Consider the following 137440-nt stretch of genomic DNA (forward strand, 5'->3'; position numbering starts at 1 on the left):
TAATCTGTTTGAGGAGTTTCAGTCAGGATTCAGAGTGCATGTGGTGGCTGGGGGCTGCTGGCCCCCTGGTGTGCCCGCTGCGCTACACCCCAGCGGAGTCGAGGGAGGGAGGACGTGTGGATGTATGGGACGTGATGATTGGGCCTGGATCTGGGACTTGCTGTCGCCTGGCCTGCTTGTGCCTCTCCCCGCTGCTCGCGACTTCACCCACCTGTGGGCACGTCTTGACTCCCAGGGCACTTGGCTAGGGGCGCTGGGGCAGGCGCTGACCCACTGTGTGGCTGTCTGGGGCGCTTGGCCCTCCTGGGTATTGGGTGGGGCCTCTGCCGGGGAGTTTGGGGGCGCTCGGGCTCCCGGGTCCAGTGCACGGCCCGTGTCTGGGCGGCTGGGGCCTCGCGGGGTCGGTGGGCTGTTGCCCCTGGCTCCCGGAGGGCCTCTGCCCTATGCTTATGGGGGCTCTGTCCGGGGGCTTCCTCTGCAGCCTTCTTGGTGGATGCGTGGTTGTCGCTGTGGTGGGCTTCCTGGGTTCTGTGCTCCGTGGGGGCTGCTGGTGCCTGGGTCTTGTGGCCCTCTCTGCCTGCTTCTGATTGCTGGGGGGGGGGCTGTGGATTGTGGCTCTGTACACTTATACACTCATAACTAAGCACGGTTACCATGTAGGTCCTGTGCCATGGGTGTTGCATGTTCTCACACACACACACACACACACAGATTTATTAGCCCAGTAGCATGCTCGCTAAGCAGTTGATGTATTATCATGTCGTCTCAGGTCATCTATATCCACACCTGTGTTGTATGCAATTGCCGCTTCTTGTGCTTGTTTTTGTGTTTGTTTTTTCTCTTCTTGTCTGCTTTCAGGTGCTCCTGGTGGCGCTAAGGCTGTATTCCCCTCAGAGGCCATGGATTGTTGTCTGTTTTGTTTTTTACAGGTGTAGCAGCTGGTTGTCTGGTTTTTGTTTCTATTTTTGTTCTGTTTCCTCTTCTTCTTTCCTTGTCCCCCGGTCCGGTTCAGTTCTATTACATGTTACATTCATATATTGTCAACAGGAATAAATAAGTGGGCATCAAGGGGAGCTTTACATTTATAAAACTTCCCTTGGCAAAGCAAATCTGTTTGGCATCAAAGGTATTCAGACTACAATTCTGCTGCCATAATGCTGAACAGGACAAGGGGGAGGAAAAAAAGGATTCAGAGTGCATCATAGCACAGAAACAGCACTGGTGAAAGTTACCAATGATCTCCTCTTAGCCTCTGATAGCGGACTTGTTTCTGTACTTGTCCTGTTGGATCTCAGTGCTGCATTTGATACGATCGATCACAGCATTCTGTTACAGAGACTTGAACATTGTGAAGGACCGAGCTGGTCAAGCACGAGGACGCAGATAAATTAAAAAAGAAACGGGTTTTATTTACCCAAAGAACATAACATCAATGCCCTTAAAAGAGGTCAAATGAACAAAACAAAGTAAAGTCATAACTTCAAACCAACTGTTCAAATGATAAGTAACTTAACACAGAAACCATACTAACTTGACAAAGAACCAAACTGACCTCCCAAACAGGAAACAAAGGAGAACTTAAATACTGGCTGATCAGACCAATTTTGAACACAAGAGGGGGTAACACATACTAACAAATAAAGAAACAGAACCTAACAGTTAATTTAATAATCACTAAAACAAAGAATTAGCAAAATAACTAAATAAACAAATTACTTGTAAATCTACAGGAATACATCTTAACATCTAAAAGATGTTAACTACACTGTGTCCCCCCCTGATGAAGCTGCCTTGGTACAAGCTCATTGCACTTCCTGTGCATGTAGCTTTGCCTGCAGCTTGTGCTGACTTTTGCCCCCCAGCTCTCATATGGCGCCGACTATTTAGCTGTGCGGCTGTAGGTGCAGCCGTCACAGGGATTAAAGGAACTGCATTAGGCTGGTTTAAGTCATATTTATCTGATAGATTCCAGTTTGTTCTTGTAAATGAAGAATCTTCCCCACACATTGGAGTAAGCCATGGAGTTCCTCAGGATTCTGTGCTTGGACCAATTCTTTTTACTTTGTAGATGCTTCCATTAGGTAACATTATTAGACAGCATGGCATATATTTCCATTGTTATGCTGATGATACTCAGCTGTACTTATCTATGAAACCAGATGAAACCAATAGGTTGGTCAGACTACAAGCCTGTCTTAAAGACATAAAGACCTGGATGACTCAGAACTGTCTGCTTTAAATTCAGACAAAACTGAAGTTGTTCTCTTTGGACCTGAGCGCTTCAGGGAGAAATTGTCTAGTTATATAGTTACTCTAGATGGTATTTCCTTGGCTTCTAGTTCTACAGTGAGGAACCTTGGAGTTATTTTTGACCAGAATTTATCATTTGACGCACATATAAAACTGGTTTCTAGGACTGCCTTCTTTCACCTTCGTAATGCTAAAATCAGGAACATCCTGTCTCAGGGTGATGCAGAGAAACTAGTTCATGCATTTTTTACTTCAAGATTGGACTACTGTAATTCCTTATTATTGGGCTGTCCCACATATTCTCTGAAAAGCCTCCAGCTGATCCAAAATGCTGCAGCCAGAGTTCTGATGAGAACTAACAGGAGAGATTATGTTTCTCCAGTTTTAGCTTCTCTTCATTGGCTCCCTGTTAAATTCAGAATAGAATTTAAGATTCTTCTCCTCACATATAAAGCTCTTAATGACCGAGTTCCATCATATCTTAAAGATTTCATTGAAAGATATTTTCCTAACAGAGCACTTCGCTCCCAAACTGCAGGTTTACTTGTTGTTCCCAGAGTTTCTAAAAGTAGAATGGAAGGTAGAGCCTTCATTTATCAGGTCCCTCTCTTGTGGAATAAGCTGCCAGTAAATGTCCGGGAAGCAGACACCCTTTCCACTTTTAAGATTAGGCTTAAAACTTTCCTTTTTGATAAAGCTTATAGTTAGGGATGGCTCAGGTGATACTGAAACATCCCATAGTTAAGCTGCTATAGGCTTAGACTGCTGGGGGACCTCATCTGTCACACCTTTCCTCACTTTGCTCTTTTTCCCCCTGTTTAATTTCTCAAATGATTTTATGTACATGTGACATCATTGTGGTTATTAACTTGTGTTTCCCTGTTCCAACAGGTATCCTTTGAATGGTGTTATGGTGTTTTTCCCCCCTCTTTTCTGTCTTCTCAAACCCCAGCTGGTCGAGGCGGATGGCCACCCTTCCTGAGTCTGGTTCTGCCAGAGGTTTCTTCCTGTTAAAAGGGAGTCGTTCCTTTCCACAGTCGCCACAGGCACGCTCAGGACGGGAGATTGGACTGAAGACAAGTTTCAGTGCAATCTGTTGAATTGGCTCTATATGAATGAATTGGATAATGATTACAATTAATTGAATTCCAATTGGCTTGAATTAGACTATATTATTTAAATGCCTTGAGATGACAATTGTTGTAATTTGGCGCTATATAAATAAAACTGAATTGAATTGAATTGACCCTGAGTGGTTCGTAGTACTGAATAGTTAAACCCAAAATGAAGTCAACAACTTTCATATGACATGTGACATTTATATGAAATAATGCAAATGTTAACCAATGTTTCAAACTGTTTCTTATTGTATTCAATGTCTCAAAATTAGGCTCAGAGTCGCTGGATACGATTAACACAAAACATTTATTTCTTGCAAGAAAGAGACAAGTCCGCACAACCTGTCAGGAAGCTGGCTCAGAGTTGTCTGACTAACAAAATGGTACTATTGCTATTTATATTGTTTATGCTTGCTGGCCACACAATGTTATGGGAAAGGGACATTCAATGTTATGGGAAAAGGCATTACTAGCCATTTAATGTTATGGGAAGACGAGTTCAGACAGTCAAAACACTTTGCTTGCTACATAGTATTATGAGAACCAAAAAGACAGGAGGAGGCCTCCCCCATCACAGAAACTCTTATTCTTGCAGCTTTTCTCATAGTATAACTATATAATTTTTCTAACAAATTACACAGAAAAGTTTAACACAGGAAAATAACATTGTTTGGTTCGTTATTCATACGTCATAACTTTACATATATCCATCTGAATTTTGAGACTCATAACCATCATGTTATGTTATGTTATGTTATGTTGTTTTTTATGTCTTTCTATCCTAAGTTTATGCTATATCTTTAACCTTTATATCTTAACAAGTAATGGTGTTTTTAGAATCCTCTGAACAAATGTTTATGAGACGGAGGAATGACGAAAAGAGTTCCTTTGTTGCACTCTCGTTGCAGACTCATAACTCAGAATAGATCATCTTACAAAACACGCCCAGGCAGACGTCACAACAGTTTCAGGCATACCATTGGCTGAAAGTGTAGCGTAGGCCTACGTCATGCCCCGCTTCCGCGAATCAAACTCCGGAAACCACGAGGAAAAGTCAGAAGATTGGAGAGAATAGAACGGAAGAATCAAGATTGAATCATGAAGAGCAGAGAGCTTAAAGATTGATGGAATGAGAGTCTAGCGGAGAGTCTTTTAAACTCTGCTGCTGCACATGTCATCACCTAGTTTTGCTCACCAAGAGAGCTACTGTTAAGCTTGTAACAAAAAAGCAACCTTTTTGTCTCATCAGAGTTGGTCAGCAACCAAAACCAACTCGACCTTTGGACAATTTTGTGATTATTTATAGTGAATTCTTACACACCACCACCTTGTTCGTCTTCTGAGCTACCAGAAGCCACCAAAAGCCACAGAAGTCCAGCGCAGGAAAGCAACCGGTCCAGTCCCCGAAAGTCAACAACAACGAAAGCCCGAAGAACCAAGAGAGACCCAGTTGGACCCGCTGGCGATTCTGTGGTTCGGAGCTGACTTAACATTAAGCTCTGCCCTGTTCTTACATTTCAGAATGTATGCGGTGGGTGTCGAGAGAATTCACTGTTATGTCATGGCCCCCCGAGTGCCTCAACAACAATTGTTCAGAGGAGACTGAATGAATTAGGCCTTCATGGTCAAATTGCTGTAAATAAACTACTTATGAGGAAAAACAAAGGAAGAGAATTCCTTGGGCCAATAAACACCAAGAAATGGACATCAGACCAGTGGAAAATGACTCTGTTCAAGCTGTCGAATTTAACTGAAGCTTGTAAATTAAGGAGTGTCAGGTACTCTCGGGCTCAGGACACAGACGCAGGGTTTTTTCAGATTCAAAGAGATGTTTATTATCTAAACAAAGCACACAGAGCAAGGCAGGGCGAGGATCTCCAAGCAGAGCAAAGAAATGGGTTATGAAAACCTAAGCGCTCTCCTCAGTAACTATGGCAGAGGACGAGCGCAGCTATGAACTCAGGAGGGAAACAGAAACGCTATGAACAATTTAACAAAACAAAGACACGCTCTCCTAATGAGGCGGAATTAAACAAAGGATGCACTCTTTACAAAACAGAGGATCTATGAAACTTTAACTATAAATTTAAAGCTCTCCTTTAACGGAGGCGACTATGAAAGGTTGCAACGAAAAATCTCTCCTTGAAAACGGAGGAAAAACAAGGTTATGAAACTTACCGTATTAATAAATAAACTATGACTATGAACAAGAATAAATTACAAAACAAGATAGCACTGCAGGAGGATCGCTCACTGCAGGCTCGTGGAAATATGACTGTGGAATCTGTGGTTCAAAGTAAGGCTGGTAGTGTGGCTCAGGGGGAGAGACAACATACTGGCACAGGACAAGGGAAACGCAGACTATTTGAACACATGAGGGGCCAAGGGGAACAGGTGGAAACACTTAGGGAATCAGGGAAGACAATCAGACGCCTGACACGGGAGGAAGGGCAAGATACCTGAAACGAGAGGAAAAGGTTAGTGATTTTTCAAAATAAAACCGGAAGTGACGAGACAAGACATGAAACAGAACGTAAATCGTGACAAAGAGCAAAAAGGTTGTTAAAGTTTACACTGACAGTCAGTATGCTTTCTCAGCTGTACACAGCAATGGGAAAACAGGTATGTTGATATCCACAGCTAAATTTATAAACCATAAAGATTTTAGCATTATTAGATGTTATTCAATTGCCAGCTAAAGTAGCAATTTGTAATTGTGCTGCACATAAGAAAAACATTGACTCTGTCTCAAATAGTTGAGAAGCAGAAGAAGGAGCAGAGGAAGAAGCAAAAAAAAAGAGGGGAAGAACCTCTCAGAAATGAACCATCAAGTATGATGTGATATGCAAAAAAACCACACAATCAAAAAACAAAAACACTTCCACAAACAGAAAGACGGATATGGCAAAATAAAAGTGCCATCGACGATGCACAGTTAGACTTGTATGAATGATTGGAAGGAAGCCCATACTGCCAAAGAGTTGACCTTGGACCACGTCATGTCTCTACAGGAAGGATGGGAGCAAACATGAACAAGGTTTTTACAGCATATGGTTTTTATTAATTATTGAAAAAATTTTTTATAAAGTTTTGTCTAACAGGTCAAATATGTGCAAATTACAATCCACAGGGCAATCTAAGACCAAAACAAAGATAATTCCCTCAGCCAGAGGACCTTTTTCAACATATTTGTATGGATTTCATTATTTCATTATTGTGTAGACTTCATTTAACTAAATTAATGTTAAACGATTCTGCAGAGGGACAACAGAGGTTTTTACCAAATGGACTGAAATATTTCCATGTGCACAAGCAGATGCACTCTCAGTAGCAAAAGCACGGGTAAAATAAATCATTTCTAGATTTGAAATTCCTGAAAAGATCTCCAGTGATCATTTGATACACTTTGTAAACAAAGTTATCTCCCTGGTGGCAAAGAACTTAAAACAGACTTTAGAAACCACTGTGCATATCATCCACAGTCAGCAGGATGGGTGGAGAGACACAGTGGAATAATTAAGTCAAGGTTGAAGAAAATCATGGAAGAAATAGGAAATATTGGTTTCACTGTTCACCATCCTCAACATGCATACTCCATACTAGACCGTTTTCTTCATCCCACTGATTTTCTGACCATTACCGCCCGCTCCCGCAACGTGTGTGTCCACTCCCGCCCGCTCCCACAAAACTTTGAGAATTTATGCCCGCACAATAATAGAAATGCATTGATTTTGTGTCTTCTCCCGTCCAGAAAGGAGAAAACATGTAATTTTATAGGCTATTATTAAAGAGATTCATGGACAACTGAGAAACTTCTCCAAATGTCAGACTTGCCTTGCTTTGTCTTTGTGCTGTAAAGACCTTCTTTGAGCTTCCTTTCCACATCATTTATTGACATCCTGTCGCTAGGCTACATCCCGATCTCACAGTGTTTTCTTTTAGCCGCTCGCTCCCGCCCGCAGTAAAGTTCATACTGCCCGCTCCCGCGAGATTTGAGTCGGGTCCCACGGAACCCGGATTCTCACTGAAACGTCCCAATGCAGCCCTCTACTCCATACTAGCGCAAGATTAACTCCATTTGATAAAAGGTATGGAAGACCATTTGTACTCCCACAGTTAAAACTATTCAACAGACATGATGAAGAAAAAAAAGAGAAGAAACTTTTGCAGAATACAAATATTAACAAGTAGAGAGATCTCTTCTGCTTAGTCTGTTCCAGGTGAACAGGAGGAGGAATCTCTGAAGACAGTAAACCCTGGAGACTGGATCCTCATCAAAGTGATAAAGAAAAAGAACTGGTCCAGCCCAAGGGGGGAAGGTCCATATCAGGTACTACTTAGAGCACCTACAGCAGCTAAACTAATATATCCTGGATTCACTTATCACACTGTAAACTAGTAAGGCCACAACCTGCAGAGGAAGGGAAAGATTAGGTACCCACCACCGTTCTCTGAGGCATGAGTCTGACTACAAAGGGGAATTCTCTCAACAGGAGGGGTTCGTCTCAACCTCAGTGAAGAAAACAACGACTAAAACGAGAACATAGGGTGTGGCTAAAATAAGACAAATGGATGGACAAAGGACGTGGCATCCATTCAGATTACCAGGGTTGTGTGAGTTAAGAGGAACCAGCTGTGGATTATTAATAATTACTCTTATTATAGTATTCCCAATTTTATGGTATGAAGCATGACATACCAGAAATAAAGATGATGCAGGACAGAGTACCACCACTGTCCCCTTGACGTGGAAAGTACCACAAAAGTAATGACATTTATTTAAACTTGGAGATATATTGAGGAAACAACCTCATTTACAACATGGCTGAGACAGAAAAAACACAAAAACTTTTGGAGACTCGATTAAAACACAACATTTAGAGCATACAATAAGCTTAAAATGAGTGACAAAGATAGACTGCAAAAGGATAGAAGTCTAATTAAAAACAGGACAGACTTTTGTGGAATTTGAGTAAGCTCTGGGAATCAAATTTAGATAATGATCACACTTGGCCTCTGCTGTACATTTATGTACATTTATTAGCAGTGATAACTAACACCAAGTTCAGATACTGCAGAGTCAGAGATATTCTATCTTTGATTTGTTAAGATTGAGCCAATCAGGGACGGCCTTGAAGGATCTTTTAAGTTTGGTTTTGTAGGATCAGTAATTACCTGAGAAAGATTGATATTTGCACACTCCTCTTTTAAATGATCAGAGGCAGAGTTCAACTCGTTCAAATTAAAATCGCCACACAGAGATTGGGTTTAGGCTACATGCACCCAGAATGACATCAAGAAATATGAAAATATTAAACCATTTATATAGTCCTTGCATACACGTAGAGGTGGGATATTTGGAAACGTGCTCATTGCGGAGTTATGATCAGTTGAGTAATGAAGGTTGAACTATTCTGGGAAAGACGTTCTGTTCCCAGCATCATGATGGACACTCCTGATATAGAAGGCTCAGCTAACGCATTAGAATTGTTTTACTATTTTCATATGCATGTGAAAGGAAGATTTGATTGCTGCTGATAAATGCAAAGAAGAACAGCTTACACATAGACGCTCACATATAAGCTGCTGAATGCAATGAAGACCTGCTTATCCAGTAAAGTTCAACTTGAGTTGACCATGCTAAAAATAAATAAATAAATCAATAAAAATAAAAAGTTAAATTTTAGGAGAAAACTCGTTACTGAAGCCTTGGTAGAAGGAATTTTTAGGTAAAAAGAAATTAGTGAAACGATTTGAAGCTGATTGAAAAAAGGCAGAATTGTTTAAATGAAATTACAGAAGTGCCAGCAAAGGAAAGCTGAAGGGTTAAAAACAACAAGGATTTCAAGCAGAATGAAAATTAGTGAAAAGTCTTGACATTTTGCTAAAATCCTTCTAAAAGGGTGAAATGGAATGCATATGGCAGCTTAATTGGAACCTTGAATTGAACTGTAAAAGGGGGACAGCTGAAGAGCATTTCAACACAGAGATGAACAGTTCTCATGAAAAAGGTCAAAGGTTAACAGCAATCTCACAATAATCGTGCAGTAGGAGTGGACTGCCGTTTTTGTTAACCCTGTTTTCTCCTGTTTATGTTGCTACAGGGAGGTAAGATGATTGTATTTTTGTTGGCATTCTTTTGGTCAGAAAAGTTGCCTGTATTCAAAATAGACTTGTTTTGTTTGTTATTTTGGCCGTGGTCTACTCCGACGTTACTACGACCTATTTGTTGTAAGAGAAATGTCTATGTCAGCGTCAGACGGTTATTTTCAACCTATATCTTTTATGCAGGTGCAATGGAGAAAAGCTCTATCTTGTCCATGTTTTATTTAAGCTTCCTTTATATTAAGCATGACATTTCTATATATATTTTTATCTCTTATTTCTGAAAGTATTTAGTCTTGTTAACATTGCCTACGCTCAATTGTTTGATTTAATTGTTCTTTGAATGCATGAGAGGTTGTTCATATAATTTTATTTCGACTGATTTGAATTACCTTTATATGAATACATTTCCTGACTTTTAATCCAAAGTCAGGGCTGCCCTTTGTCACGATTCTGTTCCTAACTTTTATGGACAGAATTTCTAGGCAGAGCCAGGGCGTTGAGGGTGTCCGATTTGGCAACCTCAGAATCGGGTCTCTGCTTTTTGCGGATGATGTGGTTCTGTTAGCGTCGTCAGGCCGTGACCTTCAGCTCTCACTGGAGCGATTCGCAGCCGAGTGTGAAGCGGCTGGGATGAGAAGATGATGGATGGATGGATGGATGGATGGATGGATGGACTTTTAATCCGCTGTTTTACTAAGTGACCTATTACACCGAGGTGTCTCAGCTCTGTAAAGGAGTTTCAGCAGATATAAGGAGGGAAAGAGCGAGTCTAGAGTTTGCTGTTAGCAGGACATGACGGGTGGACATAAACAGATACATATGCCACATACACGCTGATGTAGAAATAAAAAGGGGGTTATTACACAGAAGATACATGCGCAGTTATTTGGACTCTGGCAGCAGAGTTTGGGCACATCGGGTTGCAATTACACAGTAAGGGGAGTCGCAAGTTACATCATATCGTAACATAGTTTAATTTTCTTCCAAGATACTGGTTGGTGTTTGCTTTTTGATCAGGAGGACATCTGGGAGACCAACCTCGAGGGACTAACTGTCCGGGGACCCAAACTCGGAATGGACTCAGAGACTCGAGCATGGACAATGAAAATGGACCGTCGGCCCCTGGACAGGACAATACAATAATGGAAAACTGATTTGAGAATGGGAACCAAGCTGCATGGCTACTCCACTGCAAATGCATTGATATTTTTCTGTTTTGTCATTTTTATATTTTAAGATTATGTTCTTTGATTTTGTTTTGATTTCGTTATAATCTCTGATATCGTAATCTTTGATGCCATAATCTTTGTTGTTGTTATGAATCATTTTAATCTGCTTATATACTGTCATGGATTGTGAACATCTTTGTTAACTGTAATCTTGATGCTATAACACTTTGGTATATCTTACTCTATAGCGCAATAGGAGTCACACTTTGTGGACATATATTCGATAATAGGTGGAAACCAGACCAAATGGGCCATAAAGGTCCTAAAATTAGACGGTAATGGTAATGGTAATTTCTAGTATAAAACAGGGATTTCTTGCTTAGATTGGCTCACTCTTTTTCCCCACCTTTTATGAAGGGTGTTTTTTTATTGAGTGGACGAAGGCTGACCTGCAGGTTCCCTACAGGATCACACAGAATTCATAGGTGAGAAAGACATGGAGGTTTCGCCATGTCAGGAGAGTGCGTGACTGGAAGGAGGCCTGTAGGCTGGTTTTATCGTAGCTGAATTTGGTCGAATTACTAAATAGGTTTAGTTTATCTAGTCTAAAATAGGTTTAGTTTATCTAGTCTAAAATAGGTTTAGTTTATCTAGTCTAAAATAGTTCAAATAATGTGCGCATAGGGATGTAAAGGATCTTAGTTGATTAGTTGACTCTGAAATTGAGGATCTATGAACATTAGGACTTTTAGTTACAGATAATGTCGAACAGTGGGGCTTTGGTTGACACGGATCCGCAGATACAGTTTGGTCATTTGTTGTGACACATATTCGAGATATCATTTCATTTTTCGGGACTCTTAAGTAGTTCCAAAGGGGGGAATATGTAGTGTCTGATGTTTACCACCTGTGCAAAGTTGTTTTGGGAAAATGATAAGAAGTCTGGTAATTACTAGCTGTGTAAGGGAGTCATGGGTATAAATCAGGACATTTTGAGAATAACATACTCCCCAGTTAGTTTGTCCAAGAATAGGCTCAAAATTACGCACACACCATGTCCGGGCTTTGTGCTTGGTGATGGGAACATGCAACATCTTCAAGGTCACTAAGAACAGGCAGATCCTACTTAACGAAGACTGCACCCTCAGTGAGGCAGAGATTTTGGGGAATCCAGGCTTGACACATCTCTCCAGACTTGATGCATCATTCTGTAATTCGGATACGGACCTGGTTGACAATAAAGGTTTCTGTGTTCGACCAAGTCTGTGTCAGCAGAGTTCTTCCTGCATTATCTACACACAGGCTGTTTGAAGGCGACCATCCCCAATACATCACAACACGTTGGATATTTGTAATCTGCGATTGTAATATATATATATATATGTGTATATATGTATATACATATATATATATATTTTTTATATACACATATATAGATATATCTTTTTATCTTATTATTTCTTTTAATATTATACATATAATTTATTTTCATTCCTTTGTGCTTGCTAATTTCACTGTTAAAAGATAATGTGTGACTGGGGGAGTATGTGTAAACAGTGTTACAAACCCCCTGTGATTTTGGCACAGCCTGCAGGCTCTTTGCTGTCATTGTTTTCCCATGGCACAGTGTGTTTTTGCTTTCTGTATTGGTATCTTTTGAAACCTTTACTTCTGTTAAACCCATACTACTGAGCCAAAGACAGTGTGTCTCTTTATTTATGTCGCAGCATTTCTCAGAAGTTTGTAACACACAGTTGAAACCAGTTGTTTATGAAGATAAAAAACTTTTTTTAAAGAGCGTAGGTTTACTGAAAAGAGTGACACTGGAAAGAAGGAGTAAAAAGTACAGAACCCTCCTGTTAAGTTTTATTTTTCATGTCCAGCAGACTGAGCTTCCAGCCTTTTATATCAGCAAGAAGAAATAAACACGATGTGTGGGAATACAGTGTTTGGGTGACTGACTGTTATCTGTTAAACTATCATTCAAGTGAACACGACTCAAGTTGGAAAAGACTATGGTTCTCTCGCCCTAAAAAAACCCACCACACTGTGTCAAGAAGATGGTTTATACTGGGAGGTTCAAAGATAAAATAACAACCTTGACACGATAGATTATTACGTTTTGTCGTTTTACCAACAACTTGATCAGAAATGACGTACAGACTGTAGAATCTGCCTCTCTGGCAGCTCTGTGTGCCCCCGACACCAGGGGAACAGATTATTTCAGGGGAACAGGTTTTTTGTGCAAGACTGGCAAAATGACAAGTGACGTTACCCCGGACGTTACCAAATTGGCTTATATTTTAGCGGAAGTTGTCACTGACGTTCCATGCATATAACAAATTGAGATGGATTGGGATGAGCTGGACCGCAGAGTGAAGCCAAAGTAGACAACAAGTGCTCAGCACATCTGGGAACTCCATTCCAGGTAACTACCTCATGAAGCTGATTGAGAAAATTCTAAGAAGGTGGCTGCTTTGAAGAATCTAAAATATCAAACATATTCTAGTTTGTTTAACACTTTTTTGTTTACTACATAATGCCATGTGTTCCTTCATAGTTTAGATGTCTTCAGTAATAATCTACCATGTAGAAATTTGAAAAAAATAAAATAAGGAAAGCCGTTGAATGAGAAGATGTGTCTAAACCTTTAGCTGATACTGGGGCGGGAGCTGTGCGTGTGTTTTTATTTAGCTTTACTTTTATTAATTTTGCTCTCTCCTCCTTAGGGTGTGGAAAACTCAACTTTTCTGTTTCACTTCAATAAATGGCCACATGCTACAATAGTGGTAAGAACACAATTAGATACAGGATCTACTATGAGGTTCCTTAGCTGGAATATTAAAGGCTTCGGGAGTCCATTAAAGAGATCTCATGTGTTTGCACATCAGAGGAGGCTTAATGCTGACTTAATATTCCTACAGGGACCTTGTGTGATAAAGATCAAGAAAAACTGAAATCTGCGGGGATCTTTGTCATTTAAGTTTCCACTTAGAGTTGTTATTATGGTTGGTAAATCAGTTAAATTTTTTGCCTCCTCAGTCATCTCGGACAAAGACGGTTGGTATTCAATCATCTCAGGTCACCTGTTCCATCTCCCCATCTTACTAATAAATATTTATGTCCCTGATTATCCAGAATTTATGAACAAGTTATTTAATAGGCTTCTTTCTCTCAATGACGCTTTTATTCAGGGGTTACTCTGTCAGCATCGTTAATGTCTCAAACCATTACAGACTTCATGTCTAAAAGTGATTGCATTGATCCAGATGCCAAAGAATTCTCTTTTTTTCCCCACATCCACATTGCTCCTTTTCTTGTATTGATTGTTTTTTATCAATACTAAATTTATTCCTAAAGTTTCAGTAGTTAAATAATATCTGATTGTTATTTCAGACCATACTCTTCTTTCTCTTGATGTTTGGTTCTCATCCCAATCCCATTATTCAGCACTCAGAGATACATTATTGTTATCAGATGATAACTTTACTAAACTTCAGCTTAAATAGAGGATTTCATAGTATCATCAATGTCTCGAGCCATTACAGACTTCATGTCTAAAAATGGTTGCATTGTTCTCTGGCCATGCTGATGTTAGTATGTTTCCTGGTTATGTTTTGAATGTTATCTCTAACCTAATGTGTTAACCAAATTCATACAAATGAGCAGATGATACAGCAGACGCACAGCATGATATTAGCCAGGCATGAAAGACACAATATAATCTCTGACCATTTGTCATTCATCTATATATAATTATATGTATATTTCTTTATATATTTACCTTAAAACAAAGTTGAAAATGAGATAATCCAGTTCCTCCTGCTCCATGTACATATATATATATATATATATATATTTATATGTATACATACCCATATATAAATACAGCAGTTGATGTATTTTGGCACTTTGCACCAGAAAAACATATATTTTAAATACATTTTAAAATGATGTTCAATATTTTTCTTGCTTTCTATTTGTGTGAAAATCTATTGCCCAAAGTGAAACAACCTGTGGCACCAAAAAGAGTCCCGGGCTGGAAGAAGCATGTAGAGTTACATCTTCATTGAGTGTTACATAATGACACTGACTATTTGCACCAATTGTTCTTCTTTTAGATGGTGGCATGCACAGGCTGTGAGCTCTCAACCATAAAGCAGGGTATTTGCTTGTTTTTTTGTTTGTTTTTTGAATTTGTGTTAAGCACTCGATGAATGTTTACATTAAAACTGTTCAAAATTGAGAATTAGCCATCAAAAACGTGAACTTTGTCCCATCTTAACATCACACTCTCATAGCATGAAGGCAATGTCAGGAAAAGGAGTAGCATATCAAGAGAGCTGAGTGAAGCTGACACCCCACCCACGTGAAAAATTCCAGCAAATAGATTTGTGGTTAGTGCTCCGTTTGTGCCGTTAAAATTGTCGTTAAAAATGTCCACGCTGAGGTTTATCTCATGGAATGTGCATGGAGCTGGGTCCAGAGAGAAGAGATTAAAAATCTCCAATAAATTGAAGGATTTACAGGCGGACATTGTTTTATTACAGGAGATTCATTTATCAAAGACTGTAGCTGATGTTCTCACCACAGCACAGTTTCCTCATGTGTACTCAGCCTGTTACAACTCCAGACAAAGAGGTGTAGCCATTCTGATAAATAGAAGAGTAAATTTCACCGTAAACAACACAGTTATAGATCCAGAAGGTAGATTTCTAATAGTTAATTTATCTATTCAAAATATGAATTTATGCATTGCAAATATATATGGTCCAAATGTGGATGATTCCTCATTTTTTCACTCCTTTTTCACTTCACTCTCTGATCACTCAGATAACACACTCATCATAGGAGGGGACTTTAACATGGTATTAGACTCAGGAGTAGACAGACTCAGTACTTCAGGAAGTCAGCGGAACTGGCAGTCCACGAATATTGTTAAACAGTATATGAAAGATTTTGGTCTTTGTGATGCTTGGCGCTCCCACCACCCCACTCTTAGAGAATACACCTTCTTCTCACCGGTACATCACTCATATTCAAGAATAGATTATTTCTTAGTTAGCAGTTCCTTGATGAGGGATATTTCAGACACCAAAATCCACCCCATCACTATCAGTGATCACGCTCCAGTTTCTATCACACTGAAGAATAACAGAGTTACACCACCAGCTAGGAATTGGAGATTTAATACATCATTACTAAAAGACCCTGATTTTATTAATTATTTCAAAAGGGAATGGTCTGTATATTTAGAAAATAATGACCTGCCAGGAATGTCAGCTTGTACTCTTTGGGAAGCCGGAAAAGCAGTTATGAGAGGCAAAATAATCAAATAAGAAAAAGAGGGAAAGTTCAAGGATATCAGATTTAGAACTCAGGATTAAATCATTAGAAATTGTCTACAGTACCTCCAAAGAGGAACACACACTGAATTAACTAAGAAAAGCTAAACTTGAATTAAACAAAATTATTGATAAACAAACACAGTTTCTGATACAAAGACTTCGCTTGGAGAACTTTGAGCACGGCAATAAATCTGGAAAGTTCCTAGCTAACCAACTAAAGAGAAACAAAGAGAAAACAACAATCACTTCTGTTAAAGACTCAAAAGGAAATGTCACCCATGACCCCGATGTAATCAACAATGCTTTTAGGGACTTCTATAAAACCTTATATTCATCACAAAATGATCCATCAGACAGTAACATAGATTAGTTTCTTAGTAATATCAACCTTCCAAAATTACAAACCGAACAGGCAATGGCTCTGGACTCACCTCTTTCAATAGGAGAACTCCATGAAGCGCTTCAACATATGCCTAGTAACAAAGCCCCGGGACCAGATGGTTTTCCAGCAGAGTTCTACAAAGAATTTTGGACTGTTTTGGGACCTGCATTTCACAAAATAGTATTACAAGTTAAGCAGAATGGCAGATTATCCCCACACATGAACTCTGCTAACATTATCTTGCTACAGAAACCAGGAAAAGACCCCATACTTCCATCCAGCTATCGCCCAATATCTCTAATAAATGCAGACCTCAAAATAATTTGTAAAGCCCTCGCCAAAAGAATAGAAAAAATAACTCCACTTATAATACATCCTGACCAGACAGGTTTCATAAAGGGTAGACACTCATCCACTAACACTCGCAGGCTAATTAATCTCATAGACTATTCTACCATCAACAACCTGGAAACCACAATAGTCTCTCTAGATGCAGAAAAAGCATTTGATCGAGTGAACTGGAAATTTTTATTCGCAGCATTAAACAAATTTGGGTTTGGGTCACACTTCTTCAACTGGATAAGGATATTATATAGCTCCCCAAATGCGTGTGTCAGGACAAATGATCAAACCTCTCCAAGCTTCAGTCTGCAGAGAGGTACAAGACAGGGTTGCCCACTTTCTCCCTCACTTTTTGCTATTTTCATCGAACCTTTAGCAGCTGCTATCAAACAAGAAAGAAATATTAAAGGCATCAAACCCCAAAATATTGAGCATAAAATAAGTCTTTATGCTGATGATGTTTTACTTTTCCTTCAGAACTCTCAAACGTCTCTCACTCACACGATCACTCTCATAAATAAATTCTCAGCACTTTCTGACTACTCTATCAATTGGTCTAAGACCACAGTTCTGCCCATTAACTGCAGAGTCCAGAATATACCTGCGATCACTTTACAGTAAATGGAATATAGCGCTTTTCTAGTCTAACTGACCACTCAAAGCGCTTCACTACATGCCGCATTCACCCCACTCACACACATTACATTACATACAGCACGTCTTAAGATTCTTAACTACGTGCTTTTTCTAATTCACATTCACACACACATTCATATGTGATGATACACTGGGAGGCAGTGTCTTGCCCAAGGAGGCTTTGACATGTATCCTGGGGAAGCCAGAGTTGAACCACTGACCTTCTGATTGGTGGGCGACTGCTCTTCCTCCTGAGCTACAGCTGCACAGTCAGGAAATATTAGATATTTAGGCATAAACATTTCCTCCAGGCTCTCAGAGCTAACAAAGCTAAATTATGTGCAATTATTAAAGACAGTAGAGGACGATCTCTCTCGTTGGAAGTCCTTACCTATATCACTTATGGGGAGAGTTACAACCATTAAAATGATGATACTACCAAAAGCTAATTATTTGTTCTCAATGATCCCCATAAAACCATCTGCTACTTGGTTTAAGTCACTAGATTCATGCATCTCCAAATTTCTGTGGAAAAACAAACCACCACGTATTAGTTTAAAAACCCTACGGAAGACTAAGGACTGTGGTGGATTAGATTTAGCTCATTTTCAGCACTATTCCTTAGCCAATAGGTTACAGTATATATCAAAATGGTTTAAACCTAGCCCAATAGATGAACCATGGATAAATATAGAACAGCATTGTGTGATAATCTGGAAATCTCTGACCTGCCACTTATTAGTCAAAACGTAAAAAATCACAAATGTTTCAAAAGCATTAACATCAGCACCTCTCTGACAGCCTGGTGGGAATTTCTTAAAATAACAAAGTCTTCAATTGTCCCATGTAAGCTTACACCCATCTGGAACAATCCTGACATACTGCAAAACAAAAAAATGCTAAACTTTACTCTGTGGAAGATCAAAGGAATCAAACATCTGGAACATATAATCCAAAATGGAAATTTTATTTCATTTGATGAGCTCATATCACAACACGAGATAGGCAGCAATAAATTCCTAGAATATCAACAACTTAAGTCTATAATAACAAAGAAATATATCCTCCACCAACCAGACTTACAACTCCCGACTAGGGTAGCAGAATTTCTAAGCATCTGCACCCCAAAACTACTATAAAAAATATATATATTATTGTCTAAAATAGATGACACAATGTCTCTTCCATCCTCAAAATGGGAGGCAGATTTATCCATCAGTTCTAGTCATAGCTTCTGGCCACAAATATGTTTGAACACCTTCAGAATGACTCAGAATTCTAATTTACAGCTCATACAATACAAAATTCTTCATAGAACACACTATACAGGACAAAGGATGTCCAGGATGGGTCTAACACACTCAAACATCTGCTCACATTGCACAGATAACACACCTGATGATTATGCACACGCTTTGTGGTTCTGTGCGCCTGTCCAGAAGTTCTGGCTTGAAGTCTGTGCGGACCTATCAACATGGCTAAAGTGTAGCATCCCTGCATGCCCCCACTGTGCATACTGGGTGACTTAGACAACATCAACATGGAAATTAACTCAGCACACATGGTTCTCACAGTGTTATGTATCGCAAAGAAAACTATTCTCATGAACTGGAAAGCGAAGAACAATCTGTGTATTAACCAGTTTAGAAATTTTCTTTTAGACTATATTAGCATGGAAACAATGTCTGCCTCCTCAAAACATCAATTGGCTGAATTTAATTCTCTCTGGTCCCCTCTGATTAGCTTTATCACATAGTGGTGGTGGTGGGTTGCTGTCCCGTCGCTCTGGGCGGTTGGGTGTGTGCTGGGGGGGGCTGTGTGGCTTCGGGCGTCTGGTGGTCTCTCGGGTCGTGGGGACCGGGTTGGTCATTGCTGGGGGGGACTGTGTGTCGGGCTTGGAGGGCAGTTTTGGGGGCTTGCGGGTGGGACTGTCTTGCGGTGTGGGGCAGGGTCCCTTAGGGGCCTTGGGGTGGTGGCTGCTGGCTCTATGCCTGGTGGCCGGGCCGCTCTGGCGTGGGTGGTGGTGCTGGGCCTGGGCGCTGCCTTGCGCCTGGGGGGGGGGCCCTGCCTGTGCCTGGGGGGGCTGGGTTGCCCTGGACGCGCCACAGTATGGGTGGGTTGGTGCAGGTCCTGGTGCCGGGCTTGTTGCTCTGGGACCTCCAAGGTGTCCGCAGATGGTTGTTTTTTTTTCAGGGTGTTGGGGCGTGCGGTGGGGGCGGTGCTTTTCCCCTGTTGGGGGGGGGCTGGGGGGCCTGGGTGATGTTGGGTCTCAGGCCCGGGCTGCTGTGACTGGTGTGACCGGGTGGTTTGTTTGTTTGTTTTTTGTTGTTGTTTGTTTGTTTTTTGTAGAGGTCCTCCGGGGTGGGGTGGGGCGGGATGGTCGCTGCAGGCCCCGAGCCAGGTGGACACCTGCCCTGGGTTGGCTCCCAGGTAGCGGGGATGCCTATTGCAGCCAGTCCCTGGCTGCCCTCTCCGGGGGAGAGTAGCTCCCCCGGTGTATATCCCCATACCCCTCTCCCTTCTGGCTCCTGTACACAGCACACACTCACACATGAAGGGTTTTAGGGGCTGGTTCGGGGTCTGTGGTGGCTGGGGGGCTGCTGGCCCCCTGGTGTGCCCGCTGCGCTACACCCCAGCGGAGTTGAGGGAGGGAGGACGTGTGGATGTATGGGACGTGAAAGTGTGTGTGGTGATGATTGGGCCTGGATCTGGGACTTGCTGTCGCCTGGCCTGCTTGTGCTTCTCCCGATGGGGGGGTGGCGTTGCCTCTCCCCGCTGCTCGCGACTTCACCCATCTGTGGGCACGTCTTGACTCCCAGGGCACTTGGCTAGGGGCGCTGGGGCAGGCGCTGACCCACTGTGTGGCTGTCTGGGGCGCTTGGCCCTCCTGGGTATTGGGTGGGGCCTCTGCCGGGGGGTTTTGGGGCGCTCGGGCTCCCGGGGCCCGGGTCCAGTGCACGGCCCATGTCTGGGCGGCTGGGGCCTCGCGGGGTCGGTGGGCTGTTGCCCCTGGCTCCCGGAGGGCCTCTGCCCTATGCTTATGGGGGCTCTGTCCGGGGGCTTCCTCTGCAGTCTTCTGGGTGGATGCGTGGTTGTCCCTGTGGTGGGCTTCCTGGGTTCTGTGCTCCGTGGGGGCTGCTGGTGGCCTGGGTCTTGTGGCCCTCTCTGCCTGCTTCTGATTGCTGTGGGGGGGCTGTGGATTGTGGCCCTGTACACTTATACACTCATTACTAAGCACGGTTACCATGTAGGTCCTGTGCCATGGGTGTTGCATGTTCTCACACACACACACACACATTTATTAGCCCAGTAGCATGCTCGCTAAGCAGATGATGTATTATCATCTCGTCTCAGGTCATCTATATCCACAGCTGTGTTGTATGCGATTGCCGCTTCTTGTGCTTGTTTTTGTTTGTTTGTGTGTTTGTTTTTTCTCTTCTTGTCTGCTTTCAGGTGCTCCTGGTGGCGCTAAGGCTGTATTCCCCTCAGAGGCCATGGATTGTTGTCTGTTTTGTTTTTTACAGGTGTAGCAGCTGGTTGTCTGGTTTTTGTTTCTATTTTTGTTCTGTTTCCTCTTCTTTCCTCTTCTTCTTTCCTTGTCCCCCGGTCCGGTTCAGTTCGATTACATGTCATATATTGTCAACAGAAATAAATAAATGGGCATCAAGGGGAGCTTTACATTTATAAAACTTCCCTTGGCAAAGCAAATCTGTTTGGCATCAAAGGTATTCAGACTACAATTCTGCTGCCATAATGCTGAACAGGACAAGGGGGAGAAAAATAAAATAAAAATTGTCGTTTGTGCTGCTTTCTTTTCTGAGATATTAAGAATAATTTTTTAGGTCACCATCCCCCCATGTTGCTCCAAAACAAACCAGAGTGATCTACTTTTTTAGTGCTTCATTTGTGCAGGTTAAAGCCATTAAAACTGTTGTTTGTGCTGCTTTTATTTATGAGATATATGATTTTCTTTCAGGCCATCACTGACGAGCTAAATTGATTACGTCTATGGTCTGCACTGGACATCCCAAAGCAAGACGTTATTCCTTTTGTATTTTCCTTTTATCATGCAAGTTAAATTCTGTTATCCGCTGATGTAAAATGTGTGCCTTCTTATATTGTTTTTCACTTTATTTCTTAATAAACATTATGAAAAATATTTTTTTCTCATTTAAAGAAATGTGCTTCAGATGGCAATGTCAACTAAGTCACTAATATATTTACAATGTCATCAGGATTGGCTCCACCCATGCACTGACCCCCACTACAGCGACGGTTGAGCAGGAGTAATAAACAGTATTACTCTATTATATCCTTAGCATTTTTCCAACCCTCTGGGAAATTAGATTTTTGAACAAGGTAAGTAAATTAGTAATGCTGAGGATTTAGATAAAACACTGACTCAGCCCCAGATTAGCAGAGCCATTAGCATGGTCGTATCCCTTACATATATATATCTGTAAGTGCACAACTTCTTTTCGAAGTCCAGACTTTTTAAACAAAGATTCTGCAAGCCTTCTTCTTGCAGCTTTTACATTTATATTCAGTCATGGATGCTGAGGCACCATGACTCCACATCAGCAGACACCACAGGGCAGACACCACAGGGCTTGGAAATTCACAATACAAGTAGTAATAATGCAATATTGAAAATTGTGATTTTTTTGAAAATACTATAATTAAAATCCAGCATAAATGGGACAGGGTAGGGTTAGAAGACTAATTTAAACAGAAGTTTTGAGTTGTGATAGACACTGCTGGAATATCAATGTTTTGTGGCTTCTGGGACATTATATAGGCCGGAATGATATTGTGAATAATGTTAATCAAAGACTTTTTATTCTTTAACTAGATGCCTCGACAGCCATCCATAGACAGGGATTCCCTTTTTGCAGTTCTCTGCACTTGTAAAGAGGTTGTCTTTCTAAATGACAAACTAGCCACTACAGCTGGCACTATTTGGACAGAGTTAAGTCAGCAGCTGGAAAACAAAATGTCTCCAAAGGCCTTGTACACTTTTGTAAAGTTAAACAGGTACAACATCTGGTCATGATTTGAGATCAATGAGCAGGAAAGTGATCCTGACATCAGTGTGAGGACAGAGTTTGACTCTGGCTCCATTTCTCCTGGACAAGATTATTGCTCAGGTTTTCTGCTTGAAGTTCCCTTTGAAGAATGGATCAAATTTGTACCAGAAGTTTTCATCTTCTGGCAAAAGAGAATATACAACTTTGAAGCCTGTCACTTGGAGTCATGTAATTAACCATCTGACTTGGAAAAAGATCAAAAGCACATGTACATTTGGGTTCCAAAGAGCAAAGGTTTATCCAACTTTCACTAGCAAATACATAGATATTGAAGGCTTCTGTAAAGAGTGTCAAGGCCATGTTAAAATGACATGTGACAAAAAGCCAGCAGTCAACAGCCCAATGTTGCTCCAGTGTTCCATTGAAGACCCTGATATCTGCCTGCACACTGGCAAATCCAAGAGGTTCATGTCTGGAAACCTTTGTGCACAGATTTCAAAAGAGATGTGTGAGGGCAGGATGGAGCCAGCTGTATGGAGGACAGCAAAGGCATCAGATTTGATGGATATTGGAGATCCTGAGCCAAGTCACCTTCCAAATTTGGCCACCCTACAAAAAGCCAAGCAGGAGAGAAGAGATTCAGAATTAGGTGACAAAGATCCCGTTTTGTCTTTGCAGTTATTAAAATATAGCACACCTCACAGTGGTAGTATCAGAGACTATGGTGTGGACAAGTTCTTCTGCCACTATTGGAGTCCAACTCAGCTGCATATGTACAAGGCATTGTCCAAAACATGTCCCTCAGTTGTTTGCTTTGATGCAACTGGCTCAGTTGTGAGAAGACTGGTGAGACCAAATGGTACATCTGGCCACATCTTCCTATATCAAGGCATTCTGACAGGGGACAACTGCTCAGTTCCAGTTGTGCAAATGCTGTCAGAGAGACACAACATTAATGCAATTGCAACATGGCTGACAGAATGGCTTCGTACAGGTGCTGCTGCACCAGAGGAAGCTGTGAGTGACTTTTCTCTGGCTATTCTTGGTGCTCTAGTGAAGGACTTCACTCCTTACCCCGATCTGAAGACATACATCAACGAATGCTTCCGTGTGCTACTGGGGAACCAGTCTGCAAAACTTCCTCCTTGTTTTATCAGGGTTGATGTTGCACATTGCATAAAGATGATCTGCCAGTGGGAATTGGAATAACATATATTTCCTCCCTGAGATTGGTCCACACATAATAAGACTTGCCAGTTACTTACCACTTTGGACAGGAGTAATGCCCCCCTCTTCAAAAGCAGCAACCTAACAGCAAGCTCAGCCACTGTTGAAGTGTTTTACATTCAAAAATGTAAAACATGGCCTTTTTAAACATGAGAACTTACCCATTCGAGTTGATCGCTTTGTTTCTCGTCATCTTTCCCTCATTGAAGGAAAAAAGAGGATTTGTTCTGCAAAAAACGATGAGGAAACGTTTGGATCAGCAAATGTTACAGAAACCAGCTCTGCATCCATGACTCCCCACAGCGCTGAAGCCAAGAGAAAAATGGATTCTCATCATTTTGTGGAATCTGATGACACCACAAACATTCCTCCAATGGATGAAAACGTGGTTGAAAACTGGAGAGGACTAATTCTTCCACCCAAAAAAAGGATAAGGGACTTCATATCTCACTTCCTGCACTCCATGCAGATCCACCTTCTGGGGCAAAAAGAGTGAATGTGGGACTAATAAAAAATGGAAACCTGCATCAACCTATTAGAGTTGGGAAATAAACAATCTCTGTGCTGAACACGTGTGCATTTGATGCCTTTTGTCAGTGCTTATGCTGTGCTTTCTCTGACAGCTCAGCATTTCAAAACGTTGTCAGGGATGACAATGACAACCCAGTTTTGCAGCTGGTGAAAGCCATTGCTACAGATGGCGTGACCCCAAAAATATATATTCACAGAGGGCAGAGCTGCTTGGTGAGATGTATGAAAAGATCCAGTTGAGGTCTGGTGCTATTCAAATTGATGCCCTGTGCAATATCTCCACTGTAATTGGAAAAACAATGAGAAATTTACCTCTCAAAACACTGCTCTTCACAGTACTGCCAGCTAAACAAAAGAACAACAAGGGAAGTACTGTTTGTGTTTCCTGACATTTCTGTCCTGATGGACTCTGGCATGGCTCAGCAGGACACTTCAGTAGAAAATGGACTCGTCCTTCCAGACTCTCCCTGCCGTCGCCCACTACAGAATGAATCAGAATGTCCAGCTGAATTCAAAACAGGAGCCAGCACCTCAGGAAAAGTGCTCTGTGCAGGAACTGTCACGCACAGCTACAGGATTAGAGAAATAGCAAGGATTGACACTGACATTGCAAACACAACTCAATATCCTTTGAGTGAATTTCCCTCCATTGTGGCTCTCCAAGGAAAGACATTCAATTTAAGAGGAGTCATCTCTTTCAAAGGAAGCTTGACCAAAGGCTGTCTGGGACATTACACCACATACTGCCAGAGAGCTCCGTGTATGTGGGAGCTTTATGATGACCTGGCAAATGGAGTGAAGACAGTGTCTGAAAAGACAAAAAAACATCCACATGCAGCATTAAACACAGCAGATTGAGGACTGTTGCTGTGAAAGTTTGGGGAGAAAGTTTTGAGAACTGCAGATCAAAGGCAATAGTTTTATGCCATCGTTTAATATCCCTGACCAGAAAAAGGTATTTTCTTTTGTTGTGACCATATAGCTGCATGAAAAAAAAGATTATCAAAATGTTCAATTGTTAACATAAAGTTAATTTTCCAAATCACAAGTGTTTAATTCTTTGAAAGTCCATCCATCCATCCATCCATCATCTGCCGCTTATCCGAGGGTCGGGTCGCGGGGGCAGCAGCTTTAACAGAGAAACCCAGACGTCCCTGTCCCCGGCCACTTCCTCCAGCTCTTCCGGGGGGACCCCGAGGCGTTCCCAGGCCAGCCGAGAGACATAGTCTCTCCAACGTGTCCTGAGTCTTCCCCGGGGTCTCCTCTGCGGAGGAGCAGCGGTTCTACTCCGAGCCCCTCCCGGATGACTTCTCACCCTATCTCTAAGGGAGAGCCCAGACACCCTGCGGAGGAAACCCATTTTGGCCGCTTGTATTTGCGATCTTGTTCTTTCGGTCACTACCCACAGCTCGTGACCATAGGTGAGGATGGGAACGTAGATTGACCAGTAAATAGAGAGCTTCGCCTTCTGGCTCAGCTCCTTCTTCACAACGACGGGCCGGTGCAGAGCCCGCAACACTGCAGACGCTGCACCGATCCGCCCGTCAATCTCACGTTCCATTCGTCCCTCACTCGTGAACAAGACCCCGAGATACTTGAACTCCTCCACTTGGGGAAGGATCTCATTCCCGACCCAGAGAGAGCATTCCACCCTTTTCCGGCTGAGAACCATTGTCTCGGATTTGGAGGCGCTGATTCTCATCCCAGCCTTCACACTCGGCGGCGAATCACTCCAGTGAGAGCTGAAGGTCACGGCCTGACGACGCTAACAGAACCACATCATCCGCAAAAAGCAGAGACCCGATTCTGAGGTCGCCAAATCGGACACCCTCAACCAAACTCTGACACCGGTCATACAGAGACCGAACGGCCCCTATCAAGGGGTCCGGCACTCCATATTCCCGGAGTACCCCCCACAGGACTCCACGAGGAACACGGTCGAACGCTTTCTCCAAGTCCACAAAACACATGTAGACTGATTGGGCGAACTCCCATGCACCTTCCAGGATCCTGCCGAGGGTATAGAGCTGGTCCACTGTTCCACGGCCAGGACGAAAACCACACTGCACCTCCTGAATCCGAGGCTCGACTATCCGATGGATCCTCCTCTCCAGTACCCCTGAATAGACCTTACCAGGAAGGCTGTGGAGTGTGATACCCCTATAGTTGGAACACACCCTCTGTTTCCCCTTTTTAAAGAGGGGGACCACCACCCCGGTCTGCCAGTCCAGAGGCACTGTCCCCGATGTCCACGCGATGCTGCAGAGGCGTGTCAGCCAAGACAGCCCTGCAACATCCAGAGCCCTGAGAAACTCAGTACGGACCTCATCCACCCCCGGGGCCTTGCCGCCGAGGAGCTTTTTGACCACCTCGGCAACCTCAGCCCCAGAAATGGGAGGCCTCGCCTCCGAGCTCTCCGACTCTGCCTCCTCCGAGCACGTGTTGGTAGGATTGAGGAGGTCCTCGAAGTATTCCCCCCACCGACTCACAATGTCCCTAGTTGAGGCCAGCAAAGCCCCGTCCCCACCATACACAGTGTTGACTGTGAGTCGCTTCCCCACCCTGAGACGCCGGATGGTGGACCAGAATCTCTTGTCTGATGTCGTCCAGAAGTCGTTCTCCGTGGTCTCACCGAACTCCTCCCAGGCCCGAGTTTTTGCCTCAGCAACCGCCGAAGCCGCAGCCCACTTGACCTGTCGGTACCCATCAGCTGCTTCCAGAGTCTCACTGGCCAAAAAGGCCCGATAGGACTCCTTCTTCAGCTTGACGGCTTCCCTCACCACTGGTGTCCACCAGCGTGTTCGGGGTTGCCACCACGACAGGCGCCGACCATCTTACGGCCACAGCTCCGATCAGCCGCCTCGACAATGGAGTCACGGAACATGGCCCATTCGGACTCAATGTCCCCCACCTCCCCCGGGATATGGTTTAAGCTCTGCCGGAGGTGAGAGTTAAAGCTCCTCCTGACAGGGGATTCCTACAAACGTTGCCAGCAGACCCTCACAATACGTTTGGGCCTGCCAGGTCTGATCGGCATCCTCTCCCACCGAGCCAACTCACCACCAGGTGGTGATCAGTTGACAGCTCCGCCCCTCTCTTCACCCAAATGTCCAGAACATACGGCCGCAAGTCCGAAGATACAACCACAAAGTCGATCATCAAAGTGCGGCCAAGGGTGTCCTGGTGCCAAGTGCACATATGGACACCCTTATGCCTGAACATGGTGTTCGTTATAGACAGTCTGGCACAGTCCACAGTCCTAATTAATACTCAGTGCCAGTATTTAAAAGCTTTCAGTGAATGTTGTATTATATAAGTGTTCATAAATGCTCACAAGCTGCATTCTAAATATTTTTATTGAAACAAAGTTATGCTGAACATGAAACCAACCGACTTTTTTATCCAGTTTTTCTGTGTTGAGTTGAAGTGGGGTGAATATGCACTCTGTTAATGTTTATGATGCTGACAAGCTTGACTGCATTATCGCTGCAGAATTCCTTATTATTTCATGTGCTGGAGAGGAAAGGTACTATTTGAGTTTCAAAATATACAATATGGAATCGGGCAGATAAACAGTTTCTTTTACATAAAAGATAAAATATAAACAGGTAAGTTCTAAAGTGAACAGAAAATGCTTTACGGTATCAAAGACATACTTGGAGATTTTAAATTGAATACGCTTACAAAATTGTACAACAACATTTAGTCTAACATCAGTTGGCTTACATGGGAGAAAAAAACTACTGGCTCATTTTGTCTGCAGAGAGTAAAAGGAGTAGTTTCTTATCTATTATATTATATTCTGTTGTACTTTATCAGTGTAATTTATTATTTCTCAGCATAACCAAAGTTATTTTAATTTGGAAAGAAAAGATTTAAGCAGGAGGAACTGGATTTTCTCATTTTCAACTTTGTTTCAGGGTAAATATAGAGATGAATGATAAATGGTCAGAAGTCATACTGTATATTTCATGCCTGGCTAATATCCTGCCATGTATCTACTGTATCATCTTCTCATTTGTATGAATTTGGTTAATACTTTTGGTGAGAGATAACAAAACATAACCAGGAAACATACTAAAATCTGCATGGCCTTCAGAGTATGTGACAGCTACATCGTTTATTTATTTAATTGTTTGTTTTTTAATTGTAGATATTTGCTGGGGAAAGAGGCAACCTTTCCCTAAGACATCAGCATGTTCATCTTAAATAAACTCAAAGGTTGTGATGAGAGTTTTGGGGGTCTGTCCTTTGTTAGCAGCTTGTGATGTCATATTCAAAGGGAATGATCATGATCATATGGAATTATTCACTGACTATGGTCCTACTATGGTTTTTCTTTACACAGAAATAATCTGTTTGAAGAGTTTCAGTCAGGATTCAGAGTGCATCATAGCACAGAAACAGCACTGGTGAAAGTTACCAATGATCTCCTCTTAGCCTCTGATAGCGGACTTGTTTCTGTGCTTGTCCTGTTGAATCTCAGTGCTGCATTTGATACGATCGATCACAGCATTCTGTTACAGACACTTGAACATGTTATTGGGATTAAAGGAACTGCATTAGGCTGGTTTAAGTCATATTTATCTGATAGATTCCAGTTTGTTCTTGTAAATGAAGAATCTTCCTCACACTTTGGAGTAAGTCATGGAGTTCCTCAGGGTTCTGTGCTTGGACCAATTCTTGCTTCCATTAGGTAACATTATTAGACAGCATGGCATAAATTTCCATTGTTATGCTGATGATCCTCAGCTGTACTTACCTATGAAACCAGATGAAACCAATAGGTTGGTCAGACTACAAGCCTGTCTTAAAGACATAAAGACCTGGATGACTCAGAACTGTCTGCTTTAAATTCAGAAAAAACTGAAGTTGTTCTCTTTGGACATGAGCGCTTCAGGGAGAAATTGTCTCGTTATATAGTTACTCTAGATGGTATTTCCTTGGCTTCTAGTTCTACAGTGAGGAACCTTGGAGTTATTTTTTAGCAGAATTTATCATTTGACGCACATATAAAACTGGTTTCTAGAACTGCCTTCTTTCACCTTCGTAATATTGCTAAAATCAGGAACATGCTGTCTCAGGGTGATGCAGAGAAACTAGTTCATGCATTTGTTACTTCAAGATTGGACTACTGTAATTCCTTATTATTGGGCTGTCCCACATATTCTCTGAAAAGCCTCCAGCTGATCCAAAATGCTGCAGCCAGAGTTCTGATGAGAACTAACAGGAGAGATCATGTTTCTCCAGTTTTAGCTTCTCTTCATTGGCTCCCTGTTAAATTCAGAATAGAATTTAAGATTCTTCTTCTCACATATAAAGCTCTTAATGACCGAGCTCCATCATATCTTAAAGATCTCATTGTAAGATATTTTCCTAACAGAGCACTTCGCTCCCAAACTTCAGGTTTACTTGTTGTTCCCAGAGTTTCGAAAAGTAAAATGGGAGGTAGAGCCTTCAGTTATCAGACCCCTCTCTTGTGGAATAAGCTGCCAGTAAATGTCCGGGAAGCAGACACCCTTTCCACTTTTAAGATTAGGCTTAAAACTTTCCTTTTTGATAAAGCTTATAGTTAGGGATGGCTCAGGTAATTCTGAAACATCCCATAGTTAAGCTGCTATAGGCTTAGACTGCTGAGGGACCTCATCTGTCACACCTTTCCTCACTTTGCTCTCTTTTTCCCCCTGTTTAATTTCTAATTTTATTTTATGTACATGTGACATTATTGTGGTTATTAACTTGTGTTTCCCTGTTCCAAGAGATATCCTTTGAATGGCGTTACAGTGTTTTTCCCCCCTCTTTTCCCTCTTTTCTGTCTTCTCAAACCCCAGCTGGTCATTGGAATTCAATTCATTGTAATCATAATCCAATTCATTCATATAGAGCCAATTAAAAAATGAATATCCTAGCTAAGGAAACCAACAGATTGCACCGAAACTGGTCTTCAGTCCAATCTCCCGTCCTGAGCGTGCCTGTGGCGACTGTGGAAAGGAACGACTCCCTTTTAACAGGAAGAAACCTCTGGCAGAACCAGACTCAGGAAGGGTGGCCATCCGCCTCGACCAGCTGGGGTTTGAGAAGAAAGAAAAGAGGGGGGAAAAAACACCATAACACCACTGAAAGGATACCTGTTGGAACAGGGAAACACAACTTAATAACCACAATAATGTCACATGTACATAATATCATTTATTTAGAAATTAAACATGGGGAAAAAGAGAGCAAAGTGAGGAAAGGTGTGACAGATGAGGCCCCACAGCAGTGTAAGCTGATAGCAACAAGTAAACCGTTTGCAGTTTGGGAGCGAAGTGCACAGTCAACACTGTGTATGGTTTTGTTGACCTCAACTAGGGACGTTGTGAGTCGGTGGGGGGAGTACTTCGAGGACATCCTCAATCCTACCAACACGTGCTCGGAGGAGGCAGAGTCAGAGAGCTCGGAGGCGGGGCCTCCCATTTCTGGGGCTGAGGTTGCCGAGGTGGTCAAAAAGCTCCTCGGCGGCAAGGCCCCTGGGGTGGATGAGGTTGAACTCCTTCAGGGCTGCCCTTTGTCACCGATTCTGTTCCTAACATTTATGGACAGAATTTCTAGGCGGAGCCAGGGAGTTGAGGGTGTCCGATTTGGCGACCTCAGAATCGGGTCTCTGCTTTTTGCGGATGATGTAGTTCTGTTCTCTCTGGAGCGATTCGCAGCCAAGTGTGAAGCGGCTGGGATGAGAATCAGCGCCTCCAAATCCGAGACTATGGTTCTCAGCCGGAAGAGGGTGGAATGCTCTCTCTGGGTTGGAAATGAGATCCTTCCCCAAGTGGAGGAGTTCAAGCATCTCGGGGTCTCTTTCACAGGCGGATCGGTGTGGCGTCTGCAGTGTTGCGGGCTCTGCACCGACCCGTCGTTGTGAAGAAGGAGCTGAGTCAGAAGGCAAAGCTCTCTATTTACTGGTCAATCTACGTTCCCATCCTCACCTCTGGTAACGAGTTGTGGGTCGTGACCGAAAGAACGAGACTACGAATACAAGCGGCCGAAATGGTTTTCCTCCGTAGGGTATCTGGGCTCTCCCTTAGAGATAGGGTGAGAAGGTCAGTCATCCGGGAGGGGCTCGGAGTAGAACCGCTGCTCCTCCGCATTGAGAGGAGTCAGATGAGGTGGCTCGGGCATCTGGTTAGGATGGCCCCTGGACGTCTCCCTGGTGAGGTGTTCCGGGCATGTCCCACTGGGAGGAGACACCGGGGAAGACCCAGGATACGTTGGAGAGACTATGTCTCTCGGCTGGCCTGGGAACGCCTCGGGGTCCCCCCGGAAGAGCTGGAGGAAGTGGCCGGGGACAGGGACGTCTGGGTTTCTCTGTTAAAGCTGCTGCCCCTGCGACCCGACCCCCGGATAAGCGGTAGATGATGGATGGATGGATGGATGGAGCTCGGTCATTAAGAGCTTTATATGTGAGAAGAAGAATCTTAAATTCTATTCTGAATTTAACAGGGAGCCAATGAAGAGAAGCTAAAACTGGAGAAACATGATCTTTCCTGTTAGTTCTCATCAGAACTGTGGCTGCAGCATTTTGGATCAGCTGGAGGCTTTTCAGAGAATATGTGGGACAGCCCAATAATAAAGAATTACAGTAGTCCAATCTTGAAGTAACAAATGCATGAACTAGTTTCTCTGCATCACCCTGAGACAGGATGTTCCTGATTTTAGCAATATTACGAAGGTGAAAGAAGGCATTCCCAGAAACCAGTTTTATATGTGCGTCAAATGATAAATTCTGCTCAAAAATAACTCCAAGGTTCCTCACTGTAGAACTAGAAGCCAAGGAAATACCATCTAGAGTAACTATATAACTAGACAATTTCTCCCTGAAGCGCTCAGGTCCAAAGAGAACAACTTCAGTTTTGTCTGAATTTAAAAGCAGACAGTTCTGAGTCATCGAGGTCTTTATGTCTTTAAGACAGGTTTGTAGTCTGACCAAGCTATTGGTTTCATCTGGTTTCATGGATAAGTACAGCTGAGTATCATCAGCATAACAATGGAAATTTATGCCATGCTGTCTAATAATGTTACCTAATGGAAGCATGTACAAAGTAAAAAGAATCGGTCCAAGCACAGAACCCTGAGGAACTCCATGACTTACTCCAATGTGTGAGGAAGATTCTTCATTTACAAGAACAAACTGGAATCTATCAGATAAATATGACTTAAACCAGCCTAATGCATTCCTTTAATCCCAATAACATGTTCAAGTCTCTGTAACAGAATGCTGTGATCGATCGTATCAAATGCAGCACTGAGATCCAACAGGACAAGCACAGAAACAAGTCTGCTAACAGAGGCTCAACAGAGCTCCGTCTCTTTGTCAGCCTGGCTACAGAACTGAAAAGAAACCTGGGATTATCATTTTTCTCTTCATCAATGATCAATAATAAGGGATTCTAGTTTTACGAAGGGCTTTCTTATACATTATTAGACTATCATTAATAACTGAGATTCTTCTAAATTAGTGAGATGCCATCTTCTTTTCAACTTTCGTGCAGTTTACTTTAAAACATGCAGCTGTGAAATATACCAAGGAGGCAGTCTCTTTTGACCGATTACCTTCTTTTTCAGAGGGGCAACACTGACTAATGTTGTACGCATTTAAGCTCTGGTGCTGTCAGTGAGACAATCAATACTGTTCATTCTTCACTCTAATGCCACGTATCAGCACATGGTCAAGGGTATGATTAAGACAATGAAAAGGTTTGTGAACACTGTAAAAAATGCAGTCTAATAATAAGAGTCTAATATAGAATTAAAGTTAATATTTAGGCTGTCATTTTCAACATCTACATGAAAAGAGCTCAAACAAATCTTGGGTCTCGGACTGATTAGTAACCCTGATCTGAAGATAGCTGCCACTCCTCCTCCTCTGCCTGTGGTTCGAGGAACGTGAACATTTAAATAGTCAGAGGGAGTTGATTCATTAATACTAACATGATCCTCCTGCTGCAGCCAGGTTTCTGTAAGACAAAATATGTTAATATGATTTAACATTAAGCAAACCATATTTAATAGTTTTAGTTCAGTTAAATTTTTTGTCTTCATTTTCTTTTAGGTTTTCTGGATTTGCTCCTCTTGTGTTGATTGATTTATTTAATGTGGGTGGTGTGGGAGCAGATACAGTCATTATGGGGTTTTGGGGGGTAGCCGTAGGGGGGAAGCCGCAGAGAAGTGTGTAAGACAACAACTCTGCATCCTGGTCTCAACCTTGGGTTGTCATGTTTTTGGATGACCAATAAATTCGTCCATATTTCTAGAAATGAGAGCCGCTCCTTCCAAAGTGGGATGGATGCATCTCCTCATCAGACCAGATTTTCTCCAGAAAGATTGGCAGTTATCTACGTAGCCCACGTTGTTTGCTAGACACCATCTAGACAACCAGCAGTTCAAGGAGGACATGCGACTAAACATGTCATCATGTCAGAAAACTGCAGAGTACATGTTCAACTATTTTTTTTGCTCTGTCCAGGCTTCCATCAGTCTGATCCTCTTTCCTCTTAAAGGTTGTGATCCTCACATTGTTCTGCTGGAGCTTGCTCTCTAACTGTTTTCTGTTTACCCCATTGCTCTCTCCCTATTTTTTTCAAAATTCTTTTGACAGACTTTAATAACTCCCTTTCTCCCTTTCTTAAGGCTTTCTTTTTGACATTCAGCAAGTCACTGGTGATCCAGGGTTTTTGTTTTTGCTGTCCTTATGGGAATAATACTATCCATACAAAAGTTAATGTGATATGTAACACAAAAAGTCATGGCACTAATATCATCTCCATGTGGCTCACAAAGTGTATTCCGGTCTGTGGACTCAAACCATCCCCTCAGATCACAGAATCCTTAGACCACAAATCCCTAGTATGAAAAATAGCTGGAGGTGAGGAGAGGCAGATTGAGGTTTAACCCTCTGTGGTGCAGCGTATGATTGGACATTTTTAATATTTTGAGTTTACCTTTATATTTCACCTTTAAAACCTCTTTACCTTGCCTTGTTAGTGTAATTTTTCCCAGCACATTGTGATATTACAGTTGTTTTTTCATTTTGACATACTGTATTGAAGACATTAGACCTAAAATCACACAAAAAAACAGAAAAGAAAGAGTAGATTTTTTTTTTACCATTTCTTCCTGCACCAAACATGACGACAATTTTAGGGGAAAAGCATGGCGCAAATTATTCATAATACATAGTTTTTCCCATTCACCCATTCTCAGCCTCGACCGGTCGTACAGGCCACCTCCGCAACATATTCTCTGTGGCCTGCGCTTCAACATTTGCAATATAAGCATTTGTTCTTCAATACTGATGAGCTCCAACTGCAAATACAGCTGCTCCACCTCGGTTGTCTGTGTTAACTGCGTTATGTGCGAGGCGACCAGGTATTCTGTGTAACCCCACTCCCAATCCCACTTCCCCAAATGTTGTGTTGTTTTTAGGTAATTGCTGCAGGGATGCTGCTAACCTATGTGGGCAGGCGGTGTGGCTGGTTGGATAATTGCCTCTACCGCTAGGCAATCACAACAGAGGAGCCACTTTGAAATGGAGGTTGTCTCGGGCCTTCCGCCGCTCTTGACTCTTGATTTTGCTGCACATGATTGCTGCTATCCTTGTCTCTTTTGGTGCTCTTTCAGAGACATATTTGTTCAGGTAGGTGTGGGAGGTTTTGGGACTAGGTAAGTTGGGGTATCCTTTACATTGTTTGCACTCACGTAGCTGATAATTGTTATTGCACTAGGTTTATTGGTTGTGCCACCACTGTACTGTTTTGGAGGGTCTTTTGTTTGACAAGTCAGTTAGGTATTTTGTTTAGTTTATTTCTTTAGAGATAGCTCAGACAGGCCTTCTTTTGTTATGTTAATCTATTTTATTTGGCACAATCACTTTTTCCCATCCTCCCTCCCACTTTGGAGTGTTTTTTTGTTACAATAAACTTCATTTGTTCAGTTCAACTGAGACTCGTTTGATTTACTGGTTGTCGTGTTTTTGTCTGACAACTGGTTTCACCAAGGGGACGTAACAACTGTGACCGGACGAAAAAGCAAGGATTCGGCTATAACCCCTGAAACCACACAAACGCTAAGCCACACCTCCCTAGTGACATGGTGAATTGCAGAACAACATGTTCCCTCGACGCAGCAACGTTATCCCTCGATAACAACGTTGACGACATTATGGAGAAGTATAAACTAAGAATTACAGACTGTTGTTAAAAGAAGAGGGGATGCTACACAGTGGGAAACATGGATCTGTCCAAACGTTTTTGTGACATGTTGTCGCCATTAAATTGAAGCTGAACTAAGATTTTATTTGAAACTAAAATGACTGAATGTTCAAATGTTACTTTTTTTTTTTTTACCTATCGTGATCTTTACACTACATTTTGAATCCATTTGGAACATATGACTGTGGCAGCTGATCTATGTGATTTAACAAAAAGAATACTTATATAAAAAAATGTTTCTTCTCAACGTGAGCAATGTTTCCAGCCTTCGAATGGCCTCATTTCAGTTGTTCCCTTATTAAGAGGATGTGTGTGTGTGTCTCTGTGTGTTTGTTTGTGTGTGCATCATCAGATGGAAGTATACAGTGTAACAGTAGCAACTGGTACATCAGAGTATTCAGGCACCAACAACTACATCTTTCTGACTCTGGTTGGAGAGAAAGGAGAAAGTGAACGCACCCTGCTGGACAATCCTGGATTGGATTTCTGCAGAGGAGCAGTAAGTGTCTAAATGTCTAAATCATCCTGACAGCATCAAATATTTTTTCTACAGAAAAAAGAATGCAGAAAGTTTTCTTTAGAGTCAGATTTCAGCATGCCAAATAAACACAAAGCATATCTTGCCATTATCAGATTAGCTAAATTGCATCATTCATCCATCCATCCATCATCTACCACTTCTCTGGGGATCGGGTCGCGGGAGCAGCAGCTTGAGCAGAGAAACCCAGACGTCTCTGTCCCCGGCCACTTCCTCCAGCTCTTCCGGGGGGACACTGAGGCTTTCCCAGACTAACCTAGAGAGCAATAGTCTCTCCAACGTGTCCTGGGTCTTTCCCGGCGTCTCCTTCCAGTGGGACGTGCCTGGAACAACTCACCAGGGAGGCGTCCAGGAGGCATCCTTACCAGATGCCCAAGTCACCTCTTCTGGCTCTTCTCAATGCGTAGGAGCAGTGGTTCTACTCCGAGCCCCTCCCGGATGACTGAGCTTCTCACCATATCTCTAAGGGACAGCCCAGACACCCTGGGAGGAAGCCCATTTGGGCCGCTTGAATTTGCAATCTCGTTCTTTCGGTCACTACCCACAGCTCGTGACCATAGGTGAGGATGGGAACGTAGATTGACCAGTAAATAGAGAGCTTCGCCTTCGCTCCTTCTTCACAACGACGGGTCGGTGCAGAGCCCGCAACACTGCGAACGCCACACTGATCCACCTGTCAATCTCCCGCTCCATTCGTCCCTCACTTGTGAACAAGACCCTGAGATATTTGAACTCCTCCACTTGGGCAAGGATCTCGTTCCCGACCCGAAAAGGGCAGTCCACCTTTTTCCGGCTGAGGATCACTGTCTCGAATTTAGGGGTGCTGATTCTCATCCCAGCCACTTCACACTCGGCTGCGAACCGCTCCAGTGAGAGCTGAAGGTCACAGCCCGACGACGCTAGCAGAACCACGTCATCCGCAAAAAACAGAGACCCGATTCTGAGGTCGCCAAATGGGACCCCCTAAATGCCCTGGCTGCATCTAGAAATTCTGTCCATTAAAATTATGAACAGAATTGGTGATAAAGGGCAGCCCAGACGGAGTCCCCCCGAGGAACACGGTCGAACGTCTTTTCCAAGTCCACAAAACACATATAGACTGGTTCAACTATCCGATGGGTCCTCCTTTCCAGTACCCTCAAATAGACCTTACTAGGGAGGCTGAGGAGTGTGATCCCCCTGTAGCTGGAACACACCCTCCGGTCCCCCTTTTTAAAGAGGGGGACCACCACCCCGATCTGCCAATCCAGAGGCACTGTCCCCAATGTCCACGCGATGATGCAGAGGCGTGTCAACCAAGACAGCCCTACAACATCCAGAGCCCTGAGAAACTCAAGACGGACCTCATCCACCTCTGGGTTCTTGCCACCGAGGAGCTTTTTGACCACCATGGCAACCTCAACCCCAGAAATGGGAGGCCCCATCTCCGTGCTCTCCGACTCTGCTTCCTCTGAAGGTGTGTCGGTAGGATTAAGGAGGTCCTCGAAGTATTCCCCCCACCGACTTACAACATCCCTAGTTGAGGTCAGCAGAGCCCGTCCCCACCATACACAGTGTTGATGGTGCACCGCTGAACATAATTTCAGTTCTTGTATGTTTGGCAAGATACACTAAGAGGTCACGGGGGTCGTTGCTCAACAATGCCATCTGGGGGAGTTTCACCCCTAGGAAATTACTATAGTAAATAACAGACAGGCACAAATAAACCCCACAGGGCAAGAGACGATGGGTGTAAATTAAACAATTTATTGACTCAAAATTAAGTAAATTGTACAAAAAAGAAAAGGAAAAACAGATGTTGCATACCATAACCATAAGAGACTCAATTAAAAGTAGTACTAGGCAGAAAAACAGGGAAAGTGAAGACAGAGCTGGTGCTTACCAAGCAGCAGGGGAAAAAAATCTAACAAAAAGGGTCCTTCAAGAAAACACCCATGCCTCTGCCCTCACACTGTAAGATAAGACCATCACCAGGACTGAACTGCCGCCGGAAGCCCCCAGCACCTGTTCAATAAATAAAAGAAACCAAAGTTAAATATGCCTAAAATACTGTGTGGCTGTGATATGTTCAAAAGAAACAATTCACAAAACCAACTAAACAAAAGACAAAACACAAAGAAAGACACAACACAAACTGCAACAAGCAGAGATTGTGTAACAAGTAAAAAACATCGACCATCAGGCTTCTGAATCATGCACTTATGGACAATAACCTACCTACCTGCAATATTTGCACATGGCATTTACACACGCATCTGTCCTATTTGCACACTGATCTTTTGTTCCATATTTTGCACTTTATATTTATAATATTTCCTCTTTAAAAAAAAAATTTAATTGTGTGGTGTGTTGAAAAGAAGTATGATGATGAACACTTAGAGCAGACACGTTTTTCCTCTAAGAAGCCATGTAATTCTCATAGGTAGGAGGGTTGGAAGGGGTTGGATGGGTCAGTAAAATGTGTTACTTTCAATTAGTTATATTCTGTTAATAATACAATAACACTTTTTCCATTATGTGTCTTCCTGATTGGGTTTAACATTAGTTAGTTGATAGATCACAGTTCGGGCTAAAATGTATCATTTTTAAAACAGAACCAAAACTGTCTCGCTCATAAAAGGTATTTTCAAAGTTCACATGCAGTTCCTCCCATAACCGCTGTATATTCTGTAACTGTAATCGTAAGCTATTTTGGCATGCATGAACAATAACCACTTGTGGGCGTATTTGGGTGGAGAACAGTCCTGTGGTGCCCCTATCCTTCACAACCTCTGACATGCAGAAACCATGATCTGCCCATCATGTCATCAGTGGGATTATAATGTATACTAATGCAAATGGAGAGGAAAAGGAATACATTTGCATTTTTTTAAAAAGTGTATGACATCTCTATATACTCAAACTGGGCATTTGTCAATTAAACTGGGAAATCTTGAAAAAATATCACAGCCTCTAAAAGAGATGAAAAGCCAAACAGGATAAAAACATATTCTTATTCTCATATAGTTTTAGGAACTCAATGGATTTTCTCCAAATGCAACATTCCAGTGCACTTTAAACACAATACCTCAGACAAAATCCGGTTCACCCAAAGGTTAGAAATATACTTGCTTTTTAACCTTCAGCTCACAAAGGCAAACAGTTCTGTAGTTAGCCTGATTATTAGAGTCGTAACTCTAACCCCAAGATTCCACAAGTTGTTAGTATTTGCCTGTTATCAGAACAGAAAAAGCAGCAGCTCAGGTATCATAGATAGTATTCAAGGCTCGAAATCATTGGACATCAATTCACATTCTCCCCCACAGTGCTCCTACCGGTCAAGTAAATATTGTAGCTTGTGTACAAAGCAAATTATTCATGAGCACAATGGATACTCCAAATAACTGCAGGATATGCAAAGCAGTCATCATAACTGTGACAGTATGAGCAACTACATTCTTTCCCCAAGGATCAGAAATTTAAACACAATCTGAGCAATGCTGTGTGTGCAGTTCATTGCTGTAAGGACTGTATGGACTTTCTATATAGAGTCAAAACAACCACTCCTGAACACATGGCACAACAGAGGAGAGCCCAGTCATCAGGTCAGAACTCAGCAGTTTATATGCAGCTCAAAGTTAGAGGACACTCTTGAGGACAGTAATATCCACAGTCTGTAGAGGATGCACAATTAAATGACAAATGTGCCAAAGATTTGAGAAAAAAAGACATCCTTGTTAAAGAGGAAACCATTATTAAACAAAGGTGGTGACTTTTACATCACCCATCAAACACTTAAAATGTAGCCTTGACTTTTCACCCCAGACAGTTTCACAACCATTCCCTCCTTAGATAATGTGATCAAAACATCTGACATGTTGGCCAGGTAGATAAACAACTCACAGCTGATGACAACCCAAATGATCCACAAAATGGTCAAGTGGGTCAGTGACAGACAAATGACCTCAACGACTCAAGTGTGAATGTCCCCACAAGAGCTTAAACATCCTATGAAACCACAAAAAAGAACATTTAAATACAAAGGATTATTATGAAATGGATTGCTGAGAGTCTGGAGTTGATTATTTATTCAAATACATGAGTAATCTGAAAAAATCTGAGTTTCAAACTTTTTAATTGTCTCAGAATTTATATGCGAGTTTCAGGCATCAACAGTTCCATTCTGGCCCACTAGAAAATATTGTACTGCATGAAAGAGTCCATGTTTTACAGATGGATGCCATGGATGCTGCCATTAAATACATTTAGAGAGAGGAGACACAAATCCTGCAGTCCATGTTAATGACGCTATTAGTTGTTGTTGTAGTAATTGCAGTAATCTGAAATGACGCTTGCATTTCTTTCTTTTTGTTTTTATCTCTGTAACCCTTTTCTGTCCTTCTATTTATTTCAGGTAGATCAGTACAAAGTGACCAGCTATTCGCCTTTAGGTTCCCTATTACTGGTCAGGCTGGAGAAAGAAAGGTATTGGGTCGAAGATAACTGGTTTTGTCGCTATGTCATGGTGGAGCCTCCAGATGGAGAAAAAGTGCTGACTTTCCCTTGTTACCGCTGGCTTATTGGAGACACCAAGGTGGAGATAAGAGAGGGCACAGGTAGGAGATAGTTCAGGCATTCACAATACATTTCCAGTGCTCAACTGTCTCGATTAGAACCTTTGTAATAAACCCCAAACTGATTCATCAAACACAACTCTTACACCGAATTAGTGGATAACATGATGTAAAGCAAATTTCTTTTCAAAGTAATTTTTGTCATCCTGTTGTAACAAAAACACTTTTCTGTCTATTCAGCCTGAAATAATTCCTGACATTACAATATTTGTGCATGACAGCTAGTTTATAGTTTAGATTAATTAAAAATGTGATTTAGGATAAAATGTGAATGAAGTTAGATACTGCCGCCTGTAATTGTTCATTTATTATGTGTGTAATTTATAGTACATTTAGTGTGACCACATTCATTTGTAAATTGTGATAACATTTGTCAGCGTTCAGGTTTCAGCTTTCTACAATTTCAGCTGAATATCATAAATATGTAGTTATTGTCATTGTCCTTGGAAGAGATGATCCATACTTTAATGCTTGGTCAGAGCATGCCTCCAGCAACCTCTGTATTAATGTGAGTGAGAGATATAATTGGAGTCATGCCAGCTAGGATGTTTCCCGGATTAACAAGATCTGCATTAGGTGTTGTGGGCCTAGGACATGCTGATGACAAATGAGCAACTGGAACGAGACATTCCTGAACAAGAGTGCAGAATCTGACATGTTGGAATGCTACTATTGCAGCAATCCAAGTGAGAAGGAATATATGCAAAATATGTGGGACCAAGGGATTCTTTGAAACACAATATCTAAGCTAACAAAGAAATTACTTGTAACCCAATGTTCTTAGGTACGGAAATAGAATTTGATATCATAATTAGAGATACAACAAAGATGCCGTGGCAAGAAGGAGCCTTGACGACAGGTCATTATTCCCACCATCTGAGAATGGGTACCAAGCCTTATTACAAATCCCTGATAACCTCAACACTAGAGCAGCTGACCTTAGTTGGAAGATAATGGATATCCTCGATACTTGGAGACTGAATAGTCCTTTGTAAAAGCTAAGTACCTTCTGAAAGCCTGCCTGATGATGTGAAATCAACAATATATACTATACCTACTGGGAGTAGAGTCATAGAGACCAATAAGCTTATGTGCACCACAGCAGCAGTGATCCTAGAGATGCTTGATTAAGAGATGAACAACACAAGAAGCAGTAAGGGGCAGTATCCCCCATGGAGGAAAAGGTTGGAGATAAAGATAAAGGCAACACGGAGGGAGTATAACCACCTATCAGAGTTCCAGCATTGTGCAATAAAAATAAATGATTAGCCATGTAATACAATATATTGTCCATATCAGAGGTGCTGGAGACTGCCAAACAAAACTCACATCTCTGGCTACCCATCTGAGAAGATACACAAGAGAAGCTGAAGCAAGGAGGAATAAATGGGATGTTCTTCATTGAACCATTCAAAGTGTATTTTCAATGGCAGAATAATAAGGTGATAATAGACCCGCCCAGGGTTGAGACTGAACAATACTGGAAACATATATGCCCAATAATCAATGGCTAATGGATCTGACAGCTGACCACAACAATCTTCCAAAACAGGACCCCACAGTGGTAGATATCCAAGAGAGAGTCTCAAGTAAGACGAGCTGGACTCCTGAAGTCCCTGACATATTACAAACCTACTAGTGTAAGAGGCTAACTACAGTTCATGAATGCCTTGCAACACAAATTAATCTGCTGCTAGATACGAGTATTCACCTAGACTGCTTCACCCAAGGTTGAATAGTCTTGATCATGAAAGATCCAAAGAGGGGAGAGACTCAATCCAACTACCAGCTAATAAGCTGCATTTAGTATTTAGTGACATGAAAGCTCCTGTCAGGTATCATAGCAGATAAGATGAGAAGGCACATGGCTCACCTCAGCAGAGGTCAGAGGAGAATTAACCTCTTTAGGAACTAAACCCCACCTTCTGATCGACAGAACTGTTACTCGAGAGTGAAAGATCAGACATACAAATCTGTGTACTCCCTGGACTGCTCACAAGAAAGCCTTCAACTCAGTGTTACACACATGGACACTGGAATGCCTGGAACATCAACAGATCATTAAGAGCCTTCATTAAGAATTAATGATTGGAATCCTGGAGGCCATTTCCAAATCAGTTACACAATTTATCATAAAATGCAATATGTACCAAGGAGATGCTCTGTCCATGCAGCTGTTATGCCTAGGTCTGAACCCCATTAGCCACATCATCACAAAAAGTATTTATGGATACTGGTTTATAGTGACACACCTGTAGTGTAATGTGATAAGATATATAAGATTATATAAGATAAGGATTTATAAGAAGGTTCTCACTATCTAAATAAGCCTTATATAACCTTGTGTTTGGGCACCACCTTCAATCAAAGGAAAGACAGAATCTTACGATTCTGGTATGTTAAACTTAATATTCAGTCTCATATGTGCTACTTGTGAAATTCTCGTTTGACTCACAAATAGTAAAGAAAACACACAACACAACCGGTTAATTATACTATATATATATATAGATAGATATATCTATCTATATATATATAAACCATTTATTAAAATGATATGACCAAAGATGTTAACCTTAAGACAACAGTTGAAATGCTTTGAATGTGGATGATACCGCATACCACCTGAAATGTAAGAACAGGGCAGATCTTACTTGACAAGTAAGATCTGCCCTGTTCCTGGGCCACCAGAAGCCCAATCTCGTCTCCTGGGCTTCTGGTGACCCAGGAGACGAGACTGGGTGGTGTGTAGGAATTCACCTCAAATAATAACAAATTTGTCCAAGGGTCGAGTTGGTTTTGGTTGCTGACCAACTCTGATGAGGTGAACTTAAATTCACAAAATATTTACAAAAAGGTTGACAAGCTAAACGCTGGCTCTCTTGGTGAAACAAAATGTGTGATGACATGTGCAGCAGCGGAGGTTAAAAAAACGTGCAACATAAACAGGAGACAGGATGATGACGGACGAAAAAACAAAACATCTTTCTATTACCTTCTTCTTCTCTTTCTGTCTTTGGTCGGATCTTTTTCTTCCTTCTCATCTTCCTCTCCTGCCATCTTACTGCTTACTTAATTTCTCTCTGTCTTCTGTCTCAATCGTCTTCAAAAACTCTCCACAAAACTCTCATTCAATCATTTCAAAACTCTCTTTATTCCATTTTCAAAGATTTTGTGTTGCAGTTTCTGAAGTTTGATTCGCAGAGGCTGGGCATGACGTAAGCTTATGCTACACTTTCAGTCAATGATATGCCTGAAACTGTTGTGACGTCTGCCTGGGTTTATTTTGTAAGACGATCTAATTCTAGCGTTGAGAGACTTTGGATGAGGTAGGATGCAGTCTTGATGATTAAGAAACAGGAGGTTAAAACAATTATCTTGTCTGAGTGTTAATTAAGAGGTAGATAGTTTAAAACAATTAGCGTGTCTGGATGATACAAATGGTTAATGTGGATTGGAGAGTCTTTCAGTCCTGAGACATAAAATTTACCATCACACTATCGATCCATATAACGGCGTGAACGGGGCAGGGACAATGCAGCCTCTAAATAAGGCATTATCTGTCTTATTTCACCAATACTTTAAGAAGAATGAATGAACGAACGAACGAACGAACGTGTACTATAGCTCTGTTAGCTCATAGGTGCTGTTATGTGGCTACTTGCGGCTATAGGAGAGCTAACTGAGGGACTTCTACACAGGCACTCTACTGAGACAACTTCATCCAAGGGAGTTCCCCTTTAACTATTCAATACTACAGACCACTAAGGGGGCAATGTGGCTCCATTAGTCATTTTCCAAAATAATGATTTCTTTGGTATTCTTCCAAGTACGTTTGTGAAAAAGGTCTTAAAAATGCAGCTCGTGATTTCACTGAGAACCTGAAAGAACTTGTACAAAGATATAAAGCACATTTAATACAGTTTCAAGACTCAGCTTAAAGTGAATCTGGGTGAGGTCATTTTAATAGTTGCAGCGTCTGTATCTGGCTTGGATCAGAGTCAGGGCAAATGTCACGTTGGTTTATTTTGATCCGGATAAGGTCGAAAGTGTCCTGGCCTGGTTTTCCCCAATATTCTCCTAAAGAGGTTTCTTTTTTGGTTCAGCTTAGTTAGCACTAAGTCGCATCCATCTAAATTTATGGCACAGATCTGTGGAAAGAGGGTCTGAGAAACTTCCCCAAAAAGCTTTCATAGGGTAAAGGTGGTTGTAAATTAGAGGATCTCTGGTCCTTACACACGAATATCTCCACACCGGAATGTGGGAGATTTCCAAAGTCTTAAGTTTGTATTAAATCCCACACTTGAGTTTGCTACAGATTCCAAAGTGAAGCAACCTCTTAGCCACCTCTTCTAAGTGGAGAACATCAAGCTGTATGCCAAGAATGAGTGAAACATCAACTAACTGATCAGCCTGACAAGGACATACAGTATGGACATTGGGATGTTATTCAAACTAGGTAAATGCAGTCAACTGATATCTAAGACAGGTAAGGTGATTATAACTAAAGCGGCTGAACTACGAGAAGGCACCATAGAAGGCGTGCAGGACAGCTACAAATATCTTGGGGTTCCACAGGTAAATGGCAACCATGAAGAAGCTGAAAGGAGGTAACTATAAAGAGAAAGACAGGTCCTAAATAGTCAGCTGAATGGAAAGACAAAAGTCTGAGCCTTCAATATATATACCCTACCAGTCATCAGACACCCTACTAGTATAATTACTTAGCCAAAGGAGGAGATTGAGGCCTCTGATGTCAAGACAAGAAAGCTCCTCACAATGCACGGAGGGTATCAAGTCCAGCCTCCCGAGACTGTACACTAGGAGGGAGGCTGGGGGCTAGTGAATGTTAAAGCCACTATTCAGGACCAAACAACAAAGCTCCAGGAATATATCAGGAAGCTGGCTCCCAGTGATGAAATGCTAAGTGAGTGCTTCAGGCAGCTGAAACCAAGGGAAGGGGATGCGGAAGTGGAGGAACCACCATGGACATGGACGATTCTGGACTGTTTGTACCACAGAAAGATTAAAGAAGTGGCTTATATAATGAGGTCCTATTAGTGCCCAGAAAAGGCTACTCTGCGAGACAGTACGGAGGCTCTAATCATGGCAGCTCAAGACAAGGCCCTGTCCACAAGATCAGTAGATACGGGGCACTGCACACCAGACAGAACACCGGGTGTAGGCTGTGCAAAGCGGCCTAGAAGACAGTTCAGCACAAAGTAGTGGAGTGTTATATGCTGGCAGGTACAGCATACATGGAACTGTATAACCAAGTAGTGGGAATAATGTACAGGAGCATCTGAGCCAAGTATGGATTCAAAGTCTCAAAGTCAAAGTATGTGATGACTCCAAAGGTGTTGGACAATAAAATGTAAAATATTTTGGGACATTCAGATTTAGACTAAGCTAAACTGGTTATGGTCAACCAATTGGATATTATGGTGGTCAACATACTACAGAAGAAGGCAATACTGATAGATATAGCAGTTCCCAATGACAGCATTAACAACAAGAAGGAACACATAAATCTTGAAAAATATCAAGGGCTGAAGGAGGAAGTTTTGACAATATGGGAAGTGAAGGAAACATTGGTTCCTGTAATAATCAGAGCATTCAGGGACATAACCCATTAAACTGGAAGAGGCTCCAATAGATCCTAGGACCAACATCAGTTATTTCTGTTCAGAAGGGTGCAGTTCTAGGAACTTCTAGGCTAGCTGAACCCCCAAGCTCCCAAGCCTTGATAGAGAACCCAAGCTTGAGAGGGCAACTACCCACAGGAAGGGATATGAGATGTGAGAGAAAGAGAGCGCTACAGACAGACATAGATAGGTATGTATATTATGAGAAACAGACTCTACTGTCCTTCTTCTCTTTCTGCCTTCATAGCAAAGACACTATTGGACGATTCATCGCCACAGCTGCTGGCACACAGAAAGATCGAGCTGCAGGAGAGACAGAAGACTTATAGGTCCAACACATACAATACAAAGATTTCCAACATTCCAGATTGCTGTCAAATTTATAAAGTTTTAGCATTTGTATCACACTGTCTGTTTTTGCACGTGTATATATGTGTGTGTGTTTCAGATGGCTAACATGGGCTCAAGGGATTCCCAGATGTATTGATGCCAAAACAGAAGCTGATTTACCCCAAGATGTCCGCTTTGACAATGAGAAGAGGAGTGATTTTGAACATTCTTTACATTATGCGTAGGTGGTGCACACACAAACAAAAACCAAAATTTTTAACATGATTTCAAAAACATCTGAAAACGTGACCCCTTCCTTTTCATCAGCTTGCTTGAGTTGTCTCTGAAAAAAATGGCCATCTCTTTTGGGAAGTCGTGGAATGACGAATGATTTCAAATGGATCTTTTGGAAGCTGAGAAGCCCCATAGCTGGTGGGTTAATAAAAATTAAGCCATTCTCACATGATATGCTCAGGGAGATCATAAAAGCTTAAGCTGAAGGCAACTAGACTTCTTTTCTGGTTCTGCTTTTTCTTCAGCAACATGATTATTGAACTGCTCTACAGAAAACCTCACATATTTTTCCATTCATTGAAAAAGTTAAGCTAAATTCCTATATTATATTGTTATATTATATTCAATTAAATACAATTTATTTATATAGCGCTAGATTACAACAATTGTCATCTCAAGGCACTTAAGTAATATAGTCCAATTCAAGCCAATAGGAATTCAATTCATTGTAATCATAATCCAATTCATTCATATAGAGCCAATTCAAAAATTAATATCCTAGCTAAGGAAACCAACAGATTGCACCGAAACTTGTCTTCAGAACCAGAACCAGACTCAGGAAGGGTGGCCATCCGCCTCGACCAGCTGGGGTTTGAGAAGACAGAAAAGAGGGAAAAGAGGGGGGAAAAACACCATAACACCATTCAAAGGATATCTGTTGGGACAGGGAAACACAACTTAATAACCACAGTAATGTCACATGTACATTTTTATTTGAGGTGAATTCCTACACAATTGTGAAATTAATCAGGGGGAAAAAGAGAGCAAAGTGAGGAAAGGTGTGACAGATGAGGTCCCTCAGCAGTCTAAGCCTACAACAGCTTGACTATAGGATGTATCAGGATCACCTGAGCCATCCCTAACTATAAGCTTTATCAAAAAGGAAAGTTTTAAGCCTAATCTTAAAAGTGGAAAGGGTGTCTGCTTCCCGGACATTTACTGGCAGCTTATTCCACAAGAGAGGGGCCTGATAACTGAAGGCTGTACCTCCCATTTTACTTTTCGAAACTCTGGGAACAACAAGTAAACCTGCAGTTTGGGAGCAAAGTGCTCTGTTAGGAAAATATCTTACAATGAGATCTTTAAGATATGATGGAGCTCGGTCATTAAGAGCTTTATATGTGAGAAGAAGAATCTTAAATTCTATTCTGAATTTAACAGGGAGCCAATGAAGAGAAGCTAAAACTGGAGAAACATGATCTCTCCTGTTAGTTCTCATCAGAACTCTGGCTGCAGCATTTTGGATCAGCTGGAGGCTTTTCAGAGAATATGTGGGACAGCCCAATAATAAGGAATTACAGTAGTCCAATCTTGAAGTAACAAATGAATGAACTAGTTTCTCTGCATCACCCTGAGACAGGATGTTCTTGATTTTAGCAATATTATGAACGTGAAAGAAGGCAGTCCTAGAAACCAGTTTTATATGTGCGTCAAATGATAAATTCTGCTCAAAAATAACTCCAAGGTTCCTCACTGTAGAACTAGAAGCCAAGGAAATACCATCTAGAGTAACTATATAACTAGACAATTTCTCCCTGAAGCGCTCAGGTCCAAAGAGAACAACTTCAGTTTTGTCTGAATTTAAAAGCAGACAGTTCTGAGTCATCCAGGTCTTTATGTCTTTAAGACAGGCTTGTAGTCTGACCAACCTATTGGTTTCATCTGGTTTCATAGATAAGTACAGCTGAGTATCATCAGCATAACAATGGAAAAGTAAAAAGAATCGGTCCAAGCACAGAACCCTGAGGAACTCCATGACTTACTCCAACGTGTGAGGAATAGTCTTAATTTACAAGAACAAACTGGAATCTATCAGATAAATATGACTTAAACCAGCCTAATGCAGTTCCTTTAATCCCAATAACATGTTCAAGTCTCTGTAACAGAATGCTGTGATCGATCGTATCAAATGCAGCACTGAGATCCAACAGGACAAGCACAGAAACAAGTCCGCTATCAGAGGCTAAGAGGAGATCATTGGTAACTTTCACCAGTGCTGTTTCTGTGCTATGATGCACTCTGAATCCTGACTGAAACTGTTCAAACAGATTATTTCTATGTAAATGATCACAAAGTTGAACTGCAACTATTTTTTCAAGAACTTTAGACAAAAAAGGGAGATTGGATATAGGTCGATAATTAGCCAACACTTCTGAATCAAGAGTAGGTTTTTTAAGTAAAGGTTTAATTACAGCAACCTTAAAAGTCTGAGGTACATATCCTATCAACAAAGACCGATTGATCAAATCCAATATGGAAGTGTCAATTAAGGGGAAAACCTCCTTTAACAGTCTGGTTGGGATTGGGTCTAACATACAAGTTGATGGTTTAGAAGAGACTATTGCTGTTGTTAGCTCAGAAAGATCAACTGGGCAGAAGCTGTCTAAATACAATTTTTCGAAAGATACTTCTAAAGCTGCTCTACTTGATGATACATCAGTGATAATAGTGGGAAGGATTCCATTAATCTTCTCTCTGATAGAAACAATTTTATTGATGAAGAATCTCATGAAATCATCACTGCTGAGAGTTAAAGGAATACATGGCTCAACAGAGCTCGGACTCTTTGTCAGCCTGGCAACAGTGCTGAAAGGAAACCTGGGATTATTCTTATTCTCTTCTATCAATAATGAATAATAAGCAGTTCTAGCTTTACGAAGTGCTTTCTTATACGTTATTAAACTATCTTTCCAGACTAATTGAGACTCTTCTAAATTAGAGGAACGCCACTTTCTCTCCAGCTTTCTTGCAGTCTGCTTTAAAGCACGCAGCTGTGAATTATACCAAGGAGCCAACCTCTTCTGACTGATTACCTTCCCTTTCAGAGGGGCAACATTGTCCAGTGTTGTACGCATTGAAGCTATAGTGCTGTCAACAAGAGAGTCAAGTTCTACTGGAGTAAAATTTAGGTAGCCGTCCTCTGTCATATCAGCACATGGCAGTGAAGAAAAGGATGATGAAATCAACTCTTTAAATCTGGTTACAGCATTCTCTGACAGACACCTTCTATATCTAGAATTCTTCTTAGAAACCGTGTAGTCAAGTAATGTAAATTCAAAAGTTATTAAAAAATTGTCAGACAAGACAGGGTTATGAGGGAACACTGTTAACTGTTCAGTCTCAATGCCATAAGTCAGCACAAGGGTATGATTAAGGCAGTGAGTAGGTCTGTGAACAGTTATATTATGAACAGTTTGTAATCAAAGACATTGTAGCATTCACAGACCATTTGGTTCTTTGGTCTCAGTAATCTTAATTAAATTAAATTCAGTTCAGTTCAATTCAATTTAATAATACTTTATCAATCAAAAAGGAAAATTATATTGCTTCAGTATTAATTATTATTAAAGATGTGCTACTGTTATAGATACATAACAAAATAGGATACAAATCAGCTGACAAACAACGAGAAAGACTATTTCTCTATTTATATTTCTCTAGACTATTTTTATTATTTGTATAGCGCCAAATGTCATCTCAAGGCTTTTAAATAATGCAGTCCAATTCAAGCTAATTAGAGTCCAATTCATTGTAATCATAATCCAATTAAATCCAATTAATTAAATTCAAAATTAGTCCAATTCATACATACAAAGCCAATTCAAAAACAATTTCCAAGCTAAGGAAACCAACCGATTGTACCGAAACTTCTCTTCGGTCTAATCCCGCGTCTTGAGCGTGCCTGAGGCGACTGTGGAAAGGAACAACTCCCTTTTAACAGGAAGAAACCTCTGGCAGAACCAGAACCAGGAAGGGTGGCCATCCGCCTCAACCAGCTTGGGTTTGAGAGGGCAGAAAAGAGGGGACAACAAACACCATAACACCATTCAAAGGACACCTGTTGGAACAGGAAAACACAAAGTAATGACAACAGTGGGAAAAAGAGAGAAAAGCGAGGAAAGGTGTGACATAAGAGGCCCCCCAGCAGTCTAGGCCATCAACACACACGACACACCTTCACAGCAGAGCAGGTGAGGAGGGAACTGTGCAGCTTCCACCCAGGCAAGGCAGCAGGTCCCAATGGTGTCAGCCCAAGGGTCCTCAAAACATTTACAGCCAAGCTGAGTGGAGTCCTACAGCACATCTTCAACCTGAGACTGAGTCCGGAGAGGGTTCCTGTACTGTGGAAGACATCCTGCCTGGTTCCAGGACCAAAGAAGCTGCATCCCAGCACCTCCAATGACTTCAGACTGGTGGCGCTGACGTCCCACCTGATGAAGTCCCTGGAGAGGCTGGTCCTGTCACTTCTTCAACCCCAGGTCAGCTCATCACTGGGTCCTCTTCAGTTTGCCTACCAGCCGAGACTTGGAGTGAAGGACGCCATCATCTTCCTACTCCACCGTGCCTATACCCACCTTGACCAGTGTTGTTTTTGACAACCATCTTAGATTTAGTCTTAGTCTTTTGGATTAAAATTCTTATTAATTTCTAGTCAAATTTTTGTCACTTTTATATGTGATAGTTTTCGTCGAGTTTTAGTCAATGAAAACTCAAAAAGGTTTTAGTCTAGTTTTAGTCAGTTTTAGTCCAAAAAAGGAAGTATAGTCTTTTAACAAATTAATTTAGGTCAGTAAGTATTGGTGATTGCTCTTGGCCAGTGTCACACAAGCTGTGAAAATAGCAGATCTATAAGTTCAACACATTGCTTGCAGATCGGTTATTTTCACCAATAATTACAATAATAAAGGAATGGTTTTAGAGAAATACTTTCTGATCTAAGGATTGTGCATTACACACAGATAAAGTTGTAACAGTGGAATCAATGTTCATTACTCCAAAAAAAGACAAAAAGAAAAACATTCTACTTCAACAATTGTGGCTTTATTTCTCAGAATTTCTCAGAAAGTACAATGACCATACACATGCCCCAAATATGAGTGACGGATGAGGAACACATATGCTCAACTTGGCCTTGTCTGACAGATGCATATTTTTTGTAAAAACAGAATGAATTGACTTTAGCATAACAAAGCTAATTTTACCCTGAATTTAGCAGCCCATTTGCCACTGTCTGCCATCACAATACAGTCTGTTTTATTACCTGCAGGGTTATATTTGAAATACACCCATATGTCATCTCTACGTTTGTGTCCACGAAGCCTTTGTGTTGAAACTGCCGCCATCATGGTCCAGTGTCTGTGATGATTGACAACAGTGTGACATGTTGTATGCCAGGTGGTGGGTGTGACAAAACAAGGAAAGGATGCAATAGCAGATACTATTTAGGTTTTAATTGACAGATTACACGATCAATAAGCAGAAATGTCATGCATTTTAAACATCTGACAGACCACCCACTAACATTTACATTCATTTTCGTCTCGTCAACGAAAACACACACAAGTCTCGTCATGTTTTAGTAATCAAAGAGCCATGTTTATCTCATCACTATCTAATTATCGTCATGAAAAAAAGTGGCATCAACGAAATGATTTTGTCATCGTCGACGAAAACAACATTGACCTGGACATACCGGGAAGCACTGTGAGAATCATATTCAATACCATCCCACCTGCCCTGCTGGGGAGTAAGCTGACAGCGACGCAGGTGGATCCCCCTCTGGTTTCCTGGATTACAGACTATCTGACGGGTCGTACACAGTATGCCATACTGCAGAACTGTGTGTCTGACACTGTGGTCAGCAGCACAGGGGCCCCACAGGGAACTGTTCTTTCTCCTTCCCTGTTCACCGTGTACACCTCTGACTTCCAGTTGCACTCTGAGTCCAGCCACCTGCTGAAGTTTTCAGACGACTCTGCAATTGTTGGCTGTGTCAGTGAGGGGAAGGAGGAGGAGTGCAGGGGTGTTGTGGATTCCTTCGTCGGGTGGTGTGAGACTAGTCATCTGCATCTTAATATCACCAAGACAAAGGAGCTGGTGGTGGATTTCCGCAGGAGGAAATCTGCCCCCACGCCCATTTCCATCAACAATGAGACTGTGGAAGTGGTCCAGAATTACAAATACTTTGGAGTACACCTGGACAACAAACTGAACTGGGCTAAGAACACAGAGGCTATATACAAGAAGGGTCAGAGTCAGCTCTATTTCCAGAGGAGGCTCCAGTCTTTCGATGTATGTAACATCATGCTGAGGATGTTCTACCAGTTGGTGGTGGCCAGTGCCATCTTCTTTGGTTTGGTGTGCTGGGGCAGCAGGCTGAGGGCAGCAGATGCCAACAAGATCAACAAGATCATCAGGAAGGCTGGCTCTGTCCTGGGGGTCCAGCTGGACTCTTTGTTGGTGGTGTCTGAGAGGAGGATGCTGTGTAAACTGCATAGTATCATGGAAAACAACACTCACCCTCTCCACCAGGTGTTAACCTCCCACAGAAGCACCTTCATCAACAGACTCATTCCACCTCTGTGTAAGACAGAATGCTAGAGGAAATAATATTATTTTTATTTTATTTAGTACTTTCCCTCTTGTACCATAACTGTTGCACAGCAATTTTCCTCAGGATAAATAAAGCTTCTTGAATCTTTAGTTATATCTGTCCTTATTGTGTTTGATAAGACATTTGTAGTGACTATCTTAATCAGCAGTGGGGATTTGAGTTGTGGTTATGCTTCATACAATAGGGACAGTAAATGGCACTCGTCACCCGTCACCTAAAGCTGTCAGTTGTTTTGAATTCAATGGGAGATATGGGCCAGGAGCTGCTGAACTTTTCATAGATGACATTTTTACGGATAGTGGTTGAAACCTCTTTTTTTTTTATTATGGCTTATTGCTGCAGAAAGACAATTATGAGAAGAAGGGTGGGAACTCAGCAGTGCAAAGGAAGTTTAGTTTCACAGATGTATTATTTTTTCCTCTTTATTGTCTGTCTTAGGAATGAAGATTGAAGTGAACCATCTTGTTCCTTGATTGTCATCTAGTGGAATATGTTTTCATACTGTTTTGGTATAGCTGCATTTTTTTTGTTTATTTTATGTTTGTAACACAGGCAAGGTAAGTTTATTTGTAGAGCACAATTCGTGCTCAAAGCAATTCAAAGTGCAGGTGGGTAAAAGAATGATAAATAGAGTAACAATAGCCCTATAACAGAGATCAAGATGTTGTCTTGGAATATTAAGGGTACTAAACTGTCATGATCTTTGTGATTTTTGTGTATTGGTTTTTCTTTGTTCTAGTTTTGGTTGGGTCAACCATGGTTCTTTGACTTAGTTTAGCATTCATTTCAGTCAGTTGTTCCTTAGGTAAATCCTGTTCCTTTGTTAATTTCTCTTAGTTTATTGCCCTTCCGTGTCACACATTCATTACTAATCAGTGCTCGTCTCATTTTCTGATAACTAACATATAGTTCCAGGATGAACATATGGGGAACAAAACCTCTATGTAAGTCTCAGGATTAATGTCAAATTTCTGTAATAAGGTGGTTTTCACACTATCATAATCTAATGATTCATTAACATCCACATGAACAGAGGCACTCCTTGCCTTACCAGTGAGTAGAGGAATGAGGCGGAAAATCCAGTCCACTTTTGGCCATCTACAGGCCGCTGCAATTCTCTCAAATGTACCATGGAAATGTTCAGTCATCTTCACTGATTAACTTTTGTAATTTTGGCTCATGAGAGATTTGTGACTGACTTGGAATAGAATCGACTCTGCCGTTATCTTCCAATACGTACACTATATTGACAAAAGTATTCACTCACCCATCCAAATAATTTAATTAAGGTGTTCCAATCATTTCCGTGCCCATGGGTGTATAAATTCAAGCACCTAGGCATGCAGACTGCTTCTACAAACATTTTGGAAAGAACGGGTCGCTCTCAGGAGCTCAGTGAATTCCAGTGTGGTACCGTGATAGGATGCCATCCTACAACAAGTCCAGTCATTAAATTTCCTCACTACTAAATATTCCACAGTCAGCTGTCAGTGGTATTATAACAAAGTGGAAGTGATTGGGAATGACAGCAACTCAGCCATGAAGTGGTAGGCCACATAAAATGACAGAGCGGGGTCAGCGAATGCTGAGGCACATAGTGCGCAGAGGTCGCTAACTTTCTGCAGAGTCATTCGCTACAGACCTCCAAACTTCACGTGGCCATCAGATTAGCTCAAGAACAGTGCAAAGACAGCTTCGTGGAATGAGTTTCCATGGCCAAGCAGCTGCATCCAAGCCATACATCACCAAGTGCAATGCAAAGCGTCGGATGCAGTGGTGTAAAGCACGCCGCAACTGGACTCGAGAACAGTGGAGACGTGTTCTCTGGAGTGATGAATTGCGCATCTCCATCTGAAAATCTGATGGAGAAGTCTGGGTTTGGTGGTTGCTAGGACAACGGTACTTGTCTGACTGCATTGTGCCAAGTGTAAAGTTTGGTGGAAGGGGGATTATGGTGTGGGGTTGTTCTTCAGGAGCTGGGCTTGGCCCCTTAGTTCCAGTGAAAGGAACTCTGAATGCTTCAGCATACTAAGAGATTTTGGTCAATTTCATGCTTCCAACTTTGTGAGAACAGTTTGGAGATGGCCCCTTCCTGTTCCAACATGACTGCGCACCAGTGCAGAAAGGAAGGTCCATAAAGACATGGATGAGCCAGTTTGATGTGGAAGAACTTGACTGGCCTGCACAAAGTCCTGACCTCAACCCGATAGAACAGGTTTGGGATGAATTAGAGCAGAGACTGTGACCGGTCCAGGCCACTTTAATGAAAGTCAACCGCAACGAAGGCCGCGAGACGCGGAACCGAGAGAGACCCAGTTGGACCCGCTGGCTTTACCTGTGGTTCGGAGCTGACCTAACAGTACGATCTGCCCTGTTTTTACATTTCAGACGGTATGCGGTGGGTGAGAATTCACTGTTAAAATCATCAATTAACCCAAGTGGTTAAACTTTAACTTCAAATAGTAACAAACCTAGACTATTTGAATGATTCCGACTATTTGAATGATCCCCCCCCTCCCCTCCCCCTTTGTTCTTTTCAACTCAAGTATAAGTGTTTCTTATATGATCATCCATATTCAAAGCATTTCTCCTGTTGTCTTAAGGTTCATGTCTTTGGTCATATCATTTTAATAAATGGTTCATATTCATACATATATAAAATCAACTGATTTTTGTGTATGGGTTCTTTAGGTATGTGTGAGTCCAACAAAACGAGAATTCACAAGTAGCGACTATCTGAGACTGGAATTTATTAATTAATAATTTTATTATTAATTTAACATACGATAATCGTAAGATTCTGTCTTTTTCCTTCGATTGAAGGTGGTGCCCTAAAACGAGGTAAAATAAGGCTTATTCAGATAGTGTGAACTTTCGGATAAATCCTTATATCTTATCACATCACGCTACGTATGCCCGCTATAAATATAGATTGTTGGTGCCTTGTGTGCCAGCGATAAATAATTCCGTGCGAGGCGTTATGGTGGACTAACTTACGTAAAGAAGCATCACTTTGGCTGGTTTATTACCTGTGTGTGAGCATTGCAATCGGTGGCTATGTCCGTCTAGAGAAATGTCTATAGTGTCTATCTATGTTAAAACGATCTAAAGCACTTTAGGAGTAATCATGGACACATGTTACTCCTCCGAACCTGTGTGGGCGCGATCTTAAACCATTGCACACCATAGAAGAAGAAAGACCTCAGCTCTCAGCTGACGCTTCTTCTCAGTTTTTATTGCATGCACAGCGTAAGAACGCTGAATTTAAAGGCCTTGGTAGACCGTAGTTGATTTTTATCTGAGTATCACATAAATTCACCAGTGAGTTCCGGGGAATTTATTCGGCTCAGAATACACTCAAACTCGAGAGTTTAGAGGAAGAAAGTGATCAAACGTGGCTGACGTTTAAACGAGCGCTGTGACGCTTAAAGTAAAGTAAAACAGATTACTTACTGAAAGTTAAGACCGCTTAGCTTAACTGAATGAATCAGAGCTGTAGCTCCTGATGTGAGATAAAATACACACGGTCACAAAACGTGTTCGCATGGATGACTAAAGCAGAGTCATTTGTTGTATGAATAAACGGCCGAAGCGCCGTGTTCGTGTTTAACCGTGAAAGCAGTGAACAGTGATTGAAAGTACGGTTAAACCCAGTTGACAGAAACTGTAGGAGTGTTGTCTTAAAAGACTTGCAAGCCCTGATTAAAATAATAAACGGCACTGGTGGACGAACCAATTTTACTGCAGAAAATTGAGTTGGTGATTCTAGTAGTTGTTATTGTTGAAATTAAGGTGATGATCTTTGAAGGAACTCGAAACTTAGACAGCCACGTCTGAGCATTGTGAGTTTTGCAAAGCTGAGAGTTTAAAAGTCTGTGAGCAGAGGCCTTCGCCTTCTCTTGCGTTACTTCCACTGAGCGCTGTGCAAAACGGAGGTTGATCCCCTCATCCCCCCAGGGAAGTGGGACAGAAACGCTGAAAGCGTGGAGGACTATTGGTAGGCGGGGCTAAAACCCGTCACCACATACGTCAACTCCTTCCTCCTTCGCACAGACCCTCCCTACTTGGCACCCCAAGTCTGTGGGTATCTATTAGCCGCTCTGGCTAATCACATTGAGAATAAGAAGAAAGCCGAGAATTTTGCTTGGTATTAATGAATACCAGCCATCTTCGAATCTTCTTTATTGCATTTGGATTAATTGTTTGGAATAAAACAATATCACCTTTGCTATTTGGAAACATTACTTGAAACAATTTATCCAAATTTTGTTTCTTTTACCAAAATCAGATGACCTTAACAGGAACTGATTATAAGACACTAAGGCTTAAAGAAACAACAGCCCAAGAGCTTGTATGTTCTCTTTTGTGTTAGCATTAATGTTTTCCCTCTTTTTACCATAACTGGTAATGATAAGCTTCTACATCAAATGCATCCTTCCATTTGGAGTAAAATAACACAGTCATGTTTATTTTAGCATCCTTCCTTATTTGTTTCTGGAGTAAACAAATACAAAAGGAAAATTGAACCAAACCACCTTCAACCATTTTCCCTGTTCCAAATTCAAACTCAGAAAGAGTACTTTGTGAGTCAAGTGGAAACCAGGATGATGGACCTAGCAGAAAAGATGATCCTGGGTTATGCCGTGAAGACAAGAGGCATCAAAAACCCCTGAAACTGAACCAATCAGTTTAAAGCCCTGAGCTGAGACAAAAGCTAAAATGCCCAAAGAAGAATCTCTGACCAAGAGATTAAGTAGCTTAGCCGTGGTGTTCTTTAAACACGCACACCAAGTGATGGAACAAGCCACTGGCAAACTTAAAGCTCGGTCACAGGAAATATCACAGTTACAGGAGGAAACCAAATTCCTCCAACACCGACTTGAAGCCACTGAGAGGGCATCTTGCCAAGCTACTGCCCAGGTAACAGAGTTAACAACACAGGTTGAGAACTCAAACCAAGAAATCCTTCAACTGAATGAAAACAACAAAAGGCTTGAACAGGCACTTCAGAGCTGCCAACAGCAGTTGTTTTCAACCCAAGTTCAACTGGAAAAGGTGGACAGAGTACAGAAAGAGTCCCAGCAATCCCTCCAGGTGGTCCTGCAGAGAGTGCAGGATTTAACAGTTCCAGCTAACGATGAACATCTCGATGTTAAGCAGGAACAAAGGCAGCCGCTGAAAGAACAGTTAGGCAAAGCTAAAGATGAACAAACCACAGTTCATCAACAGCTGAAACACCTATCAGATAAATCAGAAGGTGTTAAGAGAGGCCTATTTCAGTCCTTTGACACTGGACGTGAGCATGAAACACATGGTTTCCCCCTGGGAGACAGAAGGAACCCTTTTCCCGACAAGAAAGGGGCCTACAAGAGCCCAACTGTTTTGCCCCTGTCTTCAACGACAACAAATTCTTTCAGATCTGAAAAGATCACTTTTGATCCAGGTAAACCGGATCAATCATTTCCTACCTTAGGACCCCACATTCCACAAGCTCCCTCTGACAAAGAGCTTGACAAGATTGCTCGTAATGTGCCCAGGTTTGAACCCACTCCAGGGATACCACACGACACCCGAGCATATTTGAACGACATTAATTTCTATCTGCGAAAGTTCCTAAATGCATCCGTTCATGACAAATTCTACTTGATTAAGGTTACATCCAGCCACGAGGTCAGAAGATTCATTGAACTTCAACCTGATTACATACGGAATGATTATCAACTTTTCTGCCAAACTCTGGAACGAGAGTTTTCAGATAAGTTGACCCAGTCTGGCTTAAGCGCTGCTATGATGGTTAAACAGAGACGGAATGAGCTGCCTCAGCAGTATTATTACCGCCTCCACTGTCATAGTGCCAGAAACGATGGTGTTGAGAAAGGGAGGACCCAGATGCAGACGTCCAAAAAAACCTCAAGATTTATTCCCAAAAACAGGCACAAGGCAAAAACAGAAAACGTGGCTGAGCCGGATAATCAAAATTCTTAAACTGAGAAAAAACAAACAAAACAAGACAAGACTAAGACTTATAAATAACAAGACTATGGAATTAAAGAGACTGTGAGTAACAAGACTATGGAACTATGGTTAGTGGCAAAAACCTGACCTGACAATTGTGGTGTGAGCGTGGAAGGTAAAGTGAAGATTTTTTGCAAAGACTGTGACTGAACCTGGAAACTAAATACTGTGGGGAGGTGATGTGTGATGACGTGCAGCTGTGAACAGAAACAGGTGACTTGAGTGAAACTAAGTGCCAGGGGAAAAAACATCACCAGAAACCTGAAAACATAAGAAAGAATCTGAAAACAAGAATGATCAAAACCTAAAACCGTGACACGTAGTAGTACATAGTGATATGTCAGTGGTTTTGTTTTGAGGATGGATGATCATTCAACTATTTTTTTAAAAACCCAAAAGCTTGATTTACTTACAACCAATAAGAATCAGTTACTTACCTTGCGCAACACATTTGGCAGGCCTCATCGCTGTCACATTTTAAAAGCCTTCTTAAAACGCACCTTTTTTCACTGGCATTCACACAGTGTGACTGTTATGATTTTATGATAATTTTTACATCTATATATTTATCTGTATATTCTTATCTGTTTTTTACCAGATTTTATTTCAACTTATTGTAATTTAATTTATTCTATTTTACTGTGATTATTGTTTCATTGTGCTTTTTTTTGCCTTTCTGTGCAGCACTTTGGGAACCTTGTGTTCATCTTAAATTTGTGCTATATAAATAAAGAGGATTGGATTAACAAACATAAATCAATGCATATTTCTGTTTACTTTTAAAAAAAAATCTATGTGCCTCCTTTTTTTTGATTTTCTTCTGTATAGGTAGTACTACTAACTATAGAAGTCCTGACAACAATAATAACAAAAATGTGTAGAGCCCTGCCAACCCATTCTGTACCATGTTGTGGAAAAACACCATAAGTCTTCACATGGTCTGGCCGCTACATATATTGTCAAAGGCAGACACACTTTCCTGGATGAGCTTGTGTACCAGAAGGACAATATTTCATGAACAGGGTTAGGGTTAAACTAATCATAATTATGACCTATTGTAATTGTAGTACTGTATGAGTCCTACATTTAGACAAACCTCATGGGGTGCCCAGTATTTACATATTTCTTATGATGAGATAAATCATCAGTTGTAACTTAACCTGTGTGTGTGTGACTGAAGAATATTGCATGGAGCACTGGGAGGAGGACTGGTTCTTTGGCTACCAGTATCTGAATGGCTCCAACCCAAGAATGATTCAGAGATGCAAGAAGCTGCCGGAAAACTTTCCTGTCACACCTGATATGGTCCAGAAGTCCATGGCTGCAAGAACCACCTTGGACAAAGAACTGAAGGTCAAGAATAACACCATATTTGTTCTAATAATCTACAGAGACTTTAATGTAACATTTTAACAACTGTAACATTTAGTGATTCAAGCCTAATTTTTCATGCTTAACTCAAATTCGTGTGTGTTCATGTCCTCTTGATATTCAACATCTTTCTTGTCCAGGCAGGAAATATTCAATATTTTCTGTTGAGAAACAGATCTGCCTGTTCAGTTCACCTTCCTTGTCTCAGCTCAAGCAAACTCCAGACTTAAGCACGCCAATATTCCTGCCCAAAGACCCACCTCTGGCCTGGCTGTTGGCTAAGATGTGGGTGCGCCACTCTGAGTTCCAGATGTTTCAGCTCCTGTCTCACCTGCTGAGGACTCACCTGGTGGTTGAGGTCTTCTGTGTAGCTACTCTGAGACAACTGCCAGCTGTGCATCCCATATACAAGGTAAATGCACATCAATCATATAAATTACAACTGTAGCTTGCCCTTTCTCTGTATGTGTTTGTCTTTTAAAATGTTTGTATTGAGAGAGTAAGACAAAAAACATATAGTACTGGTGCATTTTTTTTAATCTAAATTTAATTTAATATAAGCAGTTTGAGTAAAATTAAGTCCTTCCTCTGTTTTAACCATATTTTCCAACACTGTTAAAACTGAAACAGATACAGGACTCATTAAAAAAAACAAAGGTTGTAAAGCCATTATTAACGAGGCTGTTTTAAGATGAGGAACATGAAAACATATAATTCTAATGTATGTCAAAAAATAGACTTAAGATTCTTAGTGCAACACCCTGGTCATGAATTGTGGGCCTTCCCCTGAAAATGAAATGGTAGATCCTTGTAAAGATAAAAGTTATTCATAATTATATTGTAGTTTTATGGTTTCATACCTAGCAACGGGATTAGCCCACGCCTGTACTAAGATAGAAGGGTGTGCCGTGGAGTTGGGGTTAGGAAGTGAGACTAGACCTGAATCACTCTGAAGCTAAAAAACTTCTAACTAGAAGTTTTGAAGCCAAGTTAGGAGCTCTCTGAGAAGATTCTTAGAATTTTGATGTGTAAGGCCCCTTAGGTTTGTGTTGTTATTTGAAATCTGTCTGACCTGGTTGATTTGAGAAGTAATACTATTTTGGATTGGTTACAGTTTGACACTAGTTTTCTGTGTGCTCCTACTGCAGCTTCTGGCCCTTCATCTGCGCTACACACTTGAGATCAACTGTAGGGGACGGACTCAGCTCATCTCTCCCAATGGCATCTTCAAACGAGTATGTCACCATTATGCAATACATTTTTCAAATGTTTGAAACAATTTGATGAGTGGTTTACATAAATTCATGTGAAAAAGAAGGCACAATCTATTTTGATTTGATGATCTGGTTTTATGTATTAGGACATAATTGAAAAATCACCTGGTCATTAACAGGTCTTACAAATGGGTAAATACAACCTCAGATGAAAAACAAGATGTAACATATGACACAGTGTCATTAGTTACAGATTATTTACAAAAGTCAAAATACACAAGCAGTGCGAGAAAATGTCTATCCTTACTGCTTCTTCTTCACCTGTGCTTGTGTGCGCTTCTCAGACCCCACAGCATTATAGGCCTCGCCCCCCCCCCCCCCCCCCCCCCCACACTCCTCTTACGTTTGCTGCTTATATCGTAGGACAGCGTGCCAAAGAGCACATTTTTGCGGGCCTCCACTTCAGAAAGTAGCATCTCCATCTCGCCTTCCGTTAAGTTATTCTTTTTTCTTTATCGGTGCAGGGCTCATTTAAATATGATTTGCTTATTTAAGTAGGGACGTAGACAGGGAGGAGTCGGATACTCCGACATGTGCGCTCAATTCCACTTTGATTGGGATGTACAAAAGAAATGTGCTTGTATTCATGCGTGCGCACACATTGATACATCCGGATATTTTTGTACGTTGGAGGGCATTTTGGTTTGAGCGTACGCCATGTTTCAGTAGGAAATCCACACAAGCCTTTGTACATGAGGCCCCTGGAGCCTCAGCACGGAGCTGAGCAGACTGAGACAGAACAGAAAGCAGGACAAGACAGAGCTGAGCACCCTGAAGACTGAGATCAGAGAGCTGCACTCACTTCACATTCGTGCCAAATAGCCTTGGATCTGTCACACCTGGTTCGTAACTCACCTGTGTTCCATCTTCCCTTGATTGCCCCGTTAGTTTAAATACCTGGTCTTCTCCGCCTTTCTTTGCTCGTGTGTTAATGTATTTGTTATGCCTGTTTGGTTCACGACCTGGATCCTGACCCTTGATGTTTTGTGGATTATTTTCAGTTCTTGGATTACCTTGGTTTTTTGTTCCGGTTCTACAGGCCGACTTCCCTGCTCACCAGGCCAGGTTTTTCCTCTGTGTGAGATTTTCTGTTAACCAATAAACTTTTGTTTGAACTAAGAGTTCTTGTCCTCCTGACTCTGTGACCGCACCGGGGCCCGCACTTCATTACGGTGTGACATAACACACGAGCCAAATGGACCCCGCAGATCCAGAGTCGATTCACCAGGCGCTGACCGCCCAGGGCTCTTTATTGGGACAGCATGCCCGGGACCTCAAGGACATTATGGAGGCGTTGGGGTCCTTGACTTCTAGCGTCGCCTCCCTCTCTCAGAGACTGGAACTGTGTGCTGCTTATCCGCCACCTGTCGCGGTTCTGCCATCAACGCCCCCTCTTCCTGAGCCCCATCTCCCGACGCCGGAGCGTTATGGCGGGGACGTGGGAGCCTGTGGACGTTTCCTCCTCCAGTGCGCTCTGGTGTTTGAGTTGTAGCCTCGGATGTACCGGGAGGACCGCGCCAAGGTGGCGTATATCACCAGCGTCCTCTCCGGACGGGCTGCACAGTGGGCGCTGGCTACGTGGGAAGGCAACCCCCAGCTCTGCTCCTCCTACCGGCGGTTCGTGGCGGAGATGAGAGGGGTCTTCGACCATCCTGTTCGTGGTAAAGAGGCGGGCAACCGACTGCTCTCACTGCGCCAAGGCTCCAGGTCAGTAGCCGACCACGCGATTGAGTTCTCCACACTGGCGACGGAGAGCGGCTGGGATAAGGCTGCGTTGATGGGAATATTTCTTCGCTCCCTGAATGACAATTTGAGGGATGAGCTGGCGGCTCGGGATGAGTCAGAATCCTTGGCCGATTTAATCGACCTTGCGAGGCGTTTGGACAACCGCGTGCGAGAGAGACGCCGGGAGCGTGACCGGAGCTGCATCGCTTCCGCCTGTACCCCGTTTTTTGGTTCTGCCTCTGGCCAACAGGTGGAGGTGTCCACTCCAGCAGGTGCTCACACTCCTGCTGTCCTGCCCCCTCCTGAACCCATGCAGCTTGGACGGGCCAGATTGACTCCGACGGAGCGTCAACGGAGACTTCAGGCGAGGCTTTGTTTTTATTGCGGCCAACCCGGCCACGTTCGAGAGAACTGCCCCAATCTGCCAAAAGCCTAGGCTCACCTGAGGAGGGGGGGACCCAGGTGAGCCAAGATTCAAGTTGTTTGCCTTCCACACGTACTCAGTTGTCTGCCGTTTTGTTTTGTGACTCTAAGGAGGTGGCTATGAATCCGTTTGTGGATTCTGGGGCAGATGAGAATTTTATTTCCGCAGATTTTGTTAAACTACATAATATTCCTGTTGTGTCACTTACAGCACCTCGTAAGGTAAATGCTCTAGATGGTAGGTTGTTGTCGGTAATTTCTCACCAGACTGTTCCTTTATCTTTACTTATCTCTGGTAACCACCATGAGCTTATCAGTTTTTTTGTTATGCCTGCTCCTCATACTCCTGTGGTTTTAGGTCTCCCCTGGCTTAGGCTGCACAATCCCAACATTGACTGGACACAGAGCACAATCATTAGCTGGAGTGTAGCATGCCACAATAATTGTCTTAGATCTGCTGTTCCAGCCTTGAGTCCTCCTGCCATAGTTCCTTCCGTCTCTCCTGATCTTTCTGGGGTTCCTCCTTCTTATCATAACTTGGCTGAGGTATTTAGCAAACATCAAGCTCTCTCTCTCCCACCACACCGTCCCTATGACTGCCACATAGACTTACTGCCTGGGTCTCCTCTCCCCTCCAGCCGCCTTTACAACCTCTCCCGTCCCGAGAGAGAGACCATGGAGAGGTACATACAGGAGTCATTGGCAGCAGGTATCATTCGCCCCTCTTCCTCCCCTGTAGGTGCTGGGTTTTTTTTTGTGTCTAAGAAAGACAAGACCTTGCGCCCCTACATTGACTATCGTGGTCTGAACGCTATCACTGTCAAAAATAAATATCCCCTGCCACTGTTGGATTCAGCTTTTCACTCCCTTCATCAAGCCACTGTCTTCTCCAAACTAGATCTTCGGAATGCATACCATCTTGTCCGTATTCGTGAGGGGGATGAGTGGAAAACGGCGTTCAACACACCTCTTGGCCATTTTGAGTACTTGGTCATGCCTTTTGGGTTAACTAATGCACCGGCAGTTTTTCAATCCTTAGTTAATGATGTACTCCGTGACATGCTCAACCGTTTTTTTTTTGTTTATCTGGACAACATTTTAGTTTTTTCTAGCACACTGGAGGAACATAGCAAGCACGTCAGATTAGTTCTCCAAAGATTGCTTGAGAACAGATTATTTGTCAAGGCTGAGAAATGCGAGTTTCATGTCCAGTCAGTCTCTTTTTTGGGCTTTTTCATTGAAAGAGGTCAGATTCGCTCTGATCCAGCCAAGGTAAGGGCGGTGGTTGAGTGGCCAGCACCTGAGAACCGCAAGCAACTTCAGCGTTTCCTTGGTTTTGCTAATTTTTACCGGCGCTTTATTAGGAATTTTAGTAAGGTGGCTGCACCACTCACCCAACTTACCTCCACCTCCAGCCCTTTTACCTGGACCTCTGAAGCTGCCCAGGCATTCTCGAGACTTAAAGAGCTGTTTTCCTCTGCGCCTGTTCTCATCCACCCTGATGCCTCTAAGCAGTTCGTAGTGGAGGTGGATGCCTCTGACAGTGGTGTGGGAGCCGTGCTTTCGCAGGTCTCACAACAGAAGTTGCATCCGTGTGCGTATTTTTCTCGCCGGCTGTGTCCGGCTGAGCGCAACTATGACGTGGGTAACCGGGAGCTTTTAGCAGTCGTTCTGGCATTAGAGGAGTGGAGACACTGGCTGGAGGGAGCAGAAATTCCATTTGTGGTTTGGACGGACCATAAGAACTTGGCCTACCTTCAGCAAGCCAAACGTCTCAATTCTCGACAGGCCAGATGGGCACTTTTTTTAGGCAGATTTAATTTTACACTCTCTTATAGACCTGGTTCCCTTAATTTAAAGCCTGATGCCCTTTCCCGTCAGACAGAGAGACAACCATTGACTGATCCTTCTGAGCCTGTGCTCCCTCCAAGCTGTTTTGTGGGAGCGGTCCATTGGGAGGTTGAGCAGCAGGTTAAGAGGGCCCTTTCCCGTTGTCCCCGTCCAGAGATCGGACCACCTAACTCTTTGTTCGTTCCCGAGAACGTTAGGTCTCAGGTGCTGCAGTGGGGGCACTCCTCCAGATTGGCCTGCCATCCTGGGGCTGCAAGCACACTTGAGCTCATTCGACAGCGGTTCTGGTGGCCCACGCTGGTCCGTGACACCAATCAGTTTGTGGCAGCGTGCTCTGTCTGTGCCCGAGGGAAGGCCTCGCACCAACGGCCCGCTGGCTTGCTGAACCCTCTCCCCATTCCCTCAAGGCCGTGGTCTCACATCGCGGTGGATTTTGTCTCTGGTCTGCCTCCTTCTGCAGGTAACTCTGTCATCCTTACTATTGTCGATCGTTTTTCTAAGGCTGTGCATTTTGTACCACTGTCGAAGCTCCCTTCTGCTCTGGAGACTGCTGAGCTCTTGGTTCATCATGTTTTTCGTCTCCATGGTATCCCCATGGACATCGTTTCTGATCGGGGAGCCCAGTTTGCTTCCCAGGTTTGGCGAGCGTTCTGTGGCGCATTGGGGGCGAGGGTTAGTCTATCGTCTGGGTACCATCCTCAGTCGAACGGCCAGACAGAACGGGCCAACCAGGACCTGGAGGCCGCTTTAAGATGTGTGTGTGCACGTAACCCATCCTCCTGGAGTGTTCAGCTACCGTGGGTGGAGTACGCTCATAACAGTCTCTCCACATCTGCTACTGGTATGTCGCCATTCATGGTAATGTATGGTTTTCAACCCCCTTTGTTCCCTTCCGAGGAGGATGATGTGTCCGTCCCTTCTGTTCAGGAACACTTGCGATGAGTTCGCAGAGTGTGGCTGGAGGCTCGGGCTGCGTTAGTTAGGTCCGCTGCCCGGAACCGACTGTTGGCGGACCGTCGGCGTTCGCCCGCTCCTAATTATCAGCCTGGGCAGATGGTGTGGCTATCCACCAGGGACCTGCCTTTGCAGGTAGATTCCCGTAAGCTGGCCCCTCGTTTCATTGGTCCTTTTCCAGTGGTCAGAATCATTAACCCCTCGGCTGTGCGCCTTAAGCTCCCAGACTCCCTTAAGGTACACCCCACGTTTCATGTGTCCCTCTTAAAGCCAGTCACCTCTTGTGCACTTGGTCCTCCAGCTGAACCTCCTCCTCCCCCCCTGGTCGTGGATGGCCATCCTGCTTTCTCAGTTGATCGGATTCTGAATGTCAGACGTCGTGGCAGGGGTTTCCAGTATTTGGTTGACTGGGAGGGTTATGGGCCGGAGGAGCGTTCTTGGGTTCCACGTCGGTTTATTCTGGACCATGCCCTCATCACCGACTTCTACAGAACCCACCCTAACAAGCCTGGTGGGCCGCCTAAAGGCGGTCGTCGGAGGAGGGGTACTGTCACACCTGGTTCGTAACTCACCTGTGTTCCATCTTCCCTTGATTGCCCCGTTAGTTTAAATACCTGGTCTTCTCCGCCTTTCTTTGCTCGTGTGTTAATGTATTTGTTATGCCTGTTTGGTTCACGACCTGGATCCTGACCCTTGATGTTTTGTGGATTATTTTCAGTTCTTGGATTACCTTGGTTTTTTGTTCCGGTTCTGCAGGCCGACTTCCCTGCTCACCAGGCCAGGTTTTTCCTCTGTGTGAGATTTTCTGTTAACTAATAAACTTTTGTTTGAACTAAGAGTTCTTGTCCTCCTGACTCTGTGACCGCACCGGGGCCCGCACTTCATTACGGTGTGACAGGATCATTCCAAACTTCAGCAAATATATCAACGCCGCTGGTAAGAGTGCTCTTTTTTACACTTTAATGCCCAACACAAGTGGTCTCTGACATGGGAGTAATCACTTGCAAGCTGCATGAAACAGTCTCTGCCTGGGTGTCTTTTACACTGTCCTCAGCAGCCAGTCAGCAAAACTGGGGCTGCCCTGCAAGCGTCTCGCTGAAAATAAATTGAGTACAAGCGCCTTTTATGTGAAAAGTCCACGAGTCTCTTTGTGAGTGAGCAGGAGTTAGCAGCCTTTTGTTGTCTGTTCTTTATAATACAAGTGTAGCAGAGTGAGTTTGCTGAGTTGGAAGAGACCAAGAAGATAACAAGATGAAAATAGATCTTTTGTGGGGCAAAAACATTTTTTAAATGCAATATTCAGTAAAACAGATGTGTCTTCAGGGGACTTCTAACTGCTGGAGTGGGACTTTGAATAATAGAAAACACCAAAAGCATCATGTTCGTACAAAATGTTATGGTTAAAATCAGACTGCACTCAGATGATCTTTAATATTGGGGTTAACAACCACATGTCTGTTGGGGTCCACTGACCAGTGATAAACTAGTTTAATAAATGATAACTCAATCTTTTGGAATTCTAATGAATAAATTAAATGATAAATTACAGTAAACAGGAGATCAGAATCAACTAAAGAAAAGTCTCTAAAGAAATCAAAATGTACTTGACTAACAATTTTATTAATACATAAACCGGTAACTATAACCAAGATTATAATATCCATAGAAGTATTTAATGGGGAATTTAAACCAGGTAAGTAATTACAGACAACAGCATTCAACAAAAGATTACTAAAAGCAAATCTTTGCTAATCTTGAATTTGATGGAAGCAGCTCATCTCAAAAGAATTGGGCCAGAACCATGTTACTACATGTTACTGTGTAGCATCTCTTCTTCTTTGAAAAAAGTCTAAATATCTGTGAACTGGGAAGACCAGATGCTGGACCTGTGAGAGAAGAATACTGTCCCTAAACTAATCATCAACTCAGTAGTTTCCACTGTAGTTTGGTCACGTATAGTGTTTTGCAGATGTCAGAAAATTTTTATTCAAGGGTCATTTTACATCTCTGGAACACATTTAGGCCAAACCCTTTGCCGAAAATATGGACTAAAGTTTCTTGACTTTGAAAAATAAGACTGGTGTGTTTAAACTTGATGAATACACAAATAATGGGACATTATGTGGAGCTCAGGATTTTTACAATTCATAGTGTGAACTTATCTATTGCAACGATAACAGAGGAAAACTGAAATTTAGAAGAGGAGTTCATGTACCATATGAGAGGGAGGGAAAGAGAATGCAGGGGTTGCGGAGGCAAGGGGGTTTGAAACTTATTAATAGCAGTGACAGCTGCATGGCATGTAAAACAGGGACGGTAAGGATTAGGATCAGCGGTTCGATTCTCAGCAAGGGCATGCCTCCAGCAACCTCGGAATTAACATGAGCAGAAAAAACAGAGATTGAGCCATGACATCTCCTGAATAAACAAGGTCCTTGTAAGATGTTGAGGGACCATAACATGCTGATGGGAAGCAGGCTACTCTAGCATTCATGGACCAGAATGGAAAAAAACACCATTGCTAGAATGCTACTATACCAGCAATCCTAGTGAAAGGGAAAGTATGCAGAGGATGTGGAACCAAAGGACACCTCAAAACCTAACATCTAAGTTGGGTTTTGAGGTAAGTTCACAACCATGATTGTGGAGTGGGTGGCAGAACAGCCGTGTGAACAGAGTCAAGAGGGCTGGGCTGAGCACACAACCCTGCAGCGTACCTGCATTCAGGATGAGTGTGGATGATGTGCAGTCTCCTATTCTCACCACCTGAGCCCTGTTGCTGAGACAGTCCCTGATCCTGTAACACAATGTGGACAGTCCAAAGTTATGTAGCCTCGGCGCCAGCTTGCCTGGGATTACAGGATCAAATGCTGAACTGAAGTCAACAAATAGCATCTGAACATAAGTGTTAGCGTGCTGTAGGTGAGTTAGGGCTGTGTGAAGCACTATTGAGACTGCATCCTTTGTTGATCAGTGCCCCCTTTATGCAAACTGAAGGCTCTCCAGACCAGCAGGGATGATGTCCTTGATGGGACTCTAACCCTCAATGTGCACTTTGAAACTGTGTTTTGCCTTTTTAATTTTTTTCCGTGCCATGATGTAAGCCAGCCTATCACCTGCTCTATAGGCAGCATCCCAGGCTTTGAGCAGGGGCTGTGCTGTGCTGTCCAGCCATGGTTTTTGATTTGGAAAAACCCTGATGGACTCAAAACAGTCCTGCAATGCTGAAGAAGCCTCATTAGTACATGCCTGTATGGTTCTGGCAGTTGGTTTTGTCCTTCAGATCAGAAGTTTCGAGGCTGGGATCAGCTCAACAGCGATGTGATCTAATGAGCCCAGGTGTAGAGCTGCTACAGCCTTGCATGCTCCTGGGATGTTGCAGTAAACCTGAATCAGAATGCCACTGTCTCTGGTTGGAAAGTTAAGTAATTTGTGAAATTGAGAAACACTGCTTTCAGCTCCACATGGTTAAAGTCCCCAGCCAGCCACGATCACGACCACCTCTGGATTGGCATTAATTTCCTCCAGTGCTAATTTAGTATTAGCTTGTGGCAGGACATGGGTAGCCATGATCATGATTGAACAAAACTCTCTAACCATTTTGAAGGGTTTGCATTTCACTGCCAAATACTCTAAATCAAGGAGGCAGCATGTTCCAATAACGTTTGTAACTGTACACCAGGAGTTCTGAATGTACAGTGCCAAACCCTCACCTTTGCATTTATCCGAGGCTGCAGTCCTGTCTGCCTGGAACAGAGAGAGCCTGGGATGTTGTAATCCAGCCAGGTCTCAGTAACAATTACCACACTGCTGTTCTTCCTATGTGAGATGATCCTTAATCGGATATCATCAAACTTGTTGGTGAGTGACATGACATTTGCGAGGGAAAGATTTGGAAGAGCCAGTCCGTGTGAGTTAGAATGTAGTCTGGCACGCGGCCTGTTCCTCCTGCCCTGCTTTTGTTTATGGTGTTCCCCTTTGTCTCCTAGAACCAATACTAATTCAATGCTAGGCTAATTTAGCTTGTTGCTATTGTGATTTCCAGTTTGGAGTTAGGTTAATATTAGCTTTATTGCTAGTGCTAATGGATGATAATTTATTGCTAATTCTAGAAATGGATTTATATTAGCTTTATTGCCGATGCTAATAAATGCTAACTTATTTTGATTGAGAGCTAGGTTAATGCTCAGTCTGTTTTGATGTGACTCAAACTAAGGGCATTGCCCTAACTTTTGCCATACTCAGATGCTTCCAATCGGACCAAAACAATGACCTTTCACCAATCCAAATTAGACAACAATGCACGTCAGTGCTAAATAAATTCTAACCAATGAAATATTAACACACCTCTAAACCTACTTCACAGGATCTTATTTAGTCCTCCAAATCTGTAATCAAGTAAGCAAAAGACAACAATTGAACCACACCCTTATTGCATATGAAAATTTTCTGAATATCTTTAAATTATTATATGACAAAAACTGTCCATTAAAAATGTTCTCTAATAAAAGCAAATAGTCAGAAGCTCCATGGATCACGAAGGGATTGCAAAACGCCTGTAAAAAAAAAAAAAAAAAAAAACTAAGTAGAGATTTCATAAAGCATACATAGTTGGAGATAGAGAATGAATATAAAAAATATAATAATAAATTAACTTCAGCTTTACTTTCCCAACATTTGCTTCTCTTTTAATCAATTTAAGACTATATATGTAAAAGTTCTATGTTAAAACCGTGTGCGTGGGTGTGTGTGTGTGTAAATTCAGCTGTATTTATGAAATCTATGAAATCATGTAATAGGTAGTAAAAATGAAGAGAGTCAGGGATGGGATGTGTTGGAACCTTGATTTTTCACACAAAAGACCTTTTTCAGATTCACACAAAACAGCAGGATTTCACACACAGCAACACAAATGAGCACAAACAAACCGGTTTACACACACAATTCTTCACAGTTTTAGATTGTTTAGTTTCTTCTATTTCGACTTTTATTTTTTAGGAGATATTGACATAGATGATACATGAGATTTAAAATATTTCTTTTTATAGACCTTGTAGTTCATTCAGGGAATCGAAAGAAGCTGACGTGCACTTGATCAGCCTCGCTTGTGACCTCTTATAATATCTACTGTGGCCAATTCATGATCAAATAAAAATATTTTCTATACTGAGGTCAAAGATAACTCCAAAGAGTTTTAAACATATAAAATTAAATAGAAGAATAGAATAGAATAGAATAGAATAGAATAGAATAGAATAGAATAGAATAGAATAGAATAGAATAGAATAGAATAGAATAGAAAAGAAAAGAAAAATACTTTATTCATCCCCCAGTGGGGGAAATTCAAATTAGTCCAGTGGCTTTCATACTAAACAACAACAATAATAATAATAATTATGATAATAATAATCAATGACGAAATAAATCATATACATTTTAGAAGAACATGCAGCAGTCACTGTTAAAAAGCCTGGGGGGACAAAGGACCTCCTGAAGCTCTCAGTCCTGCAGCGCATTGAGATGAGCCTCTCACTGCAGCTGCTCCTCTGACCTGCCAGGATGCTGTGGAGAGGATGTCTATTATTATCCACAACAGAATATAATTTCCTCCTGCTCTGTTGCTCCACCACAGCACTTATAGGGCCTAGTCTTTTGCCTACAACAGAACTGGCCTTTTTTTTTACCAGTTTGTCCAGGCGCCTATAGTTTTTGTCTGTAATGCAACTCCCCCCAGCAGACAGCATGGAACAGTGATTGTGTGATAAAACATGCATATCATATCACTACAGACACTGAAGGACCTCAGTCGTCTCAGGAAGAAGAGATCCAGCACCACCCCCAGGTATTTGCAGGTCTGAACAGTCTCTATCTCCGCTCCATAAATGTCAGACTGACTGATATGGAGTTTTAGATCTCCTGAAGTCCACCACCAGCTCTTTGGTTTTGGTAGTGTTCAGGAGCAAAAAGTTATTTTTGGTCCAGACATTGAAGGACTCCACAAGGTCCCTGTACTCTGTGCGCGGTGGACAGGACTTCTCCTGTCCACCGCGCACACATGCCACAACAGCTGTATCATCAGAATACTTATATATATATATAATAATCTATATTAATAAAGTAATAGTCTATAATCCATGATGTCAGGGAGGAGGCCACAGCCATACCTACAAGCGTGTCTTTCAGTATGGGAGGCTGTATCGTGTTGAAGGCACTGGAGAAGTCAAAGAACATGATTCTCACATATGAACCAGGCACATCCAGATAAGCAGATGCCTGATACAGCATTTACAGAATCGCGTCTTCCACTCCTGTGTGTTTCTGGTAGGCAAACTGGAGGGGGTCAAAATCCTCAGCAACCTGCAATCTCATGCGACGAACAAGGAGTCTCTCCTAGGTCTTCATGATATGAGATGTCAAAGCCACTGGTCTGTAGTCATTCAGCTCCACCGGCTGCCCTAATTTGGGCACCGGTATGAGACAAGAAGTTTTCCACAGCACCAGGACTTTTTCCATCTGAAGGCTCATATTGAAGAGCCTCTGAGGAGGGACTGCTAGTTGTCCAGCACAGTCCCTCAGAAGCCTTGGACAGACTCCACTTGAATAATATAGTCCAATTCAAGCCAATTGGAATTCAGTTCATTGTAATCATAAACTAATGAAATGCAATGAATTAATTTCAAAATAATCCAATTAATTCGTATAGAGCCAATTCAAAAACAATATTCTAGCTAAGGAAACCAACAGATTGCACCAAAACTTGTCTTCAGTCCAATCTCCTGTCCTGACCGTGCCTGAGGCGACTGTGGAAAGGAACGACTCCCTTTTAACAGAAAGAAACCTCTGGCAGAACCAGACTCAGGAAGGGTGGTCATCTGCCTCGACCAGCTGGTTACGGGTTTGAGAAGACAGAAAAGAGGGGGAAAAACACCAGAACGCCATTCAAAGGATACCTGTTGGAACAGGGAAACACAAGTTAATAACCACAATGATGTCACATGTACATAATATCATTTGAGAAATTAAACAGGCCAAGTTTGAAGCCTAGCATGAAATGTGTAGGAGGAGTTTGATCAAATGCGAGGTGTGGAAACGGGCAAAAATGGCGCCAAAACACATGTTCCACTCAAAATGGCCGACTTCCTGTGGACCTGGCACCATGGTGTCCATAGGCTTTTTTATGCATCTGGGCATGACGAAGGTGTGTACCGTTTCTTGAGGGTACGGCAAAATGGCCCCATTCGTTTGGCGTTATTGCAATGTTGTAGGTGGCGCTACAGGGCCATTTTGCGCTACCAATGTTCGCGAACGCCAAATTGCGCCATTTCCCCACACGACTGACATCCCTGGCAAAATTGGCATGGTTTGGAGCAAGTTTCGCGAACAATAATAATAATAACGCCTTCAGGAACAATAGGGCCTTCGCAGTTCACTGCTCGGGCCCTAATAATGAAAATGAAATTACAATTATTGAAAACAAGCAAGAGTCTAAATATAAATATTTCATGTATAGACACATGAAAAAAGAAATAACCTAGATTTAACCTGGATTTAAAAAATGTCTACATTTGGTGACAGTTTAATCTCCTCTGGCAGTTTGTTCCACTTGTTTGCAGCATAACAGCTAAATGCTGCTTCTCCATGTTTAGTCTGAACTCTGGACTGGACCAGCTGACCTGAGTCCTTGGATCTAAGAGCTCTGTAGGGTTTATATTCTCTGAACATATCACAGATGTATTTTGGGCCTAAACCGTTCTGGGATTTGTAAACCATCAGTATTCTTTTAAAATCTATTCTGTGACTGACTGGAAGCCAGTGTAAAGATTTTAAAACTGGCGTGATGTGTTCAGATCTCTGAGTCCTGGTTAAAACTCAAGCAGCAGCGTTCTGGATGAGCTGCAGATGTTTAAAGCTCTTTTTGGGAAGTCCAGTTAAAATACCATTACAGTAATGGAGTCTACTGGAGATAAATGCATGGATGAGTTTCTCCTGGTCTTTTTGGGAGAAAAAATCTTTAATTCTGTTCATGTTTCTGAGTTGGTAAAAAGCTGCCTTGGTGACAGCTTTGATGTGGCTGCAGAAAGTCTGATCTCAGTCTATCAACACTCCAAGATTACGAACTTGGTCAGTGACTGTAAGGGCCCGAGTCTCAAGATATTTACCAATGCTGACCCTCTTCTCTTTGCTACCAAACACAACAATCTCAGCTTTGTCTTTATCTAATTGTAGAAAATTCTCTCTCATCCAGGTGTTTATTTCCTCCAGACACTGACACAGTACGTCTGCTGGGCTGCAGTCGTCTGGTGACAGAGACACATAAAGTTGTGTATCGTCTGCATAACAGTGATAATTGATGTTAAAGTTCTGCAGTATCTGACCCAAAGGTAGCATATACAAGTTAAATAGAAGAGGTCCAAGAATTTACCCCTGGGGAACTCCACAAGTCATGGCCACTCACTCAGATTCATAGCTGCCCATTGTAACAAAATAACTCCGGCCTTTTAAGTAGGACCTGAACCAGTTAAGGAACGCTCCAGAAAGTCCAACTCAATTTTCCAGTCTGTGCAACAGGATTCTGTGATCTACAGTATCAAACGCAACGCTGAGATCCAACAGAACCAGGACTGGAACATAGCCAGAATCAGTATTAAACCTGATGTCGTTTAACACTTTGACCAGAGCTGTTTCAGTGCTGTAATGACGACTGAAGCCTGACTGCAAGTTATCAAGACTTCCACTTTCATTCAGAAAGTCATTGAGCTGGTTAAATACAACTTTCTCAATAATCTTGGATATAAAAGATTAGAGACAGGTCTGTAGTTGTTCATCACAGAGGTGTCTAGAGTTCTCTTTTTTAGGAGTGGCTTAATGGCAGCTGTCTTTATTGACTTGGGAAAATGCCTGATGCCAGTGAGCTGTTAACTATTTGTAGGAGATCACTTTCTACTGAGGTAAAAACACTTTTTAAAAAGTCAGACAGTATTATGTTCAGAGTGCAAGTTGTTGATTTCAGATGCCGAACTGTTTCCTCCAGGATTTTTAAATCAACAATATCAAATTGTGACATAACGTCAGAGTTATTTCTAGGTTTTAGACACAGATTAGTTTTCTTGTTGGTCTGTGTGGTGTGAATGTTTTGTCTAATTGTTTTGATTTTTTTGGCTAAAAAAAGTTGGTAAATTCGTTGCATTTCTCAGTAGAGAGGAGGTCTGGGTTTGACTGTTTAGGAGGATTTGTGAGTGTTTCAATCATAGCAAACAGAGTTGGAGAATTGTTGGCATTCTTATTAATCAGTTCAGATAAATGCAGCTCTCTGGCCTTGCACAGCTCATTGTTAGAACTACGCAGGCTTTGTTTGTACAGCTCATAGTGATTCTGAAGCTTTGTTTTCCTCCACTTACGTTCAGCTTTCCTGCATTCTGTTTTCAGGTTTTTGATCGTTGTGGTGTTTCTCCATGATGTTTTCTGTTCAAGTTGAAATGATCCAGCAGTCCGTCAGTCGACTGTGCGCTCATTGTTGGTGACATAGCTATGGCCTCCCTAAACTGAGCACTTGTTCTCTCATTAATGTACCTCTTCTCAACTGAGAAGCTGTTGTTTGAACATTCTGAGTGATCAATAAATCAAATAAAATACAGAAATGGTCAGACAAGGCCAAATCAATAACCACAACAGAAAAAATATCAACACCTTTAGAAATGACCAGGTCCAGAGTGTGACCTCGAAGGTGGGTCGGTTCTGTGACATGTTGCCACAAACCAAACATGTCCAGCACAGAAGAAAATTCTTTGGCATTACCATCCGTCATATTATCGATGTGAGTGTTCAAATCCCCGGTCAAGATAAAATGGTTAAAATCAGTCGAGATAACAGACAATAATTCAGAAAATTCATCAATAAGACTTGCACAGTATCCTGGAGATCTGTAAATGATTAAGAACAGAATTTTAGGAACACCCTTTAAAATAAAACTAAGATATTCAAAAGAAGTGAAATCACCAAATGACATCTCTTTACACTGGAATATATCCTTAAATAAGGCAGCCTCTTCCCCACCTTTCCTCCCATTTCGGCATTTATCCATAAAACAAAAATTTGGGGGTGGTCTTTCATTAAGAACAGTAGCACTTGTGCTCTCTGTTAACCACGTTTCTGTCAGGAAAAGAAAATCTAAATTGTGTGAAATTATGAAGTCATTAACTCACAGTGACTTATTGGTCAGAGATCTACTATTAAGTAGAGCTAGCTTTGTGGAGTTTACACTAGTCTCTGTTGTATTCTGAGTTGTACGTGGTACCATTAACAGATTAGATAGATTCATCCAGCAAGTTGACTGTTTTAGATTCCTTCTTTTACAAACTAATATAGGAATCCTACTGGGTCCCAGCTTGTTCTCAGAACAGCTGTCATTCGTAGGACTACTACAGCAGGGACCCTGAACGCATCATGGCATGTAATCTTTGTTTTGAACTCTGCTGCTGCTCCTTGAACATCCTGCACATTCCCCTGTGCCCTGCTCTGCCAGATGATGTAAGAGGAGGGGGTGCCCCACATTTCCTGGTAGATGGTGGTCGCTGGAGTCCTGGCTGGGATAGAGACCTCCTTTGGAGACCTTGGGTGACGTGGAGGAAAGGGTCTGGTGAGGGGGGAGGGCTGGAGGTTGTTTGCCTCGCTGGTGCGTCACCCTTATCTGTACAGTCATGTTTGGGTTTGCCGTCCCAACAGCATGACGTAAGTGTGAACCTAGTAATCTGCATACAGTTCGATTTGGATGCATGCCATCAGGACTGAAACGCTCCTGACAGTTCCAAAAGATATTGAAGTTATCAATGAACTTAATCCCATGGGTGATGCATGTATGCATTTGATAACCATGTGTTCAGACCAAGAAGTCTGCAGAAAAGTTAAATTCCTTTACCCACAGTAGGAATGGGGCCTGAAATGGAGACACGGTGTGCTCCATAGTGAGACCGTCTCTCCAACAGCAGAGAAAAGTCTTTCTTCAGGATCTCAGAGCCTGTATTCCTTCTCAGAATATCAAAAGACCCCGTGTGGATAATGATCTTCATGCCATCTGGATGTGTAGACAGAATGGTCGGCAAGACATCTATCAGTTCCCTGACTGATGTATCAGAAAAAGTTATATTTTCTGTCTTTGCCATTCTGACATGCTGTGTTACAGAGTCACCAATCAGAGTCGTATCTATTCCATTTTGTGTGGTGTCGATTGCTTCTGTAGTCCTCACCTTGGTTGTGGCATTTGGGCTTTTCCTGATATTCTGGTTAGCCCTCAGCTGACTTTTGGGGCCATTTCTCTTGTTTTTATTCATTTTTGCTTTACATTCATCATCACACATTGTATTTGGAGTCAACGGATCGTGTTTATTGTGCAATGGTACTTCAGGTGGTGGAGTGAGTGCGGGAGGTTTAGGTTTCATGCTGGGTTTACCTCTGCGACGGACAACATGAGACCAGGTCTTGGCTGGGGTTGATGACTTTGGTTTGGCACCAACACTGTTCCAGTAACAGATATCAGTCGGACCGGCCGGTTTGGGAGCTTCACCACATATTCCAGTGTCATTTGGACACATCCAGGGAAGTGTGTCAGCCAGGTCTGCAGTGGGAGGCTCCACATCAGCTGTGATTCTGTGTAGAAAAATCTGAGTTAGTCCTTTGGCACATGAAGGCTCCACAGCCTGTACAGGAGCTATAATAGAGTTAATAAATTCCTCGTTCGCACGAATGTATTGCAGCGTTTCAATCCTCTTCTCGAGCTGTGTTATCCTCACAGAGAGTCGCTCACACTCTGTGCAGCTCACTGATAATGCAGGGTTAGGAGACATTGTTCTGTCCGATTCTCTTTGCAAACAGGAGGGCTAATACCAGTTACAAATATACACTTAAAAGAAAAGGAATAAAATGATATCCAAGACTAGTGGAAAGAAGTAGAATGATTTAAAAGCAAATAAAGCAGTAAGCAGCAGGAGGAAGCAGAGACACATCTGCACTCTTCAGAAGCAGGAAGTAGTTTCATATACATATTTATATTTCATATACGTAGTTTCTATGCTCACAGTTTTCTTTAAATAATTTCAGCAGCCCCCCTGCTCTCCCACACAGTGTTTTACAAGGATAATGACACCGATAGTCCTCCTCATCATGGTGATCATCATGCTTGGATATAGGTTGTGTCAACAGGTGGTGATGGCCTCTTGGTTCTGGCCCAGAGGGAATACAACTTGTTGAACTATCGCTCCCTTCAGCCCCACTGTGACTTCAATGACAGAGGAGTGTCCCAGCTATCAAACTATTTCTACAGGGAACACAGTCTCATGCTGTGGGAGGCCATTCACAGGTAGAGGATCAAGGTGATCATACACCTTCAAGCACACTACTGCAGGCTTTGATTGAGTCTTAAAAATAATGATTTTTCAGATAGATAGATAGGTAATGGAGTTCTGTCTGTGAGTGAATGAGTTTCTGTGGCTTGGTACTGTTGTGCAACTGATTTTAGCTAACATGTTCTGTGTAAATGATAAGCTGAACCACTTCTTTCAGTTTTGTCTAAGGTATGGTGAGCCTTTATTTCCAGACAGACCAGGATGTTCAGAGGGACCCAGAGCTCCAAGCCTGGATCAGAGACATATCACAAGAGGGTTTCACAGACCTTCCTAACTTTGGTTAGTTATTAACATCCTGGACTTTAAGTTAGAAATGACCAGAAGTAAAGACCTGAGCAACTTTAACAAAAATGACTTGATGATCAACCACAGATCTGTAAAAATTCTGCCATTAGTCTTTTACTTTCTTACTTTAGTTCTTTATTTTTTTTCAAATCTTATTATGTTATATAACAAGATCAGTGCACAGTAATAAACATGCCAGTATAGTAAATCCACTTGAGCCAGCCAATAGGCTATTCTTCAGCTGATGTCACTGGACAGATGCTTCTGTCACCAAAATACGGAACACAATAGTGTAATATCCTTTGAGCTCCACCGTGAATGGGAAAATTACTTTTAGGATTATTATATCTTTACTTTTAATTGTAGAATTTATTTGTATTAAAGAGTAAATGATATTTTATATACACTCCTGTCTTGCGTGTCATGCTGAATATGTTTCAGGTCTGCCAAGTAAGCTCAGCAGCAGAGAGGAACTCGCTACTGTACTAGCAGTGACTATCTTCACCAGCACAGCTCAGCATGCTGCAACTAACAATGGACAGGTGCTGAACATCTACACACTCAGACACTGCCCAGGAGTCCAGTTCAGACAGGAACATTCAGCACTGTGTCTCCTGCATTACCACCACAATCAATGTTTGCTTGTATCTAGTTTGACTGGTGTGCCTGGGTACCCAACACCCCCTGCACCATGAGACTCCCTCCACCAGCAGACAAAGAAACTGTTACCATGGATATGATCATGGCCACCCTTCCTGATGTCAGCCAGTCTTGTGTGCAGATGGCTATAACATGGCATCTGGGACGAGCACAACCTGACGCAGTAAGTCATTGTGTTTGGTTTATATGGTAACAGGTTCCTTTGCAATGAAGACATTACGTGAGGACTTCGAAGTCTGATTTTAACACGTGGATGTGACTGTTAGTTTAATGGAATGTTTCACCCAAATTATGTAAACATATTATCTGATTTCCCCTCCATCCGTTATCATTTGTTGAAAATCAACCTCATAGGGAACACACAAGGCAGATATGAAACTATGAAATTCTATTCTTATTCATCAAGAGTATAGTTTAAAAAAGAAGAAGATTAATTCCAATTATAGATTTAAGTCACAGTAGGTATGTTACTGAATTATCATATTATCATATCATCTAGGGATGTTGGTTTGCATTATGAGTTTACTGAGGTGAGTCCTGTCATGGTCCTCAGAGTCAGAAAGACTGCTTGTTAGTCGAGTGAAATCCTGGTCAATTTAAACTACAGGGTGTTACAGAAGAGGCCAAGCAGCTGCTGACACTCATAAGGCCAAGACCACAGAACAAGCCAATCAGAAAGAGGCCTGAAAAATAAGACTTGAAGAGGATGACACATTCTCACACATAAAAGGAACATCATTAGCAAGCAAACTAAGACAAACCAACAGGTCAAAATATGGCATTAACGTGTTCCTCGATGTTTCTGTTCATGACGATCAACAGAAAACTCTGCTGCATTACCGCAGTCAGTTTCAGACAACAGCCTTCGATATGAGTATAACTAACATTTAACATTTTAACTATATCATATGTCTGTGACAAAATGCATCTAATTTATACAGATAATTTATCATTTATACACTTAATCAGTGGTTGAGTCGGCTGGTAGAGGAACCATCCCTTAAACCCATTTAAGACAGACAGGCAACCAGCCAGTGCTCCGGTAATATTCTCCTTCTTTTCTTTTTGGCTATTCCGTTCAGGGGTCGCATCAGCAAATCATCTACCTCCATCTAACCCTGTCCTCTGCATTCTCTGCTCTCACACCAACTAACGTCATGTCCTCTTTCAACACATCTATTAATGTTCTCTTTGGTATTCCTCTAGGTCTCCTGCCTGGTGGTTTCAACCTTCTACATATATTCTTCTATATATTCACAATCCCATCTCTGTACTTGTCCAAACCATCTCAGTCTGGCCTCTCTGACTTTATCTCCAAAACATCTAACATGCTGCCCCTCTGATGTACTCATTTCTGATCCTATTCATTGTCATCACTCCCAAAGAGAACCACAGTATTTTCATCTCTGCTATCTTCAGCTCTTCTGCCTGTCTTTTCCACATGCCACTGTCTCCAGGCCATACAGGATTTCTGGTCTTACCACTGTTTGTACATCTAATTTTTGCTGTTACTCTTTCATCACACATCACCCCTGACAGTTTTCTCCACCCGTTTAAACATACTTCCTCACTTCTTTTCCACACTACATTGCTCTCGACCACTGACCCTAAGTACTTAATTCCTCCACCTGCATTATCTCTACTTCCTGTAAACTCACCGTTCCATTTGGGTCTCTCTCATTCAAACACATGAACTCTGTTTTACTGCAGCTAACTTTCATTCCACTGATTTCAAGGGCATACCTCCACCTCTCTAGATTTCCCTCCACCTGCTCCCTGCTCTCATTACTGATCACAATGTCATCTGCAAACATCGTAGTCCATGGAGACTCCTGTCAAATCTGATCCCTCAGCTTGTCCATCATGGGTTGAACCCAGTCTCACAGCAAATTGTGTAATAGCTACGTTGATCCACAAGGGAAAATGTAGTATTGTCACAATGTGGCCCCCAAAATTGTGACAATACTATGTTTTATTTGGTCTATTCATTTACATTGCCATGCAACCAGGTCACGTGACAATCAAGTTTCCCTCAGCGAAAAACAGAAAATGGACAACTTTTTCTGCCTATTTTCTGTGAAAAACGTAACTGTCCATTTTGGTAGTGTACGTGGCGTGGTGTAGATTAGAGGACTCGGATGCAGATATTTAAAGTAAAAACTTGATTTATTTAAACAAAGAACAAAAAATCACGGCTGAGCCAGAATATGAAAAAACATAAACAAAACCTGACTGTGACTATGACTGACATGACATTATATGAGCGGAAAAACCAATGACAAGCCTGAGACATGAATGACGATGAGGATTTCGCAGAGTGCATGTAAACTAAATACTAAAGGGAGGTGATTAGTGATGGAGTGCAGCTGAGGGGGAAAGCACAGGTGAAGTGAGTGAACTGATGATCAGGAGTGACTGAGGGAAAATATGATAAAACTGATGACTTAGCAGAAACCTAAAACATGAAAAACCTAAAGTCATGACAGAAAAACCATCCATCCATTTTCTATACCGTCAAGCCGTTAATCGGGTAGCGGGTGGGCTGGAGCCTATCCCAGCAGTCATCGGGCGAAAGGCGGGGTACACCCTGGACAGGTCGCCAGTCCATCACAGGGCCACATATAGACAAACGAGACAAACAACCATACACTCTCACACTCACTCCTACGGACAATTTAGAGTCACCAATTAACATGCATGTTTTTGGACGGTGGGAGGAAGCTGGAGAACCCGGAGAGAACCCACGCATACACGGGGAGAACATGCAAACTCCACACAGAAAGGCCCCAGGCAGGGATCGAACCTGGAACCCTCTTGCTTGACAGAAAAAACAATAACTAAAAACATAACAAAACCAACCGATGTGACAATAACATTTTAAGAAAGCTTCTGCATTTGTATGCATTTCGATGGTATTTCTAGCGAGAACTACCGTATTTTCCGCACTATAAGGCTCACCTGATTATAAAGCGCATCCTCAATTATGGGGTCCATTTCTGTACTTAAGCCATACATAAGGCGCACCTGATTATAAGGCGTACTATTACCTAATATTCTCTGATTGGTTTATCGCTGCCGGCACACATAGTGTATGTGTTACGTCCCTGTGTCAGCGGGAAATGGTCTGACGGTCAAGGACAACATCATCGGTCGTTTTTACACTTATAAACTGCACATCGGTCTGCATCACCCATCTCAGACTGAAGAACAGGCACTCACTGGGACATGGGCAAAAGCATTAATGATGACACGATTCAATCGCTAAGTACGAGCTCGATACAATTTTCGCCCCATTCAGAGTGAATGGCTGGGATCCGCCTGACCCTGGAGTCACACCGAACGCAAAGCGAGCGACGGAAGTGGCCAGTCGAGAGCCAAGAGAACCCTAATCCTATCTCTACGTCACCAACCTGCGCCGACATTCCCCATACTTTGGAACTTGTGTTCACAAAAAGAAAAAGCTAAATTTTTGATCATAGATAATGATATAAGTATATCTATCAACATTTGTCATTAGAAAACCCAGCAACAAGCAAAAATGATGAACATTTATTTTATTAATGGCTGAACAACAAAATGTTACACTACATCTCATCTGTGTGCGTGTGTGTGTGTGTGGATCGCACTCTGGGCAGCCTTCTTTGTGTTGCATCTGCATATTTGCGATGGAAATGCCGGCCCCGTTGCCATCGGTCCATCTGGGTCCATAACGTGCTGAGAAACCTGCCTCTCCACGGAGAATTTCACTGATTCAGGAGCTCAGCGTCAATGTTGTTTGTTCCAGCGCTATTTTTGACTGTATCATTTTTGATTGACCGTGTAGACAAACAGACTTGAATCATACAGACTGCAATAATTCATTTCTCCTCTCCTTCTGCCTTTCTTCGCTCTTTTCCACCTTCGGAATCCAGATCGGTCCACAATTGGCTGTCGCCACCTTCACGCCGCTGCTCATTTGCATAAAGTTGAGCCTCTCTCAACTTTCAACGCGCTCGCAACACTTAAAACGCCAGCCGCTAATCGTCGCCAGCGTACATTGAAAATTAATGGCAGCTGGCCGCTGCGGTTGCTCCAGATGCTTTTGGTGTGACCTTGTAACTCAATCCAGAATTTCTCATCTTCTCCCTCACATCTTACCTGTGGGGCATAGCTGTTCATAACACTGAACATCACGACTTGGATTCTTAGCGTCATACTTATCACTCTATCTTACACTCTTCACCTCCAGCACATTTTTGACAAACTTCTCCTTCATGACGGCTCTTACTCCATTTCTCTTTCCACCCGCACAATGGTAAAACAGCTTGAACCCTGCTCCTAAGCTTCTTGTATTGCTACCCCCCACCTGGTCTCCTGAACACATAGTACATCCACCTTCCTTCTTTGCATCATGTCAACCAACTCTCTAGCTTTTCTTGTCATAGTCCCAAAATTCAAAGTCCCTACTCTCAGTATTGCACTCTTCTCCCTCTGACTAAATACATGCCTTCCTCCTTTCCTTGTTCAACCAACAGTAGTCCAATTTCCACCAGCACTCTGTAGTCCAACAGCACCGGTTGTTGACCCAAGCCTTCACCGATCTGGTATAGAGGTCACATAATCTGCTACAATAATAGTATGAAAGAAAAAACATTTCACCAAATAAAATGTGATGTACTGAAGTAAATTGTTTATTTTCACAGCTGATTTCTTGTTTTCTTCACTTAGATTCCTTTGGGTCAATACAAAGAGGAGCACTTCACTGAGAGGCACATCCTGGAGATGATTGACAAGTTCAGAGTAAAGTTAAAGGAGATTGAGGACTACATCCTGAATCAGAATGTAGGGCTGGACCTGCAGTACCTTTTTCTCCTGCCCAGCCGCATAGAAAACAGCATCACTATATAGAATTACTGCCACACAGCAGGACTACTCTGTGTAGTGAACACCTGACACCTCTGACATTGGACTCACCTTAAGATTCAAAGTTTTCTGTTTTTTTCTGTTGAGGGATGGGAAATTTACTGATATTTACTGGAAATTCTTATAAAATGTTGACAACTTTTTATGCACTCTGGGTGGTATATTATTATGTTTCATTTTCTACATGGCAGATGTGAAATGGTTGGTTTTCTTGCTGGCATCCCCAATGAGAACAGACTGGGCTCCTACCATTTGATTTCTGGTATCCTCCTTCTAGGGTTACCTGGGGTTATTCTATAAATGAATAAAATGGCTGTAAATATTGTTATGAGTAGATGACATACCACTTCCATAAAGATAGTGACAATGGCAAACAATATTATTTCAGAGCAGCTGAATATTACAAAAAATAATGAAAAAAAGTAAACAAGAAATTGTCCTCAAACAATGGCAGCTCTTGTAACAAATTGTAATGCCCAGTTTCTTCCAGACTCAGCTATATTTGATCAGCAGGTCTGCATAGGGCATTCGATTTTGAAATTGGACTAGATTCTCTATGGTGTCTGACCTCTTGTTCAGCTCATGCAGTCTGTGTTGACTGATGAAGTTTCTGTGGAAAAAAAGACCACTCGTCTATTTTTAACAGTGAGGAGCCCTGAGAGGCTTCTGGAATCCTTCTAAAACATGCTGCTGTGAGTCTGGTGGAAACAAAAGCACTGACTAGAGTGACCATGATAAACTCTGGCATCCATGGCAGAGCTAAAACTTGACATAATTGTATGTGGTGGAAAAGGGGGGTTACACTCTCCTAACTCCACAGTTTTTTCTTTTCCTCTCACTGTGTAACATTTGTCAGAAGATACAGGTCATCAGAATGAATTTTGAGTACTGTATACAGTTGGGGCTGGATACAAAGCCATCACATTTAGATTATTACGGACATATTTTTGGTGTGGAAACAATCTGGTGCATACAAATGATACTCATGAATTTTAAAGAAGTAGTGTGTCTGTGCTGTAAATCCTCTGACAAAATAATGTCTGCTGGAAGTTGTTAGGCTGTGCGTCAGCCACTAACAATATGATGTATGTGTTGTAATAGAACTTGGCAACTGTGAGAAGAAGGTGGACTTATCTCGAGAATTTGAATAAATTCAACTTGCAGCTTTCTCCCTCTCCCTCTCTGCTATTCTTCAGCAGTGCCTACAAAGCCCCACCTTGCAGATGAGACCCTCATGCATACATAGGAGTTTGTGTCATTGTATCACAGCATACATGTTGTAGCACAGTCAGTCTCACCATATCCTGAATCTGGATTAAATCAAACAGGAAGTTGGATAGTTTGATTTGAAACCTGATTTTCTGTGTAATTTTGGCCTTTTGTTGGCCTCATATTTCAACAAACTGAAACTTGGTTAGTAAAGGCACACATCCCTTGTCATTAAAAGTTGTTAAAACTTTTACATAAGTCAAAGGGTGTGGTCACGGCGGCTGACGTGTTTTGCTTTTGGACATATTTCCCTGACGTTATTCACCAGACCTACATGAAAAGTGGTAGGAAAACAGATACAAGTTGGTTATGCTTCCCTGTGACTTGTCACTAGAGGGTGTGCCTGTGGCGGCGTGATGAATTTCAATATCATGTCATGACCACAAAAGTCATTAAAAATTGCTAATGTCTCATCTTAAGGGCACCAAATTTACAAGGTGTTAACTCTTAAACAGATGTTCATGACTATACTCTGCCAACGCCATAGCTCTGCTCAGTGACAAGAGAAAGGGATTCTTTCTTGTTAATGTATTACCACCAATAAAAATTTTATTTTTTACAGTTCAAATTGGGTCAGGAAAGGCCTTTCAAGATGCTACTTTATTAAAATGATGGATTTTCAGAAAATTGTATCAATGGCAAATTTCACCGTCCTTATCTGACACACACAATCATCTAAGCATCACCAAACTTTTCAACAGGGGGTACTGCCGGGAAGGGTTGGGGGGGATTTTTGGTTCATTAGACAATCTTTTGTTTTTTTCCCCCCAATTTCTTTTTCACAAATTTATCTGTTTTGTCTGTCTTTAAATACATGTTAACATGTATTTAAAGTTTTTAACATCCAACATATTGTAGTGAAAGTTGAAGATGTTATCATTCAGTCAGAAATGCACATGTTCAGCCACACACAGGAGCTCTTTCAAGCTGAGCACCGGTTCACTTACAGTACAAGATTGGTGTAGACTTATACCTCAAAGCCTTATGTTACATGATGGCTCTACCGTTTTCCCCCATGATTGCCCGAGTGCCAAGAGAAAGAAGAACACCTTTGTATAAAAATAATTCAACAAATTTAATAATTTAAAAATAGTCCCAATGCTGGCAGCTAGCGTCATGCCAGATCTATTTGTGTGTTCTTTGTTCCTGCTTTATTTTGGTAGTCATTTCCTGTCTTATTGTCATCAGTTTTGCTTTTCTCTGTATCGTTTCATTCAAGATTCAAGATTCAAGAAGCTTTATTTATCCCGAGGGAAATTCATCACTGTTGCACCCTGAACAGACCTACAAGCCAACATCCTGTCAACACAATAGCCCTGTTGACTGAAAACAGACAATTTTCAAGTCGAATTCCTCAACGCAGCAGCTGCTGGGGCCCTTCATCATAACACAAGCCAAGGCATTGCACCCTTAATTCCTCTCATTTTCCTTCTTATTTTTGTTCTAACAAAAGGCCTGCTTTTCTGAGGGCTTCACCAATACCAATTTACTGAAAATCTCATGAAATCTTTCATCATAAGGGTCTTGTGCATGGACAAGCTAAAATATATTCGGTGTTCAAAAATCCTCTTGAAAAAAAGAGACAGGATGTCATTCACTATGAATAGAACATTTACACAACAATTTAAACAACTCTTTTGGGAGATTTAATATCCATCCATTTTCTATACCGACAGTCCGTTAATCGGGTAGCGGGTGGGCTGGAGCCTATCCCAGCAGTCAATAACCTGACATGCATGTTTTTGGATGGTGGGAGGAAGCCGGAGTACCCGGAGAGAACCCACGCATACACGGGGAGAACATGCAAACTCCACACAGAAAGGCCCCAGGCAGGGATCGAACCTGGAACCCTCTTGCTTGACAGAAAAACCAATAACTAAAAACATAACAAAACCAACCGATGTGACAATAACATTTTAAGAAAGCATCTGCATTTCGATGGTATTTCTAGCGAGAACTACCGTATTTTCCACACTATAAGGCTCACCTGATTATGAAGCGCAGGTAGGGATTGAACCTGGAACCCTCTTGCTGTGGGGTGACAGTGCTAACCACCACACCACCGTGCAGCCAAGAGTTTTAATATGATTAACATAATACTTGTTATACATGAAGGCGACAGACAGAAAGATTTCAGTTTTGGTCATTCCATGTGCTCCCATGCCCTAGCAGCATGGCTGCCGTCATCATACTCACCTTTTTATTCAGGCTTTTAATTGATTTTATTGATTTCCTTTAAAACAAACTTGTTATCATATTTGATTTTTGTTCTTTATATTAATTATATCTTTGAATTCCACGTTTTAGTTAGGCATTTTAAATCCATGTTTTAGTTAGACGTTTTAACTATACGAGCTGAAAAACATTTTTATCTATTTTGTTCATTTTACACCTTTTTATCTTCTTTCACTGCTTTAGTCTTTCAGTTTTTAGCTCCAGTGTTTCCTTGTGGGGGCCTCCTACACTGGGAGCTGCTTTTGGTCCACTGATGGGGGTGCTGTCCTGTGGACTGAGCAAGCATGGATGGCTGGAGGACTCTGCACCTTGGTGCGGGGCCTCCTGTCTGCACGGGTCGTGGGCCGGGAGCCTTCTCAGTGTGGTCAGCCCCCAAGGTGGCTTTTTCCTTGCCTTAGGTCTCGGTGCCCGGCCATGTCTCTGATAGGTCAGGCTTCTGTTGTCCACAGTTTGTATGAAAACGTACAAAAAGTTAAGCACAGATTTTCATGCATAATCCTACGAATAACCATCAACATGAGAGACCAGTGCACCTGTGCAAAGCCTGAAGTCAGGGCTGACGTGCCTTTTATCTACAGAGGAAGATAAACATTTAAAAATAGTTTTGACATTATGATACATTGCTGAAAGCGAAAAATATCAGATTTTTATTTTTACAGTTTTCCTTCAGGGAATGTATGCAAGCTTTAGTTTGTTAGTTATTAACTTGTAAAGTTTATTTTTGTTTCCAACTTTGCTATGGTTTTTACTAAGGACGCTACTATCGCTGTAGCTTCCACAAACGTCATGTTAATCATCATAGGCTACTTTTTGGTTTGTTTGTTTGTTTGTTTTAATTTGCTTTTTTTCCGGCTTTGCTGCTAAAACACACGATAAAGAAAATACATTCAGGCAACGGAGAAATAAGTTTGTTTTTTATGAACAACAGCGCACCCTGAAAGATCACTGCCCACTGACATCTTCTGCATCGAATCAGAGCGCCGAGGCGAATAGAGAGAGACGGAATAATTCTATTTACAGGAGGAAATATTCACAGACAGCTAATGTATAAAGAAAGAAAATGAATATAGGTTTTATTTGTCATTCTTATGTGTCACATAAAAGTTCATTTGTATTTGCCAAATGTACTGGTGAACCAGTCTTCCAAGGGGTCATCTATTCCTGAATGTTGCTTCGTCTCGTTTGACAAAGTTCTAAAATCTTCTAGTGCCCTGGAAACACACCCAGCAGGAACTGTGTTGTTTGGGATGAAAGTACAACAAGTAGTTCCAAACATAGAACACACACCACCACTTTCTGCCAGAAGCATGTCTTGGGCCATCCTATTCTGCATTGATGAACCTCGTTATCAAGATAGTGAACAAAATAATTGCGAACGGGTTAAGCCACAGACAGTTTTGTTCAATGTTAGAAGAAGTCGACTATGCATATTCGAATCTCCTGCTGCACAACAATGTCCGGTGGCTGTCCAGGGGAGAGGTGCTAAAACGCTTCTCTACCTGTCTGGAGCATGTGAAAACCTTCTTGGAAAGCAAAGGCCTCAGCTGTCCTGAACTGGAAGACCTCGATTGGCTGAGTAAGTTCTACTTCATGGTGGATATGACAAGTCACTTGAACACGCTGAATAAAAATCTCCAAGGAAAGGGAAGCACAGCTGTGGAGATGCTGGAAGATGTTTTGGCATTTGAGCGCAAGATGACAATGTTCGCAAGAGATGCACAAAAAGGTATGCTCTCTCACTTTCCCTCCCTAAGAGAGTTCAAAGAAGCGAACAATCAAATAAATTATGATTATTTCCACCGTGCCATCATTACAATGCAAGCTGCATTTGGAGAAAGATTCAGTGATTTCAGAAAGGAGAAGCCTACCCTCTCTTTCCCTGTCACACCGCTGGACATCGACCCATCCCTGCTGAACACAGTTGCATTCACCGGAGGAAATAAGCCTGATCTAGAAATTGAACTGGCCGACATAGCGGATAAGGATTTATGGGTAAATAAATTCAAATCACTGACGGCGGATATTGAAGAAGTCGCCCGTCAGAAGGCTACACTCGTTAAAGAGCACAAATGGAGTGATATGGAGAAACTCCCCCACCCCGACAAACTTGTTTTTGAAACATGGAGTGCCATTCCTGACACGTATATTAACATGAAAAAGTATGCATTTGGAGTCTTGTCCATCTTTGGCTCAACATACTTGTGCGAGCAATTGTTCTCAAGCATGAACTTCATAAAGAACAAACACCGTTCCCGCCTCGCAGATGAGAGCCTATAAGCCTGTATGGGTAAATAAATTCAAATCACTGACGGCGGATATTGAAGAAGTCGCCCGTCAGAAGGCTACACTCGTTAAAGAGCACAAATGGAGTGATATGGAGAAACTCCCCCACCCCGACAAACTTGTTTTTGAAACATGGAGTGCCATTCCTGACACGTATATTAACATGAAAAAGTATGCATTTGAAGTCTTGTCCATCTTTGGCTCAACATACTTGTGCGAGCAATTGTTCTCAAGCATGAACTTCATAAAGAACAAACACCGTTCCCGCCTCGCAGATGAGAGCCTATAGGCCTGTCCTACAGCCCTGACATAGGGAAGATCTGTAGCGAAGTTCAGACCCATAAGTCACATTAAACAGGTAAGAATTCAATGGAATTATATAAGCTATTACTTTTCCAGGAAAAAAAAGTCAGACTCCAAGCTGATATAGATTTTCTTTTGTATGTTCAGGTGCTTCAGTTTATTGCTGGCTGAGCAAAAAAACCGAAGAGGACGAGAGAGCACTGACATGGACTTGTCAAGGACGGTCCTAATTTTATGTTTATATTTAAAGCTCAGCTAAATGTTTTATTTTAAAGTGGGCTACTTTTTGTTGTATTCAGTGGGTATAATAGCTAAAATAAAGTTTACAAATTCTGTTATTTTGTGTGGCTCCCTAAAAATTTTTTTGGGCAGATGAGGGGGCAAAATGGCTCTTTTGATAATAAAGGTTGCAGACCCCTGGTCTAGCAGAATAGCAGGTAAGCCTGTGGCTGCTCAGGAAGGCATCATGAGTCCATACACCAAGTTTGGTGTTTGAGAAGAACTCAACTTCATCCAGGGATTCCAACGGTACCTCATTTGTCCAATTTGAACCAACGGCTCCATAGTTATGAGCAAAATGCAGTTTTTCTACTTATAGCGCCCCCTCTGAGTGGAAGTTCACCAGACTTCTTGGGCCTCTTACAGACGTGGTCATGAGTCTGTGTTAGAAGTTTGATGTCAAAAGATCAAACGGTTGCTGAGATATGGCCTCACGTCCTGTTTGGCGCGCCATCGCTGAGTTTGATTGGCTGCTACGGGCAAACTGAAGAGAATTTAAAAATACCAGGTGATAGCTCTTGTGAGGCTTGGTCAGAAGATTCTATGTCTCAAGTCCCGTGGAAATCAGACAATCTGGATGACCTGTAATGCGTTTTGAAGGTTTTTGATATAATTCAAAATGGCGGAAAATCCAAGATGGCGTCATAGGGTGCGTTGACCTCGTACATATCCAGGGATTCCAACGGTACCTCATTTGTGAAATTTGGACAAATGGGTCAAAAGATATGAGCAAAAATGCATATATAGCAGGTAAGGTAAGGTTAAACGTCACCAAAATACTTGGGCCTCTTAGATAACGAGTCTTGAGTCTGTGTTTCGGTGCAATCTGTTGGTTTCCTTAGCTAGGATATTAATTTTTGAATTGGCTCTATATGATTAATTGGATTATGATTACAATGAATTGAATTCCAATTGGCTTGAATTGGACTATATTACTTAAGTGTCTTGAGATGACAATTGTTGTAATCTGGCACTATATAAATAAAATTTTATTGAATTGAATTGAATTGTTACACGTTTGATGTCAAAAGACCAACTGGTTGCTGAGATATGGCTTCACGTCTATTTTGGCGTTGTCGCCGCCAACTTTGATTGGTTATAATGGGCGAACAAAGTCTAAATTGAAAAGTCCGCTTCCTAGGTTTTGTGCAGATTGGTCCAAAGATACTCTGTGCCAATTTTCATGAGAATCGGTCAAAATGTGTGACCGAAGAATCCTTTTGAAGGTTTTCAACAAAATCCAAGATGGCGGAAAATCTAGTCAGACGGAAAATGACGTCATACTCATGGACTCGTCATGATACAAGGATTCCAACGATACCTTGTTTTTGAAATTCGGATACACGAGTCAAAAGTTATTTAGCTGAATGTGCTTCAAACTTTGACATGTCGGTGGCGCTAGAGAGTTTAGAATTTGGGCACCAAAATGACCGTGCTTTTCATGGTGCAGCGTGTGCAGCTTTTCATTAGCGCAAGAGGAGAACAACAAACAGGATGGACCAATTAGAATCCAGACTCAGCGAGGAAGTGCGTCTGTACAGGCACTTGTACGATACTGCACTGTAACAACATAGTGACTACATCAACTCCCAGAAGTCATGGACTTAGATTGGCAGAACTTGCTGAAGAATTTGCTGTTGTTTCATTTACTGATATTCACTGGAAGTGGCTTTGAGTATTATGAAAAGCGCTGTATAAAACCAATCTATTATCATTATTATTGCATCCTGAAAGGCAACGATAATTCCCAAGTGTGTCCATTGAAGCACACTATTTCATAACAAAACAACAAAGAAAAGGTAAGATAATACACTTAAAAGTATTACAACAATATTCTAAGTACTATAACAGACTATAATGGTGATAACACATGGAACATACTGCAATGAGACTTTGGAGGTGAGATGGGCGTCATCATGCCTATTGAAATTTCAACTTCAATTTCATGGATGACCATGCTACTCTTCCTGCTCTTGATGGGGGCATTGTTTTCTTCTCCACTTTCGTCGTTGTAGAGTAGTTAGCGGTAGTAGTTAGAAGATTTTTTTTCTCTGTTTGTCTGCTTACAGGTGCTCCTGGTGGTTCTCCGCCTGGATTCCCCACGGGCTGTCTTCTGGGCTGTCTTCTGTTTGGTTTCTGCAGGTGTAGCGGTGGTTGTCTTGTTTATCATTGTTTTCCAGTCCATATTATAGGGATATATGTGCCCTGAGCATTCAGTGGACATTGAGAACTGAGAGGGTTATTGATGATTTTCATGTGATGCAATTTCACAGGTGTCAGATATGTCTTGTGAATTAAATTTAAATGAATCTGCTTATGATCTCAGTTGCATGAAACTTCTGAGATGTTGGGCCACACACCATGCCATTTAAGTTCTTGATTGAGATTTGGACAGTCTCGTTCCCAGAGCCTTTCTACAGGGAGTCCAACACCTTCAGGTATCACCAAAAACCTGTAGAGTCTTGATACCATACCCTTGTTTTTTCCTTGTGTGGTTAACAATTTACATAAAGGGTGTGTGGGCAGAGGCCCACACCAAGGGACACCAGAACCCGGAGACAGGAGTATGCAGGTTAAACCAGGTAAGGAGACGCCTTAGGACATATGACCAGAAATAAAGTTTGAAGTTAGGGACAGAGATGCCGCCATCTTCCTTTCGCCTCTGCAGTACAGACATCTTCAACCTCGATGGCCTACCTTTCCAAACAAATTTAGATTCTGCAGACTGTAGTTTAATCCAGTAACCTGATGGAGGGGAGAGAGGAAGCAAAGAGCTGACAAAATAAATTCTTGGGAAGATATACATTTTTATCACAGACACACAGGCTTGAATAATCATGGGGAGGTATGTTCATCTTTCCATGTCTGTCAAGACATTGGGGAGAGCAGCTGAGTAGTTATGCTTAATTGTCTGGTTTAAAGATGGGAAAACCTGAATGCCTACACATTTAAATTGTTTAACTATGGGAATATTAACAGACACCTTTGATCTTTTGGCATTATCATTTAAATGTAGCAACGTAGACTTGGACCTATGAATCTTAAAACCGGATGGACTACCATATTCCTCACAAATGAACAAAAGGTGAGGTTTGCGGCTTTGCGGTAAGACGTATTGCATCACTTCCTGTTGCCTTGTTTGTGTGTACCGTGACATTTCTTGCTCGTCTTGGACTACTAATAATCACCTTATTTCTCCCTATAATTTACATATCTTGCATAGTTAACTCTATCGCATACTTGTTATATGACACCAGCGACCATAGTCCATAAGAAAGCCCTTCGGAAAGCTAGAACTGCTTTTTATTCATCATTGATAGAAGAGAATAAGAATAATCCCAGGTTTATTTTCAGCACTGTTGCCAGGCTGACAAAGAGTCCGAGCTCTGTTGAGCCATGTATTCCTTTAACTCTCAGCATGAGATTTCATGAGATTCTTTATCAATAAAATTGTTTCTATCAGAGAGAAGATTGATGGAATGATTCCCACTATTATTACTGATGTATCATCAAGTAGAGCAGCTTTAGAAGTATCTTTAGAACCTGCTTTGTATTTAGACGGCTTCTGTCCAATTGATCTCTCTGAGATAAAGAAGGTGTCTATCAGCATGGCATAAATTTCCATTGCTATGCTGATGATACTCAGCTGTACTTATCTATGAAACCAGGTGAAACCAATTATTTGGTCAGACCACAAGCATGTCTTAAAGACAGAAAGACCTGGATAACTCAGAACTGTCGGCTTCTAAATTCAGACAAAACTGAAGTTGTTCTCTTTGGACCTGAGCGCTTCAGGGAAATATTGTCTAGTTGTATAGTTACTCTAGATGGTATTTCCTTGGCTTCTAGTTCTACAGTGAGGAACCTTGGAGTTATTTTTTTACCAGAATTTATCATTTGATGCACATATAAAACAGGTTTCTGGGACTGCCTTCTTTCACCTTTGTGAAGATACGCTTTCTGTATAGGAAAGGCCTGGCCATACCCATGTTTAAGACGATTCTACGCATCCTTGTAGGTGTCATCATCAATCCTGCAAAAAAACTCTTGCAAAAACAAAGATAACAGCACAATAACCTTGTGTCCATTGTCAGCCAGGAGCTTAATACTAAACACAAATAGATTTTTCCATTTAGCACTTTTGCTTCCAAACGGTGGCATTTCACCTTGTTGCATCTGAACGCTATTCCACTATTGTCAAAACTTTCAAAATAAAGGAATGTATTTAAAAACTAAATAAAAATGTAATTATACTGCAGAAAATATTTACAAAATTATTAAATATGAAAACCAACTATTCAAATGTGATTGACAATGTTGAAGGTCACTTTCACATGAAGTGAAGTGCAGTTTCTTTAGCCTATGGGTGTGTATGATGTCAGGGCCTGGTGCAGTCCAACTGTCACACCCTAATGAAGTGCGGACCCCGGTGCGGCCACAGAGTCAGGAGAAACAAAACTCTTAGTTCAAACAAAAGTTTATTTGAGAACAGAAACTCTCACACAGAGAAAAACCTGGCCTGGTGAGCAGAGAAGTCGACCAGCAGGATCGGAACAAAAAAACAAGGTACTCCAAGAACTGAAAATAATCCACAAAAACACTAAAGGTCAAGATCCAGGTTATAAACCAAACAGGCATAACAAATACATTAACACACGCGTGAAGAATGGCAGAGAAGACCAGGTATTTAAACTAACGGGGCAATCAAGGGAAGATGGAACACAGGTGAGTCAAGAACCAAGTGTCACACCTGTGGTTGTGACACCAACTCTTCATACTTGAGAGCGTTTCCTGAATGTCATAGTAATGGCAACTGGTTCTGTTCAGGGCGACTGCTGTGGCCAAAAAGTGAAGCTTTTTGTTAACTGTAATTGGCAATTACAAATGTATATTTGACGTTTAATTTTTTTGTGTGTGTACAGATTTCACAATCATGCTATTATTATATTGGTGCTGTGCATTGTGTATAAATTGTTCCCAGTCCTACAGTATTGGACTGTTTCAGAGCTGACTGAATAACATTTACAATGATGTAGTATATTGTGGATGGGTTTTAGGGCAATACACCAAGGCCAGTAGCTTCACAATTGAAATGCAATTTTTTTTTTGTCTAGGAGCTTGATGGCCTAGGTTACAAGTACACACTGGTTCTAAAATAGCTGCAGCATGCAGTACCATCATGGCTAATGTTGAGGTTCTGCTGTCATTGCCCACATAAGCCCATGACTGGATAGTGTAATGGTATAATTGCCACCTTCTGTGTGGGATCCCCTGCACCCTTCAAATCCCCTGCATGAAAGGTATTACCTCCAGTAGGGGTCCATAGGCAAGACCCCCTTACTCTGCTTACCTGTAAGTCGCTTTGGATAATAGCGTCTGCCAAATGCATAAACATAACATAAGCATTTAAGTACCAAGGCAGCCCACCTTTCAGCACCCCACTCAGTCTCCAAGAAAGCTGGGTTCTCTTAACTGTTGTAGGGATAGTAAGAATAAACACCAGAACAGGAACGGCTGGTATAATTGGGCTAACAGGGCTCAGCCCTCCCTACATTATTCAATAAAAATGAGAATATAATATATAAATAATTCAATAAAAACTTTAAACAAATTGTTTTTTAATTTTTGATCAGAGGCGGAGCAAAATCTGAACTGAAACCCATGAAATTGGTGAAAACGGGCTAATTATCTACAGCCCAAGTGAAGCAACTCAGTTACACTTGACTTTTGTTCAACATTTGAGTGACAGGTAGCAAGTACCGCCCCCTCCATTTGTGGCTCATTTGAGCTAAATCTGTACAGCCCAAAGCCAGCAGATTTGGGCCAATCACAGACGACTCTACTTGATTGCGTGTGTAGGGCGAAACTTTGACAATGGCAGGCATCGGCGTTAACGAAGTGGATTATTTACTTTCGAATCCGTTTTCTTCAATGTCCTTAGGTGAAAAAAGTAGGGGCACATCATCCAAAGGATATCCAAATTACACAGAAAGAAAAGCGCCAAAATCGTAGCTATTGTGTAACTTGGTTTGAGAGAAAGGACTGGCTAACAGCCAGTTGAAGCTTCTCTTCAAATAAGGTAGACCACCACCATTCATGTCACACAGATGGCACATTTTGTGGAGTATTTCTTTTAAGGCTCTCTTAACGTTAATTTTTCTGGAGTTACTATTTTAGTTTTGTGCTGATGTTTGGACTATTGTGTTCCAAAGCAAATTGCAATAGGCTTTAGTTGAAACCAATTTTTTAGCACAAGTCTGGGTTGACCTTTTTTAAAACCTTTTATGGTGTGAAAGTATTTGTATTTCCAGAGAGATGGTAGATGTTATATTTTCCATCAGTGCTTTCTTCTAAATAGTGTTGGTGGTTTGTTGAAAAGGCCCATGCTGTTGTGATAGTTTAAACTTACATTCTAGCAGGACACCTTTTATGTTGAAATACAACTACTTGGCTTTTATAATACATTAGCCCACCCATTCAATGTCACCATCACCAAAAGCCATCACTGCAACAGAACCCTTTGACTGGCAGAGGTGGTGCAGTGTGAAAATCCACAAAACAGCTATAATATTTTTGAAGTTTGGGTTGTTTTAGGTCAGTTTTGAGTAGCTATTAGCTTTAGCATACCCCACAGGAAACCTTCTGCTTCTCCAAAAAAGAACACTCTGCCTGCTGTCTACTGCAGGTAAGACAGTAACTACACTCATTTAACAAGTACTTCACACAATCCCACAATCCTATTTCAAAAACATGTACATTCTCTTCAAGTGACCACATCTAATTGTTCAAGCAATTGGGGTCATATGAGTTAAATATTTGCTACATAATAGGTTGTTTTTTCGACTACTTCTACTATTATTATTACTTCTACTTCTCAAAAAAACACAAGTCCAGTGTTATGATGAAGTTGCAGTTCATGGTTGGGCAGATACTTTTAGTAAAGCAAGAAAACAAAATCTCGGCATTATGTAGATTTTAATTTCTGTCATTCAAATATAGATACATATTTGATGACACTGAAACAGCAAATATTTAAAATACCAATAGGTTATGTGGCTGTAAAGATGAGCTACATCAAGCTAAATGGTTATTAGCTGGAAGACATCCAGCAGGCAGTGAAATAGCTTTCTCAGGTTAATCTCTAATGGTGTTGAGCAGGCTGTTTTTTGCTGAGCCAAGCCTATTATCTAATTGCAACTGCAGCAACACTGACCTGGCATAATACATCAATCTCACTGTTGCTCCTTCCTGTTTCCCTTTCCCATATCTACTATATAAGTTGTTTTTAAATTGGCTAAGGAAAGAAGAAACTTAAGAAAGCAATGGAAAAGAACTGCAAAGGAAGACAAGGAGAGAATGAATGTTTTGCAGAAAGAATTTAGAAGCAGGCTGGCAATACTCAGAAGGGCTGAATATCTTAGGAAAAAGAGAAAGAAGATTATATATAAAATTTATATATATACATATTCTAATATAATATAAGATGGATGTTAGATCACCTAGGTGGAAGGAGGTTGAGGAGGTAGTCAAGCATGCAAAGGCTTCGACAGCCCCAGGGCCAAATGGAGTCTTCCACCGGGTTTATAAAAGTGCAACTGATATCCTAAAGTTTTTGTGGCGGCAAAGAAGAATAGTTTGGGAGAAACAGTTTATTCCTAGAGCATGGCGTAGGGCAGGAAGTGTCCTTATTCCAGAGGAGAAAGAGTCCTGATCTGAGCCAGTTCCTGGTGATCTCTCTCCTAAATGTAGAGCGGAAGATTTTCTTCAGTGTAGTTGCACAAAGATTAGCTAGTTATTTAGGAAGGAATAGATAAATAGATACTACTGTGCAGAAGGCAGGAAAACCAGGTTTTGCAGGGTGTTTAGAGCACACTAGCATGATTTGGCATCAGATTCAGCCAAGAGTGAGAAAAAAGACTTGCATGTTATATTTCTGGACCTAGAAAATGCATTTGGTTCAGTGCCACATAGCCTTATTTGGAAAGCGTTTGATAATTTCATAGTGCCTGTAGTAGTTGTTAACCTAGTAAGAGAATATTTCCAGGATATTAGACTGTGCCGAAGCGCAGCAGGTTTCACAACAGGTTGGCAGAGGCTAGAAGTAGGCATTATGGCAGGATGTATGATTTTTCCATTAGCATTTACAACGGCGATGGAGATAATTATTAGAGCTTCAAAGAGGGTTGTAGGTGAAGAGAGACATCAGGATGGCATGCGCCTTAAACCAATTAGGGACTACATGGATGATATGATGTTGGTGACTACAACAGTGCCATGTATGAAGAGAAAACTTCTTTTTTTTAAAATTGTGGTGATTTTATATTTGAAGAGTCAAGCGTAGTGCGACTGTTTTATAAAACAGTGGCTCAGTTTGGGCATAAGTGCTGCGCGTTATCAATAACATTCTATCTATGGTAACTCACACACACAAGTCGGACGTTGATGTTGTCACTGCTACTGTTAGTGAATCAATCAGTCACACCTGTCACTGGAAGAGGAGCACATCAAGCTAAAAAATTTAGGTGGAGAGCAGTTTAACTGGTAGATGACTCAGAGAAAAAAAATAATTAATTTTAATGTGGAGATATTTTTATTGCAGCCCAGCATACGACTCAGATAGCAAGGAAACATGAATCAAAGTTTAATTTTGGTTAACTCCGTCAGTACCGGTTGTCAATCAATTTCCACCTGTTAAGTCAACATTCATTTTGCGATTGAAATGTCAGCGACGTCTTCGATTGAAAATGAAACATTTATTCAGTGTTGATTTCTCAATATTGGAAGCTGAACCTGTTATATATTTCTGCCAGATGCTGGAGTACAACGCAGCAACACGGCACAGAGAAGATCGTGCGGGACAGGAAGTCGTGCGCAGAAACAAAATAAAACATCCAGTTAATTTTCAAAATAATAATAATAATTAATAATTTTCTGTGGTAACTTGCCCTTACTTCATGAGTCACCATAATGGTCCTTCAAAAAGCCTCAGAATGCCCCATTTTTACCTAAAAATTCAAAAGCTCCGCACCGCCCTCAAGGTTTTTTAAGATTTCTGACACATCTGAAAACATGATGTTGAAATGGAGTATTGTTTTTATTTCCATCAGTTTAGTATTTGACTATATTTATATTCTTCACAAAAGGGAAAACGGGATAGGGAGGAAAAGCCTGAGCCAAACCAAGCTCATCTTTGGGCCAAGCAGCCAGAAGAGGAGCAGTGATAGAGGGAGAGCAGGTACTATAAAAGGAAGAGACTATAACAGAACTGTATACGTTTTAAAAGTCAGATGTATAATGCATGATAATTGAAGTATTGTGTAAGATTATAATAGATATGTGTTCAAAAGCTGGCTTTCCTTAACAAGAGTGAACAGATTAGACTCTATCATCAACATGATAGTGTAATAGGGCTTGGGTATCTATTTTAAATACTAAAGGAAATATGAAGCATTTGTATATATTATCCCTCTGTCCCAGGACAGTTCATTCCTTTTTATTCCTAATCCATGACTTGATGAAATTCATTCTCCAGTTTTTCAATGTAACTCATTTGCAAATCATTTAGGATGAGGGTGATGTTCTCTGATAAACAAAACAAATAAGCCTAAAAGTCATTATGATGTTGTTTTTGCTCCTTAAGACTGAAAATGGCCAGGTTTAAATAACGGAATTAAAACATTTTCCAGGAGAGCATGCCCCTGAACCCGACTAGAAGTTATGACTCATGACCTCAGTATTTTTTAGGCCATGCTGTCAGGTCTACCAGAGGGACTCAGATGCAGGGTCGTGTGGTTTCAAGAGGGTTTTTATTATAAATAACCAAACACAACAGATCACGGCGCTGCAGGGCGCTCTCCTGGCAGCGCAAAAGAAACTGGCTATAAAACCCTAAGCGCTCTCCTCCGCATCTACGGTGGAGGAGGAGCGCAGCTATGAAAGTTACAAAACATAAAGTCTCTCCAAAACGGGAGGAAAACCAAAAGCTATGAACTCTTAACAAAACAAAGACTTGCTCTCGAAATGAGGCGGAATAAAACAACGGCGCACTCTTAATAAAACAGAGGCTCTATGAAACTTTAACTTAACGCTCTCCTTTAACGGAGGCGACTATGAATAGTAACATCGAAAAATCACTCCTTGAAAACGGAGGAAAAACAAAGCTATGAAACTTACCGTTATAATAAATAACTAAGGCTATGGATCACGGATAAATTACAAAACAAGATTCACTACAGGAGAGTCGCTCACTGCAGGCTCGTGGGATCGTGGGATCATGGAACGTGGAACGGGACAAGACGAGACAAATGGCTGGTAATGAAGCTCACAATGAGACAGCACGAGACAAGGGAAACGCAGACTATTTGAACACATGAGGGACCAAGGGGAACAGGTGGAAACACTTGGGAATCAGGGAAGACAATGAGACGCATGACACGGGAGGAAGGGTTACCTGAAACAAGAGGACAAGGTTAGTGATCTTTCAAAATAAAACAGGAAATGATAAGACAAGACATGGAACGGAAAATAAACCGTGACACATGCGTACGACCCTGCTTGAGACTTAATACAAATCTAAAGTGGGCTCCTATGAAAATCCAACCTACTATGTCCAGAAGTATCTCAATAAGTAGAGGGAAATTAAGTGACAGAAAGTTTGAAATTGATGATGTACTTTGTACATGCTTCCATTAGGTAGCATTGTTAGTCAGTGTGTCATAAATTTCCATTGCTATGCTGATGATACTCAGCTGTACTTATCTATGAAACCAGATGAAACCAATAGGTTGGTCAGACTACAGGCCTGTCTTAAAGACATAAAGACCTGGATGACTCAGAACTGTCTGCTTTTAAATTCAGACAAAACTGAAGTTGTTCTCTTTGGACCTGAGCGCTTCAGGGAGAAATTGTCTAGTTATATAGTTACTCTAGATGGTATTTCCTTGGCTTCTAGTTCTACAGTGAGGAACCTTGGAGTTAATTTTGACCAGAATTTATCATTTGACGCACATGTAAAAATGGTTTCTAGGACTGCCTTCTTTCACCTTCGTAATATTGCTAAAATCAGGAACATCCTGTCTCAGACTGATGCAGACAAACTAGTTCATGCATTTGTTACTTCAAGATTGGACTACTGTAATTCCTTATTATTGAGCTGTCCCACATATTCTCTGAAAAGCCTCCAGCTGATCCAAAATGCTGCAGCCAGAGTTCTGATGAGAACTAACAGGAGAGATCATGTTTCTCCAGTTTTAGCTTCTCTTCATTGGCTCCCTGTTTGATTCAGAATAGAATTTAAGATTCTTCTCCTCACATATAAAGCTCTTAATGACCGAGCTCCATCATATCTTAAAGATCTCATTGTAAGATATTTTCCTAACAGAGCACTTCGCTCCCAAACTGCAGGTTTACTTGTTGTTCCCAGAGTTTCTAAAAGTAAAATGGGAGGTAATACCTTCAGTTATCAGGCCCCTCTCTTGTGGAATAAGCTGCCAGTAAATGTCCGGGAAGCAGACACCCTTTCCACTTTTAAGATTCGGCTTAAAACTTTCCTTTTTGAAAAAGCTTATAGTTAGGGATGGCTCAGGTAATCCTGAAACATCCCATAGTCAAGCTGCTATAGGCTTAGACTGCTGGGGGACCTCATCTGTCACACCTTTCCTCACTTTGCTCTCTTTTCCCCCTGTTTAATTTCTCAAATGATTTTATGTACATGTGACATTGTTATGGTGTTTTCCCCCCTCTTTTCCCTCTTTTCTGTCTTCTCAAACCCCAGCTGGTCGAGGCGGATGGCCACCCTTCCTGAGTCTGGTTCTGCCAGAGGTTTCTTCCTGTTAAAAGGGAGTCGTTCCTTTCCACAGTCGCCTCAGGCTCGCTCAGGACGGGAGATTGGACTGAAGACAAGTTTCGGTGCAATTTGTTGGTTTCCTTATCTAGGATTGTTTTTTAATTGGCTCTATGTGAATGAATTGGATTATTTTGAAATTGATTCATTGGATTTACAATGAATTGAATTCCAATTGGCTTGAATTGGACTATGTTATTTGAGTGCCTTGAGATGACATTTGTTGTAACTTGGCACTATATGAATAAAACTGAATTGAATTGAATTTAATTGAATCAGGTCTTGGTTTTAAAGATATTACCTTTCACAAATATTCCTCTTTTGATTACTATTCTCTTATTTTTAGCAGTCCTGTTGTGCCTTGGTTTTTGGTTGTTTTTCTCCTGTGCATTTTCTTTTCATTTGTCTCTCTCTCTTAGTATTTAGTTTCACCTGGAGGTGGTTGAGACGTGGCTCCATGCTGGCATACCTGCAGACAATCAGGCTTCACCATAAAATTCTTCAGGCGACTTGACTACGCTGCCAGATAATTCCGCATGTTTGGTCTGAGCCTCTGCATCTATAGAAGGTTCCCATTCACAGTTTTCCTCTGTGTATAAATAATAATACTTTGCCTTCCTGTGTTTTTTACAGACCGCAGTGTGTCCGTGAGCCTCACCCGCAGCCCGTAGAGGTTTTCTTTAGTTGTTACCCTGACTTGGATCTCCCAAGCTGTTGGCTTGGTGTTTTCAGTTTACATCTTTATCCAAGCAGAGCTTGACTTTTTTATCACTGTTGGAATAAACCCTTTTTTGGACTTTAAACTTTTCCTAGTGTATTCGTCTCCTGCTTGTGGGTCCAGCCTACTGAGATCCTTAACACCTCCTATCTTGTGCATGACTGTTTACAGACCCCCAAACCCTGCTCCTCTTTTATTTCTGACTTTTCAGATATTCTTTCATTTATCATTACAAGTTTTAATAGTTAATATTTTTAGAAGATTTTGTTTTTCACATAAACAATCAATCAGACACTTCTGCCAAGGAATTCTTAAATGTTATAAATTTTAAATAGCATATCACAGAACCAACACACCTGTTAATTACCTATGGCCTTGACATCTTGATGTCTCTTCTATAACTGATATAGTTTTTTTAGACCATTAATGCATTCTTTTTATCATAAACAATTTTATTCCAGCTAATATTCCTAGAAGAACTACTCGGAAGCGCTGTCTTAACCCTGAAGTGGCTGCACATTTTACTCACCTTTTACAAGACAGTTCACCTCGCATTTTACCTGCTTCTTGTGAGTTTATTGTTCCATTGCTTCTCTATGTCACGGATGGGTAACTAGCCGTCTGTAAATATGGACTAAAGAGCAGACAGTGAGTCAAGGTAAAAGAATTTGTTAGGACTAGTGCAGGGTACCAAACTTCGGTTCTTCTAAGGCACTGAAATGCTTCGGTAGTACAGAGTATCAAAATATGCCTCGTCTTTTGGTGCCAAGTTTTGGTACCTAGAGATTGATCACGTGATCAAGAACTGATCATGCTACCCTTGATTGGCTGTATTAACGTTACACTTTGCCGCATGCAGCAAAATATGGTTAGCTCACAGACGGGGTTCACGTGTATCTGCGTTGGGAACTGTAGTTGTGTGCGTGTCGTCAAACCGGTTAAACAATGCCACTGAGGGGAGTGGTTTCAGTGATGTCATTTTGGGTGAGATATAATTGTTTAGTGTATAAATGAAATAATGTTTTATTACAGAATAAATGAAAGAATGGTTCATTAAAGAATAGCAAAGGTTGATTTTAGGAGAAAAGCTGCCAGCATTTAGGTATCGTATGAGTCGGGGCCAGGAAATGACGAAAAATCCTCATTCTGGCAGCTTCGGAGATTCTATCCCTGTAAAGTAAAGATGAGAAAACAATTAGATGTGGGAGGTATCATCTGTCCCGTGACTTTGAGAAACCAATGACAGGAATGGGGTGGGGTTTTAGTAATGGATAAAACCCAGAGAGAAGCCATGTGTGGAGAACGACGTCAGTGTGAAAGATAGATGGTTCAAGATGACTAGGACAAGAAGCACAGTGAGGCTAGAAGAAGAGAAATCTACGCAGACAATGGAGAGGGTATGGACTCCTCGGTCTCTCATTTGTGAGACTCCAGTAACGACACATCAAGATCCTCCTCTGATATCAAATGCTCCTAAGAAGAGTATGGTGTTTCTGTGCAGAACACAGCAACCACCACCTGGATCTCTCCAGGAAGAATGGTCGCTGGAGCCCTATGGATTGCGTGGACAATGGGGCTATGTGTTCAAGTATGAAACAGGCGACCTCTGTCTGTCTCAGCTTGACGAGGAAGATGAGAAGTTGGCTCCTCTGACCACTGTGGGTATGCTAACTTCCAATGACTGGGGAGTGCTGAAACTCGCAGTTCCCTGTTCTAGGAGGAGCAGGAGGATGTTTGGACTCAGCGGTTGAAGTGGTAACAGTGAAAGAAAAACCTGAAGAAATCCCGACAACGCCTGCGGCCAAACGTGCCAGATTGGAGGTTCCTCTGAATGACATTGAGCTAGTCAAGAGAAGGGTAGTTTTCACTGCTGTGTGGCAGTCGAAAACAGGTGTTACTGGCCGCTGGTTCTTCTGTGCTGGCTACCAGAAATCTAATGAAAAGACGCATGGGGATCTTTTTGTTCTTGAGTGCTTTAACTCTGACTGTGGAATGTTTAGAACGTTGCTAGCGATACCTCAAGCAGCGTGGGTGGAGAAGATGAATGAAATCATGGATCGGGTTTCCCAACTCTTCCACAGCTGCCAGAGCTGGATTGAAATTCTAGCAGTCAAAAAAACACTGGCATTGAAAACCCGTTTCCTGCAAGTTTGCTCCTCCTCCCAGACATTTACCACACCCCCTGCATGTTTATAAGGAGGCATTCCAACACAGACCCACACAAAGCAAACAACATGAAGAACAGGTTGAGAACCGACATCCAAAAGATGCTATATGAGGAGACCCCTGATTGGGATTCGGAGAGTGGTTCTACATTGTTCTTGATCCCGCCAGGGAGTCCTTCTTCATTGTCCACAGAACCGCAGTTTGGATGACCAGACAGCGATAGATACAGCCAGGATCTGTATCACCCACCTTCACCAGCGACTTCACCCGAGAGCTTCTCCGCCTCTTCTCCTGAGATAGAATTCTCACCTTCAGCACCAGACGGGGTCCTCCTAACGTTCTACCAGGTAGATTCCAAGACCACCATCGCCAGGACCAGAGTATTGGAGGAAGCAGAGTCTGATGAGATGGAGGACTCTCAGCTTCCGTCAGGTCAAGGGACCCCGACAGGTTCTCGGGATGACAGAGGAGAGGAGGGTGAGGATGAATTCCATGGGTGGATACCTTCAGGTATTATCGAAGTTGTAAAAACTGCAGTGTTACACCTCCTGAATGAGACCATTAAAAAGTTTATGGTAGAATGCTGGTATGGTTGTACGGTGGACCACCCCAGTTTACTTATATGAACTGACCATGAAAAAACAAATCAACAGTCTTATTCGCAACATGTATGAGCAGTTGATTGGAGAAGATGTAAAGAAATTGCAGCAGCTTCAGACCATGACAAAGTTTTGGGAGGGATAAAGGAGGGATGTAACTTTTTAAATTTTTTTATCTATATTTTTTCCTGTTTAGATTAATATTTGTGTTTAGACTAATATTGTAATCATGTGTGATGTTGTTGTAACATTTAACTTTTTTATCTTTTATTAATCATGGCTGAAAAGAGGTTATTGAAAAAGATTTACAACGATCCTCCTCACCCGGGTAGTTTCGGAGGAGTAGGGAGGTTACATAGAGCGGTGCTGGATGAAAATGGTAAGAAGGTTATGATCGAGAAAGCGCAAGAGTTTTTATCAGAGCAGGATACATACACGCTGCATACACCTGCGAGAATACGTTTTCCAAGAAACAGAGTTTTTGTCACCAGACCTTTAAATCAATTCCAAGCAGATCTCTGCAACATGCAAGACCTGGTGGACCACAATGGTATAATTATCTATTATCTGTCATTGACATATTTTCGAAAAAGGCCTACGTTCGTGCTCTGAAGAGAAAAACTGCAGCAGAGGTGGTAAAGGCTTTTGAATCTGTTAGAGAAAGTGAGACCCCTAAAAAGCTTCAAACTGATGCTGTCCGACTTACTGCCGGCAATGCGGACCAAACTCTGAGACCGGTTATACAGAGACCGAACGGCCCCTATCAAGGGGTCCGGCACTCCATATTCCCGGAGCACCCCCCACAGGACTCCACGAGGGACACGGTCAAACGCTTTCTCCAGGTCCACAAAACACATGTAGACTGGTTGGGCGAACTCCCATGCACCCTCCAGGATCCTGCCGAGGGTATAGAGCTGGTTCACTGTTCCACGGCCAGAGTGCCAGAGTGAAGATTTTTTGTCATTTCCTGGCCCCGACTCATACGATACTTAAATGCTGGCAGCTTGTCTCCTAAAATGACATCACTGAAACCACTTCCCTAACTCCTCCCTAACTCCTCCCCTCCCCCTTCTCTCTACTGCAGCCTAACAAATCAGGTCATTTAAAGGTCACCTGTCAAACTCGTTTGACAAAAGGGTGCCTTTATATATTTTTGGCAAGAACAAAAAACGAGGCTGAGCCAGATTTCAATAATCATAACAAACTGTTTACAACAAATGTAATACTTCTTCACAAGTCGGAAGGCACCAATTAACTGATAAATGTTTGCTGTGGCTTTTTAGAGAGTAGATGGATTGTTGTTTGCAGCAGTGTAGATGACTGTGAACGATGTCTGTACTTTTTGAGCAGACTGTATTGATTATGTAATAAACAACCCGTGGACTCTTTAATTTCTTCAGAGTAGCTTGCTATTATGCTTAGATAGACACTGTAACTGTGAGGAAGTGAGAACTACAAATAAAGCTGACCATCTTAATAAATTCCAAAGTGGGGAGAAACCAGCAGCAGATTTTTGTGTGTGGTGCATGTCCTCTCAATCTAAGAAGATTAACTATTCTCCTAAATCACATAGTCGTGCAAATTCCTGGACTGTAAGATAATCACAATGAGTTTTTGTGGGATGGATTCCTTCATATGGCAACTGATAGTCCCTCATTTCATGGGTTTCATGTCATGTGAAATGGTAGGATTCAACTCAGAGTCCTGTCATTTCCAGAAACACTCTGATGACTCTGCAGTTGTTGGGTGTTCAGTGATGGACAAGAGGCTGAGTGCAGGGAAGTGGTTGAGCTTTGTGGCATGGTGTTGGAGCCATCCCCTCATCTTAAGCACAAACAAAACAAGAGTGTTATCTGCTTTGATTGTAGATTTTCAGATGACCAGGAATAAGCCAAAACACTGTCTCTATCCTTGGTGAAGAGGTGAAAGTGGTTGAGGAGTACAGATACCTGGTGGTTTACGTGGACAGCAGAATGGACTAGAAATGACACATTGAGGCTGTCTACAAGAAATGACAAAACAGACTACACTTCTTAAGGAAACTTAGATCCTTCAACGTCTTCATCAAAATGTTGTACATCTCCCAAATGTCTGTTTTGGAGAGTGCAACCTGATTTGCAGCCATCTGTTGGGCAGCAGTATTGGAGTCAGAGTCAAAGAAACCGAACAAACTGATAAAGAAGTCTGGCTCTGTAGTCAGGCTCTGTGCTGGGGACTGCTCTGAAGCCCCTGGACCTGATTGCAAATAATAGTATCTGTTCTTGTTATAACAGCATGATGAGGGAACTTAAAAAGACAAAGGATCTAAAACAAAATGGCATCCTAGAGACATCTCTAGCACAGGTACATGGTTCTTGTTATCGTATTTTCACAAGTTTCAACACCAACTGAAACATAGTTTTATCCTCCTAATAAATCCTACCTAATTTGAAATTCAAAGTGATTGGAATTTGCATTTGCTATGAGTATTCCCATTTTATCCGCTTCAATTATATAAGTTGTTATATATATATATAAGTTGAGAGGCAGGGTACAGCAAGTGCAGGTCACACACTTTCCCCATGGTCAGTTTAGAATCCATCCATTTTCTATACCGTCAATCCGTTGATCGGGTAGCGGGTGGGCTCGAGCCTATCCCAGCAGTCATCAGAAAGGCAGGGTACACCCATCACAGGGCCACACATAGAGACATACGAGACAAACGACCATGCACGATAACACTCACTCCTATGGACAATTTAGAGTCACCAATCAACCTGACATGCATGTTTTTGGATGGTGGGAGGAAGCCGGAGTACCCTTAAAGAAATCACGCATACATGAAGAGAACATGCAATTCCCACATCATAGAACCCATGCGCAATTCAGTATACAACCAACAGCGCTTAGCTATATGAAAATAACATAAAATTCCCCATTTTGAGCTAAATGGATATGTCTGGAGACTACACACTGGAAGTTTAATTCTCATGTAAAAAAAATTTTTAAATTTGATTCGGTATTAAGATTGACCAGATTGTGTAAGATAACTTGGAGCAAGTGAAAAAAACCTACTCTTGATTCAGTATTGGCTATATCCAATCTCCCTTTTTTGTCTAAAGTTCTTGAAAAAATAGTTGCAGTTCAACTTTGTGATCATTTACGTAGAAGTAATCTGTTTGAAGAGTTTCAGTCAGGATTCAGAGTGCATCATAGCACAGAAACAGCACTGGTGAAAGTTACCAATGATATCCTCTTAGCCTCTGATAGCGGACTTGTTTCTGTGCTTGGCCTGTTGGATCTCAGTGCTGCATTTGATACGATCGATCACAGCATTCTGTTACAGAGACTTGAACATGTTATTGGGATTAAAGGAACTGCATTAGGCTGGTTTAAGTCATATTTATCTGATAGATTCCAGTTTGTTCTTATAAATGAAGAATATTCCTTACACACCAGTGTAAGTCATGGAGTTCCTCAGGGTTCTGTGCTTGGACCAATTATTTTTATTTTGTACATGCTTCCATTAGGTAACATTATTAGACAGCATGGCATAAATTTCCATTGCCATGCTGATGATACTCAGCTGTACTTATCTATGAAACCAGATGAAACCAATAGGTTGGTCAGACTACAAGCCTGTCTTAAAGACATAAAGACCTGGATGACTCAGAACTGTCTGCTTTTAAATTCAGACAAAACTGAAGTTGTTCTCTTTGGACCTGAGCGCTTCAGGGAGAAATTGTCTAGTTATATAGTTACTCTAGATGGTATTTCCTTGGCTTCTAGTTCTACAGTGAGGAACCTTGGAGTTATTTTTGAGCAGAATTTATCATTTGACGCACATATAAAACTGGTTTCTAGAACTGCCTTCTTTCACCTTCGTAATATTGCTAAAATCAGGAACATCCTGTCTCAGGGTGATGCAGAGAAACTAGTTCATGCATTTGTTACTTCAAGATTGGACTACTGTAATTCCTTATTATTGGGCTGTCCCACATATTCTCTGAAAAGCCTCCAGCTGATCCAAAATGCTGCAGCCAGAGTTCTGATGAGAACTAACAGGAGAGATCATGTTTCTCCAGTTTTAGCTTCTCTTCATTGGCTACCTGTTAGATTCAGAATTCAGAATTTAAGATTCTTCTTCTCACATATAAAGCTCTTAATGACCGAGCTCCATCATATCTTAAAGATCTCATTGCAAGATGTTTTCCTAACAGAGCACTTTGCTCCCAAACTACAGGTTTACTTGTTGTTCCCAGAGTTTCTAAAAGTAGAATGGGAGGTAGAGCCTTCAGTTATCAGGCCCCTCTCTTGTGGAATAAGCTGCCAGTAAATGTCCAGGAAGCAGACAACCTTTCCACTTTTAAGATTAGGCTTAAAACTTTCCTTTTTGATAAATGAACCCCAAATCTTTCGACATTTTTATTGCAGCGATGAAAAATCATCAAATATCTTTATAGAATAAAAAACAGGGACAAGTACTTTTCATGTATCTTAACCAGCTGTTATTACACAAAAGGTGGCAATCAAAAAAAATAGTGATATTACAGTTATCTCCTCATTCATCCACCTCCACCTCAGGAGCCTGGGTAGAATAAGAGCAGAGGAGAACATGAGAAAAACATGTCATCACCTGGTAATCTCATGCTAATGTTAATGTTACAGCTTCACTAATGACGGATATGAAAACAGTGTCATCATGTTAACGTTCACTGACTTTTATAACGTTACGTTAGGTCTTCAATTCAGAAAAACTGTCACACTTATTTTAATGTTACATCACTTCACACACACTCACAGCCAAGTCTAGAGGAGAGGAGATGGGGGAAAAAACACAGCCACAGACACAGACTATACATAGGGAGTACAATGCGGGGGGCCGGGAAAAAAACCTCAGCACATCAAGAACAGTAACATAGGTCACCATCCAACATAAAAACTCAAAACATAAACAAACATTTGCTCTTTTCACACATAAAAAACGCAAGACATACGAAGGCGTGGGATGGGGGTAAGCCCAGAGAGTTGCTATGTCTGGCTCTCAACCAATGTTACAGTTCACAAGATGTCATCGTAATACCACAGCAGGTTGCCATGGAGAAGTCCTTGATTGGGTCTCAGTCGGAGTCAACAATCACCAGGTGTCCAAGAAGAAGGGAGGGGGAGAAGTAGTTCAGAGCGTCTCACAGCAGTGATTTCAGGAGAGTTGACTTCAGCAGCGGCCTTGGCCGAGGCCGTTGCCAGGATAGCAGGAATGCAGATTAGATTATGATTGTTGGTTAGGGCGAGTTGTCGTTTTCTTTTTTTTTTTTTTCTTTTTTTTTCCCTTGTCCTGTTCAGCATTATGGCAGCAGAATTGTAGTCTGAATACCTTTGATGCCAAACAGATTTGCTTTGCCAAGGGAAGTTTTATAAATGTAAAGCTCCCCTTGATGCCCATTTATTTAATTCTGTTTACAATATATGACATGTAATAGAACTGAACCGGACCGGGGGACAAGGAAAGAAGAAGAGGAAAGAAGAGGAAACAGAACAAAAATAGAAACAAAAACCAGACAACCAGCTGCTACACCTGTAAAAAACAAAACAGACCAAACAATCCATGGCCTCTGAGGGGAATCCAGCCTTAGCGCCACCAGGAGCACCTGAAAGCAGACAAGCAGAGAAAAAACAAACACACAAACAAACAAAAACAAGCACAAGAAGCGGCAATCACATACAATACAGCTGTGGATAGATAACCTGAGACAACATGATAATACATCAACTTAGCGACCATGCTACTGGACTAATGAATGTGTGTGTGTGTGTGTGAGAACATGCAACACCCATGGCACAGGACCTACATGATAACCGTGCTTAGTTATGAGTGTATAAGCATACAGGGCCACAATCCACAGCCCCCCCAAGCAATCAGAAGCAGGCAGAGAGGGCCACAAGACCCAGGCCACCAGCAGCCCCCACAGAGCACAGAACCCAGGAAGCCCACCGCAGGGGCAACCACGCATCCACCCAGAAGACATCAGAGGAAGCCCCCGGACAGAGCCCCCATAAGCATAGGGCAGAGCCAGGGGCAACAGCCCACCGACCCCGCCAGGCCCCAGCCGCCCAGACACGGGCCGTGCACTGGACCCGGGCCCCAGGAGCCCGAGCGCCCCCAAACCCCCCGGCAGAGGCCCCACCCAATACCCAGGAGGGCCAAGCACCCCAGACAGCCACACAGTGACAAGCGAAGCAGGAGAGATATGGGAGAGGGAAGAATCAGGAGAGAGGAGAAATGCGACCGTCTTCATTGAGAAGGAAGAATTTGAAGTAGAAACTCAAGCTTCTAATACCTTTTAATAACACATCTCTTTGGACAATATGAAGCAATTTCCAAACCTATATGATTAAATTGATAAGAGGAGCTCATTGAAATTTGAAATGTTTAAAACGCCAAAACAGCATCTTGGCTGACTTCCTATTAGGCTTGGAGTACACCTCCAAGAGGCTGTTTTGTTAGTCCTGGAATGTTTTATGTTTCATCCGTTTTCATGGATGTCAGCGAAAGTAGCAAGAGGGGCTACAGTTTAGGGGCGCTGTGGAGTCACTTTTAAAAGTGGAAAAATACAAAATTTTCATCACTCTTAAATTTTGTGCATAATTTCATGTATTTTGGGGCATGGGAAGTCCCAAAACGAAAATGAATTTTCCGGAATGTGAATGATTGAAGCTGGTCGCAGTGATGAACGTCCCTCGCACCTCTGACCTGTTTCACAAAGGAGGGCCCTGGTGACCAACGCAGTTAGGAGTTCACCCCCCACCACATTGGGGATGCCACCCGAAGGATATATATGTTGAGAATGAACCCTAAAGACATGTATTTATTTATGCATGTCCTCTGTAACATATCAGAATATTCATGCATGGTCGTGTTAAACATCTGTTGAGTATTTCTGGGAATGGTTATCATATGTACCTTGTGCAGGGTGAAGGATTGGTGTGCGCTCTCAGGGTGGCCTCAGGAGGATAAGATGTAGAGACACAGGAAGTGGCCATGAAGATGCACGTGATGACCATGAAGTAAGATAAGTGAGTTCAATGACCGTGGGGTAAAAATAAAATAGTGATGAAGATAAAATAAAAAACTGGATGGGACGATACACAGTTAAAGTTTAAGATTAATTTATAATGGTGTATGAGGTCATGGACAGTCAAAAAATAGTAATTAGGAGATGCACTATAAAATTGAACTTCCTGGTACAAGTAGGTGGAGCTATGGCCGATATGGAAATATTTAGTTTAACATCTGTCATGTGGGAGCATCATAAAAAAAAAACACATCAACTTTGTTGATGTTTGGATTTTGTATGTGCCATTTATAATATTTCAGGGCGGCAGTAGCTCAGGAGGGAGAGCAGCCTGCCTTGGGCAAAACACTGAACCCCATGTTGTCTACCGATGCAGCATTCATCGGTGTGTGAATGAGTATGAAGCATGTTGATAGGCATAGACTAAGATGTGCTGTATGAGTGTGTGTGAATGGGTGAATGTGGCATGTAGTGTTAGAAGCATTTTGAGTGGTCAGCTAGATTAGAAAAGTGATATACAGTACAGTACATTTACCATTTATAATGACTTCCTGTTAAATGGTGATGCATCAAAACCCTAACCCTGTGCCAATTTACAAACCTGTGCGTTAAGTAGGGGGCAGGGCTGAACTTTTTTTGTAAGTTTTGAAAATCAATAAAGTTAAGTTAACATTTTGACCTTCTGTCATTCATCTTTTGCTCACATTTGGACGCCCTCATCACCACTCATCTACCCTGACAGTAGAATCTGACCACAAAATGGATCCAGTGGACCGAATATCGTAGGAGGATTTTCATTTGAATCATGTCTGGATGGAGGTGCAGGGCCATGGGCAAGACTGCGAGGGGCAGGAAGAAGAAGCAAGGTTAACGCACTACGCAGTTCTGGCGGAAATCTTTATTGTGATGCCTGCCTTGTCAGTCATGCTGCCACCAGCCCCCAGAGTCAAGTTGACATTGTGGCAAAAAGAGTAGTCAGACCTTTGCAGCCTCTAATAGGACATTTATTTAACAAGAACAACATAGAAACATAAAACATTGCAGCATACACAGAATTCCCAACAACAACAGTTTGGGAGATCCTCTTATACTTCCTGATAACATTCTGTGCATATGTGGCCAAAATCCAATCTCTGTCCAGAAGCACTGTGTCTGACATTGCCACAACATCTTCCGTGATCACCTTGAAAGAGAACTTCTGACCCTAGATATTATGTTGTGTGAGCAGTGTCAAAGCCCTGCTCCCTCCCACACCATCTGCTTCCACAGTCACATCACCGTCACCCACAGTCACGTCTTTGCCTGTCTCTCCTGCCAATGTGCGGCTAGAAGTAGCCAAAGTGGAGCTTGGTCAGACACCCCTCTGTCTGCTTCTGAGGTGGGGTCAAATGCAACATTTCTTTCCATCCAGGAACAGATGCTCCAGAAGGAGGTATGGCAACCTTGCCTCTTCACTGGGGCTACAGCCACTGTCCTCCCCTGTACCACCATCTGTGATCTCTTCCACTCCCCAAGAGGACAATAATGTTTGAATATTTGAAGAGGATGACTGCCAAGACAGAGAGGGATAGGCTGTTCCAGTAGGAACTGGCTCCAGCTGAGCCACCAAAAAAAATACTCCAGAAAGAAGTGTGGCTCCATGCAGCTCCCTCTCACCTCCACTGCACCATCCAGGCCACAGATTTTGCCTGCTCTGTTAGCTCCCGAGCCACCTTCAGAGTCTTTGCTTCAGTCTGCCACAAAGTCTTTACATTGGATCAAGACTGCAACAGGGCTTTCGTCCCAGTCCAAATCTGCACCACATTCTTTGTTCCACTCCAACTCTGTACTGTAGTCTTTGTGCCAGTCCACGTCTACATCCGAGTGTTCGTATTAGTTCAAATTAGCTCCAGGGTCTTCATTTTATCCTGAGTCTGCATCCTCACCTGTTTCAGCACTACAGTCTCCAGAGCCTTGGCCGTCAAAGATCCACTCTCCAGTGAAGTGGCCTTCCAAACTTCAGTCTCATATGAGGTCACCTGCTGAGGCCCAGTCTCCAGTGCCAAAGTCCAGCAAGCAATGCTCTCTTATTAGTATAAGAGTGTACTGTAGTCAGTACACTGAGCATCAGTCTCAAGAGTGCCTCCCTTCAACAGGTTAATCCATGTTGCCGGCATTGGCACCCATAGTACCCCTCTCCGATGAGGTCCCAGGGAGGGACACTCAGATACATGTCCCTGAGGTGGTCCCAGTAGGGGATGCTCCTGCTCCCATCTCCAATAAGGTCCCAGTGAGGGACGCTCTCCATCATGTCCACATCTCCAAGGTGGTTCCAGGGTGGGATGCTCCTCGTCATGTTGTGGTGGAAATTTCTGTTTACAAAGCACATTCATGAAGGAGAGTAACAGTGCTAGGTTGTTATTTTTCTCTCTTACAAATAATTGGGTACCTCATCCTGTGTTTTTCACATGATTTTCTATCAGTGAAGTTTCCTGGTTGCATCAGCTGCAGAAGCAGCTGAGGTGGCTAAGTCAACAATTAATAATTATCTGTCCCATGCAGATTTCCCACTTTTGTGTAACACTCCACCCTTGTATGTACAAGTACAATGTAAATTCAGAGTTTTCAGCCACTCACAATGACTCTCCTTCATGAAGCTTAATAAACCTTGGAAACTTGATGCAGATTTACTGTGCTTTGTTAACAGAAACTTCCACCACAGTGATCTGCAGCAGCTTCCGTCAAAATGGAAGAGACAGTCAACTTTGACCAAGTCTATGAGAAGTTTTGTGCTTGCAGGGAGGGAATGCAGGAAGTTAGATATGATACAACTAAATCCATCCATGAGAAGTGAAGAGCAGGAAAACAAACTTGATCCACATCAGGATTTATCTTTATAGTGGGCCTGATTCAAATGCCTTTGTCAAGAGGGTATTCTCTCTAATTAACATTAAGTGGTCAAACTAAAGAAGCAGATGCAGGACAGAGCTGATCAAAGATTAAATGCAAATATCTGTGAACTATGACTTGTCATGCAAGGACCTATCTCTAGTTTTGCAAAAGGAACAAAAGGATTCTTGAATTAGTCAAGAACAGTAAAAAAAACATTAATGGAAAAACTCTTATCCTTCTTGTTATGATCTGTGGGTTAACCTGAGTTTTTGTTTCTCTTTTGACAAGCGTGTCTTCCCCTGGTGGCTTGAATACTCATCTGACTCCACTGTGGCTGCACTGATGACCTCTGTCACGAATTGCATTTTTAATCCTGTTTCAGGTTTCCGTCTAGTTTCTTGCCCTGCCATCAGTTTCACTCACGTCACCTGTGTTTTTCCCCTCAGCTGCCTTCACTCATTAATCACGCTCCTCAGTATTTAGTCTCCAGGTTTTTTCATGCCCATTGCCAGATCCTCATTGTCACTGTTGTTTTCCCAAGTTGTCACTCATGCTGGAATCAAGTTTATCTTTGTCAAGTTTCAAATTTTTTGTCAGGTTTTGTATTCCGGCTCAGCCGTGCCTTTTGTTGGATTATTTAAATCAAGTTTACTTTGGAATATCTGCATCCGGGTCATCCTTCACCACACCTCGTTTTGACAACCTCCTCTTTATAAACCTCCGTCTGCTCTCCAGTTGGTGGTAGTTTGCCTGATTTCATGCAGTATTCTACGGCCAACTTTGTCTGAGTGCCGTGGTCTGTGAAGAAGTTATTTGAGTCGCCCTGTTGTTTCTCCTTTTCCAGGACTGGGATTTTTGGATCACTTCTAGTCTGAGGTCCTTCAAGTCTCGATCATAGATCCTTTTCACTATTTTCAGACTTAATTACATACTCACCTGGGGAATCACCTTTCTGCAGCCCTTTCAATTCCCTAGGAGAATCATCATTGAATCATCACACAATTGATTTGTGTATGTTTGTGTGAGTGTGTGTTTGCTGGGAATGACCAAATTCTGAAATTCTATGATCCTTTGTATTCAGAAATGTACACAGAGGCTGGTTTATATATATATATATATATATATATATATATATTTCAGGGCTCTAAATGAACTTTTTTGATCACCAGCCAATGTGGCCGGAAAGTTTCTGAAGTTACCAGCCAATCAGAATTTCTAGTAGTAACATTTTTTCTAGTGCAAAAAAGACAGATAATGAGAGCCACTGAATTAATTTGATCATTTTATTAACTAAAGCTTTAAATTAATTTTACAGTGAAGTTGGGAATGTATATCCAATCCAAACACATACAAAAATTATCCTAACATTTCATTAACCCTTACATACTATTCAGGGTCTAATTTGACCAGTTTTTTTAACATAAAAATAAAAACAAACATTAAAACTTTCATTTTAGCTAGAAATTTGACGATTTATCTTCATGTGTGGCCTTCTAGATATGAAATCAATAATTTTATAATTACTTTGCAGGGCACCACCTCCCATTCACGTTGAGAGGAACGTATCAGAATTTCTCGACTAAGAGTCGTTACTGAAGGAGAGAGGTCTCGTCTGAATTGACCGGGATTACTTAAGAAACAAACACGACTATATATGGTTATTTATTTAACATTAACAGAAAACAGAATCCTTAAGATTCGCTCAGGACATATAGTGATAACGATTTAACACCACAGTTTTCGGTTAATAGTGTCAATACACTTCTAACACGGGTCTTGTACTAAGTACTGGGAGAACTTATTAACGGTGGGTAAAATATTGGTGGAATCAAATCGGCACCTGTCTTAGCACCAACCACTGCACAAAACTTAAAATGGGCCTGCAGCCTTACTGCGAGTTGGCTGGGTATCAATCAAAATTTTTCGATACTGGTACCAATACCGATACCTTCAATTCGATACTGGTTCCTGAACGATACTTTCTTCAATACCAATTTTATAATATCAATTCTAACAAAAATGAAATTACAGTACACATAACAGTACAAATCTTCAGTTTTATTTTTCAGCTCAGTATTTCAATTAATGCTGAGCTGACATTAAACATTAATAAAGTTGTTTATCTTTTTTTCCAATCCAAGCAGTTTTCTTACAGAAAAAAATGTATATAATAATTTCCAGTGCAAAACAGCTGCAAACAGGTGACAGGTTGGTGTCTAATACTATCCTACATACTGAGGATACTTTTCACTGAGAAGTTTTTCTTCAGAAACATCAACATGTCTGCTTTCTGCACATATTAAGCTGCAATAACATTAAGATTACTACCGGATTTTGCTGAACGTTAATTTACCTGTTAAAATCCCACACACTGCGCCGTCCTCTGTACTCTTAGATCAGGGTTTTTCAACTCTGGTCCTCGTGACCCACTGCCCTGCATGTTTTTGATGTTTCCCTCCTCCACCACACCTGATTGAAATGATCAGCTCGTCATCAAGCTCTGCAGTGGCCTGATAAGGAGCCATTCATTTGAATCAGGTGCAGGAATTGGAAGCTGAGTGGTATCGGGCCGGTGTCGACTCAAAAACCAAAAAAAATAAAAATAAAAAAATCAAACGACAGGCATGTTTGAACTAAACTTTATATAATAAAAAAAAGGAAAACTTAATTGAGTATGAACAAAAACACAAGTTAGGGAAAAAAAAGACAAGTCTAAGCCTAAACAAATTTACAAGAGAGAAGAGAGGTTACAAGAGATTACTAGAGCAGAGAGTAAGAAAGTTTGAATCTCTGCGAGCTTGGTTTTCACTGGCGAGGGCAGAGTTTCGTTTTTAGCTTTCAACCAGTAAGATGTCCAACTTGCTTTGGGTGTAACAGATTGGCTTCATTCCTAAATGAAGTTTTATTAAAGAAAAATTAATCTCTCTTATCTCAGCATCCCAACGCACAGTCAAAGAGTACATTAATACCATACTTATAACACAGGCATGAAACATAAGCATGATCAACAGGAAACAGCTGAGAGCGTCCACATAAGAAAAGACAATTAATTATTGTGAGTTTAAGTCCGTACCAGTTTCAAGTGGAGATGGTTATTACACACACATTTAATTTACTGAATGTTTTTCCGTCGGTTGGACTTCTGGTTTACTGTAACACATACACATTTAATTTTTTATCAATGCTGCAGTCACAGGAGTATTTAAATGCAGAATGATTCTAATTCAAAGGTTCGGTATCAACAATCTGTAGATGGCACTGTGGTTCCACGACACCACAGCCGAGACTTATGGCAGAATAATTACTTTCCTGGTGTTTTGCGTATGACGTCATGAAAAGTCTTAAAATGAAGCTTGGGCTGTCTGTTTTCATGTTTCACAGTTAGTAGATAGTTATGAGGCATATTTGTCACAGATTCATCAATCCGTCTGGAGTTGGCTCTGAAGACTTTCCTTATTTCCCAAAAAGTCTCAACACAAAAGTGTTTCGTCCGTGTGGTAAGTGTCACGTTTTAATTTACAACTCTTTAGATAAGAATGATAATGTCCTTTCTTGGTATGAATCCTTCTCCCCCATGTGGTACCAAAAGGTGAGTCTTTGTTTATCCAACCCAGCTCTGGCCGGGCAAGCTCAGGACATGTTGTTAGTCTGACTCCAGAATCTTCAAAAGGTGGAAGGTCCTGTTGGAATGTTTTTTCACCCCTTTTCTCATGATTGTAAATTAGGTGGTTTTGTTGTTTTTTAAACCACTACCAACAGATCAAAGCAAAAAGAGTGTGTTGGGTACGCTACAAATGTGACCCTGAATATACAATAATGGAAATATTTTACAACTTTCTAAACATGTTTTAGTGCAGATAATGCACAAAATTATGTAGAGAGAGACTAATCATGAGGGGGATACTGTGAAATGCTTGAATATGAACAGTATGTAAAGGTTAAACATGGTCAGAGCTCTCTGAAATGACTTTGGACTCTGACTCAGTGCCCCCATCTAAATCAATTCCATTTTTCCCTTTTCTCACAAAGTGTGGTTGGCGTGTGCGCACACTGTCACCATGCCAGATTTCTATGGCTTTGCGTGGGTCGAAGTCTTTGATGTCTGGTGAGCGTAATTGTGTTTTCAAGAGGTCAGCGAGTGTCTCCCCTTTCAGGCTTGAGCACCAGTCACTCTTTACCTGCTTCATAACACTAAACCCCCTCTCACAGTCAGCTGTACTTATTGGAATGGTGAGGAGGGCATCAAACAGATCTAGGATGTCATGGCTTCTGCTGACTGTAGGCCAGGTCTTCTCAAAGGTCCCTGTTGCAGGGTCAGACAGACAATACAAAATGAGATGTTACGGGATGCCCTTTCAATGACTTTCAAGCACATGGAAAACTAATTTTCAAATGTAACTTTAGTTAGTAAAAGATTGCATCATATTTGGATTGTACCTTTAACAAATCACCTACTCAAGACTATTATTAAAGAGTAATTCTGCTGTAAATTGACCCATTGCCCTATTATTCAAGGTAATCACATGTTTTTCTTCAAGTTAATTTTCTTAAACTTCAATCAACAGTACCTTGGCTGAACCCTGCAGTATATAGTTGTGTTTTCAGGATGGTCCACTGATCTGGAATCAAGTCAATATCCACTCCAGCTGTCTGTAGAAGAGGTCGGAACTGACTAATAACCTGGTCTACGTCATCATCACCAAAATCTGAGAACAAAGGGGAAAAATGATTGATACAAAAAAAACACTGACACAAAGTTAAAGCTGCAGTCTATAACTATTTTTGTGTTATATTTGTTATATCTGTGGGGAGAGGCTTTTTTTAAAAATAGTTGTCTTAACACATAAGAAGGGTATATATGTGTTCATTACATTTTAATTACTGACCTGCACTTGTGTCTGTCTCTGACCAAAACTGGAAATTTATCAGTCTACAGTTGTGCAGAGATCAATGGATGGGTTTGATTAATTACCTATCTTTACATACATATTGTGAAAAAAGTGTGAAAACACACTTACACAACCTAGAATCAAATAATGAATTGTATGACATATGATACATGCCTTATACATAATCACCATATTTTAGTAGATATTTTAGTGATTTTAATTAGTATTTATTGTGTTTTTATTGATTATTGTACCAAGACCGTATTATTGTACCAGGTTCCGCATTTCGTTCTTTTCATGTCTCATGGGCAGAATGACAATAAAGTGTTCTATTCTATACCTTGATTGTACTTTTCCATTGGCGTAACCACGCATTCTTTGGGGGGGTCATGTCCCCCCCAATATTGAGAAAATACCAACCTGTCCCTCCCAATATACAGAAGAAAATATGTAAAATGCATGTTCTCCTTTTATGAACCCTATCAAGGGATCGGTCTCTTGTTATGTCTTATTTATTTTCAATTTATTTCCGTGTGTTACCGGGGACGTAACGGCTGCGCCGCGGTTGCCGTTGTTGATCGCTAACACTCTAGTCAATGAGAGTGACCCACCGGGCGCGCCGCCGTCTCAGCAGCGGCTCTCGTTATCTTTACGTTGGACTTCTACTTTTGACGGAGCCACTGCTCAACCGCGACAAGCTCAACAGAGCAGATTGTACCAGAACAGGAAATCCAACACAGAATCAACAAAATAAACTTCCGCCACCTTTCAAAATAAAAAAACTTAAAACAAAAAATAACATTAGACTATTAGACTTTTCATTGTTAATGCACAGTTTGAGACATTGACACAATATAAATGAACCTGGACTTAAAAGTCCTCAGCACATATTTTGTTAAAGGAAAAGTCTGTAATTTGTTACATCATTAGTTGTCCTTATTAAAATATTTACATAAACATGCTTTGGGTATTTGGTCGTTTTCCATTGGAAGCTGTCCTATTTGCTACAGTACTACTGGAAGAGCATAATTGTAATTGGTAGGTGTGTTTAAGGTCAGTAAACAGTAAGCAACTAACCAAAACAAAGTGGGGGGGCAGTCACTGTCTCGGAGAAATTACACTATTCCTTTAGATGTGAACTTACATGGAACTTACATGTAGTCCTCTAAACTATGTTCTAAATGTCCAATTTTTCATATATAAATAAAGAATTATAGATAATGCACTTAACAATTTTGTTTTTCTTGGACCCCCCCAATGTTTAATCCATGGTTACGCCCTTGTACTTTTCTATGACAGCCTGAGTGGAGGACAGGCAGCTATGAGCCTCAGCCAGGGTTACTGCTGACTTCTGCAGTGAGTTGGAAAGGTTGCTCAATTGAAAGATGATGTCATGGAGAAGACAGCAAAGCTGTGGGACTCGGCCATCCTTGGCTATGTTAAGGAAGCCCTTGGCCTTTTGCCTGTGGACATCTTTGTTAGGAGTGGTCTCCTCCTGGGACTACAAACAAAACAACAGCATTACATCACAGAGAACATTTACACTGAACTCCAAATTATTATGCAAATATTTTTGTTTTGTTTTTCCAATGCAGTTCTTGGCTGGTATTGTGTCTCCTACCTGTTTATATCACTGACAGACATGTGCAAGGAGGTTGTCCCACATTATTAAGCAAGGCACAAATATTAAATTATCCACCTACACTGCTGGTTTTAGTAGGCTATAAATTATGATACCTTTACCTGTAAATGGCGTACAACAGTAGCATAGCCCCTGAGGAAATGGTCTAGTGCTTTGAGGAAATGTGGCAGCCACCTGGTTCCACCTACTCTGGTTGGCATCAAAGCCTTCATGTGGAGCTCCCTGAAGTGTTGCTTTAGGCTGGCCCTGTTTGCTCCACTCTTGCGATACAAGGTGTAAAGTCCACTCAATAGGTCCTCAACCTTCTTGGCCATTTTTCCTCACTGCATCTGAAAAGGCGAGCTCAAGTCTATGGGCCATGCAATGGATTTCCAGCACATACGATCGGTCTGCACGCAGCTTGGTAACTATGCCATTGTTGACTCCTGTCATTACAGCTGTTCCATCTGTGGTGATGGCCACCAGCTTGCTCTTCCAATCAGTGCTGACTTCACTCTCCATTAAATTCCATACAGCTTCAGCTATTCTTGTAGCATCTGACTTTAAAACAGTTTTTATCCCGACAAAATCAACTTTGGTCTTCCCCTCACTGACTCTCTTGACATAGACCATCTCTTCCTCAATCACTGCACTGTCCAGGGATCCGTCTGACATGACAGAGATGAACTTGACATCTGACAATCTTGCCCTCATCTTTCTCCTCACATCCTGCGCTATGTAGTGAATTAACTCTTTTGCCTGATAGTCATTTGTGTATGTTTCTCCTATCTTCAAGCTTTTCTTTCTATCAACCATGAAATAAATAATAACCAAAACCACATATATAAAAATGCTCTATTAGGGCAGGGATGTCAAACTCCGGTCCTCGAGGGCCGCTGTCCTGCAGGTTTTAGACGTTTCCCTGCTTCAACACGCCTGATTCAGATGAAATGGATCCCTTCAAAAGAGTTCTGCACAAACCTGCTAATGAGGCATCGATTTAAATCAGTTGTGTTGGAGCAGGGAAACCATCAAGTAGAGCAGCTTTACTTCTTCCGGCTCTCAACGAAGGCGGTTGCATTTCTACTCTCTCCTGATTCTTCCCTCTCCCATATCTCTCCTGCTTCTCTTGTCTTGTAATGTCCTGTCTCAACTTCAGTGCCTCTCTCTGCATTGCTTTCAAACTAAATCATGGAATTGATCGGCTGGTCTCTAAACGCAACTGACAAAATCATTGCTACAAAAAGCTTGGGTCCAGGGGCAACCGCCTGTCCCGACGGAACGTTTGCCGCTGGGTACACGAAGGACTCCTGGGAGCAGTGGAGAGTCGTGTGCCTGTCGATTCTTTCCGTTGAAGACGTGGAGGATCTATACATATTCAGAACCATGACAATGGGCTTTCTGCTGATTGGATTAGGCATTGACCTGATGTATTGCAAAATTTGGAAGTCGGAGACAGCAGTCACAGGCCCCAAGCTGTCCAGCATGTTTGAATTGGTGGGCAGAGCTATTGGCGCACTGACTGTGGTCATTAACCGCAATATGGAAAACATCTTGGTGAAGCTGGTGGCTTTGCAAAGTCGTATGGATCGTTTTTGTGACCAGAATGGACAAACAGAGTGAGTCGTGTCCACTGAAAACGACTACTCGCCCTAACCAACAATCATAATCTAATCTGCATTCCTGCTATGCTGGCAATGGCCTCGGCCAAGGCCCCTGCTGAAGTCAACTCTCCTGAAATCACTGCTGTGAGACGCTCTGAACTACTTCTCCCCCTCCCTTCTTCTTGGACACCTGGAGATTGTTGACTCCGACTGGGACCCAATCAAGGACTTCTCCATGGCAACCTGCTGTGGTATCACGATGACATCTTGTGAACTGTAACATTGGTTGAGAGCCAGACATAGCAACTCTCTGGGCTTACCCCCATCCCACGCCTTCGTATGTCTTGCGTTTTTTATGTGTGAAACGAGCAAATGTTTGTTGGATTCAGAGTGCATCATAGCACAGAAACAGCACTGGTGAAAGTTACCAATGATCTCCTCTTAGCCTCTGATAGCGGACTTGTTTCTGTGCTTGTCCTGTTGGATCTCAGTGCTGCATTTGATACGATCGATCACAGCATTCTGTTACAGAGACTTGAACATGTTATTGGGATTAAAGGAACTGCATTAGGCTGGTTTAAGTCATTTATCTGATAGATTCCAGTTTGTTCTTGTAAATGAAGAATTTTCCTCATACACCAGAGTAAGTCATGGAGTTCCTCAGGGTTCTTTGCTTGGACCAATTATTTTTACTTTGTACATGCTTCCATTAGGTAACATTATTAGACAGCATAGCATAAATTTCCATTGTTGATGATACTCAGCTGTACTTATCTATGAAACCAGATGAAACCAATAGGTCGGTCAGACTACAAGCCTGTCTTAAAGACATAAAGACCTGGATGACTCAGAACTGTCTGCTTTTAAATTCAGACAAAACTGAAGTTGTTCTCTTTGGACCTGAGTGCTTCAGGGAGAAATTGTCTAGTTATATGGTTACTCTAGATGGTATTTCCTTGGCTTCTAGTTCTACAGTTAGGAACCTTGGAGTTGGAGCTGCTATAGGCTTAGACTGCTGGGGGATCTCATCTGTCACACCTTTCCTCACTTTGCTCTCTTTTTCCTCTGTTTAATTTCTCAAATGATATTATGTACATGTGACATTATTGTGATTATTAACTTGTGTTTCCCTGTTCCATCAGGTATCCTTTGAATGGTGTTATGGTGTTTTCCCCCCTCTTTTCCCTCTTTTCTGTCTTCTCAAACCCCAGCTGGTCGAGGCGGATGGCCACCCTTCCTGAGTCTGGTTCTGCCAGAGGTTTCTTCCCGTTAAAAGGGAGTCGTTCCTTTCCACAGTTGCCTCAGGCATGCTCAGGACGGGAGATTGGACTGAAGACAAATTTCGGTGCAATCTGTTGGTTTCTTTAGCTCGGATATTATTTTTTAATTGGCTCTATATGAATGAATTGGATTATTTTGAAATTAATTAATTGGATTTCATTGGATTATGATTACAATGAATTGAATTCAAATTGGCTTGAATTGGACTATATTATTTAAAGTGCCTTGAGATGACATTTGTTGTAATTTCGTGCTATATAGATAAAACTGAATTGAATTGAATTGAAATTGAATCCTTTCACAAAACAACTTGCAGCAGCATATGGACCAATACTGTGGATCATGACTATAAGGACTATGAACAAAAATCACTTCAAAAATCCATTCAAAAATAATCTGCTGCATATGAAATAGGGCCTGGAAAATTCCCACCTATTAGCCCAAATAGAGAATTATTGAAACCAGGACATTCATGTAAATATTGTACAACCCAAGTTCAGTCCAAGAATGTGCCAGGGCCTTATCACCGTATAAACCAAAACAACAACTGCATATCCATACATTACCGTATTAAAAGTAAAATTAAGGTCTGGAAGACTCCTCTCGTCACTCCAAATATAACAAAAACAAAACAGCATTGTTGATCATCCTACTTCAAAAGTCTGTTCAAACAAATATCGTCCCATCAGAGTTCAGAGACAATGGTTTAGCTGGGGCAATAATACTCACTCAACCCTCGGCTGTAGAGATGATATTCTTCTTGACATAGCTCATTGCTTCATTTGCATCTGTGAACTCCTTTTCTTCTCTGTTGAACGTGATGCGAAGACAGGCTGTACACAGGATGCCATACCGGACTCCCGTTGGTTACGTAGCAGCTTCTTGACCTCATGGAATGCCGCCCGACACTCGTACTATAATCAAGAAAGATAGCAATTGTCTCACGTCGAACTGGAGTGGGGCTCGGGAGTGCGTCTGGCTCAGTACCTCAACGCAGTCCTGGTAGCGGGAGGCTGAGTAGTGTAATCCCCCTGTAGTTAGAACACACTCTCTGGTCCCCTTTCTTAAAATTGGGAACCAGCTCCATAGGCGTTGACTCAGACCTCCATGCGACATTGAAGAGACATGTCAATCAAGACAGCCCCACCATGTCCAGAGCCTAAAGCATCTCAGGGCAAATCTCGTACACCCCCAGCGCTTTGCAGCCAGGAAGCTTTTTAACGACCTTGATGACTTCTGCCAAGGTGATGGATAAGTCTTCCCTGAAGTCCTCAGACCCTGCATCCTCAATGGAGGACATGCCAGTCGGATTGAGCAGACCCTCAAAGTGCTCCTTCCACAGTTTGACAATATCCTCAGTTCGGGTCAGTAGTTCTCCACCCAGGTCAAACACAACCTGGGAAGGTCCCTGCATTCCCTTTCTGAGCCATGGAATGGTTTGCCAGAACACTCTTAAGGGCCAACTGAAAGTCCTTCTCCATACTCTCCTCGAATTCCTACAACACCCTAATTCTAGCTTCAACAACCACCAATGCTGCAGCCCTTTTAGTCCTTCGGTAGCTGATGCTTGCTTCAGGTGACCCTGTGGCGTCCACCAGCTGGCCCTCCGGTTAACGCCAAAATAGGCACAGAGAACCTTCACGCCACAACTCTTGGAGGTAGATTCTGCAATGGAGGTCATGTCCATGTGCTCAGGAGGTTGTTATACAGTATCTCACAAAATTGAGTACACCCCTCACATTTTTTGTCAATATTTTATATCTTTTCATGGGACAACACTGAAAATATGACACTATGACCATGTAAAGTAGTCTGTGTACAGCTTGTATAACAGTGTAAATTTGCTGTCCCCTTAAAATAACTAAACATACAGTCATGGCTGGCAAAGTGAAAATGTCCAAAGTGTCAATATTTTGTGTGGCTTCAGCGATCCAATGAGATGGCGGGCGCAGTTACATCAGCTTAACTAACAAAAAAAAAAAAAAAAGCAACCAAGAAGATGAAGAACAGAGGAGACAAAGAGGGACTGTGTCCGCAGCACGCACCTCCGAAAAAAAAGTGAGAAGGAGAAAAAGATGCAACAGGGTGTAATTGACCCTTTGCCAAGCCCCGCCCCTCTTGCTTTTACCGGTACTGTTAAGTTATATTCCTCAAGGAATTATCAGGTCTCCAATATGCGTTTTAAAGTTATATTCACCAGATTAAATGTTGGCAAAGTGCAAACGAAGAGGAACTCAAAATAGCGGGAAAGGTACACCGCTCTCAATGTAAGCGCCAGACACCACGTGTTGTCACTTCGAATAAAAAAACAGCACATACAAGAACAACAATGTTCTTCAGCACATTGTGCTGAAGCATTGTTCTTGCTGTACAAGAACATTGTTCTGTACAAGAACATTGTTCTTGTACAGCACAACATTGTTCTTGTACAGCAGGGTAACTCGATATTCTTTCAATTTAAATCAAATGTTAGCTTTCACTATTGTTCTCTTTGCCAATTTTTTGCAGGATATTGCTCACATATAGTGGGGCAATATCCTGGCACACTGTCTTTGTTGGCGTTACCACACAAAGCTATGGTTAGCTAATGTTAGCTAGCACTTTACCTTTGAACAAACGTAGGTGCTCTTATTGATTTTGGAGGGATTCCGCTGTTCGTGTGATCTTCCACACTGCTTTATCCACTCCTGGCATCTTTCTTGTTGCGTCTTGGGCTGAGGAAGGCAAAGAATTCTACACCACCCTCCAAACTTCTTGGATATCGACTGTCGGACTTGCAAGTCTCATATGCACACCGCTTTGGCATATCGCTTTCTACCGAAAGCTTGACTGGCCTCTTGTGCATAGCAACGGTTGCTAATGTAGGATTGGACAGAAGTCATGTGTGGGAGGTGCTTAGCAAAGGGTCAATTAAGAGTTTAATATTCACTCCTCAGTTGCACAGATCAAAGGGCTCTGTATGCAGACATGTAGCTCCATGAGAAACCTTTTAAAGTACAAAGTAAAGCGCTGGTTCTAGAGTTTTTCTTTAACATCTTATGGCATTAAATTAATTCCAGATTGCCTTAAAGATCGCCATCTAATAAAAAGATCACGATCCTCCCTTCGATCGCTGATAGACGATCAGATCGAAAATCACTCCATCACTAGTGGCCACCATTATTTTTCAGCACTGCATTAACTCTCTTGGGCATAGAGGTCATTAGAGATTCACAAGATGCCACTGGAATCCTCTTCCACTCCTCCATGATGACATCACAGAGCTGGTGGATGTTAGAGACCTTGTGGTCCTCCACCTTCTGTTTAAGGATGCCCCACAGATGCTCAATAGGGTTTAAGTCTGGAGTCATGCTTGGTCAGTCCAGCACCTTTACCCTAAGTTTCTTTAGCAAGACAGTGGTCGTTCTGGAAGTGTTTGGGATCATTATCATGTTGGAATACTGCACAGCGGCCCAGTTTCCTAAGGGAGGGGATCATGTTCTGCTTCAGTATGTCACAGTTCATGTTAGCATTCATGGTGCCCTCAATGAACTGTAGCTCTCCAGTGCGGGCAGCACTCATGCAGCCCCAAACTAGGACACTCTCACCACCATGCTTGACTGTAGGCAAGACACTTATCTTTGTACTCCTCACCTGGTTTCTACCACAGACGCTTGAATCAAATAAGTTTATCTTGGTCTCATCAGACCATAGGACATGGTTCCAGTAATCCATGTCCTTAGTCTGCTTGTCTTCAGCAAACTGTTTGCGGGCTTTCATCATCATTGTGCATCATCTTTAGAAGAGGCTTCCTTTTGGGACGCCAGACATGCAGACCAATTTGATGCAGTATGCCGGGTATGGTCTGAGCACTGACAGGCTGACTCCCCACCCCTTCAACCTCTGCAGCGGCAAGCCAATAGAGATCTTCATTCACAAGAATTTTACAAAAATTTAAAAATGTCCAATTTTTGTGTTTAAAATATTTAACCAGTAGCATGTGTAAAAATATCATTTAAACAAATTAAACAAATTTACTGTGTAAAATCTGTTTTTCCTGCACGTCCACTATCTGTATGCCTCAAGTTCAGCTCTGGGCCAGAGGAGGCAGGGTTTTGTAGCAGATTAGCCAATAGAATAATCATCTTATCAAACTATGATACAAATTTATCCTAACAGCGCTTACAAAATAATTCCACAAAGGGGACAATTGTATCTAAGGCAGTTAGACTCTCAACAGGCGCCATTTTTCTACATGACAGCAAGCAAAATGACAACCCTGATAAGACCGAGTCCTAACTCCGTAAGATCTCTCCTTCAAGACCCATTTGAGAGGAGAACTTTGATGGAAAAGCTTCTGGTAAAAAGAAGTTGGACCCGGATCAACCTCAACCTCAACCTGACCTGGTACCGAGAGGCTTCTCTCCTAACTGGTACATTGGGCTGGATACTGTAGTGGTATGATTGTCACCTTCCATGTGGGAGGTCCTGGGTTCAAATCCCCTGCATGAAAGGTACTGTCTCCAGTAGGGGTCCGTAGGCAAGACCCCCTTACCCAGTCTGCCTACCTATAAGTCGCTTTGGATAAAAGCGTCTGCTAAATGCATAAACATAAACATACACCAGACAGGCTTGGCTAGCTGGATGCAGCCATGCTAATGCTTTATTCCACATGCTTTTTAAAACGAGAGAGACAGATCCCACCTGGACAGTTACAGGAGTAAGGGATATGAAACATCTTTCTGAGAAAATAAAGAAACACGAGAAGATCAAAGTACACATGGATAGCTCCATGAAGCTAGTCATATTAGGATGGCAGAACATCGCTACGCAGCTGGATGACGGTGACAGGCTGGCGGTGAGAAAGCATGAGGACGTGGATAAAAACCAACATGTTTTATCCAAAATAATTGATTGTGTGAAGTTTGTGGTGCTTTTGAGTTGGGCTTGCGTGGACATGATGAGACACACTAGTCAGAAAACCCCGGTATTTCTCGGGGTCTGGTAGATTTTGTTGCCTCCCTGGAAACGTGCTGGAGACGGCGACTGCTTTTCAGGGGACGTCGAAGACGGTCCAGAATGAGCTGTTTGACTGTATGTTGTCCGTAGTGAGGAGTTTTAGTCAGGAAGAAGTGAAGACCGCCAACGAGATGACGGACATTTCCACCCACTGTCAGCTGGTGCTTGTGCTGTGCTACATTGATGGCAACATGAAATACAGGAGCGGTTTATGGAGTTCATTACCATCCAGAATGCATCCGCCAACACCATCAGCTCAGCGCTCCTGGAGAGGCTACACACCATCATCCCAGAGGCACAGAAGGCCAAACTTATCGCCCAGGCTTATGATGGGGCTGCTGTAATGAGGGGGGGCACGGGCGGCGGGCAGTGCAAAATTCTGGATGTGTATGAAAATGCTCATGATGTCCACTGCTGCGCACATCAACTGAACCTCATCATGCAGCAGGCACCATACCCAGGATTGGTACATTTTTTTCTGACCTTGCTGGATTTTCTGCCTTCTTCTCCAGGTCACCAAAGCGAACGGCCGTTCTGGACCTGGTGGTTTCAGACTGCCCAGAGCCTCCGTGACACGGTGGAACTTCCACAGCTGTGGTGTCACACGGGTAAACTAATGTATTTACTGTGTTTTGAAATGTACTTTTAACATGATGTAGCTATGATTTCTGTTTTCATTGCATGCTTTGTATGCAGGGAAGTGTGTGTTTTTATTTTTAAAAACCTTTGACCCGTTTGTGACTTCCCCATGGGGGCAATCACCTACACCTGTAAGGAGAAGGGGAGCAGCTGAAGGAAGTCACAGGAAAGTAGCTCCATATCTGGAGACGTCGTAAGGGAGCGGCGCAAGCAGGAAGGAGAAGAAATGCCATGTCAGAGATTTGAGAACGCTACATGAAGCGGGCAGAGTAACGTTATGTGAGAGCCCTGCATGAAAGTGAATGTGTTGGTGGTGACTGTGTTGCAAGTTGGCTCGTGGGGATTTTAGCAGCTTGCTCTCTCGCTTGATTTTAAAGAACTTACATTCCTTTTTAATACACTTTGATAACTTATTATTTTAGCATACTCCATACCACACCCACTGCAAACAAGCACAAGGGCAAGCTGCTGAAGTGTTTCCAGACCATCAGAGACTCTGGAAACTTTAATCATCAAACTGAGAGAGGCTGGGGGTTAGTGAGGATGCTGGAAGATGAGACTTTTTGGGGTTTTTCCTAGTACTGTTCCACAAAATCATGCCTCATGTGGACATGCTCTTCAACCAGCTGCAGAAGAGGAACAACGACTCTGTCTGGATCAAAGCTCTTCTTTCAACGATCAGGTAAAAAATTATATTTAGTATTAACTCAGAAGGTTAAAAGAGTAGTTGCTCATTCAAGTCTGTAAAAACCTTCATTTGTCTTGTCATCATAGCAAATTATTCTTATAGCGCACATCACATTTATTTTTTAGGCCTTTAAAGGAAACCACTAAGATTTGAATAATAATCTCTTAGAAACTGTCAGTAGTTTGTATCAGATCTCCAACATGTGAACTTCTTGAGGAGAAAACATTTGAGTGTCATGATAAACTTAATGTGTAAATCCAGACCGTTAGTTACACAGGCCAAGTGCGCCTTAGATCGAGATTCATTTGCTGTTTCACAAATATTTATAGTGCGTAAAAACATCAATCGTGTAAAGTTAGCCAGTGAAGCGACCAGGATGTCCATCCCTGCTGTGTGAGGACAGGACAGCCACAGAGGAGACGGAAGATGCTGGGGCCAGGAGAACAACAGCGGCTGGCTACAGAAGTAGGTCATTGTGAGGAAGTGCTAACTTCCTCCAGTCCTGTGTGCATCTGTGCATGGGCTCAGAGAGGGAGCTCACCTCTATAGGTCTCCCTTCATGGAGACCAGAAAGACGTGGGGATTGTTGTGATTGGTGGACAAAATGGGTGGAAATATTTTCTGTTAATTAAATTGGATTATGTTGTACATTTTGTGGATTAATTTTGAATGTACTATATTTTCTTTTATTTTGCAGGAGGACATTTGTATTTGTTGGCACAAACAAATTAAAATATGTATGATTTCATTGTTAATGATGTCCGTCCTCTTATCCACAGATCTGCACTGATAGGCTCATTTGAACTGTAGAAGAGACCTATCAGAGTATATAGGTCTGTTGGGATTTGTTCAGTCGGTTGGAAGGGGGTATGTTTTTATGTGCTATGGGAAGAGCGACACCCCATTTTCCCTTTGTTAAAAGGCTACGTTTGTTTAGTAAAGTCAACTTATTCTCTGTACACCTGCTGACCAGCGTGATGCTTTTGGGCTCCTGCATCTCTCACTTTACAGTCATATTTTCTTTTTCTATAGAAAAAGAAAACCTGGACATTCTGCACAAGATCTTATTTATCACAGCTAATTTTGGATGAATGATGCAGCTGATAGCCTAATTTAGTTTGTATTCCTTTTTTGGTCACATGCTGTTTTTGACAAATCAATGTTGAAGGTCCTGTGGGGGAATGACTGGCACCTCTGAAAAAGAGAAACGCCACAGTTCTAACTTTATTGAAAATAGAATCTTTTGTTTGTTTCAGGTATGTGATACCATCCTGGTGCATGCTGAGGAGCGCTTTGCCTTCACTCAGCATGTCGTCAGTGCAACACAGCTGCATGCAGAACTGTTTCCTCAACACAGCGTGACCTTTCGAGGCAGCGCTGGACACCACTGTGGAGGCTTATCCCATGCTGGACAAAACAGAACTGTCCCTTATCTATGAGATGAGGGAATTTAAAGCTTGTAGCGGAGCACTGCTTCTGTACCAGTTCGTCATGGAGAACAACCTTCAGAGCACTTTCTCGAGATCCTCATGACGACAGCTCAATCTGAGAGGTGCTTCTCCACTCTGAAGAGGATCGAGACCTTCCTGAGAAACTCCATGACGCAGGATCGTCTCAGTGCTCTGGCTATGCTCGCTGTGGAGAAGTAACTTCCACTCCCATGTCTTGTTGGGGCTCGGGGAAAATATGCATGTGCAATTTTGTTTAGTAACATTGCCATTAGATTTGAAATCAGCTTTTATTCATCTTTTAGTCCCAAACTTACATACACTGCTGCTTTAATAAACACATGTAGTATAGAACGGACCTTTGACTTCACTGCTTAGCACAGGTCATATTTCAAAATATATTATCACCAAATTTATGATCAAACATAAATCTGATTTGTATTAAATATTTTTATTTAAAATATAATATTAATTTCTCGGGGTCTTGTTCACGAGTGAGGGACGAATGGAGCGGGAGATTGACGGGCGGATCGGTGCGGCGTCTGCAGTGTTGCGGGCTCTGCACCGACCCGTCGTTGTGAAGAAGGAGCTGAGCCAGAAGGCGAAGCTCTCTATTTACTGGTCAATCTACGTTCAGATCCTCACCTATGGTCACGAGTTGTGGGTAGTGACCGAAAGAACGAGATCGCGAATACAAGCGGCCGAAATGGGTTTCCTCCGCAGGGTGTCTGGGCTGTCCCTTAGAGATAGGGTGAGAAGCTCAGTCATCCGGGTGGGGCTCGGAGTAGAACCGCTGCTCCTCCGCATTGAGAGGAGTCAGATGAGGTGGCTCGGGCATCTGGTTAGGATACCCCCTGGACGCCTCCCTGGGGAGGTGTTCCGGGCACGTCCCACTGGGAGGAGACCCCGGGGAAGACCCAGGACACGTTGGAGAGACTATGTCTCTCGGCTGGCCTGGGAACGCCTCGGGGTCCCCCTGGAAGAGCTGGAGGAAGTGGCCGGGGACAGGGACGTCTGGGTTTCTCTGCTCAAGCTGCTGCCCCCGCGACCCGACCCCCAGATGATGGCTGGATGGATATAATATTAATATACAGAATTTTCTTTTGCGAGTTACTAAATTATGTTCTGGTATTAGTCAGTATCATTTCATGATGGAATACAGTAATTGTTGAATGTATAACATTTTAAATGAAAATATTTAACTTTTTTGCATTAACTCATTTTAAAACATTTGACCATCACTGGATGTGGCACAGCCCTAGCAAAAAATAAATAAATCTTACCTGCCGCCACTGCCCATACGTCTGTTTTCACTTCTGGATATGACAATGAGAACGTGCACTCAACTTCTTTGGTTGACCACGGTGGCGCCTGGTCTGAGTGGCGCCTGTCCTGTTAAACCGCTGTATGGTCGTGGCCAGCGTGCTGCAGCTCAGTTTCAGTGTTGGCAATGTTCTTCTAGCCTAGGCAATCTTTATGTAAAGCAACAATTCCTTTTTTCAGATCCTCAGAGAGTTCTTCTCCAGGAGCTGCCATGTTGAACTTCCAGTGACCAGTATGAGAGAGCGATGACACCAAATTTAACACACCTGCTCCCCATCAACACCTGAGACCTTGTAACACTAACGAGTCACATGACATGGGAGGAAAACACTTCGGGGTATAATCACTCTTGTTGCCGGCGGTTTGGACATTAATGATCATTTGTTTAGTTATTTTGAGGGGACAGTAAGTTTACATTGTTATACAAGCTGTACACTGACTACATCACATTGTATCAAAGTGTATTATCTTCAGTGTTGTACATGTTTATGTTTCTGTATTCAGCAGATGCTTTTATCCAAAACGACTTACAGATGAAGATATAACAAGCTATATAAAAAGCTAACAATAAACTACATAGAAGGAACCCACTAGTCCGACTCTGTCATAGTTTCATTCAATATATTCAAAGTTTCATTCCATATATTAAAGGTTCATTCAATATATTCAGAGTTTCATTCCATATATTCAAGGTTCATTCAATATATTCAGAGTTTCATTCCATATATTCAAGTTTCATTCAATATATTCAGAGTTTCGTTCAATATATTCAAGGTTCATTCAATATATTCAGAGTTTCATTCCATATATTCAAGGTTCATTCAATATATTCAGAGTTTCATTCCATATATTCAAGTTTCATTCAATATATTCAGAGTTTCATTCCATATATTCAAGGTTCATTCAATATATTCAGAGTTTCATTCCATATATTCAAGGTTCAGTCAATATATTCAGAGTTTCATTCCATATATTCAGAGTTTCATTCCATATATTCAAGGTTCATTCAATATATTCAAGGTTCATTCAATATATTCAGAGTTTCATTCAATATATTCAGAGTTTCATTCCATATATTCAAGGTTCATTCAATATATTCAAGGTTCATTCAATATATTCAGAGTTTCATTCAATATATTCAAGGTTCATTCAATATATTCAGAGTTTCATTCCATATATTCAAGGTTCATTCAATATATTCAAAGATTAATTTCCTGAACGGCATGCCATAATATATATATATATATATATATATATATATATACATATGTATTGTGTGTGAGAGTCTGTCTGTCCCCGCTGTGACAAGTTGAGATTTGTTCAGATTTTCTATTTTATTATGTCCAAAAACGACAGCCTACAGTGTCCATCTCCCAGTAGATGGAAATGTTTTGAGAAACTTGTGAAATATTTAATCAGTTAATTCCTGCCTGGCACATTCGACCCACTCCAATTTGCCTATAGAGCCAACAGGAGCTGTGACAATGCCATCTCTTCCTGCACACCACTTTGACCCACCTGGAAGGGGGGGGCTATGTGATGCTGTGAACTATGCTGTTCATTGATTACAGCTGAGCATTTAATACCATTGTCTGCCTCACCCTGTCCGTGAAGATAAGGGTGCAACTGGATCCTAAACAGTCTCACCAACAGAACCTAGTTGGTACAGATGGTGAAAACAAATTCAACCCTTCTTGCTACCTTTGCGCAGGTGCCTCACAAGACTGTGTCCTGAGTCCTATCCTCTACAACATCTGTAGCTACGACTAATTTGAGGTCTCAACCACCATCGTAAGGGCCTTTCATTCCTCTGCTGTGGAGAGTGTCTTCTCTGGCAGTATCACCTCCTGGTATGGAGACGGTACTGCCTGTGACCGCACTGTCCTACGAGTGGTATGCTCAGCTGAACACACCACAAGAGCACCTCTCCCTTCCCTACATTACATTTACACCAGGTGAGTGAGGCTGTGAGGCCAAAACCTCATCAGGGACACGTCACATCTGAACAATGGAATGTTCAGGCTGCTGAGGTCAGGCAGGTGCTATAGCAGCTGCTTTGCCAAAACATGTTTTACCTGCATGTTATCCGAATTTCTGTTTCGTACATTGGTCATTTACATATAACACTTTTTTTTATTTTAAAGTCTCAAGAGCACTCAACACTTTATTCTGATAATATTGCACTACAAAATATTATTTGATGTATTTCTAAATTTCTTGCATTCTATTTTTCTGTTCTTGCCATTTCCGCTCCTTTATTTATGTGTGTATGTATCTAT

The 137440-nt window shown here is 41.9% G+C and overlaps 1 protein-coding gene across 1 annotated transcript; it reads left to right on the forward strand.

Moving 5' to 3' along the window:
* The first annotated feature begins 35733 nt into the window (after positions 1–35733).
* Positions 35734–85046, forward strand: alox12 (arachidonate 12-lipoxygenase). Its single transcript, XM_072376723.1, is given in 14 exon segments — positions 35734–35880; positions 40313–40514; positions 46425–46506; positions 46626–46748; positions 46835–46891; positions 46893–46939; positions 60391–60584; positions 60649–60993; positions 61730–61816; positions 78991–79160; positions 79364–79485; positions 79933–80033; positions 80144–80314; positions 84859–85046. Coding segments are annotated over 14 exon segments (2028 nt in total). The 3' UTR covers positions 85039–85046.
* Positions 85047–137440: the final 52394 nt, after the last annotated feature.

The sequence above is a fragment of the Leuresthes tenuis genome, unplaced genomic scaffold (assembly GCF_036924035.1).
Source record: "Leuresthes tenuis unplaced genomic scaffold, fLeuTen1.0.hap1 SCAF_22, whole genome shotgun sequence".
Taxonomy (NCBI): Eukaryota; Metazoa; Chordata; class Actinopteri; order Atheriniformes; family Atherinopsidae; genus Leuresthes; species Leuresthes tenuis.